Raw genomic sequence first — 138,535 nt, forward strand, 5'->3', positions numbered from 1 at the left:
TGGATTCTTTGAGTTCATTAGATTCAATGTCGGACAGTGGCTCCTCAACTTCGACTGAGAGTCTATCGGACGATTCAAAATACAAGCCCCTGGTTGAACCAGGTCGTCCAGGGCGTGGAGGATACACACTTAACCGAGGCTTTAGACTGGAACCGCCAAGGGCATATACTAAGTTCAAGGTGAGTGACGTGCTCTCACCACAACGTGCTATTTGCTCATAAGCACAAGAAATTTATGCACAACCTCATTGAAGAACATCTCGATACAACCAAGTGTGCTTCATCCAAGACCATGCACTCCTGAAAGTTGTACGCGACAAAGTAAGTAGACCACAAATGGCAATTGTCCGAGAATTTATTATTTGTCAGTCTGTTGATGCTTTCCCGGACTTAGAAAACTACAAGGGCTTTTGGCCGCTGAATGATATGATCATGATGCATTTGAAATATACATCAGGTCATGCTAGGCAGAAGCAAGCAAGGATGGTCGTGGGCAAGTCCAAGAGCAAGAAAAATTCATGAAAGAGGGGTAATATAACTGATATCGATCTAATCTACAGTAAAATAGATTCACACTATACCCCATGTACTACGTTTACTTGAATTACTAGGGATCGTTGCTCCCGATGAAGACACATAGATGTGTAACTCATGTATCTTCTAACGGAATGGCAAAGCGCTTAACCTTATGTAAGTCTCGTTTAAAGTTTCAATGAAGTCTTGCCTGATATCAAGTTTATTCTATTCTTGTGTACTAGCGTTCACGATGCTTGTGACAAAATGGTGCCATCACGGCGAACTTCATAATGTATTGAATACAAATCATTATATTACTTCATATCAAACTACCTTGCTGATGATGATCCTGGAAGCCAACTGGTGGTTTACCTGAGTACTCAAGGGTTTCACGACGGTGAGAGTACGTGGGAGCTTCGCTTGAGGGTAATGTTTAATACTTCGTATAAAACTAATGAATACTTCATCAATGAGGACTGGAATCACTTCCAGTAATGATGCTTACCGATGCATGATGAAGTCTGCAAGCGAGTTGTCCCTGCCTCGCATGTTCACAACAGAGCCAGCGCTAGCACCAATCCTCATAACAACTGCATCACCTGTTAAGACCATAGCTCAAGGGTAGACGGGATCTGAAGGGCTTGGCCTCAGCTCATGTGCTGTGCCCCTTACCCAAGTACGTGCCCTTAATTTCAGAATGAAGTCCAGATGGAATCCGACGAAGTCCAAAGGACTTCCAGAGGCTGGCTACTCTAGTAGAGTGCTAGAGGACTTCCGGATGAGTGCGAGAAACTTCCGGAGGAGTATAGGAAACTCCGGAGGAGTTTCATCCGCTGTATCAGATCCGAAGGTAAGACTTCCCAAGGTAAGTTCCCTAGATAGAAACACATAGAGGATGGGCTGCAAGGGACAGAGTCCAAAGCAGGATAGGATAAGAGGAGTGGTCCGAAGGACAGGACGTCCGGAGGTCCAAAGGTTAAGATGTCCGAAGGTTACGTCGTCCGAAGGTTATGACGTCCGAAGGTCCGAAGGTTTACGAGGACCGGAGGAGTGGACAGGATTAGGACAGGAGGGGAAAGGCTACTATGGACAAGGTCCGGAGTAGAAACAAACAGAGGTAGACTACACTTATGGTAGAGTCAGATAGACGGGGTTTAGACAGAAGTCTCGGAAAGACAGGAAGTGCCGGAAAGGCAAAACTTCGCTTAGGGAATCAATCCCTAAGCATGGATATAGACGGAAGGATAAATACGGAGGACCGGAAAGTCGGCCTAGGGAATCCTTCCCTAGGCCTAAGGAAAGGTCAGACTAAGATGGACCAAAGTCCGAGACAAGAATGAGTGAAGTCTAAGATGTGAGAGAGCAAGTCTATGTTGATACAGAGCAAAGTCTAAGGCAATATTCGAACTAAGGAAACTTTACAGGAGTTGTACAGATCTTTATATACTGGAAGGGATCCGAGAGGATTGGTAAGCTGAACACAAATGCTATGCATGAGCATGTGGGAACATATTAGTAAGTATGAACAGAACATAAGTAAATGAACTCAGATATGAACAGAGTACAAGGATCAATAAGCAAGACGGAAACACAGATAACCGAAGTCCGGAGTCAAGGGGATTACCATAAGGAGATAGACGCTGATTGAAGGTTTGGGCCTCAGATATGAGTATAGGTCGGATCCGGAGGTCTAGAGATATCGGATGAGCGGATCTGGAGATCTAGGTGAAGACGAGACTAGGATATGGATCATGGATATAGACCGATAGTCTAGGGAAGTAGAGTCCAAGATGGAATGAGCTCGGATCCGATAGGACTAAGGGTGGATGGAGCAGGCTTAGCTGCGGAGGTCCGAAGGTATTGATATATGGATGTACGAAGGTGTATGGATCCAAACCGATAGTGGACTGGAGGACTGAAGGCATGGATAAGGGTATGGTGTCATGGATAAGGGTATGGTGTCATGGATAAGGGTATGGAGGTCCGGATGTGCATCCGGAAGGTGTCCGGAAGGCGTGGGAACATCATCAGACGTAGGTCCGGAATACGGGATATGACAAGTGACCGAAAAGTCTAAACACAATAATGGTAACATACATAAGTAGGATCCAAGCCGAGCCCAAAATTTAAACATTGATGACGCTGACTCCCATTACCATGTCAAAAACACAGCATCATGTCCATGTTTCACATTGAGCAGGAAACATACAAACAGCCAGTGATACGGACCTATTTGATGACAACGATATGGAAGACGCTGAGAGTCAGACCAAATCCCAGTTTGACACACCAAAATACATAGTACGTCCACATTCATCGAGCGATCGATGAATCATGCCGGGCTCAGTGTCTGTTCTAGGTATCGCAAGAGGCCTCCACGATGGACTTGGACAATGTCACAAGCCAGCCCCCAACAAGGACCACTCTGCCCAACAAGAGGGAAAAGCGAGTCGCCGATTTGGTACATCTAGGTAGTATGATTCAAGGTTAATGATGTTAGACTTAGTTTGATCAGGTGCTGCCTGACAAGCATCGCTTCAAAGAAGTCGACTACTCACAGACACTACGTACAACTGTGTACAGTCAGGAGGAAGTGATTCACAATATGCAAACGGTTCATAGTATTTCACTACACATTGTCAATATCTGACACGTGGCCTCTGTAGCAAGTGGAAAAACAAAAACTTGAACATGAGCAAAACATGAACGAGATGAAACAGCAATGGGAAACAACTCTGAGAGAGTGGCAAGAGCAACTAGCAAAGGCCCAGGAAGAAATCAAAGTAAGTCCTGCTGCCGCATGTGACCACCAGATGTACGCTGATGACTATGACAGAGGACCCGTGTCCAGCAGCAGCAGAAACTTGAAGAACATATTAGAGAAACTCAGCACGTACTCAACCAGGCTAATCGCGAAGGAATAGAGGCCACCATGGTAAAAATCCACAAGGACGCTCACGACCACTTGACACAAGAACGAATACGATGAGAAGCAGAGCTGGGTGAAAAGCTGGTCCAACATGAGGAAGAGTTGAAGAGAATGACAAATGAAGAGGTAAGGTGAATAATTTGACAGGAAAAACAGTTGATAACATGGACAGTTGGCAGAAGAACGGGCGCAGCGAGAAGCAGAGCTGTGTGAAAAACTAGCCCAGCGTGAGGAAGAGTTGAAGAGAAAGACAAACGAAGAGGTGAGGCGGGTAATCCGACAGGAAAATGGTGTGATAACAATAAACAGCTTTGAGAGTGCGAGAGTGCGATACTCGCCGAGATGGACCGAAGGTTTCAGCAAGAAGTGCTGAAGTTAAAGGTGAGAACATGTTTTGTATATAAATGAAAACATGCTGAAATACTTACCAGGCAGAAAAAGAGAGCGAGCTGGCCAAGATGGAACAGAGATTTTCCAGGCGCCACAGGTCTCAGAACGAGGATGTAGATATGAACAACCCCACTGTACCGGGAGATGTAGGACAACCATCTCCATGCGCAAAACCACGGCCAGGTACCTTGGATGCAATTAAGAGAATAAAAAGAACTCGGGGAATATCGCACAGAGTTCGCCTTGTATCGGTAGTATCGGAGGTAAGCGCCTGATGTCATTGACTGTGATTTAAACTTACATAGTAGTAGGTTGACGGAGAGGAAGTACCTCAGCAACACTCATCCAAACAAGACGTACTACTACCTCCACAACACGATACACAGCCTGCTACAACGATGGAAGATGCGATTGCAAGAGGTGTAGAAGCCGCACTAAGACACGTTTTAATCGACAAAGAATTTCTACTCACCAAAAAGCACAGTCCCCAGAGAAAAAAGGTAGAGGAAAAAGAACTCCGGCAAGAGAAGGCGGCTGAGAAAAGCTATGAAAGAGACTTTCTTTTGGTAAGCCAAAACATGGTATGGAGGCTACGACTTACAGTGATGTATAGGGAGAAGTGCAACGTCTCTTCAAGGACGTTTCAGCATTTCTCAAGACAGCGATTTCATGCTCCATGAGCCAGCTAGTCATGAGGACGTCTATGCATACGAATATAAAGACGGCCCAGGTCCCAACTGCAAACATCTCGCCTTTGATCTTAAAGGTGGGCCCAAAAGCCCCTGGAACGATAAAGTCATTGGCTTGCTCCTTGAAGAATTGCAGAGAAGGGGTGACCAAGAGAGCTGGCCATTCCGAAGATCAGAGGTGTATTTTAGGGAAGTTCTTCAAGACCGCTACAAGCGCCTGCGTACAGTCTGGACAGCTGCACAACCAAAGGTTACAGCAAAGGGCAGATTGGAGACTCCTGCAGAGGTGGAACAGAGGCTAATCACGAAGAAAGATGAGGCTTTGAAAGTGACTCATCAGACAACGCGTCGAAAAAATGTATGTTCAAGAGCTTCATATTATTCGGGTACTGATGCCTTCTCAGAAACATCTTCGCAGAGTTACGGTTCTTAACCATCTCGTTAAGTACAAGACCGACAAGAACGAGGAAGACCTCCCGGCCTGGCAGTGGCTTCAGCAACTGGTCAGGACGTTAGGAGAAGGCGGCATGAGTTCGGAGGAGAGTGACGTCGAAAACGATATCGAGACAGTTCTTCGTGTCAAGAACATGACTTGGCGCCGTCCGAATCGAACAGGAATTGGATATTATTGATCACCAAAGAATGGTGGATGATGATATTTTTGCACCTCAAGGTTCAAAGCCGATGAAACGGATACGCTCATCTGGGAATCCAAAGACATCCAGAACAGAAGTGGACAGATTACCTAAAGCATTGTACAACGAGGAATGGCTTGCGGGTTTGACAAAGCGTCAATTCGAGAGGTTATCAATCTCAGATGAAACATTTAAATGGGTGAGAGTTGCGGTAGCATAGTGTTGAACGATGTACTAGTGCATGGGAGGGTGTAATATCTCGTGGGATCTAGGAGTAGAGGATGGGTGTATAAATAACATGTATTTGATAAAGCGAGCAGAGAACGTACGTGTCTAACAATCCAAAAGACGTTGAAGCAAAATTTCGAGTCAATTGTACTGGCAATCGAGTTTTCTGTGAACACGTCGTGCGCCCAGTTTCTTCGTTGTAGGTGGCTTTGGGCAGCGTAGCTAGCTCGTGTCATCAATTATGCGGCATCCATCTAGCATGTTGAACTCACTATTTCTAAGCGCGCCCAACATGGCTAGCAGTGCAGCATCAAACACATTGCCATCATAATTTATACACATGCAGTCCACATAAAGCATCCAAACAGCTTTTCCGGGGTGAACGCACAATGAACATAACAAAAGTGCGCCTGAGCTGTGTCGGGGAAGAATAAAAGACATGAGTTCAAAGTCAAACACACACGAAGTGGGATAACTTATGCGATGAGAGCTTCGTTTAGTCTATCAGAAAGGACTTGGGCTCCTTCTGTCAGAGGACCTGGTTTGAATTTTGGGGAGCAGATTGCAGGCAAATTGATGTTGGGTACTATGCAATTTTAGAATGAATCAGCTCCTACTGTTATGTGTAGAAGGAAGGAATGGAAGAATCACCTAAAAACCCTTGTTCAGGGTGATCGAGCTCAGGCTCTGCAATTTCTGCCTTGACGCCACAAACGATCGTGATACTCCCATGCGCACAAGAGCAGAGCCATCAGCCGTAGAAATTGATCCTGCAGCGCGCACATCATGCGTAAGCACTGAAAAGTTGGACAAATCACGTACCGACATTCACAGAAACGTTGCGCTACTCATCGAACGTCGGTGACAGTATCACAGACTGTCGCACCCACCAGTAGAAGTCCAGCAGACACGATAGTACAGACCGTCGCGTCGAAGGAGAGAATAAGGGACGACACGGCGACAGTACAGAACGTCAAATCCACCAGTCGAAGTCCAGAAACGCGACAGTACAGACCGTCGCATTGACAAGTCAAAGTCAAAGTCCACCGTTGTGTTGAAGGAGGAGGAGAGGATGAGGGATGACGCGACAGTACAGACTGTTGTGTTGACAAGTCAAAGTCAAAGTCCACCATTGTGTAGAAGGAGGAGAAGAGGATGAGGGATGATGTGACAGTACAGGACCGTCGCGTCGACAAGTCGAAGTTAAAGTCAAAGTCCACCGTTGTGTTAAAGGAGGAGAGGATAAGGGGCGACGTGACAGTACAGACCGTCGCGTCGACAAGTCGAAGTCCACCGTTGTGTCGAAGGAGGAGGAGAGGATAAGGGATGACATGACAGTACAGACCATTGTGCCAGGTAGAGGTTGAGGCCCAAGGTATAAGCTAAGTATTATAGATATCAGTAAGTGTAAGGCTGAATCAATTCATCAGAAGGTACAAACATTCGCAAATAAAGTCACGTGCAAAGCAAACTCAACCGACTCAAAGTCTCAGTCAACCCATACTCCTACTAGTACCATCTATATTTAGGACTCAGCCATCTGTACTGCTGAGTCTTCTCTTCTCTTCTCTTCGACTTGGACTCTCATCACCTAGCGGTCTGTACTGCTAGGCGTTGGCGTGTTCCACGCGACTACCTCTGTGTGGCGTATACTAGGCGCCTCAAATTTAAACCCCGCTGCAAGGCTTGTTCTGGTGTTATTGGCTGCACGCAACTGTTGCTCTCCGCATTCTCTCGATCCTGCAATGGTCTGTACTGTTGCTGTGTTCTCTCGAACCCATCCTCGGCCTGTTGCGTGTAACAGTTTGTACTGTTGCACACTTTCTTTCATCGCCCACTCCTCCCACTAATCGCAAAGCACTATGGCACCCATGGTGACTCCCAAGCTCCATGTAATCACGCACAAAGGGCAAATTTTTACATCCTTAAATGTGTCCTCGCTTCCTGCCACGATCCCTCCTATCCCTCGACCCTGGAATCCCATACTCGAATCCGATTCTTCATCCGACAGCATCAAAGATGCATTGACCACTCAGTGGGCTTACGAGACACGCCCATGGTTTCCCCTTATTGCGGCATGCCCTAATTTTGATGGAGCTGTCTTTGCATGCCTCAATCATTTGCTCTACTCTTTGCCCATAGAGTCTACACCCGATGGCTGCTATATCTTGCGTGGAGATGTTTGGTGAGAATGGGAGAGTCTAGAGCAGAAGTTACTGTGGTGCTCGCAACGGTTAGCAGTAAACATGCATTTTCCTTGGTGTGGCCAAGCCCCCAGACCTCTCAAAGACTATGGGTACCTGAGGTCCCATGCCGATGCGAGGTTGGCAAAGAAGGTCGCTCTGAGATCTCGCGACATATTCTTAGGTATGTTTTTCATCTATATGCGCTGATCATGGCTGATTGCATTTATTTTCAGGGATTTCAGCTCTCTGCACATACTTCATTATGGCACGCCGGTATCGACCCCATAATGACTCCCCCACCTGGACTTCTCTCTTAACAAATGACCCTCGATGTCTGACATATACCATATATCCGGTTACAGATCCGATGATCTGGATCTCAGATCCGATCCAGATCCGATGAACATATCCGTCGTCCGGTCCACAGATCCGCTTTGATTCTTATTTCATTTCCTGTTCATATAACTCTAACTATCGTTCATCTCCTTTCGGTATTCCTGTACACCGGTATACCGGTTATCCTTTACTTCCGCTTTGCTTACTGATCCGCTATGCTTACTGATCCGCTACACTTACGAATCCGCTTTTACTTGTACTTCATTCCCGGTTCATGATTCGTGATCCATCCAACTTACCAATACGCTCCACTTAGACTTTGCTTATACTTTCGTACATAGCCTCGCACCTTTGCTTATGGATCATTCCGTTAGCTATCCGTAGTATATAAACCTTTGTATATGCGCTGTAGTAGATCAGTTCGAATATCATCTTAGATTGCACTCATTCCGTCTGGACTCTGAGTCCCTCCGTTATCCATCCGGACTTGAGTACGCTACTCTTGTCAACTCCGAGACTTAGGATAGATTCCTATAGTCTACATATCCGCCTCTGTCTTCGGACAGTCCTCACCCGTTAGTTTCTAGTCCAGATCCGATCCGGATTGGCCGTTACTCTATATACGCGATACTTTAGCTCTCTGAAATAAGGGGCAAGACTCGGGAAAGGGGCACAGCGCACGAGCTGAGGCCGAAGCCCTTCGGATCCGATACTACTTGAGTACGGTCTTAACAATGTCCTATCCTATCTGCATGGGTGATGGAACTTTCTCGCACATTTGTCGGGGATCTTACGGATGCCGTACCACACAATGGTATGATCATTGATAGTGCTTATAGTCTGGCCTGGGACACGGACGTGATCATGTTTGAACACTTTAAAGTTCCAATCTGGGTGCATTGGCCTCCTGACGTTTCCGGCAACAAGATGTGGAAGCGCTACCACCCCTCGGCAGACAATCTCACTGGAGCGACTTGCGCTACTTTGAGCGAATTGCAAAACAATGACGCATGGGGCATTCAGTCCGATTCTCATTCTTGGCTCACCCAGTCAAATGATATGTGTGACCCTGAGTCGAGCCAGCCAGCACCGTTGTCCACTCAACCTCAACAAGACCTCTCTCATTTTCCCCTTCCTCATAAAATAGTGGGCAGAGGCATGGCGAAGATTGGCAGGCGTTTTTTGCGCACAAAGCCTTGCAGAACACGAAGAAGGAGGAGAAGGAGACCCCGTCTCAACGACAGGCTCGTCTGAGTCGTCAATGTTCGGCCAATAATCACAGCCTTCCCGGCAAGTCCAGTAGGATTTGGGTGTTTGAATGGCAACCCCAAGATGATTACAATGATTTCATGTTGCGCACTCACATCACGAAGGCTAGGGTTGAGGAGGTCTGGGGAGACTACAACAAGTTCACCAGGATCTTTGATTCTTTTTCCAATCAATGGGACTTATGTCTCGCACTCGACCCCACTAGCATCCCTGACGGTGATGATCGCGAAGATGACAACGATATCATGCCCCCCTTCTCCATAACTTCCCCTTCTGAGGTTCCACCTCCACCCCCTTCCAGTTTTGCCAATGATATATACACATACTTCGGCAGCGACGTTTCACTTTCGTCAAGACATACACACATCAAAGGATTTGTTCCTGTATTGCATTATCACTTCGGATATTGAAGCACTGCCCCTACCTCTGCACCCACCATATCATTCCTACCAGCGAATGACTGGATTAAAACGGCCAGATGGGATCAACTTTGCAAGCTCCTTGGTGATTCATCAGCAGAAATGGGTTCGATCACAGAGCCACAACGTCAATGCATCACGAAGTTCATTGCATGTTTCGTCAACATGAAAGAGTCTGACTTGAACACAATCCCGCCTGACCTTTGGGATCTTGGACCCCTCCCGTCTCTACAAATTTCACATCCTTATATTCGTATCTCACGCATGCAGCTATCGGAATGTCGGTATTATATAATTGAGCCCCACAAGTCCCCAAATCTTGTAGTCTGGACTCTGGCTGTCCTCAACCCCATCACTGCTGTTATGTGCCTGTGCCGTGATTGGGGCTCAGACATGAAGCAGATTGTGTTAGCTTTGCTTCAAAGAGGCATCGGATTCAGGACCTTACAGCGAATGAGTGTTGCGCCCAACCAGCGTCGCCTCCTTTCTGAACTTTGTACCTACACGTTAGGGCATCGATGACCCCCCTTCAATCCCCTATATGCTGATTATATCGTGTATGAGCAGCTATGCCATGAGTTCATGAATTGTCCCCGGGCGAGGGCTGCGTTCCTGCATGGAGGACTCATATGGTGGTTGGCCTTGCACAGCCTTGGTTTCAATCACCTTCCATCTGTCCTCAACGGTATTTCAACTGAAGCCATTCCGTTTGGCAAGCTATTGATTGGCAATGGTGGTCAGACTTACTATGACAATGGGTTATCGGAGGAGGAAATTGATTTCATGTATGGAACGTACTGCATAGACCACCGTAAGCTTTCTACAGTTCAGTCCCATCAGCACTAATAGTCATACTTTCTAGGTGACAGTCCGGAGATAGTTTCATGGTGGCCTCAGCCCAATGCTTGGAATGTGTCGGGCTTAAATGTTGGTTTTTGGTCTGCTTGCTGTGAAGACTGGTTCCAAGGACGTCTTGGTAATCTTCAAGAAGGGGTTTCTCGCATGCGACATTCGCTCATTAAGGACGCCAATGGTCCAATGACCTCCACACAATGGAAGCGCTCCCTTAAATTTCAACCTGCTACTAACAAGATCATGTGCAACATTTCGGCAGCAAGCTATGATTTCATGACAAGAGCATCAAGTAAGAGTTCCCTCACTCCCTTTCTCATTCATACTTACAAATTTTGCGTAGTTTGGACTCAGACATAGTTTTTACTGTGCTGTACTTGTATGATAATGAAGACATTCATTTTAGTCTGATTGCCATTTGTCCTTCATGAGTGGGCGACGATTGAGTGATGAGCGGGCGATGATCGGGGCGATTTATTGAAGTTTCGCCATCACATTTTGTTGCCAGCGTAAATTTCAAATTTTTGGTAGTCCCTTATTGTTCAATGAAACTTAAAATATTGGCAAGCATATAGCAGTGGATTAAACTTCAAGTTTCGTACGAAGTTTTATGCGATAATTAAATTTAAAATTCAAGCAGACGCTGGAAATCCAATTATATTTCTTGTTTGTGTTGAGGTATAGTCAGTGAAAAAATGGCCGTGGATATTTCATATTTTGGATTTCGTACACAACGATGACTAAATTTGAAGTTATGTGTCCCTCTTTATGTCAGTTCAAACTCCAAATATTTTCTTCACATTTCGTACAACGTGTAAACCTATCCTAAATATCGACAACCCCGATGTGCGAGTTCCACGGTGCTGGTGATGTCACGCCTAAACTAGACATGAACCAAATATGCGCAAATAAAGGCGGCCAAGCTCACTCGACTCAGCTCTGTTAACTGCTCTTACTGACTAGTCCGTAGTGATGAATGTTAATGAACTTTGTCCTTCCTTGGTCCTTCCAATCCTGTGACTCGTGAGCATCACTGCACCAGTACTCACACCTAGGCCTGATAACCGAGGTCTCCTGATGGCCTTTTGTCCGATTAACCTATCTTAGCCATCGCGATGAGGTTCCGGCATGTACATCGATATACTAATCCAGCCAATCGATAATGGGCGCTTCAAAACACATGTTCGGCAGCTGCCTGTTCACCTTGCGTATCATCCACGACTTTCCTCGTTACTAAGAAACACCCAAAGACCCATACTCAACGTTCAACTATCTTTCCATTTTACACCATGGACGAAGACAATCCTCGGAAGAAGCACTGGAGATTGCTGAAAGGAAGACGTTCAAACCCTCAATTTGCAGAGGAGAGACGCCACAGGGCAGCCAGTGATGTATGGACTTTCGATTTTACAACTACGTGTTGCTTCTGAATCTTATGATTTCAGCCGTCCTCTCTCCCGTCTTCGAGGAATGGATCTCCCCGGGGATTATCAAGGTTTCTTCCCAAGTCACTTAACAAGTTCGCTCGAAGCGCTCGACAGTCCCCCCAACCCTGAACCCACAATCGCAAGTTCCAGCGATATCCCGCCCATTAAGACGACCCAAGTAAGTGTAATCTCAACTCTGCATGCCTGTGTGCGATGATTGTTCTTAATTGCTCCTGCAGCATCCTTCATCACTCGTCGGCGTCGCTTCCACTCCCCAACCGAATCCTGGCCGGTCCTCCAATTCAGGCATCACAAAGGTCAGTCCGAGCAGCCTTGTCTCTCTTTTGATGATCTACTAAGGCCCATCATCAGGCGGAATCACCACCTGACACGGCGCTTATGACAGAAACGCTCGCACATGCCCAAACAGGTGTCGCAGGTATCAGCCCTATTCACGGAATCGTTCGAAATACCGCTTCAGCAACTGGGGACCTGCAATCTATTGCCGATAAGATCGACCCGTTCTCTTCGATTCTTGGTACCCTGAAGACCTTTCAAGTCATTGCTGACCAGATTGCAAATGTGCATTTGCTTATTTATACCTAGTACGTTACTGACACTCATGGATAGCTCCATCCCTATGCAAAGGCAGCATTAAGTATCTTGACTATAGCGTCCAAAGTGCGTTTTTTTTCATGTTCTCACTACCGCGAGTTTAATAGGGATATATCGGTGACAGATGATTCTCGATCAAGCAGACCTGGATGATGCCGTATCCAATCTACTCTCCAAGGTCTCCAATGTCTATGTCTCAGTGATAAAAAAGGAGGCATTGGCCAAAATTTCATCTATGATTCCGATATACACGCAGATAGCGAAACAGACGCTGGAATGCGCGGAATTCATCGTCCATTACTCACAGACGAAGAGTTTCGGTGGGTCCGCACCACCGTGTCGTTGCCTGGCACTCAATGTGGTTTCTTGTCTCTTTGTACAGGCAAACGACTTGGCAAGCACATCTTCAGGAGCACGGATGCCAAGATTCGCAGTTATAGTGATGCCCTCGAGGGTCTCATGCAACAATTCCGAGATCAAGCGTTTGGTGACGCCCTGATCATCGTGACAGGTTTAGGTAAGGATCGGCCCCGAACTCACTGTCAAACCTCTCTGACGTTCTACCATCCGTGACCTAGCCGAGGCTCAGGATCTCAGTGGCATGGAGTGTGCAGCTAAACGCCGGACTGCAAACTTCCAAGTGTTGTCTGCCAGATACTCGGGATGAGCTTTTGACCGACATCAAGTCCTGGGTCGGCAGTACTAGGGAAGACGTGCCGCGTGTCTTATGGTTGTCTGGACCGGCAGGGAAAGGGAAATCAGCCATCGCCCATACAATAGCCAACTGGTCTAACGAGCTCGGGGGTCTGGGAGCTTGCTTCTGTTTCGACCGTACACGTGGAACGGCTCAACTCCACCAGAAAATAATCACCACAATTGCACGTGACTTGGCCGATTGCAATCCTATCATGCGGAAAGCGTTGGCGCATGTGCTTCACAATCACAATGAGCTGACGCGCACTACAGACCCTCGCCAGACAGTGGCGGGAGTTGGTCGTAGGACCAATACGAGTGGCCTGGAATAAACATGATGCCGCTGCACCCGTCCTAATTGTCATTGATGCATTAGACGAGAGTGGTGATGCAATTTCCCGGGAAGAGATTCTCCGTCTGCTTACTGGCAAGTTGCGCACTTCTTCCTCGCAGCCAGCCGACCTTCCAGCAAACTTCCGTATTCTCATCACTTCCCGTCCACTCCGGGACATTGACGACTTCCTGGGCTCCGCGTCAAATGTTCGCCATATTCCCATTGATGGCATCTCGACTGCGTCCACAGAACATGACATCCGCCTTTACGTCTCCGATAAGCTAGCCAGCCCACGCCATGTATTTCACGATGGGCACTTCAAGATGCTTGCTGAGAAATCTGACGGCCTGTTTGAATGGGCTCGTCTTGCCTGTAAATACATCAATGATGAGAAGGACAAAGTGGGCGCGGATCCGATTGGCCGTTACAAAGCTGTACTCGCTGGAACATCTAGCTCTCAAACAGGAGAATATCTGTTGGATGATATGTATAGACTCACATTGAAAGACCTCATCCCAGAGAATGAGGGCGCAATCGGCATGTTTCGCTTGGTGATGGTCAAAATTATCACATCACCTGAACCGTTCTCCATGGCTACGTTGACCACAATGCCACTACATTTTCCGCGTGAAGAAGACCGTTACAAAGTAGACCAGGTGATTGGGCCAATGGGCTCGCTGATGACTGGGACCACAGATTCCCAAACTCCCATTCGTCCCCTTCACGCGTCCTTCTACGACTTCCTCACAGACAAATCGCGCAGTCTTGACTTCTTCGTTGATGTGTCATCGGTACAGAGCGGCCTCGCCTTTACCTCGCTTCGGGTCATGAAGCATGGACTTCGCTTCAACATCTGCTCCTTGGAGAACTCGTACTTGCCCAACTCTTCTGTCCCTGATTTGGAGAAAACGAGTCAAAGAATGCATTCCGGCTGAACTATCATACTCATGTCGTTTCTGGGGATTTCATGTCAGCTCTACGTCCTTCGAATCGTCACTCGCTAAGGAAGTTGAAGCTTTCTTCGATGGAGAGCGCCTTCTTTGGTGGTTGGAAGCACTGGCTCTGATGAAAAGCCTCAGTAGCTCGGTAGTGACACTCTCATCTATTGCAGGTTGGATTTCGGTGTGTAGCTCAAGCTCATTCTTTGGCCAATGAATTCTTACGAGTAGCTGGGTGGTCGTAGGGTCATGCCGAGTTTACGCATGTTAGTAACGCCACCAGGGATACCCTGCGTTTCGTCCGAACTTTCGCAGCCACCATTTTACGCAGCACTCCCCATCTATACTTGTCCGCTCTCCCGTTCGCTCCAACGCAGTCGAGAATGTTTCGCAAGTTCGCCGCAAAGTTTCCTTGCACCCCTCGCATTGTTGCTGGCCATGTCGAAAATTGGCCTCAGATGGAAATGATAATCCACACGAATGGCATGGTTTTGTCGGTTGCAATGTCGCCAGATAGAAAACGCATCGCGTGTGGTTTATACGATGGAACTATCCAGGTGTGGGATACGCAGACTGGCGAGGCGTTGTGTGCCCCTCTTCAAGGCCATACTCGATCTGTTGCGTCCGTTGCATTCTCGCCAGATGGACATCGCATCGTTTCAGGTTCATATGACACGACAGTCCGGGTGTGGGATGCGGGGAGTGGCGAGGCATTAGGATCCCCTCTCCAAGGCCACGCTGCCTGTGTTCGGTCTGTCGTTATTTCACCAAATGGGAAACACATCGTGTCTAGTTCGGAAGACAAGACAATTCGAGTGTGGGACATGAAGACTGGCGAGGCATTTGGTGCCCCACTCCAAGGGCACACGGACAAGGTTTGGTCTGTTACAATCTCACCGGACGGGAAACGCATCGTGTCTGGTTCGCAAGACAACACGATTCGGGTGTGGGATATGGAGACCGGCGAGGCATCGGGCGCCCCTCTCCAAGGTCACACCAGCTGTGTTAATTCTGTCGCAATCTCGCAGGATGGGAAATGCATAGTCTCTGGTTCAGATGACAAGACGATCCGTGTGTGGGATATGGAAACTGGCGAGGCATTGGGTGCCCCTCTCCAAGGTCACACTGACTATGTAATATCAGTTGCAATCTTGTCGGATGGAAACCGCATCGTGTCTGGTTCATCTGACCACACAATCCGAGTGTGGGATGCGAAGACTGGCGTGGCATTAGGATCCCCTCTTCAAGGCCACACTGACCAGGTTTGGTCTGTCGCAATCTCGTCGGATGGAAGTCGCATAGTCTCTGGTTCAAGTGACAAGACGATTCGGGTGTGGGATGCCGACACCATTACGGGCAAGGCATCAGTTGCCGCCCTCCAAAGCCACACGGACTCCGTTAACTCTGTTGCAATCTCGCTAGATGGACATCGCATCGTGTCCGGTTCAGATGACAAGACAGTTCGGGTGTGGGATATAGAGACTGGCAAGGCATTAATTGCCCCTCTCCAAGGGCACTCGCACTCTGTTCTGTCAGTCGCAATCTCGCCGGACGGGAAGGGCATTGTGTCTGGTTCAGCGGACAAGAGCATTCGCATGTGGAGTGCGGAAAATGGGGAGGCATCGGGTGTTAGTCTCCAAGGTCACACTGACTATGTTCGGTCTGTCGCAATCTCGCCGGACAGAAACCGTATCGTGTCTGGTTCAGACGATGAGATCATCCGGGTGTGGGATATTAAGACTGGCGAGGCATGTCCTCTCAGTGGGCACTCTGGCTGGATTCGCTCCGTCGCAATTTCATCGGACGGAAATCGCATAGTGTCTGGTTCAAATGACAGGACAGTTCAGATGTGGGATATAGGGACTGCCAAGGTATCTAGTGTCCCTCTTGAAGGCCACACCAGTTCTGTCCTCTCTGTTACAATCTCGCCCGATGTACGTCGCATTGTATCTGCCTCAGCGGACATGACTATCCGTGTGTGGGATATTGGGACTGGCAAGCTATCGGGCGCCCCTCTCCAAGGCCACACGGACTATGTCAACGCTGTTACAATCTCCTCAGATGGTAATCGCATCGTGTCTGGCTCGGATGACCAGACCGTCCGGGTGTGGAATATGAAGACTGGCGAGGGAGTAGGTGCCCCTTTCCGAGGGCACACCGGACGCGTTCTGTCCGTTGCAATCTCGCCTGATGGCAAACGCATCGTGTCTGGCTCAGCAGACAAGACCATCCGGGTGTGGGATGTAGACTTCCTAAACCGGCACCAACCATTCGAACTAGCTACCATATGCTTTTCATCCGACCTCACTCATGCCCTTCATTCCTCCTCTTCCTTTCTCCAAGATCCTAAAACCCCAACCTCTCCTATCCTGAATGAGGAGGGATGGGTTGTAGGTCCTGAAGGACGGCTTCTCCTCTGGATCCCGCTCCATTTTCATCCAGTGGTGTATGCCCCAGGCAACACGCTGGTGATACCCAACAATGCCCTGCAGCTGGACTTGAGTTGTGTTGCACACGGCGCATCATGGCACAAGTGTCGGACACAGTAGTAGGATGTTTTGCCTTCGTGGGTAGCATCTATCAGTCGGACTCTGGGCATGTACTATGTTAATCGACTGAAGATCTGTGCGTATTCTACAGATTTCATACAATACATATTTACCTTCTTGCATTTCATCTGCTCTGTTCTGCCACCTAATGGGCTCGTTTTCACAAATCGGTTTAGGGCTGCACAAAGATTTCATTCACTATCTTTATATATGCTCCTCCCGTCGCCACTATACTCGCTAGAATCGTTTCCCAGTTTACTTTCTGCAAGATGAAGTGCGCAAGTCAGAACTCGATGTGAACTTGAACCACCTCCTCGACAAGGGTGACTTTGCCTCATCCAGCTTCATCCTCTCTCCTCGTCAGACTTCGTTGCCTCCTTTCTAAACAGATAGCTCGCTGCAATTAACTTCTTCGTCTCTCGAAGCCGTGCCCACCAACATGGACCGTGATGCGAACAACTACGCGAACAACGCCGGACGAAGACTGATCACAGGCAGTTCAGGCATAAGCAGCTGCTCGTCCGCAATCCTCTCCGAAGCATCTTACGATGCGCATTCGTCGGGAGGAGTGACAGGTAGGCAATGGTGATCGGAGAAGATGGGAGAGGAGGCGCCACGTGTGAAAGTTGGTGTCGGAGAGAGATGGTTTTGGGCATCGACCAGTGCTTGGAGGTTCGTTCCTGAGATACTATATGTTAAGACTGGGTATAGAGCCACGAGATGAGACCAATCGCCGTCGCACATACCTTTGAAATAAGCGGGTTCATCATCATGGTGCGTAGCGGTGCCTGCTTCAGAAGGATTGTGGTTTGCAAAGGCTAGTGGGGTGGCATCGACGCGATCAAGTTGGTTTGATAAGTTGCTGGGGGCACAGCGGGATAGCAGGGCGGATGTCACATTCAATTGATGCCAGTGCATGCGGTTACAGCGCATATAGACGGTAAAAATTTAAGAGGAAAATCGTAACGGGAGCGACTCTTCCTCGTTCCTATAATGCGAGCTATACACGTCACTAGAAGTTTATCGTCAGCCTCCATGAACTTTAACTGGGAGAGATAGTGAAAGACCACTTACATAGTACATTGCATTACTGCACAACGGCACTGCGAGAACATTGGTTATGTGGAGAGGTGCCAAGCGGTTCACTGGGGAACTCATCTCGCGTCCTTGTTTCAATCAATACTGAATAGAGAATGCCGTCTGCGGATGGAAGACAGTGAAATGAGCTCCTGCTGGCAGTTACTGGGCAGTGTCAAGGATATGCTTGGGTCCAAAGTTCGACTGGTTTTAAGTGCACGGGGGGGTGGACATAGCATTTCTTGGGAGGAATTGAATAAATAGGGTGGCTAGGATGACTAGGACGCTTGCAAAAGGCAAGCCATTCACCTCTATACATATCACTATTGTTTTACCTATTTCTTCCGACTGATCACTTACTTCTTTGTTCTTCTCTTGTTCTCCGAGTCCTGTCAGCCAGTTAGCCTCCGAAACATACTCGTTTTCTTCTTACAAATGTAACTGTACTTTGATAAGGAATAACTTACAATTTGGTCAGCCTTCGTTGTGTGATAGGCTGATAGCTTGACTGCAGGAGGCACTTGCAATTGTATGTCACATGGGTTGGTTTCGCGGAGGAAAATCGTGTGACTTTCATGTCCTCGTCGGTGTGCACAAGTTCGCAGTCAGCGCCTCAGCCGTCTGCGGCACGCCGTGCGCTTATCTCTGTGGCCAAGAAGGACTAAAGCACTCCAAACTGTTCTCGCCCCGAATTGCTCTATCTGGCCCGCGCGCTACCTCAAGCTCGTCAAATTTTCAAAACTCGTCAAGCATGCCTCCAATCATCGCACCCTGATCCAAGATCATTGTCCCTTTAAGCATGCTCCTGCAGGAGATACTATGCGATGGAGTCATTGAACTTCGCGATCCTCTATGCGATCTCGAGGACCTGATGGATGAGCGTGTCTGTCCGTATGGCTGTTTCGTTAGTCTGAACGTCGAGTGGAAGTGGTGAATGGAATGGTTATGGCTGTATCGAATGGAGTGTCTACATATTCTGGGTTTGTTATTGACACGCGCTGAACGACCGCTCATAAGTTGGGCGGAGACGTCTCAGGTGAGTATTTGCGCTCTTGCCCTTGCAGAAATCTTTTACTCCTACGTATATAGGCTCGTCTTTGAATATATTAAGATATGAAGAGCCACGACGGTGTTGATTCTTCGAATTTCGCAGTCACTAGCGCACAACATCTCGGCGGATTGGTTCAATTACTCGCAATAGCACTCTGCCATCCGCCGAACATCGGACCATCCCGCTCCCCACCCGCCCCTGCCCATCATCACTAACCAGCCTCAAGTTTGGGTCCTGAACGGTCACCTTTCTTCACTCTAGCCTGTAGGGATTCGCACATTCGCCACTCTTTGCATACGGTATACTTACAAGCGCTAACTCTGCAACAACAATATCGGGTTATTCTCGCGTTTCCGCAGTGAGTGTGTTTATGTTTTCTGCCCTCGCCTGCCCATGGTTCCTCAACAAAGTGTCCTGTCTCGCAGTTCCACGGCCACCTGCCAACTGCTGTGTATCCAACAGAATGTGTATGTTGTTGCAAGAAGACTGCATCTGTAACGGTCTTTCCAATCCACTCAAATTCGTGCTTCGGAGTAAGTTGGTTGGGTTGTGGTGGAGTGGAGCTTCCGCAATGTTCGATATCGTCATAGATTCGGTTGACATGGCGCATTTCGGTGCGCGTTGTGTTTTCCCCGGTTTTAACACAGTTCACAGTGATCGAATATGAAGGAAATAGTCAACCAGTACTCACTAGTTCTTCTGCTGGTATCTCGCCGGTAGCAAGCGAGCAACGAGGCTGAGTCTTGTGTTTGTCGTAGGCATAGATCTCATGAGGCACCACTAATCGATCGATTCGTAGGCTCGATGTTTTGCCCAACCACAACCCTTACTGCGTAGATGTTTACGGTCATCTCAGGAAGCCATTTCACAGGCTTTGACGCTGATGTGCTTTGCACCCATCTATCTGTGCCAGCATGGTACACATTTCTTGTCGTGTTTGTGTTCTCATCAGTTTCATTCCCTCGGCCATTTGCGCCTGCCGCCGAAAAATCTCCATGAGATCCGCCAGAAGTCGGACTTTGTGTGCTTCACTTGAAGCATTAATTTAGTCTTCCCCCACGTAAAACCTTCTTTCTCGTTATAAACTTGCAAGCGGTGACGGGTATGGCCTGGGGCCAGGTCAGGCCGGTAGGCCAGGCCATAAGAACATCGCGTCTTATCCGCACGCGCAGAGTTTTATATTTTTCTTCGGGAAGAAAACAGCAGCCCACCACAGGGGATCATAGACACGCTTGCCAGCCCAGTCCCGACTTTCTGTCCATGATACGGTCAAGTGGATCGAGATTAATTGCCGATGGGCGGTAGTCGGTTCGGGTTCTTCTGCAGGCCGTAGGTTGCCTTCACATCAATAAAGGCGCCCTGATGAGGCACAGTGGGTCTGGATCGTGATTGATTGATCCATGAAATGATATTTGACCCTGGTTATAGTCAGTGAGCTTCGCTTCAGCATTGTCTCAACATATCTTCTGAATCAAATGTTCTTGGAAACACCTTAGCTGAGAGCTGAATCCTCATGGTTATGGGCAAGAAACGATCCACTCTGTTTGCCCGTATGACGAAGCGTGCCATTGAACTTTGGAAAGTCGCGACGATGTTGACCACGGCCTCGGTAATCCGGGTATGTTGAACTCCCGAAGGAGTGTTATTTTTGGACATTTGTATGTTTATTTCTCGGGATCTGTTGAGTAACAGCTTGGCGCGTCAATTGGAGAAATATAATGGGAGAATAAAATAAGAATCGAGACGGGGGCTAGACCTGGGTAAGAAGAGTCTAGATACACTCCGACAGCCTGAGAAGGCCTTCGTAAGTGCCAGTTGCTATTTTCAAGATGTTACACTGATCTGTCAGACGAGGTTGTTAACCCTGCATGGCTGAGTAGGGTTGATCGATTCTAAATGCCGTTGTCGGTGTCGGCTTTACCTTACGGCCGTCAGGCCTAGGTCTGGTCAATTCTAAAAGGACATTGTCAATTTCGGTCTGATTTTATGGCCGTCAGGTCTGGTCAATTCTAAAAGAACATTGTCAATTTCGGCCTGACCTCACTGCCGTCCTCTCGTAAGTGCGGACCCTTGATCCACCACCACATCGGTTGAACCTTCACATGGGACACGCCCTACGCCTTGTGACTTGTCGCAGAGCATCTTCGTCTCAATCCTCGTTGTATAGAACCCAAGTTACAAGGTTTAGCAATACTAGGTAGATAAACTCGGGTCCTATACAGCGAGGATTAGAACAAGGTACTTTTCACAAGGTGTCGAACGTCTCCCATGCGAACCGACGTGGTGGTAGTCAAATCAGGAAACATTTAGGATCCGCGTAAGTAATTTACGAGAGGACAGAGGAGGACGGCCGTAAGGTCAAGTCGACATTGACGACATTTTACAATCGACTAGACCTTCAAGCATCGCAGTGAGTCTATAACCACGCGGGAAGGAAGCATCTTACCTTGGGAAATGTCGGTGATTGATTGAATTCTTGCCCTGGTTGGTTCACAAGTTTGGACGTATGTGCCTACGGACCTGCATATCCACTTACGATAAGAGCCCCTGATGTTCAGTGCCTTATAACGAATACCCGAATACCGAGACAGTATAAAAAAGCACAGCGAACATACTCAGTACAAGACACCCGCAATCCCTCTGCTAAGCCCCGCTCAACTATAATCAGCCTCTAGTAAAATGTCATCACATCTCACTCTGGTGTCGCCATCCACTGCTGTAGTGGCAGAGCAAATCGCGATCAGCACTACTACCGAAGAGGTCACACAGCAGGTCACAGAACACGTCACGAAACGCGTCACACAACAGGTCACAGAACACGTCACAGAAGTGACAAAGATGGTTGAAAGTCATTACGAGTCCATCTCCGTGGTTGTAGTGTTGCCCAACACGCAGCATATGGTCACCAGTTCGAAGGACAACACACTTTGTTTGTCGGATTTGACGACGAAGAAGGTATTGAAACGTCTGGTGGGGCATTCGAGTGTTGTGACTGGATTGGCGGTATCACGAGACGGGAAATTCATAGCAAGTTGTGATATCACTGGAGCTATCATTCCCTGGAACGGAGAAGGCGTTTGTCTCATTAATGATGCCTGGGGAAAAGGCTTCGTTCAAACCGGAAAGGGGTCTTACATTCCCCATACCGGGAAGTTCGTTATCCATAACCATAACGGGGCCACCACTGCCCAAAACGGGACCATTGCCCAATCTGTCGCCTTTCACCTCATCCCAGCTCACGAGTCCAGTGAGGTCTACATATCGCTGGACTTTTCCGCAGATGGAAACACTTTGGCGAGTGCGGGTGACCGTACGGTGAGGTTTTGGTGCACAGCTACGTGGAAGGAAAATCAAGATGCAATCCATCTTGATTCAGTTGCCCACTCCGTTCGTTATTCGTCATCTGGCGAACGTCTTGCCATCGCGACAGAGAACAATATCTGCATTTATAATACAGCAACTAGGCAGCGCATCAAAGCGTTCAAGGGCCATTCAGGTGGCACCTTCGCACTCACATGGACGCTCCAGGGAACATACCTTCTCTCAGGGGGCGGTAAACGCGATCCTACCGTTCGGGTGTGGGAAGCATTGAAGGGGGAGGAGATCAAAACCTTCCGTGGTCACAATGACAAGATCAGCACCATTTCTGTCAATGAGTCCAGCACCATCATCACTTCCGCATCTTCTGACGGCAGTATCCGCCTCTGGCCGTTCCCGAAATCCAACGTACTCGATGTCTCTGCCGGCGCGTTTTGTGTCACATTCTTCAGCGGAGGCAATGACCAGAGGATATCGCAGTGGGCACTGCCCTCGACGGGACTGGTGTCGGTATGTTATCGTTGATTTCTCATAATTTCATCATCTCATTTCGCGGATTTTAGACAAAGACTCAAACGAAAGTTACTCACTGGCACAAGGTATGTTCTCGTTATCGACTCTCATAACACAATTCGAACATTCCACAGACCTGTACCATCACGCTCACTATGGATGAGACCGCCTACACTACAATCATAACGCGGGGGAAGTTGACTACGGTTTTGGAGATATTCACACGATACATCAAGGCAAATTCCAGCGACTACGTCTGCTTCGGGCACCGTTCGATTATTTATACACGCACGGGTGATTGGGAATCCGCGCTTAAAGATGCAATTCGGGTGAGTTATACCGACTAACACTGGACTCCTTCAAGATGTACTAACTTGGATCGTGACATAGTCCATTAGCATTCAAAAGTCGTTGATAGGCTATATGGCCAAGGGCATTGCCCACTATGGATTGAAGCAGATTCGGGAAGCGAAGATTGCATTTGATCTCGCGTTGAGGTTCGCGTCTGGAGATTCAGCAACCCATCATCTTCTTGTTTTGATCAGGGTGGATTACATTTATTCTTACATGTTCGGTGCTTCATTACGATTTTCAGGCCATTGCGATGTTCAATGCAACTCTATACGATGAAGCAATTGCGTATGTTAATGACATAGCCGAGGTTTCTCACGATGCCGATCTTCTTATTTGTCAACTCGTGCAAGTGAGTATCAATTCTGGTTCGTGTTCTGAATCTGAGACTGATTGTTCTGCGCTTCGCGCATCAGGTATACTTCTATGCCGAAATGGCACTCGCTGCCTCGAAGAGCAACAATCGCGATAAAGCTATCACGTACATCAATGCCGCTATCGACATCGCTAACAGTTGTTTCCTTCAAACAATGGACTTTTCTGTCTACATGCAATTCGTCGTGGTACGTTGATACAATATACGACGCAACATGATATGTGTGCTCAACCGCGCTTTTTTGCAGATTTTCGGGTGGGACCTCAAGTCGTTGTGGCAGACCGTAAGGAAGTATAAATGTCTTATACTCGCCCGGACGTGTAACATCGAAGCACTCGAGTTCTACCTGTCCCTTATGGATGATTCCGACAAAGCTCAAAAGGCCAGCTTACGTGCTTGGTTCGCCGGTGAGTTCTTTCAGTCATGTCAACCATGCTGCCGTCCTCAACTATCTTTCATCCAGAATTCAAGCATGCAGGGTGTATGTCTGCAGCGAAGCAAGCGGCGCTGTTGCGTTGAAAATACCGAGGTCTTTTATGCAGTTACCAAAATATTTCTCGTGTCCCTTTGTACTTGCGTCGTGTACTGCTCATAATATGAACGCAGATCAAAGATTTTTCAGTGCTTACATGCCACGAGTCCTTCCTCACCACCTACTGTGAATGTCCTTTGTGCACATGACAATGGTCATGTTTGCTCAGCGCGTGTTCTTCACCGTCAATTAGTTGAAGTCCAGCATCTGATACTTTTTTTAACAAAAAATCCAGCTTTATGTCCATTGAGAGTGAGACTCTGTACAGGACAGTACTAAGTAGTCTTCAATGGAGCCCCATGCTCCGGTCGACACTGCTGACGATGTGAACTCACCGAGAACAGTTGGGCTTGACGCGGCCAAAAAAGATCGATGCCCCAGGATGTGACAACTCCTCCACCCTCAACACGAAATTATGGCGGGGGCGAGAGATCATGAGGAGGTAGTCAGCCCATCAGTGAAATATTTCGAAGTATATAGTGCTTTGTAGCAAGGGGAAGCGCAGTAGCAAAACTCCGCTCCAGTTCCGGCGGGAGCATGGTAAGGTTCCTCTGGTTGTTTTCAAATCGGATGTTTCTCAGGCCTATCGTTGGCTACCAATGCATCCTCTTTGGCAGCTAAAGCAAGTAATCACTGTGAATAATAATCGTTATGTGGACCGCTGCAATAATTTCGGAGGGAGAGGTTCCGCTCTGATCTGGGTTTCGTTCATGTCCCTTGTCACCTGGATCGCGAGCGTCGTCGTCATGATCGAGCACCTGAAGCTCTACATGGATGATTCCTTCTCTTTCGAGTTAGAAGGTAACGTGCTCCTGTATGAGCCTTACAGTACCTATCTGCCTCGGAAGCAAGCACAGCTGCTTCAACTTTGGGACAGACTCGGCATCCCTCATGAGCCTGCAAAGCAGCTCTTTGGATGGTGACTCACAGTCATAGGTTTTGATGTTGACCCAAACAGTATGATCATTTCAATTCCACAAGAGAAGAAAACGGAGTTGATCGCATACATTCGCGCCTTTGCTGTACCACGCCATCGCCACACCCTGCGAGAATTCCAAAACATTGCGGGGACTATCAATTGGCTTTTCAATGTTTTTCCCTTGCTGAAACCAGGACTCGCCGCTGTTTATGCCAAGATGCGCAACAAGGTAAAGCCTCTCGCGCAAATCTACGTCAACGTCGATGTTGTTTGGGAATTGACATGGTTGACTAATCATATGGAGAACCTACCCGGCGTCCTACTCCTTGACTCTCTGGACTGGACCCCAGAGACAGCAGATGATGTGGTCACCATATACACTGACACGTCTCTCGTTGGCCTTGGTTACTGGTTCCCGGACCTTAACTTCGGCTTTCAGTCTCGCTTACCCGGAGAGGCACCAACTGGGTCAATCTTCTTTTTCGAGGCTTTAGCCATGTGCAGTGCAATTCATGCACTGGCTGAGACAGATCCAATTCCTCGGCACGTCGCTATTTTTACCGACAATACTAACACCATCGACATTTTCAATTCGTTGTGAGCCTCAGCACCATATAACAACATTCTAATGTTGGCAGTGAACGTCCTGATCGAGCACAATGTCGACCTCCGTGTTTATCACGTGCCAGGGACAGAGAACTCTGTGACGGATGCCTTGTCTCGCTTCAATAATCATCTAGCACTTGAGCGAGTGCCACCCCATCTTGGTGTATGAATATATCACTATGGGCTATAGCCCTAAAACTGGAATACATCCCTCAGCTCGATTATCCATTCTAATGATACATCCCTGTAGGCTAGTGATCTATGTATCTCGGACAATGTGCTCCCATGATTCTCCGTCCGAGAGCGTCCGAGAGCCGGCACATGTGACATGTCGAGGATACCCGGGCCTGTACTAAATGTCGAGCATCTTTGAGAATCTGAGATCTAAGATCGATTAAAGATGACTACGTATGAAGGTACAGAATAGACATTAATCAACACCATCAAGATCTTTGCGGGGAGGTTCAGTAATAGAAGGTCCATCATCCTCCTGGTCTTCTGCACCATCATCCAAACCGGCATTTACCAAGGCTCCCACATTAGACCACATCTCCGAAAAACTGGCAGACAAGGCACAACGGACAGCAGCCTGGCGCTTTGCGTATGCCGTCAAACCCTCTGCATCTTCTGACCGGTCCACCACACGAAGGGTTCCTCGTTCATCCCAGCATTCGGCTTCCCACGCAAAGAATGCTAACACGTGGCGCATTTCTACTAGCAGGAGTTGTATTTCTTCTAACCATCTGGTATGTCGAGCCCGTGTCTTACACCATTCGACGCGGAGTGCTAAATCCATCATAAAATGAGTACAACTCTGAATGAAAACATTGCTGCATAAGCACTTACAGTCTTGCAGCCCCTCACTGTTGTGCGAACAGACCCCATGCGTAAGCCAAATCCACGACATTATTGCCATGCCCTGAGTCTGTCCCCCAAGGTCGCCTATTGGTCTGAGGTCGGACTTTTTCAATACCTGCAACTTGTGGTCCCAACTGACACGATCAAGGTGCCTTGAAAGGCAGACCAGCATGCCACGAGCACGCGAATACTTATCGTGGCTAGGGAAACGCACGGGTACGGGTAACACCGCGGTTCTATGCTGACGGGTTTGGAGGGTACGGGTACGGAGTAGGATAGTCGTACCCTTGAGCATACCGTGGCCATTCACCGCGGGTTGACGGTGTTTGGGCGGGTATAATATACCAAATCGGGAACCAGGCGCGCTGTCCTGCATGATTTGGGAATCATGCATGGACATGACTACTAGGTATCCCCCTAAAAGACAAAGTCTGTTAGCTTAGTCCTCAGACTAGTCAACCCATACCTTGGTATCAAACCTTGGTCCAATAGTTTCAGTTTTCCCTCAGTGATTCATGAATCCACCATGTTTTGAAGAAAAGTCATATGTGAGATGGGAATCACATAATGACCTAGTTGATATGAGAAGCAAAAATGAAGGTTAAGGTATTGCCTTTCATTTGGCTTATTCACTTTGGCTAGAGAAACCCATAGAGAAAAGTTCAAAGCCTAACAAAAACCTATCTAAAAAGCCCGCGTATTGTGTACTATTATTTGTTCCATTATTTCTGAGTTGTTTTCTCTAGTGTTTCTTTACTTTACTTTTCTATTAGGATGCTCTGACTAATCAGATGCTTCATAAAAATTGTACCTACAGGGTATGATGTCATAATGATGTCATAGGACTTCACCTACACTCCTGCAGGTATTTTGGTTGAAAGATATGATATCATAGTGATGTCATAATGATGTCATGTTCCATGGAATTTGCTAGAACATTCCAATGACTCATAATGACTCATAGTGACTCATAGTGACTCAGAATGATGTCATTATCCCACCATGAATATTCTGGAATGTTCTTTTGCACCTGCTAGAACATTCTGCTCCAGTTTTTGGAATATTCTTCTCACATTCTGAAGTCATTACATCACCTTTTTACTTACATAATATTCCCACACAAAATGTATATAAGGAGAGCCCATTCTCCCCCAAAAAAAAATAGATCTCCCACTTGTTGCATTCAAGAACTCCCACTTGAGCAAATTGAACTCTCACCTAAGAAGCTTCAGTCTGAACAAATTGCTGCTTACAAAGCCCATTTCCTTTGTAAGAACTGTCCAGGCAAGTGCAGGGAAAGTGTTTCCCTTGAGATTACGTAAGTTTCTCGCGATAGAAACCCAGTTTTGTGAGACCAGTGTTCTCACCACGTAGTGTTTACTGACCAACACGAGCTTTGGTCACCGTTGTTATTTGTGAGACCAGCGTTCTCACCAGGTATTTGTATACTGACCAACACGAGCTTTGGTCATTGTTGTTATTTGTCATTGTTTTCTATTTGTCATTTGTTGTTATTTGTGAGACCAGCGTTCTCACCAGGTATTTGTATATTGACCAACACGAGCTTTGGTCCACGTAGTCACATTTGAGACCAGCTTCTCAACAGTTAACCGTATATTCAGGAAACCAGTTCAAGTGTCTAGACGGTATATCCTAGACAATCCCATAGTTTCAATCAGAGATAATAAAGCTCCGGCTAAGTTAATCTGACTGATTGGTTTAGCGAGCCTCCCAAGAACTCACACGTTATCTACCACGAAAGAAGAAAAGTCGTAGACCGTGTTAATCGAGGACTGGCAAGAAGTCTTATCCAGTGTAATTGTGGTGTCATTACATTCTTACACGTATTTATATAAGACCCTCGGTTATTAAGACAGCGATCCTGTGTGCATAGATTGGTCAGTGGCAGGTATGGTGCCAACTGAAGGAATGAGACTCACCTTGATAGGCACTATGCCTGTATTATCACTTCGACATGCAAGGGAATGGTAAAATTCATAAGCAGAGACTTTGGACTCGAATGATAGGAGGTGAAAATGTTCGAGTACTGCGAATGTTGCAGCGGTCCTTGGGTCAGTTGAAGTTGCTGGAAACAACCGTCTGCGGAGAAGTTGTCTGTAGTGGGAGGGCGCATTTGCACAATCACAAAAGTTGAGTGCGACCTCGTGTATTCCATGAACATCAATTATGACATAATCATTGTCTCGGGCAGGTTTGGGATTGCGGCAGAGTTGCTCAGTGTGGTCTCCCAACTGAATGCGCAATCCAAGTTGCTTCAAAGTTGTAGAGTGAAAATACCCGTCCTGCCATCGCTAAAATAATGATATGAGAGGCAAAAACACTAATTTAAATTATTTAAAAAGCTGACCTTGACTTGATGAAGCAGCACATTCTGGTGTAGTGTTATAATGCATGAGGAGCAAAACAAATTGACCAAAAAGCAATCTTCACAACGATAAGGCGCATCTGAGTCTCCGCAGGCATGGCATGCATGATGCGCTCTTCCGCACCCTTCCAATCGAATGAGTTCATCTAGATAATGTGGGCGTTCAGGTACCCAGAGGCACATTGGATCATCCTATTGAAATAGATGACAGAGATCAGTTTCATCATTTTAATCAAAAGGACTTTTGCTCACTCCAGCGGTCCGCTTTTGTTTTTCTTTTGCGACAAAGACATCATCATGAACCTGAGGCTCGCTGTCATCGTATTGAATCTCGTTCCAAGGATCCGTGTCATGACTGTTAGTCCCAATGTCATACTCAGTCTCAGAAACATCACTGGCAGGTAGGACTGCATCAAGATATCTCGTCCATAGATTTACTTGTCCAGTGGATTGTACAGTGAATATTCAGTGGCGGTGGACATTTTAAGATCATCCAGCAGAACCTGGCAGAGAATAGCTTGAACGAACTAGACGAGGCTTCTTGCTGGGACGACCACCTGCTCCAGCCACCATCATGAGCAGACAGTTGAAGTGGGCGTTGTCGGCGTTGTCACACGTTGCACAGTGCATGCTGTTGAGACTCAATATATCCAAGCCAGTAGAATTACCGAATCCATCAAAGAAGCTCAAATTGACATAATGAACTTGCGCGCAATGATAACTTATGCAGCTGCAGTTGGACTGCGCCAATTGTGCCAATTTGCAGTTGTGGCCTTATTGAAAGCTTACTAGTGAGTGGGAGAGCCAGAGACACTGACAGTTGTGTGAAAGGAAGTTGTAACCACTCACAACTTGAAATGGTTGAGTAATGAGTTTTGGTCAGACTGAAGAGCACTACAGGTAATCATTACCGGTACTAAGCTATAGTAGTACGACCATTACTGCCACCATTCATAGGATAATAGTAATGAACAAAGATCTACTGTAACTCTGGAAGGCCTACTACTAAGTTCGTTCCTACTGCATACGTTCTGGCTCACTCGGATACAGAACACATATGGTGCAATGTATTTATTTTGGTCGTACTAAGTTCCAGCTATGAGTATGAGTGAGGCGAGCTCCAGAAGCTTCTTTCAGCTCTGCTTCTTTTCAACCTTTCAGTTTTGAACCACCACGACTACAATCGTCAACTTAAGCCCTCTCCGACAATATCGATGGTTCACCCAGTCATTCATAAAACACTCCAAGCAAAAATGGAGGCTGCACGAGAAAAGAGCCAACGCCATTATGCCAAGTATGTCATCGTTTTATTAATTGTTCCCGACACTGTTCCTGACACTCATTTGTAACTGGTGAAGACATAGAGATGATATTTTACAAAGGCGGAAGGATCTTCGTACATGCATAAAGAAACGTGACAATGAAGCAGAGGTGTTATCCAAAGAAATCTTGAGAGCTGTGAAGAAAGCGTTGCATGGGTGTGATGACGATGAGTCTGAACCGGACACCGATGATTCCAGTGACAATGACGAGATTGACACACTGTAAGTTCTATGCTGTTTTTAAAAATTGAAACACAAATTGAAACAAGTTACCGACATCTAACAGATCAGATCTTCCAAGTTGCTTACTCGCTATCAAAAACGCCAAGGACAACATGCTCAAGTTGATTGGTGCTGACCCATGCGAGTTCGCTAAGGACGAACTGACCAAGTATGTCAAGAGCATCCCAGATGATTGCAAGACTAAGGGTGATGTCTCAATCATTGCAAATTCAGTGGCCGAGATCGAAAAACTACTCAAACGTGTTATCCCTGCGCAAGACCAGATCCTCAATTTCTGTGGAATCTCACCTGAGTGGCACGCTGCAGACTCAGTCTCGCAATTCCTGAGGACTACTGTTGTGTATTTGGAGGATATTCAGATCCTTGGAATGTCCGGAGGAGTTGCGGAGCTTACAACGGCACACTTGTTGGGAGAGCTAATGTATCAGAAGGGTATTAGGGTTTGAGCATCTCGGGCAGTTGGTACATGATAGACTACGCACATATAGAGTCAAATACGAATGTGCGTGCTACTTACAAAATATGAGTGCGCTTGCTACTGTCAGGGCCTGTGCATGGGATGTTTTTGGGCCCAATGGCTGGACTGTTACTGTTCAATTTTTGCTAAGTAAGCATACCCATCCACGATCGTGTGAGGCAACGTACGTGAGCTTTTTCGAAATGAAAGGACTCATTGCATAATGCTTGATATAGATGGCACCCTGGAAATGGACCTCTCCCGAACAGGAGGAATGGCTGAGTCCATGGTATGAGAAGTACCGTGCGAAGCAATCAGACAAAGCTAAAAACTGGGCGAATTTCTTTACCGACTTGTTGGGAGAATGGCTTGAACTATTCCCGGAGCCAAGGCCAGCTACACTGCCCCTCATTGGGCCCCTGACCAGGGATGAGATCATCATCATGGATCAGGCTGAAGCTGACAGAAAAAAGGTATGTTAGCGCAACAAACATCCTGTTAAAGCAATCAAATTAATGGGGGGTTATAGAAATTAGAAAACTGTTTCAAAAACAGCCTCGGGGCTACAAAGACAGGTCGGCAAGCGAAGGCCAAGGCTGCGAATGTCTTCCATGCGGTACTGAAGAGTGTTACCGAAGGCGAAAAGCCCACGCGTTCCCTTCAGGAAGTCGAGGCGTATTCCAAACTGTACTACCAGAGGTGCGTAAAATCGATAGTCGACAACAAACTAAAGGCAGCGGCTGAATTACTGCAAGCCGAAAATAAGGCACTTACAAATGGAATGCATGTTGCCATTGTCAAAAAGGAGACAGCAAATCTCTACGAAGTAGAAACCAACGAGGTTAAGGCGGAGGTGCAGAGGTACATTGAGGATGCAAAGATGCGCAAAGATAACGAGAAGGACAGAATGTGGTCGGAAGACGATTATGCAAAGTAATGATTTGGAAATTTGAATGTGTCAATCAGCTAACACAACTCCATAGAAATCTGGAAAAACTTGCTGCTATGGTTAATAAGTTTTTGAAGGGACTTGCAGACGCGACAGGCTTCTCGTTCTCCCTCCTGGCAGGTGGCCCTTCTCCAGAGCTCAGTGGATTGATTGATGTCTACAGGCAAGTCAACTATGCTGATCTGTGGGATCCAGCGCTCACTTTTGGGATGAAGTTTTCATGTAGGTAAAACAAAGTTCGGGAATGACTTTAGTAAGGCATATCCCGACTTCAAGAACACTGTCATGTCGCCTTTTTCGAGATTACCTGTACTGTGTTTATTGTAAGTTCAGATGTTGCAAATGATAGCCTATCTGACTCACCTATCCAAATCAATAGCAGATGCTGCAGCGAGTTTAAAGGCAAGGATAGGGGGTGTAGAAGATCTGAATGATGATGATGATGGCGGCAATCCTTCATCGAGTGGTGTCGAGTTAGGAAATTGACATGATGACACATTTGGTCATGTGACTTCAAGTTCGCTTACTACTACTACCAGTGTGACACCGCCTGACAGCGTTGAAGCTGCATCTAATGTCGACCTTCCTGGAAATCCACCAGCATTAATTGGCAAAACCTAGACGACTCTTTCTGGGAGGGACTCACCGCTCAAATCGATGCCTTTGAAGCGTCAGGTGGGAATCCAGACTTGCCGCCCTTACCTCCCTACCCACACAGTAATACTGCAGCTACTCTCAATTCACCATCGGCTCCCACAACTCCACTACCTTCTTCATCTGAGCTTCCTGCAGATACTCTCCCCAAGGCTTCAACACTACATCTGAATGAATCCCAGTCCTAGCTAACCTTGGTACCACGGAGCTCGCCCACATCTCCTTCAACCGCTCTGTCTCCTACGCCAATTTTGTCTTGGACCCATGGTGTATCTCAGCCTGGGCCCCCCTCAACATCACAGGACTTACCTGCACAGTCTCCAGCCGCTGATACTTTCGTCAATTCCGCCACCAACTACAACCGCTGGTCAACAAAGACAAAGCCAGCCTCCCGCACTTGAATGTGCACATCCATACAGGACCAGTCATGTGTGTGTTCCTTCCTCACGCAATGTTATTGCGAATAGTATTGGTGAGAATCTTCCCACAAATGCTGGCAAGCGTTGTGGAGTAGCGGTTGAAACTGACATCTCATGCCACAAAAGAGGTCAGTTGATAGGATCTTCTAGTTTGTCTTGTCAGCTGAGCAAAATTTTAACAATGAACAGGAGGCAAAAGGTTTGACGCTTTGAAGTTCCAATCATACTACACTTTCCATACCACCTTTGTTCCATACTACCTTTGCCATATAATTCGTTGTCGTTCGCCCTAATTATTGTCTTGATAATAAAATCAAAATTCTTGGCCCAATAAATTGTGTTTTCATTTCTGAACTGGTGTAACTTCAAATCTGTGAACTTGCACTTAGTTGCGAGAATGCAAACATCACGTGACACAACATTGAACTTGCGCATGCAGCCTGAGTACTGAATCATGTGACACAACATTGAACTTGCGCATGCGGCCTGAGGCCTGAGGCCTGAGTACTGAGTCAGGCCTCTATAACAGGCCTCAGCACTGCAGCAATGTAATTTTTTAAAATTCAATACTCATTAATATTACTGTTCCAATATTATAAGCACCTGTCTGCCTTTGCAATCTGCGTTCAAGATAACATGAAAGTCATGCATGCAAGAATTTGGATCTATACAAAAATGAATATCTATCCTGGGTAAGGTGGATGTATCGAAGGATATATCAATCTGGATCATGGATAAGTCAGCCAAATAATGTATCCTAGTTTTAGGCTTATAGTCCACCTTCAATGTATCATTCTAACAGTATAGCCTCCGAGTGCCTGATCTCATCATTGATGAATTTACACCCCCTTGGGATGCGTTGGGGGCAACCAAAAATGACCAAGGAATCTTGTCAGTCCCGCTGGTCTCGACAGGCATGGACTTTGGAGCATTTGCTCCATGAGCGCGCTATTGCGCTTGGTTTCACTCTGGCTAAATCAACATCAGCTTCTTATGACTCAGCACTCGCCTTGTATATCAAATTCTGCCGGCTCCATAACCTCGCCCTCACTCCAACTCCTGACACTTTCTCTTTCTATGCTGTTTGGATGTCTGCATACATTCTTCCGACATCTGTTGACGTCTACCTTTCGGGAATCTGCAATAAACTTGAGGACGAATTTCCCGAGATCCGTACCGTTCGTCAGTCTCGTTTGCTACAGCGCACTCTCGCCGGCTGTAAGCGCTGTTTCAGCCATCCGGTGAAAAGAAAACAACCTCTATCTCGGAATGACCTACATGGGGCTTTTCTTTGTTATCATGACTCTTCAGATCATGATGACATACTGTTCCTTGCACAGCTCTACTTTGGTTTTGAGACACTGCAACGCCTGGGAGAACTAGTTTGGCCTGATCAGGTCAAACTACAATCCTATGACCGCGTCCCTATGCGACATACCGTACGCATCAATGATGACTCGGTTTCTTATACACTGCCTTTGTCCAAAACGGATAAGTTTGGACAAGGCAGCAAGGTTCTTGTTCAGCGCTTGAACTATAATGACGACTGTCTCAACATTTTCAAGGGTTATCTCCACTCTAGAGACGCCAGTTTTCCCCACTATCCAGAGCTATGGCTGCGTGCGAATGGGCATGTTCCCACTCGCTCTTGGTTTACGGCTCGTTTTCAACAGATTTTCGCAAATCGCAGATTCAGCGGGCACTCCATGAGAGCGGGAGGGGCCACTGCTCTCGCACTTGACGGTGTGCCGCCAGCTCTCATACAAGCAGCTGGAAGATGGTCATCAGAAGAATTTCAGAAATACATTCGCGTTCACCCTTTCATTCTGCAAGCAATCATACACGACGCCACTGCGGCCGCGGCTTGACTACTCAGCGACATCAACAACAATTATCATCTATCCCATCTTGACCCGCGTACCACGCGTCTTTCATTTTTCTTATAGTCTTTTAGCGATCTAGACTCAAATTTTTGTATCTTTAGCCCCGGCAAACCCGAGCCTTTCAGCTGGGACGCCGGGCTTACCAAATACATTGTTTTCTCCGCGGACACTCTCGAGCTTTAGTGCTGAGGGTGTCGCGCTCCTCCTACTTATGTCCTCGACGCAAGACTTGCAAAGTCGAAAGTTGAACTGATTAAAGTTACATAAACCTGATTTTGACATATAATTCGCACGGCTAGGTTCACTGATGACCGACCATCGATTTCTTCAAGTCCTACAATCTTTGAAACTACAGGACTCTCGAAATCCTCATTGCTATCATCCTAATGCTACTTTTCGTCATCCGTTTCTAGACCACGTCTTCTTCAAGTTCCCGCTCACCTATGGAGGACTCCCAACGTGCTCGCACAGCCTCCAAGCACTCCAAACTGTTCTCGCCCTGAATTGCTCTGTCTGGCCCGCGCGCTACCTCAAGCTCGTCAGGTATGCCTCCAATCATCGTACCTGATCCAGGATCGTTGTCCCTTTAAGCATGCTCCTGCAGGAGATATGCGATGGCGTCATCGAACTTCGCGATCCTCCATGCGATCTCGAGGACCTGATGGATGAGGATGTCTGTCCGTATGGCTGTTCCGTCAGTCTGAACGTCGAGTGGAAGTGGTGAATAGAATGGCTGTATCGAATGGTGTGTCTACATATTCTGGGTTTGTTAGTGACACGTGCGCTGAACGACCACTCATAAGTTAGGCGGAGATGTCTCAGGTGAGTATTTGCGCTCTTGCCCTTGCAGAAATCTTTTACTCCTACGCATATATGCTTGTCTTTGAATATATTTAAGATATGAAGAGCCACGACGGTGTTGATCCTTGCGTATTTCGCAGTCACTAGCGTACAACATCTCGACGGACTGGTTCACTCACTCACAACAGCGCTAACTCTGCGACAACCCTATCGGGTTATTCTCGCGTTTACGCAGTGAGTATGTTTATGTTTCTGTCCTCGCCTGCCCATGGTTCCTCAACAAGGTGTCCTGTCTCACAGTTCCACCTACCCGCTGCTGTGCTATCTAACAGAATGTGGATGTTGTTGCAAGAAGACTGCATCTGTAACAGTCTTTCCAATCCACTCAAATTCGTGTTTCGGAGTTGGTCGGTTGGGCTGTGGGTAGAGGGGAGCTTCCGCAATGTTCGATATTGTCATGGATTCGGTCGATATGGCGCATTTCGGTTCGCGCGTTACGTTTTCTCCGGTTTTAACACAGTTCACAGTGATCGAATATGAAGGGAGTAGTCAACCAGTACTCACCAGTTCTTCTACTGGTCTCTCTCTCGCTGGTAGCAAGCGAGCAACGAGGCTGCAGCGCTGAGTCTTGTATGTGTCGTAGGCATAGATCTTGGGAGGCACCGCTAATCGATTCGTAGGTTCGATGTTTCGCCCAACCACGACCCTTACTGCGTGGATGTTTACGGTAATTTGAGGAAGCCATTTCGCAGGCTTTGACGCTGATGTGCTTTGCACCCATCTATCTGTGCCAGCATGGTACACATTTCTTGTCGTGTTTGTGTTCTCATCAGTTTCATTTCCTCGGCCATTTGCGCCTGCCGCCGAAAAATCTCCATGAGATCCGCCAGAAGTCGGACTTTGGGTGCTTCACTTGAAGCATTCATTCAGTCTTCCCCTACGTAAAACCTTCTTTCTCGTTGTAAGCTTGCAGGCAGTGACGGGTATGGCCTGGGGCCAGGCCATAAGAACATCGCGTCTTATCCGCACGCGCAGAGCTTTATATTTTTCTTCGGGAAGAAACAGCAGCCCACCACAGGTGATCATAGACACGCTTGTCATCCAAGTCCCAACTTTCTGTTTTTTCATATCTACGATACGGTCGAGTGGATCGAGATTAATGCCGATGGGCGGTAATCGGTTCGGGTTCTTCTGCAGGCCGTAGGTTGCCTTCACATTAATAAAGGCGCCCTAATGAGGCACAGTGAGTCTGGATCGTGATCGATTGATCCATGAAATGATATTTGGCCCTGGTTATAGTCAGTGAGCTTCGCTTCAGCATTGCCTTAGCATATCTTCCGAATCAAATGTTCTTAACACCTTTATAAACGCTGAGAGCTAAATCCTCATGGTTATGGGCAAGAAACGATCCACTCTGTTTGCCCGTATGACGAAGCCGTGCCATTGAACTTTGGAAAGTCGCGACGATGTTGACCACGGCCTCGGTAATCCGGGTATGTTGAACTCCCGAAGGGGTGTTATTTTGGACATTTGTATGCTTATTTCTCGGGATCTCTTGAGTAACAGCTTGGCGCGTCAATACAATGGGAGAATAAAGTAAGAATCGATTGGGGCTAGGCCTGGCTAGGAAGAATCCAGATACAGCCTGAGAAGGTCTTCGAAGTAAGTGCCAGTTGCTGTTTTCAAAATGTCACACATCTGTCAGACGAGGCTACTAACTCTGCGCAGGTGTGGTAAGTACATGGCTGGGTAGGTCTAATCGATTCCAAATGCCGTTTGTCGATGTCGGCTTGACCTTACGGCCGTCAGGTCTGGTCAATTCTAAAAGGACATTGTCAATGTCGGCTTGACTTTATGTCCGTCAGGTCTGGTCAATTCTAAAAGAACACTATCAATGTCGGCCTGACCTCACTGTCATCCTCTCGTAAGTACTATGCGGACCTTTGATCCACCACCACATCGGTTGAACCGTCACCTGGGACACGTTCTACGCCTTGTGGCTTGTCACAGAGTATCTTCGTCCCAATCCTCGTTGTATAGAGCCCAAGTTACAAGGTTTAGCAATACCACATGGGAAGGTCTAGGTAGATAAACTCGGGTCCTATACAGCGAGGATTAGAACAAGGTACTTTTCACAAGGTGTCGAACGTCTCCCATGCGAACCGACGCGGTGGTAGTCAAATCAGGAAAGATTTATGATCCGCGTAAGTAATTTACGAAAGGAGAGAGGAGAACGGCCGTAAGGTCAAGTCGACATTGAGGACATTTTGGAATCCACTAGACCTTCAAGCATAGCAGTGAGCCTATAACCACGCGGGAAGGAAGCATCTTACCTTGGGAAATGTCGGTGATTGATTGAATTCTTGCCCTGGTTGGTTCACAAGTTTGGACGTATGTGCCTACGGACCTGCATATCCACTTACGATAAGAGCCCCTGATGTTCAGTGCCTAACGAATACCCGAATACCGAGACAGTATAAAAAAGCACAGCGAACATACTCAGTACAAGACACCCGCAATCCCTCTGCTAAGCCTTGCTCAACTATAATCAGCCTCTAGTAAAATGTCATCACATCTCACTCTGGTGTCGCCATCCACTGCTGTAGTGGCAGAGCAAATCGCGATCAGCACTACTACCGAAGAGGTCACAAAGCAGGTCACAGAACACGTCACGAAACGCGTCACACAACAGGTCACAGAACACGTCACAGAAGTGTCCCGGGCGTTTGAAAGTCATCACGAGTCCATCTCCGTGGTTGTAGTGTTGCCCAATGGGCAACGTATGGTCACCAGTTCGAAGGACAACACACTTTGTTTGTCGGATTTGACGACGAAGAAGGTATTGAAACGTCTGGTAGGGCATCTGAGTGATGTGACTGGATTGGCGGTATCACGAGACGGGAAATTCATAGCAAGCTGTGATATCACTGGAGGTATCATTCCCTGGAACGGAGAAAGTGGAGTTTGTCTCATTAATGATGCCCGGGGAGCCGGGTTCATTAAAACCAAGCTCACTGCCCCTGCCCAAAACGGGACCGCTGCCCAACTTGCTGTCGCTCTTCAACTCATCGCAGCCCACCAGTCCCAGTGAGGTCCATGTATCGCTGGACTTCTCTGCAGATGGAAAAACTTTGGCGAGTGCGGGTGGCCGTACGGTAAGGTTTTGGTGCACAGCTACGTGGAAGGAAAATCAAGATGCAATCCATCTTGATTCAGTTGCCCACTCCGTCGTTATTCGTCATCTGGCGAACGTCTCGCCATCGCGACAGAGAACAATATCTGCATTTATAATACAGCAACTAGGCAGCGCGTCAAAGCGCTCAAGGGCCACTCAGGTGGCACCTTCACACTCACGTGGGCGCTCCAAGGGACATACCTTCTCTCAGGTGGCGGTAAACGCGATCCTACTGTTCGGGTGTGGGAAGCATTGAAGGGGGACGAGATCGAAGCTTTCCGTGGTCACACTGACGCGGTCAGCAACATTTCTGTCAATGAGTCCAGCACCATCATCACTTCCGCATCTTCTGACGGCAGTATCCGCCTCTGGCCGTTCCCGAAATCCAACGTACTCGATGTCTCCGCCGGCGCGTTTTGTGTCACATTCTTCAGCGGAGGCAATGACCAGAGGATATCGCAGTGGGTACTGCCCTCGACGGGACTGGTGTCGGTATGTTATCGTTGATTTCTCATAATTTCATCATCTCATCTCGCGGATTTTTAGACAAAAACTCATGAGAAAGTCACTCACTGGCACAAGGTATGTTCTCGTTATCGACTCTCATAACACAATTCGAACATTCCACAGACCTGTACCATCACGCTCACTATGGATGAGACCGCCTACACTATAATCACGACGAGAGGGGTGTTGACTACGGCTTTGGAGATATTCACACGATACATCAAGGCAAATTCCAGTGACTACGTCTGCTTCGGGCACCGTTCAATTATTTATACACGCATGAATGATTGGGAGTCCGCGCTTAGAGATGCAATTCGGGTGAGTTGTACCGACTAATACTGGACCCCTTTAAGATATACTAACGTGGATCATGGCATAGTCCATTAGCATTCAAAAGTCGTTGATAGGCTATATGGCCAAGGCCATCGCCCACTACGGATTGAGGCAGTTTCGGGAAGCGAATATTGCATTTGATCTCGCGTTGAGGTTTTGCGACTGGAGATTCAGCAACCAATCATCTTCTTGTACTGATCAGGGTGGGTTACATTTTTTTCTTACATGTTCGGCGCTTCATTACTATTTTCAGGCCATTGCGATGTTCAATGCAACTCTATACGATGAAGCAATCGAGTATGTTAATGACATGGCCGAGGTTTCTCACGATGCCGATCTTCTTATTTGTCAACTCGTGCAAGTGAGTATCAATTCTGGTTCGTGTTCTGGATCTGAGACTGATTGTTCTGTGCTTCGCGCATCAGGTATACTTCTATGCCGAAATGGCGCTCGCTGCTTCGAAGAGCAACAATCGCGAGAAAGCCATCGAGCACATCAATGCGGCTATCAGAATCTCTAACAGCTGTTTCCTTCAAACAATGGACTTTTCTGTCTACATGCAATTCGTCGTGGTACGTTGATACAATATACGACTCAACATGATATGTGTGCTCAACCGCGCTTTTTTGCAGATTTTCGGGTGGGACCTCACATCGTTGTGGCAGACCGTAAGGAAGTATAAATGTCTTATACTCGCCCGGACCTGTAACATCGACGCACTCGAGTACTACGTCTCACTTATGGAAGATTCCAACCAAGCTCAAAAGGTCAGCTTACGTGCTTGGTTCGCCGGTGAGTATTTTCAGTCATGTCAACCATGCTGCCGTCCTCAACTATCTTTCATTCAGAATTCAAGCATGCAGGGTGTATGTCTGCAGCGAAGCAAGCGGCGCTGCTGCGTTGAAAATACCGAGGTCTTTATGCAGTTACCAAAATATTTCTCGTGTCCCTTTGTACTTGCGTCGTGTACTGGCTCATAACATGAACGCAGATCAAAAATTCTCCAGTGCTTACACGCCACGAGTTTCACCACCCGCTGTGAATGTCCTTTGTGCACATGACAATGATCATGTTTGCTCAGCGCGTGCTCTCCACTGTCAATGAGTTGAAGTCCAGCATCTAACAAAAAACCCAGCTTTATGTCCATTGAGAGTGAGACTCATTGCAGGACAGTACTAACTAGTCGTCAATGGAGCCCCATGCTCCGGTCGATACTGCTGCCGATGTGAACTCACCGAGAACAGTTGGGCTTGACGCGGCCAAAGAAGATCGATGCCTCAGGATGTGACAAGTCCTCCACCCTCAACACGAATATCGTCCAAGATGGCGGGGTCGGGAGATCATGCATATGAGGAGGCATGAGACGGGCAAATGACGGTGCCAGATTTGAATAGCTTCCTTTATAGAGCCTGCGAGACTCGTTGTCTCAGGATACGGAGTCGACTGTACAGGAAATGAAAATGCTACCGGATTCTGGAATTGGTTCGGAACCCATCGATCATCGCGTTCAACACATTGAATAGAGTGGGAATATAGCGCCAAACGTTCACCCAACGTACTGGTAACTTGCACTCAAACAAAAGCTACTTAACACGTCTGAATACTCATTGCCATCGGGCTTACTCGCAGGTCATATTTCTAGCGCAAGCAAACCCTGATCGTGCTCGATTCACCCCCACCGGAAACTTGGCACCGATTGATCATTGATGTTTAAACAGCCCAAGACTATCCGAAGTTCGAACGCATCTCCTGTTATGTGGGTTTTACGGTGTTGGCTTGGCGAACCGTGGACAAATTGACAATGGTCAATGAGAACTCGAGGTAATGATGTGCCATCTAACTTATCAACTTTGAAGCACTGTCCCTCGAGCTGTTGCGAGAGATCGCTCTTCATCTCAATCTTCAAGACGTCCTCACCCTCAGGATGGTATTAAAGCTATGCCGTGGAATAGCTTCGATCATGGTGATGCTCCGCTAATAGCTATCCCCATGTCTGTGGTCCTCGCCTGGTCGTCATTTACAAAGAAAAAACTAAGGTGTCTGCCACGAGATCACCGTTTTCTGCCGGCATTTCTACAAAGTGCGTGCATACTTGTCGGATTGGCGAGTGCCCGAGTAAAGCACATCCTTTGAAGACCCTAACCCCAAGAACAGGATATATCCAAATCGAAACGAGGGTCGATCAGACTGCTATCTGCGTGTACATACAACGAACATATGGTCGTCTCAGGAAATATTCGAGCCAGATTGACAAGAAAAAATGGAGACCACAAATACAAGTTATACAACATAAACATAGCGAAAATTGGAGTAAGATTGTGATCAGAACAAGGCACTATGTAGTAAGTCAAAATGAAAGCATGCAGAACGTCCCAAATTCCCTTTCAGTTTAGGTTGATGCCAGAAGTCAAAGGGACCTCATATTCGTTCGCACGTCACCTCAGAGAAGCGAAGTTTCTGACCAACTTTGGGGTTGCCATACTAATGGACGAAAAAAAACGTCTTTAGCAAAAAAACCCTTTGAAAAGCAGTAAAACTTACCAATGTCAGTCCGGGCGTGGGCATCGGGCAAGCGTATGCCAATGCACCGCCAGAGGGACTACCATGCAGTTGAAGAGCGCATTCACCGCCAGCACAACTAGGGATACCCGTGAATTTACCGGCATGGCTGGCATCAGTGGTGAATTCCATATGGGCGCCACCAGAGGCGTCATTAATCCACCCTTTCGTTGACAGTAGGTCTTTGTACAAGCCATGCTGATCTTGGAGGGAGAAGGCCTCGCCCATCTCAACCTCCTTTCCACGTGCGCAATCAGTAGTTGATTTGCAGACTTTGAAGGGGATATCGACGAAGAAGCCGTTTTTCTTGTAGTCGGTGTGGTCCCGGTCGAGGCCAAGTTGCTGGCCATCGGCGAAGGAGAGGATATAGCAATGGCCATATTTGATGCCTAGGTGTTTGCCATGCCCACATACTGGAGAATTCGTGCACGTGCAAGAGGGTTCGACACCGCCATGTCCATTGCTACACGTCTGAGGGTAGGGACCAGGGAATGGGACGCACTGGCCGTCGACCAAGTGTGTCCCAATTGGGCACGAGTTATGGGGACCAGGGACGCATTTGCCATCGATCAGGTGTGTCCCAATTTGGCACAGGTGAGGAGGGGAATGAGTGTCTGGGGTGCACACCCCATTGTTCATGTGAAACCCAACCGGGCAGCACCCTCCGCGCTTAGAACCGCCTCCGTTCTCATGCGTCCATACGTGACCCTTGGCGCAGCACTGTCCCGAAATGTCAAATAAGAATTATTGATCGGAACTCAGACCGAAACCATACCTTGCCTAACTGTGCGGGCTTGTCGATCCATGTGAGACCACTCACATCTTGACAACATTTCTTTTCTTTGGTGTCCTGCTCAGCTATTCAGTATTAATTCCGAAAATATATGTACCGACTTACCGCGTCAAAAAACTCAACACCATGGCAGATTTCTTTGACTTCTGTCCGACGGCACTTCGATTGACCATCGCTATCGTGAACTATTTCCCAGCCATCAGTGGGCAGGCCTGACGATATACATCAATTGAGCATACTGGTGAAGGTGGATTTGACCGCAGAATAGTACACCTACCTGCTTTCCTAGCATATTCCTCACAGGCAGAAGCACAGGGACCATCGCATTTCGAACCAACATGGAAGGCGGCCTCAGCGTGTTGAGAAAGTACGATAAAGGCTTGTGAGAGAGCTAAAGCGGTTATAAAAATAAGTCGCATCGTTGTAGATGGCATACTAGAGAAGTTGTAGTGTGCCTTTTAAATACTGTTGTTAGCGCTTACGCTTAACCCCTGTATAGGAGAGCAGGTGATTGCCATCGGAGTTCAAGCTTCAAGAACAATGATGCACATAGCATCAGAGAATCCAGCTCCCCTGGTTCGTCTGATGTTCTTAATGTGGAAGCAATATGCCCTGTATAATTTCGGAATAGTCGTATGCTAGTAGCTGGAAATATATCAAGTAAGTTCTTTCTAAATTGGCAAGTCAGTGACGCAAACCAGAGGGAGAACCACCTTACTTGCGCACCGGCGTTAACGAGCTTGTTGCTCATTGTGACAATAAGATAGTAACTTTCCAGTCTATCATCGAATGTTGCCCTGGATAGAAATTCGTCGGGTCAGCTGCGAATTATTTACTTGCTGGAGTTACTGCAGTGGGATGAGAACCAAGGGTGTTAGCAAGATACACATAGACCAGATCAGAATCATGTACTGAGGACAGGCTCGGAGCGAGTAACCAACAACGTGCGTGAAATTGTATGCCCACTTACAACCACAACGTAAAACTTGCGATGTCAGTGTCAGCGCCAGCGGCCATACGAACGACGGAGAGAAGTGAAGCTTCCGACGGGTTTCATGACACCCAAAGGGTGCACGCCAAGACGGCTAATGCGCAGATCGAAATGTGCCGGTGACATATCCAAAAGTCCGTCGAGATTAATGATGGAAGGAACGAGCCTGCGTAAGTTCGGAATACGCGTATGGCAGTAGCCGGAAACATATCAAGTAAGTTCTTTCCAAATCGACGAATCTGCAGTGATGAAGATCAGAGGGAAACCGAACTTACCTGTCAGTTCAATATCAATAAAATATCCGTTATGCGGGTGAGATAACTTTGTGGCCCGTGGGGTGATTGGCGCTAACGAATCACGCACATTCTGGATATATCATCGGCGCATTGGCCCCAGGCTGACAGGATTACTTGAATATTTATTCAAACCCAGATTTACCAATCATTCCTGCCTTACTCGGATCCTCAAAGTTCCAGAAAACATAAGGATACGTAGAGGACTCGCGAAGATATAACGAGGGTACGAGAAAAAGAAAAATCGAACCGACAAAACTGAAGTACATCATGTGAGCCGTGACTCGCGTACTCGTCCATTCAACTACGCAACTGAACATCTCTTCAATAAGGAGTCTGGGTCCTTTTGGTGTTTGAACCGAGTAGGGATGTCGAAGGCGTCCATGGCATAATTCAGGTACACATACCTTTCATATCGTGGTGCATGTTTAGTCTTGAATACAGTTATTCTTTCGCTGACTCGGATGGCATTTGTCAACGAGTGCTCGGTTGATCTTGAGTGAGAGAGATATGCTTGTTTCACGACAGCAGATCTCACGAACACTTCATTTTTTTAAGCTTCTGCCTATGAGGAACTCTTTCAACACTTGGTATTTTTTCCACCTAAATGCACCTTCCTTTCATCCCACATGACATTGCACCCTGTACTTCAACGATTATCTCGGATCCATGTCTCGCTCTGGCTTGGTTTTCAACAACTCTATGGTTTGATCGGTACGCAGTACTGTGAGCACAGCAAATCCGCGATCATTTATTCCACTTATCAATTGGCATCGCACTTGTAAGTCGGAGCTCAGTACAGATATAATTCGGCACATAACTAATTAATACAAGGTATCTCCTCAAGGTAACCGCTTCTACTCAAAGATCAGCGAGTCATGTTGGATGCTGACGTGTGTCCACCATCCTCCCCCTCGGATAAGTACAGGATGGTGTGGTTGTGATGAACGGTCTCAAAATAGGTCTCCTGGCTGTACGAATATCTGGGACTGGGACAAGCTTTTCGAAATATGCGACCAATGTGCAAGGTATTTTCTGGTGAGGGCGCTTCCATTGCATATCCTGCACTGTAGAGTGGCGTGAACGGTCTTATATATCCTGCGTGTCAATGAAAATTTTGATCATGTATTGTTTGGCTGTGGCGACCGTCATGAAGTGGGGTCATTGAATGGCTGTACACGCAGTTTGACTATGGTGATGCAATTCCAGGGAACTGAAAATTTTCAGACGAGTAGCAGGGGACGGTAGACTCTAAGCTAACGAGGGTGAGCCTGTGTTTTGTATTTGTCGTAGGCTCAGATTCCGGGTGGTACCACTAATTGTTAACTCGTAGGTCCAATGTTTTGCCCAATCACAACTCCGATCATTTCAGGAAGCCTTTGACGCTGTCAGATGTATTGAAACTCTGCGCCCATCTATCTGTGCCAGCATGGTACACACTTCTTATGATGCCCGTGTTCTGATCAGTTTCATCTCCTCGCCATCGGTACCTAAAAATCTCTATCAGATTCTGGAAGATGGTACAGGATAGCACCTAGCACCCGGAGTCGGAGTTTCGTCACTGCTTCACTTGAAGCACCAATTTCAGTCTTCCCCCATGCGAGACCTTCTTTCTAAACTTGCAGGTGATGATGTACATGGCCTGGGGCCAGGCCAAAGGCACATCCTAAACACAGCGTCTTATCTACACGCGCAGAGTTTTATATTTTTCTTCAGGAAGAAGCAGCAGCCCGCGGCCGCCACAGGGGATCTAGACACAGTTGTCATCCAAATCCCAATTTTCTGTTACGTTGTGTCTATGACATGGTCAGATGGATCAATATTAATGCCGGTGGACGGTAATGGGCGGTATTGATTGACTTACAATTTACAGGGAGATTCCTGATAATGCCACATCCAAAACACAAGTCAGTCGAATACCCGAGTGGAAGGTAACGCTTCGTGAGTCACCTTCATATTATTGATAATAATGTAAATGAAGGCGTCTTTATGACCAGATGATTGGCATGGATCCCTGAAATGACATTTGGCCCTGCCAGTGGTTATAGTGATGAGTTTTGCTTCAGCATTGCCTCAACATATCTTCCGAATCACATTGTCTCGGAATACCATGTATAAACACTGAGAGCTGAATCCTCATGTTTGTGAACAAGAAGAGAATAACCCCGTTTGCCCATACGACGAAGCCGTGCCATTGAACTTTGGCAAGTCGTGACCAGCGACAGACACAGCTGGGGCAATGTGCAGCACGGTTTGTTGAACTTCAGACGGGATGTTATTTCTGGACATTTGAGTGCAGTTTATTAGACTATGCATCGAGTAACAGCTTGGTGACAGTTCGGAAATAAAATGGGGGAGTATTTAAAATAAGAATTGAGTGGGGCTAGCCATGGGCGTTCGGTCGACCGGGCGAGTTGAAATTGACAATGATATTTTAGAATAGATACAGCTTAAAGCACAGCAGTGAGCGCCAGTGCAGCTATCACCACGCGGGACGGAAGCGTCTTGCTTTTGGAAATAGTGGGGATCAATCAAATGCCAGTGAACGTCAACCCCAGCGCTAAAGTTAGACGCATGTGCCCTCACGTGCCCCTTCCTTTCCAAACACTGCAGCAAAGTCATTGTCTACTGCTCACAGTGGGCTGTATGCTACAGATACAACAGCCGTTTCGCCCGGTTTTTTTTTTTTTTTTGAATCCAATTTTTGTCCTTTGCAGAGTAATACTCTATGTAGGACATTACATTCTAGTCTTCGCCCGGTTTACTGGCCATGTCGTTGCATATCCACGAAATGCATAGGCCACCCTGAGGATTTTGACACCGGCAGAGATGATCTCGTCCATACCGTGCACTCAACATTCAGCACTATGACCCGCAATTCTGTCGACGTTTTTCGAAATGGCCGGATCCCAGGCATACAGTGAATATCTTTCAAACTAGTGAGTTTTGGCTCACACCGAGTCCTCCATACTTACTGTATAATACTCGGATGGGAAAAAGACTCAAAAAGTAGGCAATAGAAGCTAGAGTTTAAAAGTCTGGTTGGGTTCGGTCTTTTTGCTAATTTTGGCAAGACCGGACCCAGACCAGTCTGTCTAAACTCAATTTCATACTACAACCTGGACTGAACCCTCCGAGACTGGTTGTGTGTGACTGCGACATGGTTTGCAGTCGGTTGCCAACCGGTTGCAGATACAACCGGTTGGCAACTGTGTAAGACTGGTCAGGACTGGTATGACTGATGAAATATACTTGTAGAATGACGGAAATGTAACACTAGTATAGTACAGGGGAAATCAGTATCATACTAGTACAACGTGTTTACCACCAGGCATACTTAGCATACTGTCTACCTCGCCTCAAAAAAAATAAGACTCATTCTCTTACTCCACAACCCTCCAATTTATGATGTTGAATCCACGGAAGTCTTCATGCAAGTGGATGGCAACCGCAAAAGCTCTCGCTGGCTCTGAAACTTGTAATGCAACTCTGAAAGGCTCTCATTCAAGACCCCCGAAGTCACCAAAGAATTCTAAATGAAAAAGACCAGTAGTCAGTGAGGAAGAGTCTGACAAGCAGCAGTTATTCAAGCCCTCCAGAAAATCAATGCACCTCTAAGAAGAAAGCATCCAAACGTGTCCGGAAAGGGAAAGCTCCAGCCCCCCCAGTTGACGTTGAGGAAGTGCATGACCTTGCCGCCGTGGAAAGTGAGCCTGAAGTGATAGGGTATGACTCTAGTATCGAGGACCGCGACAGTGATAATGACGAAGACGAGGCAAGTAAAAGGATACTGTAGAAAATCAGTGTTAGCTCACGGGCATGCACAATAGCAGGGAAATGATCTGGGGGAACAACACAAGGCAGATCTCCCAGATCTATTGATAATGAAGAAACAGTGGGCTAGTGATCTACTTACCATGTTTACGGAGAAGTGCGTGGTGAAATTTGTCGGCATTGATGGTGTAGTAGATACAAAGAAAGGACGCTGGTGTATCATTTGCAAGTGAGTCAGTATAAAATATCTTGTGATGGGCAATCAACTTACCATAATTCCGAAGGGATGATGAAAATTTGTAAAGGATAATGGGAAGCGGAAGGTGTTTCATCTAGGTAGTAATTCTTCATGCCGTCAACACATATGCAGCCACTACAAGTTCTACAAGGCCAGATGTAGGGAGTTAAAGATCCGGGAGAACCACTATGCGATGCCTTGTGAAATGTTGTGAGAGCTGGAGAAAGAGTCGAAAGGAAAGCAGATGAAGATTGATAGATTGTTCCAGAAGACAGAGAAGAAGCAGTTAAAGGAGTTTTCAAGAGATTCCGTACTGCATGCAGTTGCAGAATTTGTTGTGTGTGACGATCAAGTGAGGCCTGTGCCATATTCATATAATCGTGTTATACTGATTGTTTACTACATTTAGTCTCTAGCATTGGCAAACAAGACCACATTTTGGAACTGCTTAGTTGCAATGCGTCCAGCTGCAACAATAGTAGATTTACCTTCAACGCACGATATCACAACATATATTCACAACTCGTTCATCAAGCTCATCAAGGATATCAAGGATGAGATGCAGGTATGTGTTTTTTTTAATAGATAAATACATTTTCTAACATATATAATAGTCTGTAAATACTGGCCGCATCTCAACAACTACCGATCTCTGGTCCATTGACCAGACCAAGGCATCATTCCTGGGACTTACCGCGCATTGGATTCATATTGAGAAGGAAAGATGGGATCTACAGTCACACGTCATTGTGTTCCGTGGTGTCTCTGGTGCGCACAGTGGAGATAATCTTGGAAGGTACATAGTCAGCTTATGCGAGCGAGTGGGTATCATTTCTACCCAATCTACAAAGGTATTTCTTGCTCTATCTCACCTCTGAACACTACTGACTCAGATGAATTCATTGAACTCAGCTTTTCGTTGTGACGGCCGATAATACCAGAAATAATGACACAACCTGTGACAAGATAGAACACGTTTTGCATCGCTGCCACATTTACTCCTTCAATGCTGAAGAACACCACCTCCCCTGCCTTGCTCACGTTCTGAATCTCACTATCATTGCTATCATGTCCATCATCTCTCGCATTGCCGCTGTGGAAACTACTACTGCAATCTGGAATTTGATCCTTTACTGACAAACAGCCGTGTCTTGGGAGGATTGCTGGATGTTGTTGCAGCTGTGCGCACTCTTGCAATTAAGGTACATTTCTGACATTGAGATTTGTAGTACCGCTAACGATCTAACAGATACAATGCTAAAATCAATGAATTGAATACTTTCAGGTGCTTCAAGTGAAGTGTGGTGTGAAAATCTCAACCTGACTAGGCACTTGTAAGTACTTAGCCAGTATATGTCTAAGCTCTGCCTATGCTGCTATACTTGCAAACAATAAAGCAAGAACGTTCGACCCAAGGGAAAAGCTACAAAGGACAACTCAAGATCAAAAGACTCAAAAGAGCGCTAAAGCGCGGGAATAGCGCGTCGCAAGATAGAGCGCTAATGCGCGGGAAAGAGCGGAAGTCAAGAAAGCAGACACTGAGTCAAAGGAGGGTAATGGATAGCAAGTGAGATCAGAGGTATTGATTGCAAGGGTAAGGAAAGTCAAATAGGGGCCATAGAGCGCAACTAAAGGGTGACTACTTCTAAGTAAAACCTAAGGGAAGGAAATACAGTCGAAGGGAAGTAATGTTGAAGTAGTCACCATAGGCTTCTTATACTAGTAAACTATACCATCTCGGACTCGGAAGGGATAGGATATACATGTAATAAGACTGTAGCACTTTTTACAAACTCGAGGCAAGGCAAATTACATACCAATGAGGTAGGATGGACAATGGATGGATTCCGATGTTTCGGGTGGATCTTAGAGTGCGAGAACAGCGCGCTGGATAAGCGCTAAGCGCGGGAACAAGTGCTAGATAGTGCGGACATGTGCTAGATAGTGCAGACATGTGCTAATGGACCTAAAACACATTGTTGGTAGTTCTGACAGCGCTATAAGCGCAGGAATAGCATCGGATAAGTCGCAAGAGTATGAATAGCGCTGTGGTAATGTGCGCACACAGTGCGGGAAAGTGCGGAATAGCATCGGACAAGGGTTATGGCTGAGAGAACTGAAGACTGCTGATAGGGGAGTAGTGAATGATATGAGGGATAACTTTGGTCCACCTATTGAAGGCTTATGCAGGTATACATGCCTAGCGCCAATATGATTGTCACAGCGGTATCACAACTCCGCTCAAGATCCCTCTTCATAGCAATATTCACTGGGGAACTGCTGATGGCATGCTCGGGTGTGCATACCTTTTGCGACAGGTAAGTAAAAACGCGATTGGTGATACTACATTACTAATCCATTTGCATAGCCTATAAATATGTTTATCAATACTGCAGACGAGCTCTTTGGCCCCATCACTACTATCCGACGTCCTGCGCTTGGAAAGAAACACATTCCCTGGACAGCCTTTTCCTTCACAAGTGCTGATTGGGAGCGCGTTGAAGATGCACATGTCATCATTTCAGTATGTTCCTTGTTTCATAATATGTCCTATGCCTTGCTCTAATTTATGTCCATAGGAGGCTAATGAAATCCAGCAATACTTTTCTTCTGAAAGTCAACCAACTCTATGGCGTGCAATACCCGCATTTGAGGAACTACTGACGGCATGGGAGCGAAAGCGGGATATGCCAAAGTATGTACCCTACAAGGCCGCAATCGAGAAAGCACTCGATAAGGTCTGTAAGCACTACAGAAAGATGGACGACAAACCTGTCTATGTGCTTGTGCTGGGTGCGTTCTTCTATTTTTAATTTGTGTTGATGTTACTGATAGATTTACAGTTCTTCATCCATACTATAAACTCGAATACATCAAGATTGCCTGGGGAGGAGCGGAAGAACAAGAACAGGAGCATGCAGCTGGAAATCCCAATGCCAAGGATTGGCATGACGAGGCCCTGAAGATCATGGAGAGGACTATGGAAGACTATTGGAAGACTCGTGACTCCCCCGCCACCACACTGAATCTATCAGCTTCCACCACGCCAGGCACCGCCACCGCCGCCATAGTACCAGGAGACACCGCTACTATGGAATCTGAGTTCGACCATCATCGCTGTCTGCTTCTTATAAAGGCAACGTGTGACCATGACGCTGGCTGGGCTGAGGAACTGTGGAGATACCTCAAGGTCATCCCTGATGTCTCAAAGGATATGGATATCGTTCACTGGTGGTCAGTAAGTGCATGGCATTTGTACTATTATCTATTTGACTGATTCTTTTGTCAGAAACATGCTTTGATATATCCGACACTTGCAAGGATTGCCATTTGCGATTCCTGCATCATTGGTTCCATGTGAATGGCTTTTTCAGGGGGGTGCAGAGACAGCCACCAACAAACGCTCTCATCTAGGTGCAGAACATTTTGAACAGCTGCAAATGCTCAAGTTTTCGTGGCGTAAGTCTCTCATCAATTTGGCCCAAGCAAACTCAGGTGTTGTTGAGGAGGTCTTGCTAAACAAGTATAAAGACCTCCTTCTCGTGGATGAGGACATGGCTGATTGGGAGAATGAAGCCGGCGAAGTCCATAGTACTACATAGTAAGTCTCTAGTGCATCATGTCTACATAGTATTGTGTAGTCGAAATTTCATGTTTTGAGGTAACCGGTCCCAGGTTAGACCGGTTGTAGTCGAGTTTTCACCAGTCTGATGCCGCAGGTCAAATGAGGCAACCGGCAACTGGTAGAGGTGATATCAAGGGGCAACCGAGACCGAAGTTCAGTCTAGAAAAGTTGCGGTCCAGTTGAGTCTGCAGTCTTTTTCCAGTTGCACAACCGGACTTTTAAACTCTACATACAGTGGCTCAAAAAACTGTCCGCATGTTTTGACATTTTTCACTATCTATGATATTGTGTGAGAATGAACAAATTCCTCAAGGACATACTTATACCACATTGTAGTATGGCTTCAGGGCTTTTATTTGAGCCCTACACCGTGGGAATCGGCGGAGATATGGTGGAGATATAAGGCTTATAAAATGATGACTCATGTGGACAGTTTTTTGAGTGTATATTAAAACTATATAAATCATTATTTATGACACCATAAAAATCATGCCACTATTATATAAATTATAAAGTGGTGTCATTATGTTATTTTATGACTATATCTAACTATATAAACCAGAATATCTCATGTATCATAGTCATAATCACCATGAAAGCCATCTCCTCTGCTCAAAGAGATAATATCCTCTCTCTGTCTTATGCTGGCCTCTCTGCTCGCCAAATTTCCTCTAGAACTGGAATATGCAAGTCCACTGTGGCCAAGTTCATCAAAGAAAGCCACCCAGACAAGGAAAACTCTTGTGGAGGACGTCCATCCAAGCTTACCTCTACTGACAAAAGGGCTATTATCCAACATATCACTACAGGAAAGGCTGATAATGCTGTCCAAGCCACCCATTATATCAATTCCACCATCACTACCCCTGTCTCTTCACAAACTGTGAGGAATGTTCTCAAGGCAGCTCATCTCAAGGCAGTAACAAAGAAGAAAAAGCCTCTTCTCTCCATCAAACATAGGCAGAGAAGACTAGCCTTTGCCTTAGCTCATCAACACTGGACTGTAGAGGACTGGAAGCATGTTATATGGTCAGATGAGACCAAAATCAATAGGATTGGGTCAGATGGGAAGGTGTATGTATGGAAAAAGAAGGGAGATGGCCTAACAGACAGAGAGGTTAATGGGACTGTCAAGTTTGGAGGAGGTTCTTTGATGGTATGGGGCTGTATGGGATAGAATGGTGTGGGAATGCTTGCTGAGGTTGAGGGGAAGATGAATGCTGAGCAGTATGTGGACATTTTAAATGACCACTTGCTGCCTAGCTTGGCAGAATCAGGGATTGATGAAGAAGATATCATTTTCCAACAGGATAATGATCCCAAGCACACATCCAGAAGAGCTAGGGAATGGTTTGAAGAACATAACATCAATGTTCTTGACTGGCCAGCACAGTCTCCTGATGTCAATGTCATTGAACATCTCTGGGGAACACTCAAGAAAAAGCTTCAAGCCTATGAAAACCCCCCTAAAGGAGTATGGGAGCTTTGGGAGAGAGTAGCAGTGGAATGGGGGAAGATCACAGCTGAGGATTGCCAGAAATTAATTGAGAGTATGCCTAGAAGGATAGAGGCAGTAATTAAAGCCAAGGGAGGTCATACAAAATACTAGAATACCTGGTTATTACTGTAAAATACTTGAGTCAAAAAACTGTCCGCATGAGTCACCATTTTGTGAGCCTTGTATCTCCACCATATCTCCACCGATTCCCACGGTGTAGGGCTCAAATGAAAGCCCTGAAGCCATACTACAATGTGGTATAAGCATGTTTTTGAGGCATTTGTTTGTTCTCACACAATATTATAGATAGTGAAAAATGCCAAAACATACGGACGGTTTTTTGAGCCACTGTATCCATCCTTATGATGTTAGTATTCCTAGTAGTCGTTGAAGGCGAGACAACGAGCTTGGACTGTGGCGTGTGCAGGCCAAACCTTGATTATCCTCTGAGATCATTTCTGTCCAGTCAATCATTTGGGGAGCTGCTCTCGCCAGCGATCCTGAAACACCTGGCAATTACTTTGTCATCCACACTGTGGACAGTGACATATTTCTTCGAATCAAAGCTCTCCAGGCTCAACCATTGTGAGGCAGGCCATCCTCAGTATTACTGGTATGTCCTGGTCTCCTCATCCTTCATCTGCAACAAGCTTTTATTGATGTCGGCCCTTTACAGATGTCTAATAACTTGTACTATTAGTAGTAGTAGTGACTGCCATATTGCCTGGTGTCATGCATGGTATGCAACTCATACCATGACAGATACACAAGAGGTGTGATAAGGAAGGTATAATAGACCCTACTGTATCCTATCACCAAGTTACCCCATCATTTTCCCCTTAGTTATTAGCTAGGATTTTCACTTTCAAACTTCACTTCCATTTTTTCCATGTATTTCTATTTTGTTCTATGTAAGTGCAAGAGGGAAATTAGTGCCACTAATCGAGCAGCTGAACATGTACACGAAGCAAGTGAAAAACAGCTTGTCTGCAGTATTCACCAAGACACAGTCGTACCTCGGTGATCCGTAGAACTTCGGGTTGCACTGAAGTAGATCTCAGTGCAGGCACCAGTTGACTATTGATTCATAATGAATCCGCAAAAACCAAAACTCTGTTACCTGAGAAAAATGTATCAGTATTATCAATTGGGTTGAAGCAAATTAGCATACCGTGTCGTCCACACGCAGGTGAATGCGCCTTCCATCTGGTAATGGAATGCCATTTTGTGGTAGAAAAATGTTCAGGAAGCCGTTAAGCTTCATCCGAAAGTCAGTGAAGGCCCTATCAGTTCCATGTGAGTGCATGATATCGGAAAAGGAGTGATTGCCTTGCCTTGAACCTAAATGTGCATGGACAGTAGTAGATTCAGGGTTTCCAGCATCATCCAGGGCTTCATTGGTCTCCGGGTCACGAGAGTCTCTTTGATTGTACTTGTCAAGTTCGTCGAGTTCAGTGCACATGGACGTCGAGGTCAGAAGCCACTCATCATAGTGCAGGATCTGCAACAATAAAGCTATTATTAGGCCGAATCTGCACAACAATATAATTAGAAATGACTCACCTGAGAAGCAATGTTCTTGAAATTCGTGTGTTGAAGGTAGATTTTTCGAAAAGAGCCGTGCATCTTTTCATTGGGCTTGGTACTGTAGTTGCGGGTCACACCTTTAGCTGAAATATTGTCGAATACATGCGAGATTAAATGCTTCTTTGGAAAGTTCCAATTTTTCAATGTTTCAGGCTGCGATTCAGCGATATATTCCTAGCAAAATGTTAGACAATCATCATCTGAACAAATAGCGACTTGCATCCATAATTTCTGAGAACTTTTGCAGTACCAACCTTCCAGCTGCAATCATATCTTCCGTGTGGACTTCGAACAAGGCATAGATGTCAAACTCAATGTAATAGTGAAGGCAGCGAAGAAGTAAGTATCCCAGTTTACAGTGGGATGAAGAAAGAATATCCTGTGCCGCAAAGATAATCATCTAAGTTTTTTTAGTACCTAAAATTGTTTATGATGTATAGACAAACCTTTGACAGATCCCCAAGAACAGTACCATCAGTGAAATCCACCGCAATAACGGAGGAAAAATGCGTCAAATCAGGCCATTGTGGAAGTGCGTCGAAACTAAAACGGCTAGTCAGCACTAGCATTAATGTCTCATAGTCACAATACATACTTTTGGTCGAGTTTGACGGTGGCTTCCTGCCCAAGATCCGCAATCCAAAACTTCACTTCCTTCCACAGATGGTCGCCCCATAATCCTTCCTTGTTTGTATGGAGGCGGTTGAAAGGAAGAGCGTGATGAACGTCCATGTGAATAATTCTCGAGAAGACGTTCTTAAATCAGTGAGTTTGTCAGTATTAATAGACATTACAGCAGAAAGGGCATACCTGAACATTTCGGAGCGAGAAAGCCTTCAAGCGATCCTCCTTTTCCTTCTCAGAAGACATTGATCTCGCAGTATGGAGTATGGCTTCAGATTGGCGGCTTGTGCGTAGCTTGTGGGTACGAAGATCAGACTGCTGATCTTGTGGAACAAGACAAACTGGACACAGGAATTTCCCCGTAAGTCCACGTATCAATGTCATGACACATCTACGATTTTTATGAGCCTCGCAGTAGAGTGGTACTAGAACTAATATTGTGACTTACTGTTCTTCATAATTGGCACTCAAGATCAAAACCAAGGGCCAGAGATGATGTTGGATTCCATCCCCACATTCAAACCAATAGCCCGTGTTTGAGTGCTTTGCAACCGAGGCAAGAAGCTGGTAAAACAATGTATGCCAGACGGCATTTTTGAAGTCCACGTACTTCTTCTTCTTCATGTGTTCCTGATTCTCAGCAATCTAAATCAATACAACTAGTAATACTACTAACTGAATCGGCCTGATGCACCAACAATGGGCAACCAGCCAACAACACGACCGCCTCCTATGGCAGTATTACTGTTATGAATATGAACTGGCAGGTTGGCAATGCAGGCGATAATCGGATAGCCTTTTTGGCTCCCAAATGATGATAGTTTATTTTTGTCTGCATACAGAATGAATGCCAGCAGTTTGGCATCCGGGGGAAGGTGTGACTAAGTTACAAACATTCAGCAGGATATGATTAATTTAAGAGGATAGATAATGAATGAAGTGTCAAAACATACTTGTGCATTCCAAAATGCATTGGCAGTCCACGGTTCGTCGATAAAACGTACAAATCTTTCTCCATCTAATTTTGAGAGACGTTGAGCATCAAACACAAAGTGAGGTGCGAGACATCCATCTCACAACAAGTCAAGCGCCCAATCCCAGAGAGGGCGGTAGTGCATGTCGAATTCATGCGCCTCTTTTTCAAAGGGAACAGATACTTTATCATGCTGAAACTAAACACTAATGATAAGCTTATTATACTGTTAGTAGTAGTACATGAGACAACACTTACTCTAGTATAATGTTGTGAAGAAAGATCCCAGAGGGAACGAACTTCGTCATGATTTTGCAACGTGAATGTATCTTTGCTGCTAGCAGATTGATGCACGAGATCGAGAAGGTGATTAGTCTGATCCTTCATCATCGCATTCAAGAGCGATCTCTGCTATTTCGAAATCGAGCCGTGTGCGGAAGGGTTCCCATGGTGAGTTGTTATGGGGCACATAATCTTCTGTCAGGCAGCTGCGGGAGAACTTGGAGAAGTGATGTACAGTGGAAGGGAGTTGGCTGTGGGGATGATATCCGACTTGGATGTCATCGAGCTTGTGAGTGAGCTCATTGGGACCAGGATTAGGCTCGTTGGGACCGGGATTAGGCTTGTTGGGACCAGGATTAGGCTTGTTGGGACCAGGATCAGGCTCATAGAAGTCAGGTAATGTTGTGTCATGGTCCATTGGTGGGTACCGTTGAGGCGATGACCCTTGATTATCTGGCACTGTGTTTAAATTAGTCTAGGGATGATATCAATCAAATTGATTTGAACTTACCCATGTCTGATTCTGTTGCCCAGATCGCGGTGGCGCTCGCTATATTACAATAAGAAACATTAAAAGTGCAGTAACATAATCAAAACATAACTGCTCACCTGTAGCAGACGACTGTGCGTCCTCAAAACATAGTAGATTATTGCGAACCTTACGACGCTGCCTTCTAAGTTCTGTAAAACGATGATCAACTATAAAATATCAAGCGCATCAGATAACTGAATCAAGCACTGACCTTTCTTTTTGGCTTTCCGAACTATATCAGTGAATTCCTCATCTTCCAGCTGTTCCTGCTCTTTCTTTGCGCAAGATTTTGAATGGGATCCTAACCCTCACACACAGACAACTGCCCCACATTGATCGCACGTCACAAGGTCTGATACCCGTTGTTTTGACTTGGGCATTGGTGTGTTGTAATACCGATGTAATACCGATGGGATACGAGTAGAAGATGAACAATGAGCAAGTTGATGGTGGTAGTCTATTATTAAAGGCATATCAGTCATATCAGTAATAAGATCAGTCGCATCAAAATGACATTGGAACTCCGCCTAAGGCATCGTAATGTGCTCGAAATCAGGTCAAAATAATTTGGAGGTCCATCATAACACGTGACCATTATGATGCCGGTAAAACATCTCCGACATCCTCTGTAAGGTCCTTCGCTGCTCTCGTCCGCTCCAGTCATTCAAGTAACCATCATTATATTTTTCTATTGCCACTTCCACGCTCATTTTTACCCATCTCGATGATATACGCTTCCATGGCATATTTCACTAGGACTGTATAGAAATGTCCCCTTAGAAATAAAATTTACTTATGTCTCCTTATTTTTTCTTGTCTTCGTTGTTGTCCTTAGTTTAGCTCACAAGCCAGGCCCAAAGCCCTAAAAGGCCCTCACCTTGGGCGTGGCTTTGGCCTGGCCTACAAGGGCTCAGCCCAAAGGGCCTGAGCCTTGAGGCCCGAGGGCCTTACTGGCCGGGCCCGATGCATCACTAGCCCAGAGGCAGCCCTTCGGCGATCTCCATAACTTAGTCAGCCACTGGCATACGCAGCCAGCTCTGTTCATAGTGTGCATCGCAACATACATCCACATAGAGTCTACTTTCTTCTGCTTCTGCCCTAGTCCACGTTGATCCCTCATGTTTCCATTATTTAATCTCTCGGATTCCAGACGAAGACTCAAATGGAAGTCACTCACTGGCACAAGGTATGTACTCGTTATTGACTCTCATAACACAACTCGAGCATTCCACAGACCCACACCCTCACCATGGACGAGACCGCCTACACTATAATCCCCTCGACAGGACTGGTGTCGGTATGTTCTCATTGATTTCTCATGTTTTTCATCGTCTCATCTCGCGGATTTTAGACAAAGACTCAAATGGAAGTCACTCACTGGCACAAGGTATATTCTCCGGTTATTGACTCTCATAACACAACTCGAGCATTCCACAGACCGACACCCTCACCCTCACCATGGACGAGACCGCCTACACTATAATTACGACGGGAGGGATGTTGTCTACGGCTTTGGAGATATTCACAGAATACATCGAGGCAGATTCCAGCAACTACGTCTGCTTCGGGCACCGTTCAATTCTTCATGCACGCATGGGTGATTGGGAGTCCGCGCTTAAAGACGCAATTCAGGTGAGTTATACCGACTAATACTGAACCCCCTTCAAGGTATACTAACTTGGATTGTGACATAGTCCATTAGCATTCAAAATTCGTTGATAGGCTATATGGCCAAGACCATTGCCCACTACGGATTGAGGCAAATTCGGGAAGCGAATATTGCATTTGATCTCGCGTTGAGGTTTGCGGCTGGAGATTCAGCAACCCATCATCTTCTTGTTTTGATCAGGGTGGGTCACATTTTTCTTACATGTTCGGTGCTTCATTACGATTTTCAGGCTATTGCAACGTTCAATACAAATGCATACGATGAAGCAATCATGTATGTTAATGACATGGCTGAGGTTTCTCTCGATGCCGATCTTCTTACTTGTCAAGTCGTGCAAGTGAGTATCAATTCCAGTTCGTGTTCTGAATCCGAGACTGATTGTTCTGCGCTCGGTGCATCAGATATACTTTTACGCCGAAATGGCACTCGCTGCCTTGAAGAGCAACAATCGCGAGAAAGCTATCGAGTACATCAATGCAGCTATCGAAATCTCTAACAGCTGTTCCCTTCACACAATGGACCTTTCTATCTACACGGAATTCGTCGTGGTACGTTGATACAATATACGACTCAACATGATATGTGTGCTCAACTGCGCTTTTTTGCAGATTTTTGGGTGGGACCTGAAGTCGTTGTGGCAGACCGTAAGGAAGTATAAATGTCTTATACTCGCCCAGACGGGTAACATCGAAGCACTCGAGTACTACGTCTCACTTATGGAAGATTCCGACAAAGCTCAGAAGGCCAGCTTACGTGCTTGGTTCGCCGGTGAGTATTTTCAGTCATGTTAATCATGCTACCGTCCTCAACTATCTTTCATTCAGAATTCAAGCATGCGGAGTGTATGTCTGCGGCCTTGAAGTAAGCGGCGCTGTCGCGTTGAAATACCGAGGTCTTTTATGCAGTTACCTATATGTTTATTGTGTCTCTTTGTACTTGTGTCGTGTATTGGTTTATAACATGAACGTTGATCGATGATTCTTCAACCATTAGGGTTAGTTGTTTATTGTGTCCCTTTGTACTTGCGTCGTGTAGTGGCTCATAACATGAACGCAGATCAAAGATTCTTCAGTGCTTACACACCATGAGTCCTTCCCCACCACCCACTGTGAATGTCCTTACATGTGCACATGACAATGATCATGTTTGCTCAGCGCGTGCTCCTCACCGTCGATTAGTCGAAGCCCAGCGTCTGATACTTGTTTTTATTTTTTATCTTATGTACATTGAGAGTGAGGCTTTATGTAGAACAATACTAACCAGTCTTGGAGCCCCATGCTCCGGTCTGATACTTTCGACAGAGATAACGCCTTTTAGTTGAACGGTAAATGTATAGCAACGAAGTATTCGGTGACTCGCATCTACGCAAAAACTCCTACTACTCTCATGGAATCATTCAACATCTCCCGCACCCTAAAACATGTTGGTGTTGCACTCGTACAGTGTATACGTGCATGCTAATGTACTACATCATTAAATGACCATTTCCCATCCCTTATGCCACACCGTGGGCGCAAAGGCAAGTTGAGAAACAGCCCAAATCAGCGATTAGATCAGTAACTGAGCGTCTCCATAATCCCCTAACCGCATCCGGTATATTAAACTTCTCAAACTGCAGCCCAGCTGGGACACTAACAATGAACGTCATCAGAACTTGAGGAGGGGCAGAACAAAAAAAGGATATAAAAACGACACTCACTCCCATCCCGCAATTCTCCTCACAGGCGCGTCCAACCTCAAGAAAGCCCTCTTCCCAACCTCAGCAGCGATTTCTCCCCCGACGCCACCTGTCACATTCGCCTCATGTACGATCACGAGCCTCTTCGTCCTGCGCACGCTCTCTATGACTGTCTCTCTCCCATGGCAATATCGTTCGCAAATCGATGAGCTCGACGTTGGCGCTGCGAAAGGAGGGATGAGTGGTGCGAGTGAGGGTGGTGGGGAGTTGAGGAGACGGAGGGCGTATTGGCAGTGGTAGACGGGTGTGCCCCAGGTTAGGAGTGTCAGATCGGATCTTGGGAGGATTTCGGCGCGGGAGAGGGCGAGGGTGAAGTCGTCGATTGGGACTTGTTCAACTGTAGGTAGAATTAATACATGTATACAGGGAAGTGGGAAAGGGGGACGGACGTACCTGCAGAACGATAGAGGACTCTGGGCTCCATGAATATGACTGGGTTGGGATCGCGGATAGCTGAGAGGAGGAGGCCTTAGCATTGGATTGGGGAATTACGACCTGAGTTCCTTTAGAGTTTTCGTCGTCAAATCAGCAGTACAATGGGACAGGACATACCTTGAGACCAGATGCACCCATGAGGAACCCTTCAGGGCTCTGTGAATGGTATAGCTCGCCATGGCCCACGGCCATGGTCGGTGTACGCACTGTTAGCCCGCCAATAGAGAAGTGTCCACCTGAAGTTTGAACGGTAACGAAACCTTGCGGCTTCAGCTTCATTCACGAGTTAACTTACCGACGTTCATGAGTCGCCTTATTAAATAATCAAATAATAAATGCCGCTGGAAGTCATCCATTACAGTACTGTAATCATAGGTTAACAGTAATCGAGCATAATTTCATAGGCAATTCGCTGATATCTATGATGGTCATCTGAACCATCCGAGGCATCCAATTTAGGCAATTGCTCACTATAAATGCTATGTCCAACCCCCGTGCACTTGAAACAAGTCGAAGGGCTGGCAGGAACGACGGACTGGTGGGGGCACGCCTCACACCAGGGCATTTGTAGCTCCAGAGATGCGAAACGGGACACAAGGGGTCCCATAAGACTATGTCCTACATAGGGTATGTCTTTCAATGGGTAGAAACGGGTACAAAAAAAAAACAAAAGTAAAAAAACCACAGTCGACGTTGGGACCCAAGCGTATCCTCGGGAACACCTCCGGTCCTTTGGAAGACGACGGTCCGCTTTTTTGATGTTTTTCTGCGTCTTATCATCCGCGGCGCTGCCCACCTCTGTGCTTCTCTCTGCAGTTCGTTCGGTAAGTTTTCTTTCCGAGCTCGCTTTTTTGGCTTCATCTTCTGCGTTCTTTTTCTTCGCATTTGCTTCAGCGACTTTGCTTTCTGAGCTCACTTTTATGGCTTCATCTTCTGTGTTCTCTCTTGCCCATGCCTCTGTCGCTGATTGTGTCTCGGCTTCTTCTTTGGCCAGTTCATCAGCCGCTGAGGACGCCAGCATGGTTGACATGACTGAAAAGACTCACCAGCAAACCAAGCAATCAAGATGGCCTTCTGAGCTTCGTCGCATGGTTCCAGCAGTGATCGGTAGCACTCGAGTGCACCAATATTGCGCGCTCGGAAGAGTATAAGGCATTTATACTTGTGTATGGTTTGCCACAATGACTCGAGGTCCCACCCGAAAATCTGCAAAAAAAAGCGCGCTTGAGCATATGTATCATGTTGGGTGGTGTATTGTATCAACGTACCACGACGAATTCCGTGTAGATAGAAAAGTCCATTGTTTGGAGGGAACAGCTGTTAGCGATTTCGATAGCTGCACCGATGTATTTGACGGCTTTGTCGCGAATATTGCCCTTCGAAGCAGCGAGTGCCATTTCGGCGTAGAAGTATGTCTGATGCGCGAAGCGCAGAACAATCAGTCTCAGATTCAGAACACGAACCAGAATTGATACTCACTTGCACGACTTTACAAGCAAGAAGATCGTCATCGAGAGAAACCTCGGCCATGTCATTAACAGACATGATTGCTTCTTCGTATGCATTTGTATTGAATGTTGCAATAGCCTGAAAATCGGAATGGAGCACGGACCATGGAAGAAAAATGTAACCTACCTTGATCAAAAAAAGAAAAAGATGAGTTGCTGAATCTCCGGTCGCCAACCTCAGCGCGAGATCAAATGCAGTACTCGATTCTCGAATCCGACCCTTTCCGTAGAGGGCAATGCCCTTAGATATATAGCCTATCAACGACTTTTGAATGCTAATGGACTACGTCACGATCCAAGTTAGCATATCTTAAAGAAATTCAATACTGGTTGGTATAATTCACCTGAGTTGCATCACTAAGTGCAGATTCCCAATCACCTTGGCGTGCATAAACAATGGAACGGTTCCCATAGCAGACGTAGCTGCTGGCATTTGTCGTTATTTCTTGCGTGAATATCTCCACGGCCAAAGACAAGTCCCCAGTAATGCATGCAGTGCGGGCGGCCACCGACATGTCGAGGATGACGATCTGTGGTATGCTCGAGTTGCATTATCAGAGTCAATGATGAGAACATACCTTTTGATTAACTTTTACTTGAGTCTTCGTCTAAATCAGCGAGATGAGACGACGAAATCATGAGAAATCAACGGGAACATACCGACACCAGTCCCGTCGAGGGTAGAACCCACTGTGATAACTTCTGGTCATTGCCTCCGCTGAAGAATGTGACACAAAACGCGCCGGCGGCGACCTCGAGCATGTTGGATTTCGGGAATGGCCAGATACGGACACTGCCGTCAGAAGATGCGGAAGTGATGATGGTGCTGGAATCATCTACAGCAATGGCACTGATCTTGTCAGTGTGACCACGGAAGGTATCGATCTCGCCCCCCTTCAACACTTCCCAAACCCGAACGGTAGGATCGCGTTCACCGCCACCTGAAAGAAGGTATGTTCCCTGGAGCGTCCACGTGAGTGTGAAGGTGCCACCTGAGTGGCCTTTGAGCGTTTTGATACGTTGCCTGGTTGCTGAATTATAGATGTAGATATTGTTCTCTGTCGCGATGGCAAGAAGTTCGCCAGATAATGAATACCGAACGCAGTGGACAACTGCGTCAAGAGGGATTGCATCTTGATTTTCCTTCCACGCAGCTGTGCACCAAAACTTCACCGTACGATCACCCGCACTCGCCAAAGTTGTTCCATCCGCAGAAAAGTCCAGCGATATATGAACCTCGCTGGACTGGTGGGCTATGATGAGTTGAAGAGCAACAGATTCGTCGGTTTGGGCAGGGGTGTACCCATTTTGGGCAGTGGTGGACCCGTTGTGGGCAAAGGTTGCCCCGTTGTACTTGTGGGCAATGGTGGACCCGTTGTGGCCATTGGTGGACCCGTTGTGTCCGTTGGTGAACCCGTTGTGGCCGTTGGTGAACCCGTTATGGCCGTCGATGGACCCGTTGTGGCCGTTTGTGGACCCGTTTTGGCCATTGGTGGACCCCGTTGTGGGCAGTAGTCGCCCCGTTGTAGGCAACGGCGAACCCGTTTTGGGTGGACCTAGTCGACCCGTTATGGGTAATGGGAGATCCATTTTTGGCAGTGAACTTGGTTTCAGTAAACCCGGCTCCCTGGGCATCATTAATGAGACAAACTCCAGTTTCTCCGTCCCAGGGAATGATCCCTCCAGTGATATCACAGCTTGCTATGAATTTCCCGTCTCGCGATACCGCCAATCCAGATACAACACTGGGATGCCCTACCAGATGTTTCAATAGTTTCTTCGTCGTCAATTCCCACAGACAAAGTGTATTGTCCTTCGAACTGGTGACCATGCGCTGCGTGTTGGGCATGGCTACAACTGCAGAGATTGATTTGCGATGACCTTCAAACGTTTGCGACAGCTGTGTGACACATGAAGTCTGCTGCGGCACTAGAGTGGGTGGTGACAGGGCCGGAGTGGGCTGCGACACCATTTTACTAGAGGTTGATTACAGTTGAAACAGGGCTTGGGTAGGGGCGTGTTCTCTTACATTTTTATATATACTGTCACATTGTTCATCAGGCGCTAAACATAGTAGGAGGCCCTTATCTCAAGCGGATATGTATAGCCGGAAGAACTGGCTAGGCTTATACTAATATCGGTGTCGCACAGCCTATCTGTTGACGGACGTACAGCACTCGATCTTACAGTAATTGCTTAGCTACTTCATGTTGTAGCATATTCTAAGTGAAACAAAACAACACCAGTGAGAAATGATGCAGATGGTGTTTTCGGTGTGACGATTAGCCCCCTAATCATATAATCATACTCGGTTCGGAGTTCCACTTGCGCCACTTCAAACCTATATGCGAAACCCCGAGGAGCCCGTCTTTCGTTAGTTCCAACAGTTATTTTTTCGCTGATGCATCTGTCAACGAGTGCACCAGTTGATCTCGACTCTCGAGTGAGAGATATACTAAATAGTGCGTGTTTCACGACGGTAGATTTCACGGACGTCTAGACTCTACTATCACACTTCATTCTTAGGCTTTCGCCTGTGAGGAACTCTTTCAACACTTGGTATTTTTTTCCATTCCTCCCATCCTGCATGACATCGCACTCTGTACTTCAACGGTTATTTCGGATCCCACGTCTCGCTCTGGCTTGATTGTCGACAGCTCCGTATGTTTGGTCGATACGCAGTACTGTGACCTCAGCAAACCCACCTATCCCCCCTCGGACAAGTGCAGGATGGTGTGGTTGTGATGAACAATCTCGAAACTGGTCTCCTGGCTGTATGAATATCTGGGACTGGGACGGGCTTTTCGAAATATGTGCCCAATGTGGAAGGTATTTTGCGGTGAGGGCGCTTCCTTTGCACCATAGAGTGGCGTTAACGGTCTTATATATCCTGTTGTCAATAAAAATGTTGATCTGCATTGCTTGGCAGTAGCGATTTATTCGTGACGGAGGTCATTGAATGGCTGCCAGTGTATACGCAGTTTGAATGGCGATGCAATTCCAGGGAATCGAAAACTTTCGGATGAGTAACAGGGAACGAGTAATGGGGAACGTAAGCTAATGAGGGTGAGCCTGTGTCTCGTATTTTTTGTAGGCTCAGATTCCGGGTGGTAACTAATCGTGAATTCGCACTAGGTCCGATGTTTTACCCGATAATAACTCTGCGTAGATCTTTAAAGTTTACAATCTTTTCGAAAGGAAGCCTTTGATGCTGTCAGATGCTACTGAAAGTTTACGCCCATCTATATGTGCCAGCATGGTACACATTTCTTATTATGTTCATGTTCTCATCAGTCTCATCACCTCACCCATCCGTACCTACCGTCGCAGATCTCCATGAGATTCCGGAAGATAGCACAGGATAACACTCAGCATCAAAAGCCGGACTGTGTGTGTGACGTACGCCACTGCTTCGCTTGAAGCATCAATTTCAGTCGTCCCTCACGTGAGACCTTCTTTCTCGTTATAAACTTGCAGGTGATGATGTGCATAGCCTGGGTCCAGGCCAAAGTCACGGCCTGAACACAGTGCCTTACCCGCATGCGCGGAGTTTTATGTTTTTCTTCAGGAAGAAGCAGCAGCCCGCGGTTGCTACAGGGGATCCCAGGCGCACTTGTCATTCAAGTCCCGATTTTCTGTCACGTTGTGTCTATGAATCAAAGGTTAATGTCAGTGGGCGGTAATGAGTGGTACTGATTGACTTCCAAGGAATTACTTACAGGAAAATTCCCGATAGAATGCTACGTCCAAAACATAAGTTAGCCGAATACTTAGAAGGACATTAACGCTTCTTGGGAGTTCCTAGGTCACTTTCACCTTAATTAAGGTCCCCTGATTACCAAATGGGTCGGGATCATGTGCGTGATCCCTGAAATGACATTTGGGCCTGGACCAGCTGGTTATAGTCAATGAACTTCACTAAAACGGCGGGCGGGAACGGCGGACTGGTGGAGGTACCTCAGCATCAGGGCATTCGCGAACCCTGAGGTGTAGCGGGGCACGGGGTTCCTAGACTAGATAGAATTGTCCTGCATAGAGTAACCTTCTCTCAATGGACATAAATGGATACAAAAAACAAACTTCGCTTCAGCATTGCCTCAACATATCTTCCGAATCACATTGTCTCGGAATGTCATATCTAAACGCTGAGCTAAGTCCTCATGTTTGTAGACAAGAAAAGAATATTGAACCCGTTTACCTGTATGGCGAAGCCCGTGCAGTTGAACTTAAGCAAGTCGTGATGACGTTAACCAGCGCCTGCGGATGAGTACGGCAGGTATGTTGAACTTCCGACGGGATATTAATTTGGAAGTTCATGAGTGCAGTTTATTGATGAGTCGAGTGACAGCTCGGAAATAAGATGGGAGAGTATTCATTATAACATAAGAACCGAGTGGGGTACGCATGCGCTCCGGCCTTCGTAAGTGCCGGTGGCTATATTTAATTGAGTGGGTATAGACAGATTGGCACTCCGGTCTTCGTAAGTGCCGGTGGCTATTTCACACCTGTTAGACGACGTTGGCATGTCCACCCAGCTTGATTTCCCCGCCTCCACATTGATTAAACCTTCACATGGGGTTCGTGCAAGTGATTTACGAGAGGACGAGCGTTCGGTCAAGTCGAAATTGGCAATGTCATTTTAGAATAGACCAGAGCTTGATAAAGCACAACAGTGAGCGCCAGCTATGACCATGGGGGATAGAAGTGTCTTGCTTTTGGAAATGGTTGTGACCAAGTGCTGACGGGTTCACAAGTTGGACGCATGTGCCTCTGGATGTGCCTATCCGCAAGAGCCCTAGGCTAATAAAGTTGACCGTTCAACGCCTAACGAACACCGAGACAGTATGAAAACGCACAGCGAACACACCTCAGACTACAACTACATTAGGCGCGGCTGGTGGTCTGGCCGGGATCCTGATTGTTTACTTTTTCCGAACTGGGGCGGGCTTCTTTCTTTTTGCCATGGCAGATTGGTTGGTATGACACGTAGTAAAGGTAGTAGTGAGGGCTAAAAACGCCTGAAAAAAGCAAGCCTAGTACATTCAGGACGCGCTGTTGTATCGATTTCCTTTTTGGTCAATTCGCACACTGCTGACCAGTCTAGCTGTAAGCAAGTTGGGCTACACTTTGGACGTTAGCAAGATGTTCAGTTTTGCAAGAGTCAATTTGCATGTGGCTAGACCGTCTCCTTATGCTACTAGTAGCGCACGCACTAAATGGGTTGAGCTGCACAGTATTAGATCGATCCGTAGGCAATGGCAACCAGCACTAGTGTCAAGACTTCATCTTCCCCGCAAAGTTCAGCAAAATTCACGACGCATAGAACTCTAAATACTCGGACTCAGCTCTCCTTCCAATTACTAGATGAATGAAGACCATCTTCCTCGGAAGAAATGCCGGGTCCGGGGATTGCTGATGCCGATGTGATTCAGTGATGTATGGATTTTCGCCATTACTTGAACTACGCCGTTGTTTCTAATTATGATTACAGCCATCCTCTTTAGCGTTGCAAACATAAGTTCGATTATTACAGTTCGTAATTTTCTTTTCTCTTTTTCGATCATGTACGAAGTCCCCTCATCAGTCTGAAGAACCTGACCTGAAGGTTGTGAAGGCAAGGCTCGCGCATGTCAAAACAGATCTCGACGGGATCAGACATGTCTCAAGAATGGTGGAAAAGTCTGCCTCAGCATCCGACAAATTATAGTCCGTGCCCAATACGATCGACACGTCTCCACAATTCTCAAACAATTGAAGGTGTTCAACTCCGTCGCTACACGCAAAGGTGGCATTGGGCATCTTCACCTGCGCGTCCAAGGTGTGCTTGATTCTATATTCTTACGCTTTGCAGATCAATAAGATTGTATGAGCGACAGACGATTCTCGATCAGGCGGACGTGTACAGCAGTCAAGAAATCGGTATGTTTTTTACATTGTATTCTATGTCTCTGTTTCTACTCAAGCTGGAGAAAGGCCCTACAGTTTTTTATGCTCTCGCGATCTGGTCATCGCAGTGGATTAGCAAGAGCACTGGCAGCATATTTGACAAACAATCAAGATATCAGGAACTGTCGTACAACCAGATATCGAATAAGGAGATGTATCGCACGGCGTGGATAATCACACTGGGTGATGTATCCCAGTTTTAGGACTATGGATATATCTACTTAAATCCGATTCATCTCACCTATATTCTCACACAAAGCGGATTTGCAAATCACCATGGCTAGCTTTGATCCAAAGGTCAGCTTAAAATGCAAATATCTAACCGGCTTCTCATCCGCCCCTGTCCCTCATCCCTAATCAGCCTCGAGTTTGGGTCCCGAACGAACGGTCACCTTTCTCCACTCTAATCTGTAGGGATTCGCACATTTGTCATTCTTCGTATACGGTATGCTTACAAGCGCTAGCTCTCCAAGTCCAACATAGGGTCTACGACCCCGAAGGACAATAAACTGGATTTTTTTTAAAAAAGGGCTAGCTCTGCGACAACCCTACCGGGTTATTTTTGCGTTTTCTGCAGTACTAGTGAGTGTGTTTATGTTTCCGCCCTCGCCTGCCCATAGTTCCCCAACAAAATATCCTGTCTCGCAGTTCCACCTGCACACTGCTGTACCATCGAACGGAATGTGGATGTTGATGCAAGAAGACAAAGTCTGTGACGGTCATCCAGTTCTTCCGCTGGTCTCTCACTGGTAACAAGCTAGCAACGAGGCTGAGTCTTGTATTTGTCGTAGGCATAGATCTTAGGAGGCACCACTAATCGTCAGTTCGTAGGTTCGATGTTTTGCCCAACCACAACTCCCCCTGCGTGGATCTTTACTCGAATCCAGTTATGCTAGCGTGCTGAACATTTTGTAGCGCATGTGAAGGCAGACGCAGTGATAGTCCAGATCATTGCTTTTCTCTCCGATCAACTGGTCTGAGTCTCCGTATTCTTGGGATTCTGCATGCACTCAACGTCTCTTTGCCCGCCAGAATCTTAACGATAATCCAACTTGTTGTATTCACTGGGGCGCGGACCTTAGCTCATCGCTAGTGATATGATTGCGTAGTCGAATGCAACGAGAGTTTGACATGGAACGTGAGTTCAGTAGACTTTTTAGCTGCGTTATCATCGAGCGAGTGTTCGTTCCGAGTTACTCGTCAGGCGTTCATTCGAAGTCACTCAGCGGCGTTTATTCGAAGGCACTCAACGGCGTTTATTCGAAGTCTCCTCCCCGTTTGGTTTAAGTCTCGCGTTCGTTTGGAAGCACTCATTAGATACTTCCATGGATGGATCCAACTTGAAGGTTTGAGTCTGCAACTCCCACGGGTTGTCCAGGTGTTCTTGCCTGCTTCTGTTCGGTTTGCCTTCCTATTTCGGTTCGCGTTCTTATATTCTCCGACGCGAAGCTGATTGCCGCTTTGGTACAGCCTTCTGGTATTTCATTCCTGCGGTCTTTGGAGATATCCCAGTGTGGCATAACCAAGCTTTTTATTTTTACTTTCGGATGCGTCTGCAGGAAGCTTTTTCACCTTTGACGCTGATGTCCGAACTTTTGCGCCCATCTATCTGTGCCAGCATGACACACATTTCTTATCATGTCCGTGTTCCCATTAGTTTCATTCCGTTGCTCATCCTGCTGCCGAAAAATATCATGAGACTCTGGAAGATAGCACAGAATAGCGCCCAGCGCTAGAAGTCGGACTTTTTGTGTGGCGCAGGTCACTGCTTCTCTTGAAGTATTCATTCAGTCACGATCTTCTCCCACATGAGACCTTTCTCGTTATGAACTGGCAAGTGGTGATGTCGGACCTGATTAGGCCAGGCCATAGGAACATCACGTCTTATCCACACGCGCAGTTTTATAGTTTTCTTCGGGAAGAAACTGCAGCCCATCACAGGGGATCATAGACACGCTTGTCATCCAAGTCCCGACTTTCTGTTTCTTCATATCTATGATACGGTCAAATGGGTCGAGGTGGGCAGTAGTCGGTTCGGGTTCTTCTACAGGCCGTAGGTTACCTTCACACCAACAAAGGCGCCCTGATGTCCAGCTGATTGGCATGGGTCTAGATCACGATCCATGAAATGACATTTGGCCCTGGTTATAGTTAGTGAACTTCGCTTCAGCATTGCCTCAACATATCTTCCGAATCAAAATTTCTCGGAACATCTTGTATACATGCTGAGAGCTGAATCCTGATGTTTGTGGGCAAGAAACGAATGATTCTGTTTGCCCGTACGACGAAGCCGTGCCATTGAATTTTGAAGAGCCGCGACAACGTTGACCAGCGCCAGACACGGTCGCGGTTATCCGGGTATGTGGAACCCTCCGACGGGGTGTTATTTTTGGACATTTGTGTGTAGTTTATTTCTCGAACTTTGTTGAGCAACAGCTTGGTGACAGCTCGTCAATGGGAGAAATAAAATGGGCGGATGAAATAAGAATCGAGCGGGGCTACTGATACGCTTCGATAGCCTGAGAAGACATTCGTAAGTGCCATGTACCTATCAGACGAAGTTGCTAACCCTGCGCATGTACAGGGCCGAGTAGGCCTGATCGATTCTAAAATGGCGTTGTCAATGTCGGCTTGACCTCACTGCCATCCTCTCGTAAATGCGAACCCTTGATCCACCACCGCACCGGTTGAACCTTCACATAAGAAACGTTCTATGCCTTGTGACTTGTCACAGAGTATTTCTGTCCTAATCCTCGCTGTATAGCGCCCAAGTTACAAGGTTTAGCAATACTACATGGGAAGGTCTGATAGGTAGCTGATCTCGGGTCCAATGCAACAAGGATTAGGACCGAGGATACTTGTCACAAGGTGTCAAACGTCGCCCCTGCGAACCGACGCGGTGGTAGCCAAATCAGAAGAGATTTGGGATTTGCGTAAGTAATTTACGAGAGGACGGAGAGCGGCCGTACGGTCAAGTAGACATTGACGACATGTTAGAATTGACCCGATCTTCAAGCAGAGCCTATAACCACGCGGGAAGGAAGCATCGTGCATTGGGAAATGGTAGTGATTGATTGAATTCTTGCCCTGGCTGGTTCACAATTTGGACGAATGTGCGTAAGGTCCATACCTGCATCCGCTTATGAGAAGAGCCCGAGATGTTCAGCGCCTAACGAACACCGAGACAATATAAAAACGCACAGCGAACACACCTCGGCAGCTCAGTGCAATAATCCTGCAATCCCCCTGCTAAGCCCTGTTCCACTACAATCAGCCTCTAGTAAAATGTCATCACCTCTCACTCCGATGTCGCCATCCACTGGTCTAGTGGCGGCAGAGCAAATCGCGGTCAGCACTACTTCCGAACACGTCACACGAGAAGTCAGCCAGCACGTCACAAAACGCGTCACACAACAGGTCACAGAATCCGTCACAGAAGTGTCCCAGATGATTGAAAGTCATTACGCGTCCATCTCCGTGGTTGTAGTGTTGCCTAACACGCAGCGTATGGTCACCAGTTCGAAGGACAACACACTTTGTTTGTCGGATTTGACGACGAAGAAGGTATTGAAACGTCTGGTAGGGCATCTCAGTGAGGTGACTGGATTGGCGGTATCACGAGACGGGAAATTCATAGCAAGCTGTGATATCACTGGAGGTATCATTCCCTGGAACGGAGAAAGCGGAGTTTGTCTCGTTAATGATGCCCGGGGAGCCGGGTTCATTAAAACCAAGTTCACTGCCCCTGCCCAAAACGGGGCCGTTGCCCAACTTGCTGTCGCTCTTCAACTCATCGCAGCCCACCAGTCCAGTGAAGTCCATATATCGCTAGACTTTTCCGCAGATGGAAACACTTTGGCGAGTGCGGGTGACCGTACGGTGAGGTTTTGGTGCACAGCTACGTGGAAGGAAAATCACGAGGCAATCCATCTTGATTCGGTTGCCCACTGCGTTCGGTATTCGTTAGCTGGCGAATGTTTTGCCATCGCGACAGAGAACAATATCTGCGTTTATAATTCAGCAACCAAGCAGCGCGTCAAAACGCTCAAGGGCCACTCAGGTGGTACCTTCGCACTCACGTGGTCGCTCCAAGGAACATACCTTCTCTCAGGTGGTGGTAAACGCGATCCTACTGTTCGGGTTTGGGAAGCATCGAAGGGGGACGAGATCGAAGCTTTCCGTGGTCACACTGACGCGATCAGCACCATCTCTGTCAATGAGACTAGCACCATCATCACTTCCGCATCTTCTGACGGCAGTATCCGCCTCTGGCCGTTCCCGAAATCCAACGTACTCGATGTCGCCGCCGGCGCGTTTTGTGTCACATTCTTCAGCGGAGGCAATGACCAGAAGATCTCACAGTGGGTTCTACCCTCGACGGGACTGGTATCGGTATGTTCTCATTGATTTCTCATGATTTTATCGTCTCATCTCGCGCATTTCAGTCAAAGACTCATACGAAAGTTACCAACTGGCACAAGGTATGTTCTCGTTATTGACTCTCATAACACAATTCGAACATTCCACAGACCTACACCTTCACCCTTACCATGGACGAGACCGCCTACACTATAATCACGACGAGAGGGGTGTTGACCAAGGCTTTGGAGATATTCACACGATACATCAAGGCAGATGCCAGCAACTTCGTCTGCCTCGGGCACCGTTCAATTATTTATACACGCACGGGTGATTGGGAGTCTGCTCTTAAAGACGCAATTCTGGTGAGTAATACCGACTAATACTGAACCCCCTTCAAGATATACTAACTTGGATCGTAACATAGTCCATTAGCATTCAAAAGTCGTTGATAGGCTATATCGCCAAGGCTATTGCCCACTTCGGATTGAAGCAGACTCGGGAAGCGAATATTGCATTTGATCTCGCGTTGAGGTTTGCGGCTGGAGATTCAGCAACCCATCATCTTCTTGTTTTGATCAGGGTGGGTTACATTTTTTCTTACATGTTCGGTGCTTCATTCCAATTTTCAGGCTATTGCAACATTCAATACATTTGAATACGATGTAGCAATCGAGTATGTTAATGACATAGCCGAGGTTTCTCACGATGCCGATCTTCTTATTTGTCAAGTCGTGCAAGGTGAGTATTAATTCCAGTTCGTGTTCTGCATCCGAGACTGATTGTTCTGCGCTTCGCGCATCAGATATACTTCTACGCCGAAATGGCACTCGCTGCCTCGAAGAGCAACAATCGCGAGAAAGCCATCGAGTACATCAATTTGGCTATCAAAATCTGTAACATCTGTTCCCTTCACACGATGGACCTGTCTATCTACAAGGAATTCGTTGTGGTACGTTAACACTATACGAATCAACATGATATGTGTGCTCAACCGCGCTTTTGTTCAGATTTTCGGGTGGGACCTCACGTCGTTGTGGCAGACCGTAAGGAAGTATAAATGTCTTATACTCGCCCGGACCTGCAACATCGACGCACTCGAGTACTACGTCTCGCTTATGGAAGATTCCACCAAAGAGCAGAAGGTCAGCCTACGTGCTTGGTTCGCCGGTGAGTATTTTCAGTCATGTCAACCATGCTGCCGTCCTCAACTATCTTTCATTCAGAATTCAAGCACGCAGGGTGTATGTCTTCAGCCGCGAAGCAAGCGGCGCTGTTGCGTTGAAAATACCGAGGTCTTTTTATGCAGTCACTTATGTGTTTTTTGTACCCCTTTGTACTTGCGTCGTGTACTTGCTCATAACATGGACTTTCTTCAGTGCTTACACACCACGAGTCCTTACTCGCTACCCACCATGAATGTCCTTTGTGCACACGACAATGATTGTTTTTGCTCAGCGCGTGCTCTTCACCATCGATTAGTTGAAGCTCAGCGTCTGATACTTGTTTTTATTTTATTTTTGATGTCCATTGAGAGTGAGGCTCTATGTAGGACAGCACTGACTAATCTTCGAACTCCATGCTCCGGTCTGATACTTGCGGTAGAGTTGACTGTTTTCAGTTGAGCGGTAAATGCACGACAACGAAGTGGTATTCGGTCACGGTGACTCACATCTATGCAAAACTCATACGACTCTCGTCGACACATTCAACATCTTCTGCACGCCAAAACATGTTGGTATTACACTGATACAGGGTATACATGCATGCTAATGTTCTACATCATTGTGTAAATGTCCATTTCCCATCCCTCGTGCCACATCGTGGGCGCAAGGGCAAGTTGAGAAACAGTAATTAGATCAGTAACTGAGCGTCTCCATAATCCCATCCAAAATCCTAACCGCGTCCGGCATATTAAACTTCTCAAACTGTAACCCAGCTGGGACACTATAACAATAAATGTCATGAGAACCTGAAGATGGGGAAGAACAAAAAAAGGATATAAAAACGACACTCACTCCCACCCCGTAATCCTCCTCACAGGCGCGTCCAACCTCAAAAATGCCCTCTTCCCAACCTCAGCAGCGATTTCTCCCCCAACGCCACCTGTCATACCCGCCTCATGTACGATCACGAGCCTCTTCGTCCTGCGCACGCTCTCTACGACTGTCTCTATGTCCCATGGCAATATCGTTCGGAGATCGATGAGCTCGACTTTAGCGCTGCGTAAGGATGGTGGGATGAGTGGTGCGAGTGAGGGTGGTGGTGAGTTGAGGAGACGGAGGGCGTATTCGCAGTGGTAGACGGGGGTGCCCCATGTTAGGAGTGTTAGATCGGATCCTGGGATGAGGATTTCGGCGCGGGAGAGAGGGAGGGCGAAGTCATCGATTGGGACTTGTTCGACTGTGGGTAAAAATTAATGCATGTATGCAGGGAGGTGAGGTAGGGTGACGTACCTGCAGAACGATAAAGGACTTTGGGCTCCATGAATATGACTGGGTTGGGATCGCGGATGGCTGAGAGGAGGAGGCCTTTGCATTGGATTGGGGAGCGGGGGATTACGACCTGAGTTCATTTAGAGATCGTGGAATCAATAGTACGATGGGACAGGACACACTTTGAGACCAGATGCACCCATGAAGAACCCCTCAGGGCTCTGTGAATGGTATAGCCCGCCATGGCCCACGGCCATGGTCGGTGTACGCACGGTTAGCCCACCAATAGAGAAGTGTCCACCTGAACGGTAACGAAACTTTGCGGCTTCGTTCACGAGCTAAGTTGAAAGTCAATCTTTAAGTTTAAGATTTGGATGAAGTGAAATGAACCTGATCAAATGCGGGGAATATATAGTCAGCGAACTGGATTTCTGCAATTGCAGTATGCCCCATGGACGCGAGGCCAATTCCAAAGCCTGCAATACCTTGTTCTGTCAATGGGGTATTGAAGACGCGTTCGCGACCTGCGGCACGATCGGTTATGCATACGACGTGGTGTATTATTAAAACGTACCAAATTCTTCTGCTAGGCCCTGTTCGATGCGTGAGTAAAATAACGTATGAAGACATGGTTATGCATACCATTGTACACCTGAACACCCCACCAAATGCTATATCCTCACCAAATATGACGGCAGTGTCATCCTTTGCAAGTGCAATACTAATGCCATCAGCACACCTTCTTCATAGAGAAAAATGGGTTACCTGAGGGCATCCCGCACAGCTTGGTAGAGGTTCATCTTGCGTGTCTCGCGGCCGCCGACGATGTTACGATCAGATTCCTCATCTTGCCATGATATTCCTGGTGTTCTGAGAGCAGATTCTCGTGTCATGCGTAGAAGCTGAGAAGATGCGACCGATGACTGGCCGCCCGTAGATGGGGGCTCGATGGCAGTGTTGCTTGCTGTCGTCTGCCATCGACGGGTCTTGTTTCGGCTGAGTGTCAGACACGGAGCTGGAGCTGGAGGTTGAAAGAGAGACTCACGAGTGCAGGAAATGTAGAGCGCAGACGACGGGCAAGCATTTGGAATGGGCGTTAGGGATAAAACAAGATCCGTAGGTTTAGAGTAGCCAGTGACAATGTTAACATCCTGCTTAGCCGGCAGGTAGCCGAAAGTCTAACGATCGTAATTGAATGACTTTACATGCCAAATGGGGTCATTATCCATCGGGCCGTCACCGTCCCGCAGCAGCGATTCGACGATTTCTTTCACGGTTCTCATGATTGTACTTTTAGTTTTAGCCTCGGGGATCATAATTTGAACCAAGATTGACCAAGAGTTCGTCGAAGCACTCGCAAAGTTAGTAAGACTACACCATGGCAGTGTTATCGTTGATACTGGACCCTGGTCTGCACGCGTGGTAAGTACGACACGGGACACTATTTTTTAAATATAGTTGCAGTTACAGCCAATGATTTGCAGGTCAATCGTCCAAAATAAAACAGGTCCTAGTACAGACTCCAGGCTGGTCAGATACTATGTCCCATGCAGTAGGAACGCGATTAGATATTGTCGGAAGTTGAAAGTTCGTTGGTTATACTTCATGTTTGGATTGGCCTAGCTAGCATTCTGCAATTGAACCACTGTAAGTAGATCGTCTCCGTGTGCTAACATATCGATATCACTATATAATTAAACAGACTTGAGGCGATGCCAGGGATGCGGAAAGGCGCGTAGGAATTTCTCAAGGCCCTTAATACCCAAAGTAGATTAAGCTTGGTGTTAACACCTTCTCATCAAGATTTCAGGATCCATGGAGAGTGACAGCGCATTCGTGGCTCCTGAGGGCGTCTACTCCGTCACTGAAGAACATAAACCTCTTCAAGTCACTACTCACTCTTCTACAACAGCACAACCCATCTACCAAACTCGCCTTTCATCTATCACAATCCGGTTTCCACCAAAGCAACCAGCTTCCCCGGGTCTCGCTCAGTTTCTTGGTGCAAATCTAACAAAGGATCTTAAAAAGGACAAGGAGAAAGACAAGGAGAAGGAAGCTTTTGTAAAGGAGCGCCCGTTGTTGGAGGAGCGGAGCATGTCATCCAGCGATACCCCAGAAGACAGCTTTTCATCTCCAGATCCAGTAGCTACCCCGGACCTCTCAATCTCAACACCAGTAGAACACCAGCAGTACAAGCTCTTCTCTCACCCTTCCATCTCAACAACTAAAAAGAAATCACACATATCACGACCAAAGCACAACATGCGCACCACATCCTCTACATTTATCACACGTCTCCACAGCGCTGAAGGTCTCAACAAAACACTCGCAGCAAAGCAGGGCGAGGTCACTTTCTTGTTCTATAATACTGGCAAGGCCTTCTTGTGGATCGAAGTGGGGGCCAAAGCCAAGGTGCGTCATCTACTCCTTGGCTGCGCAAAACGCTGCATAATTCTACCAGGAACCGCTAACGAGGATTAGCTTCTCTGCATACCCAACTTGTCACGACGTAAACCCCTCCACCGCATCCTCAGAACGACTAGACGTTGTCATAGGATTCAATACAGGTGACCTCGTATGGTTCGGTGTGTACCTCATCTCACGCTCTATCCCTTTGCTCACACTGATCAATTAGACCCAATCTCAAGCCGCTACTGCCGCCTTAACAAACAGGTAGTTAACCCCACTTCTACTGTAAACGCATCTGACACCTAAATCCAAGGGCACCATCTCCTCCTCTATATGCACAGCCGTCCGTTGGGTCCCCTCCTCCCCAACCCTTTTTCTCGTCTCCCACGCAGATGGAACCATAATCGTCTACGACAAAGAACGTGAAGACGGCTTGTTCACTGCCAGCATTCCAAATGGACTCACAAATACCCCGCATATAACCATCAATGCACACCACCCATCTCCCGTAGGTAATGGATGGGACCCCCTATCATCGATATTTGTCACACCTCCGCCGTGGCATCCAGAAGCAACCGGGAGGGGAGAGAAGGGCGTAGTAGCAAAGAACCCTGTAAGCCATTGGCGTCTGTGTCGGCGTGGTGTTGTCGGTGAGTGAATACTTTTTAATACTTGTGTTGGGAGCTCATCGTAGCTAGACTTTGTGTTCTCCCCCGATAACAAATACGTAGCTGCCATTTCAGAGGATGGGTGTTTGAGGGTGATCGATCCACTTGCAGAGCAGTATGTCGTATCTTCCTCCAATTGCTGAACAGACTTTGATCTTGATGATCCAGGCTGGTAGACTGCTACGCATCCTATTTCGGTTCTCTGACCTGTGTCGCATGGTCTCCTGACGGGCGCTTCATCCTTGTGCGTTTCACTCCAAGTTCACAATCCAATGAACATCTTTGATTGTCTACCCTCAACCAGACCGGCGGCCAAGACGACCTCCTCACCATTTTCTCCCCTTGGGAACAACGAGTCGTCGCACGATGCCAAGGACACTCCTCATTCGTCTCATCCGTCGCTTTTGACGAATCCCGCTGCGATGGGCGGACGTACCGCTTTGGTAGTGTAGGAGAGGACAACAAGCTTATTCTCGTGCGTTCGTTTCTAGTACCTATGAATAACCGATCACTTGACTAGTCTAAATACTGACAGTGGGACTTTTCCTCTGGCGCTCTTCATCGCCCCAAACTCCTCGGAGTACACCATCAGCGCCCATCGATGGCATCTAGTATTTCGCTCGCTTACCGGCGCGGTACAGGGTCGACGAGCCAACTATCTGCACCGCGATATCATCCTGCGCCTTCGAGGAATGAAGTGTCGACTGTACAACCTGTATTGGTGGGTCTTCCTCCCTGTCTTCATATCCCCTCTTCTCTGATTTTTGCTTTTTTCTACACGACCTCATTGTGAATGCAACTTCATAATGCACAACAGGTAAAGCAACTCGACGCCGACCTCCTCACATCCCTCGCCTTCCTCCACCGCGCACTCGTAACAGCGTCAAAAGCGGGCCACGTCCGATTATGGGTACGGCCACTCGTCATGGCTAACCCTAGCCCTAGGAGAAGGCATACGCGCGGGACGTTGTCTGTGACAGATTTCCAGCCTTAAATCGGGTTCGTAGTGGTTCGATTTCAGTTCGCAGTGGCTGGACTTCGTGTTGGTGACTTGAAACTTCGCGTGGTTCAACTTCGGCGTTGTTGGGAAGTGGAGATGAGCAACAAGGATCTAACTTATTTGTGGATTATGTATATCTGTCAAGTAGATCTCGCATGTGCACGTACCAATATTTATCGATACCACCCATAATTTCATCGTTTTGCTCTGTCCTGCTCTGAGTGTGGTGTATCAAGCATCGCTTGACCTCTCCTCAAAATCATCCGTCATATCATTCACATCCTCCGCTTCACTTGCAGTCCCCGCCTCACCCTCCTCATCCATATCCTCCATGCTTGCGTCCAAATCAGCTCCTGAATCGTCGTTTTCCTCGCCGTCCTCGTTGATCGAAGGGCCGCCGCCTGATTGGCCTGTATCAGAGCCATCCGAATCGTCTTCTGCCTACAAGAATATCGACGACAGTTCAACTTGAACGAAACACCCAACCACGTACCTCATTCTTCTCCTCCAACAGCGTCGTATGCCGCCCAATAGGAACGAGCCACTGAAACCCTCGATTCCTTATCACCAAGTTCTATTTTAGCGTTTCACGCGTCCATACGAAAATACATTGACGGTGGAGTATCAGTTAGGAATCATATCGCAGAAATGAAGAAGGGGACGCACAGCATCTTCAAGTTCGTTCTCTTCATCTGAGAGGTCATCGATTTCGCGTTGGAGATCGCGTCGGGTGTCCATGCGCCCGGGGTAGCGATCGAGTTTGGGGAGTGGGGTTGGGTTTACTTGGGGTGCGCGCGGGAGGACGAGGGGGGTGATTGGAGGGCGGGGAACGAGTGTTGGGGATGTAATGGGCATTCTGCTGCTGCTGCCGGTGGTGGTGAAAGAAGATTGCGTGACAAATTTAGTTGCTGACTCGAGGCTACCTCAACTTCACCTCGGAGTCACTCACATATCTTTGAACTTGAGATTAGTGACTTGGGTCATGGATAACGCTAGTACTGTATATATGTCTGTATTTTCTCTCAATATGATTAATGCTATCCGTCTCTGCAATATCTAGATTTCAGTGCCCCGCAGAGTTCCACATAACACAATCGTATACATTGAGTTGCACAACTGTGTCTCACAGAAAGAGATCGAGAAAGTTGTCTCAGAACGGAGAGGAATCTTAGTGGCAGGAGTTGTTCGTCGTGATCGTGAGAGACGCGGGAAGCGCCAAGCAGTCAACCTCCGTCAGCCTCACGAAGTGGCAGGTCTGCTAGTTGCAGTATAAGCGTCTTTACGTCTGGTCACAGGTGTGGTGTGGCTCCCCCGACAATATTAGACATATCATTAGACGTGTGGGCTTGCTGGCGAGCGAGATATGGTAGGTGTATCAGAATCCAGATATCGTTTCCCACTGATGACATTAGCAGTGCGCTGAAGAGCAACGTCATTGACATAAGATGGATTCGGGAGCTCGGGTCCTCGGGATAACTTGCATATTTACTACCTCGCGTTGGGAAGACATCGTGGCCTCGAACCTTTTAGTTCTGGACTTCTTGGCAAGTTGGCAGTCCGTGACACCGTGGTTAGCCGTGTGATGGGCGGCGCGATCACAGGATCCGAAATGAATCAAGTGGTATTCCAACAGATTGACTTGAAGTTGGTATGACACGGTGGGTGTTTTGCTCGCATCCCTATGTAACTGACGTTAAAACACTACGTTCAGGAATCAGCATGGGGGGGTGCTGCCGCATCGACACATTTTCAGGTCTAGGACCTCCGAGTCGGGAGTACATCTTCGTGGCAGGTACCGTACTTGCAGGCCTGGGCCCTCAGGCCTCAGGTCTCAGTGCTAGTGTCACTCCACATCATGTCGCTTAGCCATGTATGTGATCGGTAACCCCATGTGTTTGCTGACTCATGCTGCAGAGGCTTGATCAAAACTTCCTAAAACGTCTGGTTTCAAGATTCAGACCCCGTAAACTGCACATACCTCCAAACTCCCGAGTGCCTACCACCACCGCCACCGCCACCATCATACCCGATTCACTGACCCAGCACGCGTCAAAATTGGTATTCATAGCCAGTGTACAATACGAAGGCCATAGTAAACCGATCCAAGTTGTGATTCAGGTTTCCTCGTTCCCTATTATGTTAGTATTATAATGCGTAATGGGGTATGACAGGTGCCCGTCTCTTGCTGTCCGTGAAGTCGGCGTGAGGTGCTTTATATAACTTAAATGCACTTTCGATGAGGTCCGTCTTATCTCTTTCCACTCCTCCAATCAGACATGCTACATCTGCCTGACCTGCGCATTTCTGGCAACACGCAGCTCGTTCTCGGTGCTACGGCTTGCGTTGGGGCTATAGGAATGATTATCTGTGCTTACCTCCGTAATTCCCGCCTTCCTCCTTCTCCTCCCACTTGGCGGCTTCGGGGACACTTCCTACCCCCTCTCAAGTAAAGTTTCATATTGGCCTCTTCGTTTTTTAAATCTGATTTTACCCCATTGCTGATTAGCGCATCTCTCACTGTGGCGCGGTGGATTGACCAGTATGGCCCCCTGGTTACTATTCGCTCAGGAATCCAGGCTACCGTGATTATCGGCCGCCACCAAGTTAGTCCCTTCATGATACGTGATCATCTCCAGATTCAACACTTCGTGGTAGGCCGCGATGGATATAATGGAGAAGCAGAGTAAAATACTTGCTGATCGACCTCACCTTCCTGCTGGAGAAATTCTTACGCGCGGACTGGACATCGGTCTGGCACACGCTGGGGACAGGTTCCGTCGGATGCGTAGGTTCGTCGTTGCGATAATGTAAAGGCTCAAACAGCCCTTATCTTACCTCTAAATATGGTGCAGAGCACTTCATACGCATCTCCAGCCCAAATTAGCTGAGGCGTATCAGCCTCTGCAAATGTCACAAGCTAAGCACGTAATCGTCAACATTCTTAACGATCCACACAACTTTCAGAACCATGTGGCAGCGTAAGCAGTTTCCTACGCGCGGGGTCTGATAGTGTGTTACTTACGGGTTTTCGGAAGTTATGCTGCAACGACGATCATGAAAGTTGCATATGGGAAGACCACACCAACGTCAGCAACTGACCCTGAAATCATAGAGGACTCGCCAGCTCATGAAGAGCTTTCGTACAATCCTGCGCCATGGTAATTACTTGGTGGACTCGATACCGTGGCTCAAATACCTTCCTTGGTATGCACCAGAATTAAAACACCAGTTTGAGAGAACCAGACGACTTCGCACAGACCAGCTGAACCGTGTAAAACTGCACATGGTATGCATTGCCTTGCCTATCTTCACATGATGTCTGAGTTGTTTACAGCAGAGCAACGAGGACATCGGTCCTTCGTTTGCAAAACATAGTCTAGAAAATGGGCAACTCTATGGCCTGACAGAGATCGAGATGGCATACCTTGCTGGCTCGTTATTTTCAGCTGGAACCGACACGGTAAGGCGCCTTCCTTTTTCCTGTTTGTATACACTGAGATTAGGTGTCAGACCTCTGTGGCGATATGCACGGTGCTGATGGCGGCCGCACATTTCCCCGAAGAGCAAGCTAAAGTCCAGGCCGAACTTGATGCTGTCATAGGAAGGGAGCGAGGTAGATCGAATTCGCATCGTAGTTCTGCCAATTGAATGTTTTCTCTGCCAAGCACCGACCTTTGCCGACAAACCATCCCTTCCTCGTCTGGAGGCCTTCATCTCTGAGGCTTTTAGATGGAGACCGCTGGCTCCTGAAGGTGGGTCTCTGAATGGTCGGTCCTCCACCTGAAGTTTACACAGTCCACCCCACAGGTGTGCCTCACCGAACGACTGAAGATGTTATTTGGGCAAGTACTCTCTGAACGATTTGTCGCCCGCAGGATAATCTGACATCCGCCGCTAGGAAAACTATTGCATTCCCGCTGGAACTACGGTAATCGGCAACCACTGGTAAGTCGATGTCCTTCAAGATATGATATATCAAATTATCACCGCCTCAGGGCCATCTCTCGAGATCCAGAAGTCTATCCGGAGCCTGATGCGTTCAAGCCCCAGCGCTGGATTGACGACCAAGGTGGCTTGAGAGACGATCTCAAATTCTTTGTATTTGGGTTTGGTCGGCGGTAAGCACTGTCTTTTGGGATATACTTTCCTTCGATTGTCCTTCCTTCTAGCGTATGTCCAGGTCAACACGTTGCGAACAGGTTACAATTCTTTCCACACACATGATTTCCCGATCTCATCTGAAACGATACAGATCGGTGTTCATAAATTCGCTTCTTATCCTTTGGGCCTTCCAGCTCAGTCTGGATCCTACGAAGCCGCAGGATGATATGGGGTTCACGAGCGTGATGATCCCAAATGTCCCATGCACTATTGAATTTCAGACGAGGGTTCCAGAAGTGGAACTTAGGCGTATGATGCAGAATTATCCTGAGGCTGAGTAGAAGGCCTTGACGGATCGCCACTAGGAGGCGGGGGACGAATATCAAGTGTTCATCCCTCCAGGAACTTTTATCATATTCTCAATCTGGCTCCAAGTCTGACTCGTGTAACATAGTCAACTATGCATTGTCGCGAATTTCTTCATTAACGTCCAGCTAACTTTGAATACTTGGGGCAGGCATCGCATCGCAGAAATGAAGAGCGGGCACGTACGGAATCTTCACAATAGTTCTCATCTGAGATATCGTCGATTTCGCATTGGACGTTGGCTCTATCTTCACTGCACCCTTCAGCTACAGATGGCTGCAAGAGGCCCATTTGTCTCGTTACTGGATTCTACACGACCATGCTGATTTGTCGCTCGCTATAGAGAACTCCAGACCCTACTCAAGGTTTTCCAAATTGTATCCAAATCGCCTTGCGCTGGGTTGATGAAGCTGAGGGTCATCAACACGACTTTCCCCTCGAAGCATATCAAGTAGTATACTTGGAGCTTTTCGACAACCACGTGATGACGTGATCGTCAACGATTTCACGAAAGCTACCGCCAGCCTTCAGTGGTGTCATATAGTTGTCTGTAGATGCAACATCATGTGCCATCCGCCATTATAATCTACGACAGGCAGTTGAACTCGCAGAGCAGGGTCGTGGCCGGCAATGGTCACTGGCATCACGACTCAGGACTCCGGTTGGAGACATGGGCGCAGCACATTCGAAACTGGCTCACAATTATTTGGAGCTGAGCAAGTGCCTTTCCAATACTGCCCAGAGTATAGGCGACTTACAACGTAATGGGAAGCTGCGGTGGCTGAGATACGTGATCTTCGGGCCCCGTTCTCGCGGTCCCTGCTCTCGCCTTCATACCAAGACCTGCAAGCGGCGGCACGCCAGGGCCCGGTCATTATCCTTATTGCGAATCAATACTCATGCTGTACCATCATCGTCCCGATGTCAGGAGAGCCCCACCATGTTCCCTTGCCGTCTGTCGCTCTCGCAGACCTGAACAATCTCAAGAATCGCTTCGCCAGGGCAATACGACACGCATCTAACATGGCCCGAAGCAGCCACAGAACGATCTAATAGGCCTCTTGCGGACAGTATGGGACGAGATTATGTTACCCATTGTCGATGTCCTCCAGGAGGGCCCGAAACTAAAATTTTACTCTCGAATCTGGCTTTGTCTAACAGCAGCTTTCACGTCTATTCCTCTTCAGGCAGCTCACCCATTTCGAACGAACGCAGATCACTCTAAGGAGTCATGCCCGGAGGATCTCTACATGTCCTCTTACACGCCGACACCTTTGGCTCTGGCCAGGTCTAGACAGATGATGAAGAAACGTGTCATTCCGTCCTTTGTGACAATCGGACAGGGTCATCAGGGTGCAGGGAAAGACAAGGCACTCTTGGCTGTTGACAGCGAGCTCAAGCTTGTCCATAAGCTCGTCCCCGCGACTGCCAACCGCACCACTATTTCTGGCGGCGCAGCCACACGAGCAGGTGCACTCGAAGCTTTGCAGTAGAATACCTGGATGCACCTTGCTTTTCATGGCAAGCGGGACCTTACGCAGCCTTACAATTCGCATCTCGTCATGAAAAATGAACATCTGACGCTTCTCGATATCATGGAGAGAAACGTTCCGCATGCTGAGTTCGCGTTCTTATTTGCTTGTCATACCGCCGTCGGCGATGAGGAGACACCCAACGAAGTAATTCACCTCGTTGCTTGGTCTCCAGTTTTCGGGGTTCAAGAACGTTATTGGCTCCTTCTGCACCATGGAGTCCGAGAAAGAAAAAACCTGTTGTCTGTCAAGTTTTGAACTAAGAAACAGATTTTGATTCCGTTGTGGTAACCACTTTGGCTAGGGCGAAGTGGAGATGAACCTCTGAGGAACTGCCAGTGTCCATGAGTGTGAAGGCGTGTTCCGATCGGAAAAAGAAACTTTGTCTTCGGCAGGTTCAACAGATTTTGATTCTGCTGTGGCAATCACCTGGTTAAGGGAAACCATCCACGAGCGAATCTTCAAGGTGTATTCTGATAGAAAAGACCCTTGTTGTCCGCAGGCTTCGAACCTGCACTAGCGCAGTCCAAGAGACAGATTTAGATTCTCTTGCGGTAACAACTTGGTTATGACCAGCTAAGGTGGACCTCCGAAAAAACTATCCATGGGCGAATCTTCAAGGTGTTCCGACAGAAAAAAAACCATGGTCAACAGGTTTCGAACCCGCACAGTCTAATTGGAAACAGATTTTGATTCCGTCGTGGTAACCACTTGACTAATACCAATGAAACGAACCCACAATGAAAGCATCCATGGGTGAATGTCAAGGTGTGTTGGGAGAGAAAAAATCTTGTCATCGGCAGGTTTTGCAAGAGAAACAGATTTCGACTCTGTTTGTGGTAATCACTTTGGCCAGGATACTTCCCAAGTTGAGATGAATCTCTGAAGAACTGTCCGTGAGTGAATATCAAGGTGCGACAAGACATTTGTCCGTACGTTTCGAATCCACACCACGCAAGAGAGCAGATTTCTAACCTGTTCCGGTGCCAGTTGGCGGTGACTACTTAAGATGGACCTTGAAGGATCCATCCCTGAGTGAATGTTCAAGGCGTGGTACTATGTAAAAGGGAAAAGATTGTTGAGCAAGTTTCGAACCTGCCAGACTTCCTATCATGCTCACCACTTGGCTAGCAAGACTGGTCAAGATGGATGTCTGTAGTCCGAGTCGAAGAACGACAGTAGAATCACATAGGATTAGCAGTGATTTGCTAACGCAAAAGACCACCACCGTGACAGCGCATCAACTCCCTACCAGAAATTATGGTAAGTCTCACTGATGATGGATCTTCAGATGCAGATATCAAACTTAATAATCAAAGGGCTCAAGCTCACATTCTCACAAAGCTGCAGCACCGCCAACGAAGCGACCACTAGCGAGCTACTGGCTTGCAGTTTAACAAGGATACAGGTATGCGAATCCCACCAGGAGGTCGTATTTGGACAGGATCACCAGCAAACGTCAAAGGCAAGGGCATCCCACGGAGCCTTGACTGGCATTTGGCTACCATGGCATCGAATGATGAGGAGCTAATCTGCTGAGTCAGGCACTACATTGACCATTTCGCTGCTGCTGTTCACACGACCGTTCACAGAAATAATCTATAAGCCCCTCGAATGTCTTTTTAGGGTTAGTATCATAGAGGATATTGATTGCATTTCGTATTTCATTAACACCTACGTTATATCATTACAACTGGAGCATTATAAACAGAACGTCAGGATCCATCGGTATCTGCGGGTAATATCATCTCCATGACGGGCCATAAAATGCGCAGCGACGAGAAGTTTGAAATCAAAGCGAACACAGTGGGAAATCAAGAAATGTGAGTGAATAGAAGTGAAAGCATAATGAACTAACCGAGAGCGTGTGCATCGTCACCATTATTCTAGAGCGACGAGTGGGCGGGCTCTGAATCCCATCGAGGAGGCATCCTCAATCTACCATCAGACCAGTAGGAGAGGTAGCAAAGGAATGCCATGAACCAATGCACGTTTGGGAGTGAATCAATGTAAGAGATCACAAACGTTGTGTCGCTTTGTGCCGTGTCATGCGACACAGGCTCTTCTCTAGGCGGACGTCGAGTATCATTGACTTTCTTGTAATAGCGCACGGGGGTAACAACGACACGATGTAGCGTGCCCATTAACAAAGAGGGAAGGGATAAGAAGGTCCACCTTAGTACTTACCTCCGTAGCGTGCCCAGCTGCGACATCAACGACCAGTCGTGGTTGTCCCTGGCTGGGTATCGACCGACGGAAAGGAAGATGCTGCTGCAGAAACTGCGTGACCTTTGGGGGTTAGTGGAGATGTCCTGCTGAGGGGTGTGCTTGCTGTCATTGCCTGAGAAATCGTACACGATTTACTAAGGCCACGATGCAGGACTTTGGCGTAGAGTGCTGTGGCACTCCGTATGGGAGGTAGTTGGAGCGGCGAGGCGGATAATTTGTGTGGACATAGAGATGCTGGAGGAATGTTTAGCCTAGAGTGTTTAGTAGGGATGACGGAATTTGCTAACCTTCACTATTTTGGTCCGCTACTGCGGCCAGTGCTAGTCACGTGAGCGTTTGAGCAGCGATGCATGATGCATCTCTGCCAGGTCAATTGCGACTCGTATACGTGGCTTGCCGTTGACACGCACGTGTTTCTCCTCAAGCCTTTTGAGTTCTCAACTTCTTGCCAAGTTGTTGCTCACAGTCCCAGTCCGTGACACCGTGGTTGGCCGTTTGATGCGCTATCAGAAGATCCGAAAAGGATCACCCTTTTGCAGGACCCAACTGATATTCCAACAGATTAAGTTGGTATGACAGCTGGTGTTCGCTCTCATCCTAGCACTCCCTACGTAACTGATGTTAAAACACTACGTTCAGGAATCAGCATGGCGGGTACTGTCAAGATGCCGCATCGACACTTTTCAGCGTTTGTTCAGGTCTGGGACTTCCGAGTCGGGAGTGCATCTTCGAGTGACATGTATGGTAACATTACCTACCTTCCTGACTCCATTCTTAGCCATATATGTGATCGGTGACCGTATTGGATGCTATCATATGCGTTTGCTGAACCCCAAAAGATCCCCCTTCCTAAAATGTCTGGTTTCAAGATTCAGTAAACTGCACCATACCTTCAAACTCCCGAGTGCCTACCACCACCACCATCATACCCGATTCATGGCCCAGCGCGCGTCAAAATCGACGCTCATATGCAGTGCACACTGCACAATACGAAGGCCATAGCAAGCCGATTATAATTCAGGATCTTGCCCGGTTTCCGCTTCTCGTGTCTTTGCTTCCCCTAATATGTTAGCAATGCGTAATGGGGCATGACAGGTGGCCGTCTCTTCCCGTCCGTGGTGTCGGCGTGAGGTGCCTTAAATAAATTGAATGCACTTTCGATGAGGTCCGCCTCATCTCTTTCCACTCCTCCAATCAGTCATGCTATATCTGCCTGACCTACGCATTTCTGGCAACATGCAGCTCGTTCTCGGTGCTACAGCTTGCGTTGGGGCTATAGGAATGATAATCTGTGCTTACCCCCGTAAATCCCGCCTTCCTCCTTCTCCTCCCACTTGGCGGCTTCGGGGACACTTCCTACCCCCTCTCAAGTGAAGTTTCATGTTGACCTTTTCGTTTTTGTAATCTGATTTCACCCCATCGTTGATCAGCGCATCTCTCACTGTAGCGCGGTGGATCGACGAGTATGGCCCTCTGGTTACTATTCGCTCAGGAATCCAGACTATCGTGATTATCGGCCGATACAAAGTTAGTCCCTTCATGATATGCCATCATTTCCAGATTCAACACTTCGTGGCAGGCCGCGGTAGATATAATGGAGAAGCAGGGTAAAATGCTAGCTGATCGACCTCGCCTTGCTGCTGGAGAAATTCTTACTCGCGGACTGGACATCGTTGTGGCACACGCTGGGGACAGGTTCCGTCGGATGCGTAGGTTCGTCGTTGCGATAATGTAAAGGCTCAAACAGCCCTTATCTTACCTCTAAATATGGTGCAGAGCACTTCATACGCATCTCCAGCCCAAATTAGCTGAGGCGTATCAGCCTCTGCAAATGTCACAAGCTAAGCACGTAATCGTCAACATTCTTAACGATCCACACAACTTTCAGAACCATGTGGCAGCGTAAGCAGTTTCCTACGCGCGGGGTCTGATAGTGTGTTACTTACGAGATTTTGGAAGTTATGCTGCAACGACGATCATGAAAGTTACATATGGGAAGACCACGCCGACGTCAGCAACTGACCCTCAAATTGTAGAGGCTCGCCAGCTCATCAAGACATTCCGTACAATCCTGCGTCATGGTAATTACTTGGTGGACTCGATACCGTGGCTCAAATACCTTCCTTGGTATGCGCCAGAATTAAAACACCAGTTTGAGAAAACCAGGCGACTCTACATAGACCAACTGAACCGCGTGAAACTGCACATAGTATGCATTGCTTTGCCTATCTTCACATAATGTCTAAGTTGTTTACAGCAGAGCAACGAGGACATCGGTCCTTCGTTTGCAAAACATAGTCTAGAAAATGGGCATCTCTATGGCTTGACAGAGATCGAGATGGCGTATCTTGCTGGCGCGTTATTTGGAGCTGGAACCGACACGGTAAGGCGCCTTCATTTTTCGCGTTTGTATACACTGAGATTAGGTGTCAGACCTCTGCGGCGATATGCACGGTGCTGATGGCGGCCGCACATTTTCCTGAAGAGCAAGCTAAAGTCCAGGCCGAGCTTGATGCTGTCATAGGAAGGGAGCGAGGTAGATCGATTTTGCATCGTAGTTCTGTCAATTGAATGTTTTCTCTGCTAAAGCACCGACCTTCGCCGACAAACCGTCCCTTCCTCGTCTGGAGGCCTTCATCTCTGAGGCTTTGAGATGGAGACCGTTGGCTCCTGAAGGTGGGTCTCTGAGTAGTCAGCCCTGCACTTGAAGTTTACACAGTCCACCCCACAGGTGTGCCTCACCGAACGACTGAAGACGTTATTTGGGCAAGTACTCTGAACGATTTGTCGCCCGCAGGATGATCTGACATCCGCCGCTAGGAAAACTATTGCATTCCCGCTGGAACTACGGTAATCGGCAACCACTGGTAAGTCGATGTCCTTCAAGATATGATATATCAAATTATCACCGCCTCAGGGCCATCTCTCGAGATCCAGAAGTCTATCCGGAGCCTGATGCGTTCAAGCCCCAGCGCTGGATTGACGACCAAGGTCGCTTGAGAGATCTCTCATTCTTTGTATTTGGGTTTGGTCGGCGGTAAGCACTGTCTTTTGGGATATACTTCCTTCGATTGTCCTTCCTTCCAGCGTATGCCCAGGTCAACACGTTGCGAACAGGTTACAATTCTTTCCACACACATGATTTCCCGATCTCATCTGAAACGATACAGATCGGTGTTCATAAATTCGCTTCTTATCCTTTGGGCCTTCCAGCTCAGTCTGGATCCTACGAAGCCGCAGGATGACATGGGGTTCACGAGCGTGATGATCCCAAATGTCCCATGCACTATTGAATTTCAGACGAGGGTTCCAGAAGTGGAACTTAGGCGTATGATGCAGAATTATCCTGAGGCTGAGTGAGAAGCCTTGACGGATCGCCACTAGGGTGCGGGGGACGAATCATCAAAGCGTTCATCCCTCTAGAACTTTTATCATATTCTCAATCTGGCTCCAAGTCTGACTCGTGTAACATAGTCAACTATGCATTGTTGCGAATTTCTTGATTAATGTCCGGCTCACTTTGAATACTTGGGGCAGGAATCGCATCGCAGAAATGAAGAGTGGGCACGTACAGAATCTTCAAATTAGTTCTCCTCATCCGTGACATCGCGTCTGGTGTCCATGCGCCCGGAGTAGTGTTGAGGATGTGATGGGCATTCTGGTGGTGGTGGTGGTGATGGTGATGGAAGAAAATCCTGTGCTGAGGCTGGCACCTCAACTTCACATCAGAGTTCACACATCTTCTAACTTCAGGGCAGTGAACTGCATATAAGTCTATACTTTGTGGCTCTTTCTTTTAATATATTAACACTATCTGTCTCTGCAACATCTATACAAGTTCAGTGCCCCGCAGTTCCACATAACACAGTCGTATACACTGAGTTGGGCCTCACAGAAATCGATCCAAAGTAGTCTCAGAACGGAGAGGAATCTTACTTGTTCGTCGTGATCGTGAGAAATGCATGAAGCACCTAACAAGGACTCGATCACCAAGCAGTTAACCTCCGCAATATGTTCAGCACCCAGCGGAGTGGTAGGTCTGCTAGTTGCAGTATGAGCGTCTGTACGTTTGGTCACAGGTGACTCCGCCGACAATATTAGACACAGCATTGGACGTCTGGCGAGGGAGACATATTGGGTGCATCAGATGTCAGGCTTTCCCACTAAGTCTATGACATTAGCGATGCACTGTAGAGCAATGTCATTGACAGAAGATGGATTCGGGAACTAGGGAAAACTTACATATTTACCTCGCTTCTGCAAGGATACGGAGCACGCCCTTGAGCAATGGAGAAACGAGAAAAGATAGCCTCGTGATGTTCAACTTGATGCGAGAGCCTTCTACACGACACCGCAACATTGTAGGAACGGAGCAGTTGTTGCATTGACGTGAGGAATGCGTATCAAACTGTGAGGAGCGTTATAATCTATGTTATGAATCTGTAACATGAAGACATACATTGTCAAAGAATACACATGGTACCCCAGTACACGCTGGGTGAGGCTTAGAACCTGCGATGGTCTCCTGCAGAAGTGATGTTAGGACCAAAGGTGACTGTAGAAGCCTACCACAAGGACTGTGTGTAAACTGCTACATGGCATGGCAGCATGAATTCATACCATGACGGAAGAATGCTCACCTGCTGGGACTCCTCCCGTGACTCACTCTGAAGAATTGTCCATGTACGAATGAGATTGTCGCGACAGGCCGTCATTGGAAACAACCATGCAGTGAATGTCATTGGGGTGCTCGAGTGGCTCGCCAATTGGTTCGAATGTGGTCGGCTCAGCGAACCGTGTTATCTTGTTAAATGTTGTGGAAGCAATGGCCAGTGGATGTGTGTACGTCAAATCACTCTGCTTGATGGTATCTCCGGCGGCAGGCATCTGAGATTCGAACGTAGCTCAAGTCTGGGCCACTGGCGAGACGCAGACCATCTGGGGTGAATACGACTCTGCTAGTTTGTTACCATCGGGGAGTACGACTCTGGACTGTTATCCACTTGGAATGGCCCAAGAACTATTTCGCCAGAAAGGCCAATCGGCAAGTCTGGCAGCTGTTTGATGACAGAGTCAACTTGCAATGCTGATCAGCGCCTCTCGCCTGCCCGCTGCAGCCAGTTCTTCACCCTCAGTACTGCTCCCACCTTCGAATCCAAGCATGCCAGCAGGTTACTGCTCACCCACCCACAAGCCTATCCCCCAGGACTCAGAGACGATGTAGATCTGCTTGCGTTTCGCTTGTCAAGCATCTTGGAAGGAACTGGCCAATCTAAGCCCGATTTGGCCCGTTCCTCCTAGATGCTTACAACGGCAGTGACAGAGGCATTGCATACAATGTCATAGACGATGATGATATGTGACATACAGCCGGAAATGTTCAGGATGACAGTGGTGCGAGCAAGTAGTAGGCTTTCGCATGTGTATGCTTTACCATTGATGCTTGCTGATTATCCCTTGTCTCGGCCGTCTGTATTTTTTCTGAGCTTCTGCCATGAATCATTTGTGTTATAGAACAGGTCGCACCGTGTGGCTGACACTGAAGTACCGGGGGGCGGTGGTTGTGTTCACCGTCACGCCGCTCACTTGGTATGTCAGCCGCATGATGTTGAAACTCCGACTAAAACAATTCCTGGATGTCCTCAATGATTTCGCCTGTCTCTCTCTTCCATACGCAAAATATCTCGTCCCATGATGCACTTGAAAATGCCCGGTGCAAATACGACACCACCGGGCGGCCATGAACCAAATAAATCTCATGGCTTTTGAATGTGCGCTTCCCAGGCCAGGACACTTCCATTCGACGCTCCGCTTACAACCCGCCGCCCGGATCAGGGGACGCTTTAACTGTCCTAAGTTCATCGTAACTCAACAAGGGCTTTCCAACTTGTTGCCCCGGCGTGTTCATATCCCATACCCGAAGACTTTTATCATCAGAACAAGTGAAGAAGAGACGGGTATGGGGGACCTGTCACTCAACGTTGATGATCGAGTGTCATTTCCCCCACGGGTGTTTCCTTTCGAGCTGGCGGGGCGGGCGTTTTGAAGTATATATCACCTTCGTGGGCGTGGACACCATTGAATCTTGTGCTATATTTCTGTCCGCTGGAGTGTTACGGGGGAGCAGGCACTCATGCATCGCGGTGAGCAGTATTCAAGTTGCATATCTGCCAGCCTCCAGGTTGTGACTGAATTCGCATATGTGTCTTACTGTTGACACGTACGTGTTTCTCCTCAAACGCTCGTAAATTATTGTTCATAGGCTAGTCATAGCCTCAGTCCATGCCACTGAGGTTGGCTGTGATGTGCCATCATGAGGTTCACCCTTTTGCAAGTCCCAACTGCTGTTCTAACAGAATAAGTTGGTATGACAGTAGATGTTTTGCTCGCATTCCAGCACTCTTGTGTAACTGTCATTGAAAACACTACGTTCAGCATGGCGAGTACTGTGAAGATGCATTGACCCTTTCCAGCGTTTTCTTCAGGTCTGAGTACATCTTGTTACCTACCTTTCCGATTCCTGACTCCAGTTCATGTGACTTAGCCATACATGTGATCGGTGACCGTATTGGATGCTATGACAAATAGTATTGTATTTGTTTGCACCTTCAGAGTCAGCATTCCGTTCGGATCGGTCTGGATTGAATTCGTACCCGCCATAAGTCCACTCCGTTTTCGAAAACAAGCTAGGCTATACGCAAAGGTGCTATCAGTGACGTACGTGGATCATGGCAACGATAAGGATCAGCTACCAGATTCCACATATATCCTCGGTATAAGCTTCTCCCGATGTATGATTTTGCAATCACATGCCACAGAAACACCGTGACTAGGTGCAACGAGCCAGCATTCTCATACACGTTAGCCTATACCATCTCATTATCAGCCTGGAGCGTGCATACACATGATTCATGACCGGATGTGTTTTACCGGTGTACAAGCCTAAGAAGTTTTCAAAGATCTCCACTTCTGGTTTCAAGACTCGGTAAACTGCACCATACCTCCAAACTTCCGAGTGCCTACCACCACCATCGCCATCGCCATCATCATCATCATCGTACCCGATTTACTGACGCAGCGCGCGTCAAAGTTGACGCTCGTAGCCAGTGCACTAGGCCATAAATGAGTAAGCCGATTATGATCCAGGAGGCTAACTTAGTATTGGTGGCGCTGACCGTAGTCGCGGAGATTCGACAAGATCTTGCTTGGTTCCCGGATCTTGTGTAATGGGGTATGTCGCTTCCCGTGGGGTTGCCGTGGGATGCTTTATTTAAATAACTTGAATGCACTTTTAATGAGGTCTGTCCTATCTCTCTCCACTCCTTCAATCGGTCATGCTACAGTTCGCTGACCTGCGCATTTCTGACAACACGCAGCCCATCCTCGGTGCTACGATTTGTGTTGGGATAATTGGAGTGATTGTTTGGGCTTACCTTCGCAAATCAGATAGCCGCCTTCCTCTCCCACCCTCTCCTCCCACTTGGAGGCTTCGGGGGCACTTCTTACCACCTCGCAAGTAAAGTTTCATATTTGCGACCTCTTTTTTGTAATCTAATTGTATCAAATTTCTGATCAGCACATCTCTCACTGTAGCGCGGTGGATCGACGAGCATGGCCCTCTGGTTACTATTCGCTCAGGAATTCAGACCACCGTGATTATCGGCCGCCACAAAGTTAGTCCCTTTATCACAAGTTAGCATCTCCGGACTTAACACTCTGTGGCAGGCCGCGGTGGATATAATGGAGAAGCAGGGTAGAATGCTTGCTGATCGACCTCGCCTTGTTGCTGGAGACATTTTTTCACGCGGACTATCCCTTGTTTTATTAGACGCTGGGGACAGATGCCGTCGGATGCGTAGGTTTGTCGCCGCGATACTGTAAAGGCTCAAACAGCCCTCATCTAAGTTGCTTTTCGATGCGGTACAGAGCACTCCATACGCACCTTCAGCCCAAATCAGCCGAGGCATACCAGCCCCTGCAGATGTCACAAGCGAAAACCGCGATCCTCGGCATTCTTGACGATCCACACAACTTTCAAAGCCATTTAATAACGTAAGCGGTTTCCTACGTGCGGCGCCGGGGTCTGAGAGTATGTTGCTTATGGGTTCTTGGAAGTTATGCCGCAGCGACGATCATGAAAGTTACATATGGGAAGACCACGCCGACGTCGGCAACTGACCCCGAAGTCAGAGAAGCTTACCAGATCTTGGAGAGATTTCGTTCAATCCTGCGCCCCGGTGCTTACTTGGTGGAGTCAATACCGTGGCTCAAATACCTTCCTTGGTATGCGCCAGAATTAAAAGACCAGTTTAAGAGAAACAGGCGGCTCTACACAAACCAGCTGAACCGTGTGAAACTGCACATGGTATGCATTGCCTTGCCTATCTTTACATGATGTCTGAGTTGTTCCACAGCAGAGCAATGTGAACACTGGCCCTTCGTTTTCAAAATACATTCTAGAAAATGGACATCTCTATGGCTTGACAGAGATCGAAATGGCGTTTCTTGCTGGCGCCCTTTTTGGAGCTGGAACCGAAACAGTAGGCATCTTTCTTTTTTGTGAACACTATACACTGAGATGAGGTCTCAGACTGCTGTGGCGATAGGCAAGGTACTAATGGCCGCCGCACAATTTCCTGAAGAGCAGGCTAAAGTTCAGGCCGAGCTTGATGCAGTCATCGGATTGGAGCGAGGGTAGCTCGATTTCGCATCGCAGTTCTGTCAATTGAATGATTTCTCTGCCAAAGCGCCGACCTTCGCCGACAAACCATCCCTTCCTCGTCTGGATGCATTTATCTCTGAGGCTTTGAGATGGAGACCGTCTGAAGGTGGGTCTCTGAATGGTCGGTCCTGCGCCTGAAGGTTACACAGTCCACCCACAGGTATACCTCACCGAACGATTGAAGATGTCATTTGGGTAAGTGTTCTCGGAACAATTTTTCATCCCAGGATAATCTGACATCTGCCGCCAGGAAAACTATTGCATTCCCGCTGGAACTACGGTAATCGGCAACCACTGGTAAGTCGATGTCCTTCAAGATATGATATATTAAATTATCACCGCCTCAGGGCCATCTCTCGAGATCCAGAAGTCTACCCCGAGCCTGATGCGTTCAAACCCCAGCGCTGGATTGACGACCAAGGTCGCTTGAGAGACGATCTCACATTCTTTGTATTTGGGTTTGGTCGGCGGTAAGCACTGTCTTTTGGGATATACTTTGTTTGATTGTCCTTCCTTCCAGCGTATGCCCAGGTCAACACGTTGCGAGCAGGTTACAGTTCTTTCCACGCACATGATTTCCCGATCTCATCTGAAATGTTACAGATCGATATTCATAAATTCGCTTCTTATTCTGTGGGCCTTCCGGCTCAGTCTGGATCCTACGAAGCCGCAGGATGACATGGGGTTCATGACCGCGATGATGCCAGATGTCCCATGCGCTATTGAATTTCAGACGAGGGTTCCAGAAGTGGAGCTTAGGCGTATGATGCAGAAAGATCCCGAGAGCGGGTGAGAAGCATTGATGCTTGGGTGAGATCATCGCTGGGGACAGTTGGCAACGAATCATGTATTCGTTCATCCCTCTAGGATACTCATCACAACCTGACTCCGAGTCTGATTCGTGTAATATTGTCAGCTATGTATTGTCTCCGAGGACACACAATTTCAGAAGCGATACACTACATAACGTTCGGCTCACTTTGAATACTTAACTTACACGGCAGGGCCAGTTCATCGTGGTCATAAGAATACCTCTCCCAACCTCAGCGAGTCCAATCGTTCCACTAGGCTTCCATGCAATCACCGTCCACCATGTAACAGCTACCCATCCCCGACTCCCACATTAGTGGATCTAGGTTGGCACGTACGCACCTTGGCTTCCAAATGGCGCATAGGCGCGCCACCTTGATCTCCTTCACTTCAAGCTTAGCTTCGGCATCCCACCACTTCAAGTTGAGTAGATAGGATCGTGATCGGGCGCGGGGTTCAGTAGAATGAGATACATTCAATTGTCTTCCCGAGCCCTGCATTTCATTAATTTAATGTGAGGGAAATCAATGGTATTGCGAAGTACCTGGGGTATTCTCCCTAGTATCTACAGGAGAAGGGCTTACGACGCCAACTGCAGACTACGCCGTTGGAAGGGCAAGAGCACTGGCAACAAGCCCTCAGGCTGGAGCGACTTGTATGTCACGCGTTGCGAAAGAGCGGGTGTCTGGCGAAGAATGCCGTAGAAGAATGGTATATTGGCGTCCCTTCTTGTATCGTGTTCACTGTCGAATAGCGGCTGGTCTACCGATGTTGGGGTAAAAGAGTAATTGGGCGTCTGTAATCGTTTGGAAACGCGCTTCTGGGAAATCTTCTTGGTGTCAAGTGGTGATTACAATCTGGGCAAAATAATGGACACGTTGCACTGCGCATAGCCGAAAAGATAAAACCTCTGCAGGGTCGTAGCCACCCTCAGGAAGGGTGATCACCTAAATGCTCGTCTCTATTTTTGCACGACCTAATGATTGAAAGGTGAAGAGTGCCCTGAGAAGATCATTATGCTGTTGCGTGCCATCTTCTTCCTATTCAGGTGCGTCTGACCATACAACTTGAACTTGAGGAAAGAGGAAGAACCACCGCTCACTTTTTCCTTGATTTCCTCAGGATAACGGTTCACGGGGGCAACACGGCTCGCCCGAAAGAGCTGACAAGCGCGTTTTGTAGTTCTGAACCCAGAATCTGCCAAGGTCGAATGTTTGAGGTAGAGAAAGGTCAGGTAATAGCGCGCTAAATAGAGATAGGAAATCAAGTTTCTTCGCTGCTTGGTCGGGCACGCCGTAAGGGTTGTCGTTATAGCCCCGGGCTGATTTTGTGTAACGCATTTCGAAAAAGTATTTGAAGACCGGTAGAAACTGGCTTTCGGGATCAACTTTTCGTTCCTCGTAACGATGCTCTTCTCCCATGCAAGGGTACACTTTCTCCGATCTCGTAAGCTGGGTCCTATCAGTCGTCTTCGCATCCAAGGACAGTTCCCACTGATCATCAGCGTCCAACTCATCGCTACACTCGACAATCCTGTCTATTGTTCATGGAGAAGCAGAGCGTCGCCGGCAGTTTTCTTCCTTTGAAGGTTTCAAAAGAGCCATCATCGTTTTCAAGTTGATTGCAGGACGACAGATGTCAAAATCCAATGGTCTGAGCTACTGTGAATCCCAGAAGTACGAATATTTGTGACGAGCAGTCTCTGTATATTTTCGGGTGATAGTAAGAATATCCACCATCTCAGAAAAATACTTGCATACGCGAGTCCGCAGAGGATGGTAGTGGTTAAAAATGATGGCGCGACGTGCACGTTGATCGTTGATACGCGTCTGTCACGTGATCCAAAAAACTCCGAGCTCCCTCGGATTCTGGTCCAGTTATTAGAAAAAAACCCTTGTTGTCCGCAGGTTTCGAACCTGCGCTGGCGGCCACCAGACAGATTTAGACTCTGTTGCGGTAACAACTTAGTTATGACCAGTTAGGGGGACCTCCGAGAAAACCATCCATGAGCGAATCTTCAAGGTGTTCCGATAGAAAAAAACCTATTGTCAGCAAGTTTCGAACCTGCACAGTCCACTTTAAGGGAAACAGATTTTGATTTCGTCGTGGTTACCAGTTGGCTGAGACCAATGAAACGAACCTCCAACGAAAGTGTCCATGAGTGAATATCAAGGTGTGTTGGGAGAGAAAAGGCCATGTCGTCGGCAGGTTTCGCAAGAGAAACAGATTTTGACTCTGTTTGTGGTAATCACCTTGACCACTTCTCAAGTTGAGATGGACCTCCATTAAAGAACTGTCCACGAGTGAACGTCAAGGTGCGAGAACACATTTGTCCGCAGGTTTCGAATCCACACCACGCAAGAGAGCAGATTTCTAACCTGTACTGGTGCCAGTTGGCTATGACTACTTAAGATAGACCTTGAACTTCGGGTCCATCCATGAGTGAATGTTAAGGTGTGGTAAAAGCAAAAAAAGATTGTGGAGCAGATTTCGAACCTGCGAGACTGGTCAAGATGGACGTCTTCGAAGAACATGATACATTGACAGTATAGAATTAATAGGATTAGCAGCCTGGTCATTTGCCAACGCAAAATGAAATAGAAAGACTAGTTTACGTTTAATTCGATAGACCCAATGCCAGAAATAAGCGAGTCGGGGGTTGGCGCCAGCGCCGTTACGATCTATGACACACAGGCACCTTGCATGCTCACTCCCATCATTGCCATCACAGAATCGGACTCGCATCCCTGCTAGGCTCTACATCCCACATTTTAGTCATCGCCCCGCCAAAAGCCTTCCCGAGAGCCTGAGCCAGCGATGTAGGTACCGCATTACCGATCTGTCTAAGTTGCTGTGGAACACATCAGTCGTAGAACGGCGCAACCCGTAGCAAAAGCTTACATCCTGGATAGCCTTTGCCGTATCCTTCTTCTCCTTGTTCACCGAGACGAATTCATAGTTATCTGGGAATCCTTGGGCACGTGCACATTCACGGACCGTAAGGATGCGTTTTTGCTGACATATGAAGCGTTAAGGAGTCAGGTTCCGAACGACAATAATATAATAACTAGAATGCATACCGAAGGATGCAGTACTCGACCCCCCTTATTATTTGGCTGCACCGTGGTCAGTGCAGTCGAAAAGTACATGTCTGCATCCAGCCGCTGAAAGACGGCTATCGAAGGATCAGCTAATGTGTTTGAATACGAACGTGTTGCGTCTCGCCTTTGTATTTTTTCCTAGCGTTCTCGTACCTCGAGAGTCCGGTGTGCAGCTCCTTGGGCAAGTCTATGGCCTTCACAGTGAATTCCACATAGCCAGTAATCTAGCTTGACTTACCGAAATGATTAGCTCCCGCTCTTAGAGGCACGTTTACAGTTCTGAGTTCGGGTTTCAGTGGGGCACCAATCCAGAACAAACAGCAAAAATGTACCGTTCAATGATGATATCGTTGAAGCGTTTGGTATAATGATACTGAAGCTTTTCGCTCCCCTGTCGCATGAGCTTCTGGTAGCGGGATAGTGGCCCACTAGGATATTGACATGGTTTCGAGTAACCAGCGTACGGGTCCGTTGAAGTTCTTGCAGAACGCAGCGCTGAAAAAGATGGAATCCCAAGCTCGTCTTTGCGCTTGCGTTCCACCGCTTTGTCAGCGGCAGTTTTCGAGATGTTGGTGTGTGGGTTAACCCTGGATGAAAGTTCGAATAAGCCAGGTTCCCAAATTTGGGAACAACAGTGCATACCAATCGAATGGAGGCTGAAAAATAGGCTGAAGTGAACGAGTTATCAAATGACGGTTCCTGGACCATACCAAATCACCAATAGCTTCATGAATCGTGACGAAATGCAGCGGAGCGGAGAGGTCAGCATTGTTGTCGCCGTACTTCAAGCGCGAAACAGGTGCTAAGTATGCTCCAGTAGGCAACTTGACACGCTGTACTCTTGCGTGCGGAAAGACGTGTGTCGGGATCGGGAAATCGGGCAGGGGAACTCCTTGCCTGGCCGCCACGAACAGAACCCGCTTGCGTACTTGAGGCGCGCCATAGTTTGCTGCGTGAAGAACATTATATCCAATCTGGTAACTGCAAAAAAATCAGCATCGAACATCGAACATCGAAAATGTATCAAATCATACTTTAAGGCAAGGAGGGCGGCGAGGATGAATTTCACAACGCCCGAAGCGACAGTTTTTTCCTTCAATGCATGCTCTAGGATTCCGCCAACGTTCTCCAAGAGGAAGTACATCGGCCGGTAGAACTCTACGTATGCAATCATGTTACAGACAAGCGTAGACCTGCAATACATCGTTTAGTGCAGATACACACCAACCGCACGTCGTGTTCACCGTATGTCGTCATCTCTCTAAGAACAAGATTATCACTATGATGCATAGAAATATTTCTGATCCTTACCTTCGCGTGATTCATCTTTGAGAAAGACTGGCATGGCGGACCTAGTAAACACGATAAACATCACCGCCGATGACATGAATCATTACACACCGCCATAGATAAAATCAACTTCACCCGGCTTAGGCATTGAGGGTAGGCGCTTCTTATCTCCCAGAGTTTGGAGGGGGCGGGGATTCTTCCCATCTGCGACATCAATGGCGTGCTGCAGGCATACGTTTGTGCATTGATTGTACACCGTCACATTAGGATGGTTTTGCCTGAGATAATATTAACACAAGTGCGTCGAGCATGAAATGCACACTGACTTGTAAGTCCTCGCCGCTCCTGGAGAAAATTCAACTGCGTATCTTGTCTCCACGAAGCCAGACATATCTAATCCAGTTCCGAGGCCACCCGCACCTTCAAGTACATGTTAAATCAGTTACAGAGCAACAAAAAATAAAGTCGGACCAGCAAAAAGCTCCAGCCCTCGAAGCGGCCCGAACCTCTGCAATTGTTGAGCCCTGCGTGCTAGATTAGCTTTATGCTCTTCGTGGCATTGAACGCAGTGCCAGAATTCATTTCTTGACCACGGATTTAGGCCATCGAGCGCACGAACGTCGAGGGAATCGGCGCATTCGTTCACGTAGTAGTGATCGTCGTGAGCGACCCAAGCATCAATAGCGGTGTCGTCCGTTTCATAAATAACGAAACATTGTCCGCGGATATCATCGGGCCTTGTTTTCTCCTGGCTCTGCGAATGGAACAAGCGCCGCTACGAAATATGAGTTAGAGAGTGAGAGAGATTAGGGTGCAGTTGGTGCCCTTACGTCGTCAGAAGTGACTCCTTTTGGTTTATCAATGCCACGACCGACTTCCCGGACAACGTCATCGTAGCGCCCAAAGAGTCGAGCGATGACTTCAATGCACCTGCCCTGTTTAATTTTGAAGTCCTCGATCTGGCCGATTTGATAGACACTATTAGGGCCCATTGAGATATACGCGAAGTCACCCTTATGATAGTTGACATCATTATGAGAGAAGCCATCTCGAAGGGCTCGTGAATCGGTGAAATTCGATGCGTGTTCCTTGTGACCGCAAGCGAGGCACTGCTTATGGTCGTCGCAGAAGCTGAGAAGTGTTTGAGTTTCCAAGTCTGAAAGCCGAATGAAACTGGACTCGAGGCTGTTGAACATAAGTCTGCAGGGCTGTGCTCAATGTCGCATGAAGCACCGCTAAAAGAGGTTGCATACCCAGAATGAAAATCGTTGTCGTCATCAAGAGTTGACTCGTCCGGCTGGAAACTGTCCATTGGCAATTCACGGACATTACATTTTTGTGAGATGGCGTCAATTTCAACGTCGCTGCATTCGGAGAGCATCAGATAAAGCGCATGTGAATGTCCTGCTTCTTGGAGGAGTGTCTTCGAGCTGTGTGTGAACCACTGCGCATGGAACTTCTTGACGCCCTCGTCCTCGAAGAAATACCGAATCATGCAAAACCTTTTGAGGTAAACCCATCATAAATGACATAGCAGGCGCACGAGGTCGTGACCCACCAATAATCATTTGCGAGTTTATTTGTCGACTGGGAGGGCTGGTACTTGTAAGATTTTGCACGAGTAGTATCCTCGTCTTCTCCAGGTACGACCATGACAGCATCTCCGACCTAACGCGAATAAGAAATTTTTATCGAGATGAAAAAAGAACTTACTGAATACTTTACTTCGTCCACGAGAACAGAACCATAGAAGCCAGGATAGTCATCCACGGGGTCCAGCCACTGCACAGAGTTCGGGTTAGCGGCGTGTATTATAGAGGGATGTCGTGGTGCATCGTCCGATATATGCATGTCCTCGTCCGTAAGTTTTCCAGCAACCTTAATATTTTCGAATAATCGTTGTGCGACCCTTCCGACGACGGGTGTTGTGACGGTTTTGTTCCTATGCTTGAGAACTTCTTTCTCGATATTACTGGAACTCGGCGAACGACTCTGGGGCGGGCGCTGTGTACGCGAGCGGGGGGCGGGAGTAATTTCCTCCATCAAGTGATAAGACATTTCTTGCCCGACGATATCCTTCACTACCGGAGTACGCGCCACACAGATTCCGTCATCGCGAAGCTCGTCAAGTGTTGCGAAAATATAAGATTTCTGTCCGACGGTCAGAAAGCGATGAAACATACATGAAACCTAGATATACATACAATATCGGCAGACTGTATGTCATTCTCATTGAGCTCACGCCCGATGATGGTTAACGCGATAGAAACTTCATCGGACGAGTCAGGAGTTATATGAAGGGCAGAAACAAAATCTTTATAAGTCAGCCGTGGGTTGGCCAGGGCCATAGACACGAGAAGATGGGCGACTCGATGCCTCAGCCACAACCCATGAAAGAAAGGGGTATATTGTTCTGAAGGAAGGTCGAGAATATACCAAGCATGTTTCGTTAGGATATAAAACTTGCTGGACATTGCCAAATGAGTTGCAAACCACTCAGTATCATGGATAAACACTTACTCGTCGAGTTCTCTAGAGCGCTGTCGTATGTCGTGAATCGTGAACTTCCGGATCTCTGTCAAACGAATCCGTTGGAGGCAATCCTCGTCGTTAGACATACCATTCCCGTCATCCTCATCGTCGCAGTCATCATCATAGTATTCATCGTCATCCATGTGGGGTTTCACGTAACCCGAAGCTCGGTACACGATCTTGTTGTTCACCGCAAGGTTGACGTTAATTAGCTCACCAATAGGCACTAGCTGTCGTGTCGCGCACTCGTATATGGCGAAATCTGTTAATATGCGTACAGGTACACCCTCAGAATTGCCAGAATCAGACTGTTCGGCGGTGTCGGTTTCGCCTATGACCTGAAAGTTCTCGTCCTCATCGTATTCATACTCGGGGGGTGCATAGACCACCGTTTCTAGAACGAATGTCAAGGAGATGATGTGAGACATTCAGATAGACGTGCCTTCAGGTGGTGCGAGCTCTTTTGGTTCAGGATGCTGTTGCAATGGCTCTGCCGGGTCGTTGAGCACGGATGAATTGCGTACGACGAGGGTTAATTCCTCTGACGCGTCTGAATCGACCTGCGCACAACCAGCTTTTGATATCAGCTTGAAATGATGGAGTGGCTAACTTACTACACGTGAAAGTAACCTCTTCCTTCTTTTCCTTCCGGCGCGCAGTGAGGACTCAGGCTCAGGCTCTGCAACCCTCTTTGAGGCTGTCGAGGATGATGCATGGGGCAGACGTAGGCCCAAAGTGCCGCTTCTTCGACATAAATTATGCTTGGTGGGTCACCGTACAAAGATAAAGGCTCAAGCCTCAGGAGTAACGATACCAACTAATAAAGGTATCTATACTTAACCGAAAAGTTTAGTAACAAAACAGGATGATTTGGGGGGTCGACCGAGGTGATGATCTTCAAGTTCTTAGAGCGGCTTAGAGCGGACTGTTTCCACCTTTCGACCACGTGGCACTATAATTTTCCGAGATAGTCGCTGGTAAAGTCGCTCACAGTTACGTTCCCACTGTCGACAACCGACATGCGACTGCCCCTCCAGCTTCTTCTGGCTCTTTTGATCCAGCAATGCTTCTGTGCTTCACAACCAGCCAAGCGCTCTTATACAACACACGATTATTATGTCCTCGAACATCACCCCTCTGCAGGCGCAACTCTAAATGAATGCATCGGAGAACTTGGAGTAGAACTCGTCGAGCAGGTCGGAGAACTACAAAACCTATGGCTAGTACGCTCTTCAAAGCTCATGCCCAGTGTTTCTCCAAGGACAGTCTCAGATAGAGTCCTCGGCAGGTTCGAGAATTTGGTCACCCTTGCAGGGCATTCCACTAGCTTATACCCACGGGCGGGTCGCCAAGCCCGTGCACACCGCATATTATCGTCCATAAAATATTTATCCCCCCAGATACCCCGCCAACGGATAAAGCGAGACGGTTCTTCTCTAGAACGTGCACCACCTCCCGTAACTCCTGGCGACCCTCAACCGAAAGCATCCGAAATCATCGCAGAACGACTTGGATTCGTGGACCCCCTATTTACAGAGCAATGGCATATCGTTAATGACCAGTACCCCCGAGCATATGATGAACGTGACGGGTGTGTGGGAAATGGGTATCATGGGGGAAGGCGTCATTACTTCCCTGGTAGATGATGGATTGGACTACCAGAGTCGGGACTTGGCTGAAAACTTTGTGCGCCATACGCTGTGTGATTCATTTCGGCGCTGACTTTCTCACAGGATGCTGACAATTCATACGACTTTAACGACCACACCGATTTGCCCACCCCAGTTCTTTCAAATGATAATCACGGTACGCGCTGTGCTGGTCAGATCGCCGCAGTCAAGAATGACGTCTGCGGTGTCGGACTCGCTTACAAGTCAAAAGTTGCTGGCGTACGCATATTATCTGGGCCTATAACCGACGCTGACGAAGCAGCTGCCTTGAACTACGGCTTACACAACGTGTCCATCTTTAGTTGCAGTTGGGGACCACCTGATGACGGCAGGTCGATGGAAGCGCCGGGATATATCATTGAAAAGGCCTTTGTTAACGGCATACAAAACGGTAGGGATGGGAAAGGATCAATATATGTCTTTGCCAGCGGGAACGGGGCTGCGCAGGGAGACCAGTGCAATTTTGATGGGTACACCAACAGCATATACTCCGTCACCGTCTCGGCTGTAGACTTCAAAGGCCTACACCCATACTATTCTGAACCCTGCTCTGCCAATATGGTTGTAGCATACAGTTCAGGGAGCGGTCAACATATTGTAAGCCTGCGACTCCGCACGCCGAAGCCAACTGAGGTTATTTGAAGGTCACTACTGACACCCACAACAAATGCTCCGACACTCACGGTGGCACCTCCGCCGCCGCCCCCAATGCAGCTGGTGTATTTGCTTTGGTGCTTCAAGTTCGGTGAGACCCTTATCCCTTCACAGAGATTGTACTAACGAATTTTTCATGACAGACCTGACCTGACATGGCGAGACATACAACATCTTTGCGTGAAAACCGCCCGGATGATAAACCCTGAAGATCCTGACTGGGAACCCATGGCTTCTGGACAGATGTATTCGTATAAATATGGCTTCGGGAAGCTTGATGCCTACGCCTATATTCAAGCAGCACAAGATTGGCAGCTTGTGAAACCACAAGCGCGTTTCCACCCTCCTGCCATACAGATCGACAACGGCACTTTACTTACTGAGGATGGAGACATGGAAGGCGGGCAGCCGATTATCCCTGGAGGTCTTACGAGCTCGTTCACGGTAACGCAGGACATGCTTGACACGCACAACTTCGAGGGGTTGGAGCACGTGACAGTTAGAGTGTGGATATCGCACACCAAGCGCGGGGATGTCGAAGTTGAGCTCACAAGCCCTGGTGGAGTGCGTAGCGTTCTTGCAGCAAAGCGGGATGGCGACCACGCCGGGACTGGTTTTAGAGGGTGGAGATTTATGTCCGTCAAGCACTGGTATGATTATTATGTTTTCCAAGACTCCTTCAAGATTGTTAAGTGTTTTCGTAGGGGTGAAAATATGATCGGCACCTGGACGCTCAAGGTCTCTGACCAATCATCCGAGGGGCACAGCGGAACTTTCCATGGATGGCGTCTCATGTTCTGGGGCTCAACTATTGATCCCACTGTCTCAACAACCTACGCTCTCCCGCTTTCAGAGTACCAGCTTCCTTCCACAGCTAACGATGACGCAATTAACATCCCCACATCGACATCCAGCAAATCCCACCCTAAACCCACTTCAGGTCTCCCAGATGACCACGGTACTGCCGAGGGCGAGGCCAGCAAACCTGCGTTCCCATCCCCATCCGCACCGGCGACAGCGACGATGACGCCCACACCAGATGAAGGCTGGTTCTCAGACATGTCCAACCTCGTGTCTAGCCAGAAATGGTTCTTCGGCGCCATCGGCGCAGTAGTGCTCTTCGGTGTGGGTGCAGGAGTGTTCTTCTGGAGACGCCGTGTGAAGCATCGAGCGTACGCTGCGCTCAGCGCAGGTGACGAACTGCAGATGAGCTCAGTCTCGAGGCAAGGCAGGCCTCGTGCCAAGGAGTTGTATGATGCGTTTGGGGAGGTGTCGGATGACGAGGATGCAGATGAAGAGACTCGGTTGCGTGGCGCAGAGTTTCACTCTGGGTTCTTGGACGATGATGACCCACCGTCTGCCGGCCCTGCTCCAGTGTACAGAGACGAGCCTCGAGGGGAGCATGATGTAACTCCTGATGTTAGATCTGCAAGCCCTGGGAGCGGCAGTGGCAGTGGAGATGGAAGCTGGGAGCATGCTTCTCAGACACGTTGATCTATATGGGCTTATATACGTACTTGTTTATTTGGGCATTTCTTTCATGTGCAATGAAGGATACTGGCTGCATTTTGTATTTCGTTGATGTCTATATTACATATCACTCGAGCATCATAAACAGGACGTCAGGATACATCAGTATCTACAATTGCCTGTGTAGAGATGGGCCATATAATGCACAGCGACAATGATGTGCAACCGTGGCATCAGATTTGGTATCTGTGTGTGTGTGTGTAGAAGCTTGTGATCAACGCGGCAATGCGGACACAGTGCGAAATCAAGAAATGCAAGTGAATAGAAATGAAAGCACGATGATCTAACTGCGAGCGTGAGCATCACCATCATTACCCCGGTGTGATGACTGGGCGGGCTCCAAGCTCCATCGCGGAGGCATCCTCAGTCTACCATCAGACCAGCAGGAGAGATAGCAAAGGAATGCCATGAACCAATGCACGTTCGGGAGTGAATCGGTGTAAGAGATCACAGACGTTGTGTCGCTTTGTGCCGTGTCGTGCGACACAGGCTCTTCTCTAGCCGGACGTCGGGTGTCATTGACTTTCTTGTAATGGGGCACGGAGACAACAATAACACGCTGTAGAGTGTCAATCAACAAAGAGGGAACGAGAAGTAAGAAGGGTTACGTTACCTCTTTACCATGTGCAGCTGCGACGTTGACGACTTGTGGCTGGCCCGGGCTAGATATCGACCGACGAAAGGGGACGTGCCGCTGCAGGAACTGCGCGACCTTGTTGGGGTGGTCACGGTGGAGATGTCCTGATGAGGGTTGTGCTTGTTGGGATTTCCTGCGAAATGGTAGACGATTTACTAAGGTCATGATGCGAGACTGTGGTGCAGAGTGCTGTGGCACTCCGTATGGGATGTGGTTGGAGCGGCGGGGTGGATAATTTGTGTTGACCTGGACATGGGCTCAGCTATGCTCAAGATGAAGCTAAACGAGGACTAACACCGTCAAAGAATCTCGGCGGAAGTTCATCGTCTCGTGATGTTAAGTCTGGGATTATCTCCGGCTGGAAGGACGGTTAGGGATGGTGAAAAAAAAGGTAGAATTTGCTCACCTGTTGGGACTCCTTCTCTGACTCGGTCAGAGGAACTGTCCATGTGCGAGCGAGCTTGTCGGCACAACCGGTCGCGATGAGCTGGCTGTCCTCGGAAAAAGCCACGGAGTACACGGAATCAGGGTGCTCGAGTGGCTCGCCAATGGGTTCGAATGTTGTCAGGTCAAAAAAACGCGTCGTATTGTCGTATGATGTGGTGGCGAATTTTGTGCCATTGGGAGCAATGGCTAGTGATTCGATGAGTTCGGTGTGTGCGTCAAATTGTTTGATGATGTTTCCAGTGGTAGCGTCTGAAATTCGGATGTCTTTCGAGTTTCCACTGACAAGACGGAGACCATCTGGAGTGAATGCGACTCTGTATGCCCTTTGTTCTATTTTCAGCAGTGCTTTTCCCGTTACTGTATTCCAAATGATGATGTGTTCATTTGTGCCTGCTGCAAGTTTTGTCCCATCTGGGGAGTACGACACCGAGTTTGCATTACTGTCCACTTTGAACGGCCCGAGGACCATTCTTCCCGTCTCTCTCTTCCACACGCATACCGTTTTGTTCCATGATGCACTTGCAAATGTCTCGCTATCTGGTGCAAATACAACACTCCAAACCACATTCGCATGGCCCCTGAACGAGACCGGCACGCTCTTCTTTGTTGCAACTTCCCAGACCAGGATGCTCCCATTATCTCCTCCACTCACAATCCAACGCCCATCAGGGGACGCTGCAACTGCCCAGAATTCGCAATCGTGACCCCGCGAAAGCTTTCCCACTTGTTTCCCCGTGTCCAAATCCCATACCCGAATACTTTTGTCCGGGGAGCAAGTGACGAGGAGACGGGTGCCAGGGATGAACGTTACGTCCCATACCACGGATCTATGGCCTTCGAGGAGAGCAGACCCTTTGAATAATGGATCGTGAGTGGTGGGCGTCATTGAGCTAGGTTCTGAAAATACAGTGCTCAAGGAGGATACATTACTCGAGGAGGATGCGTCTCTGAAGGATGCGTCGTCTTCGTGAATCTGGGATGACATTCGAGACCCAAGTCTTTTTTGTCTTCGTCAGCAAAAGCATTACGGGGGGGCAGACACTTACATGGGCTATGATATATGATGGGCAGCTGTAGATGTTCCATCGAAGTTCTTCACTTCACTGCCTCAGTCCATCACGGCAATCGAACTAGGCATCTGAGTCATTGCCTCACTGCATACGCGTGGTTTTCATTGAACCTTACTGGAGTGACGTACGTACTACGCAGTGACCTGTGGCCGACTCATCTACAGTGAGGATATATTTCGTTGCTAGCCTCGCGACCTGCCAGTGGGTATCATTCAGGTTCTCTGTATCTTGGGTTTGTGCATGCAGGTTGCATCCTGCTACACTGCACTGCCTGCATGCCATTGCTCATCTTATCTTCGACTTCATGTCTTCTCATCCTATCCGGTACACAAATAACGAGGTAACGTGCCATCAGTGAACTGATAACAGCTAAGATACATAAGGCCAAATTTCATTTTACAAACTCGGCTTAGCTTTGGAGCGAAATCTACTTCCCACGGATGCATAACTTTATACTTCTGAAAAGTTGAAAGGTGACCCTGTAAACAAGGTAACCTCCACCACACGACGTACTATATTCACAAAGTAAGCCCCTCGTCCACCTCAAATGCTACTGACCGTCGATCTCTGTGCCTAGGTCAATGCAACATGTCAGGGGTGCCTGATGCAGCAAGAGATGCATATCCCAATCTGAAAAGGCAGCCAGCGCCGATAATACGAGAGCAACTAACGCCAATGCGGACGATGCAAGGGCACACGGAATCAGTGCAAGCATCCGCATTCTTCAAAGACGACCGACGGGTCGTCACAGGTTCAATGGACGGCACCCTGCGAATATGGGATGTGCAAAATGGAACGTTGGTAGGAGGGCCCTTCAAGGGACACAAGGATGGAGTGCAAGCAGTGGCCATATCGCCAGACGAAATGCAGGTTGTGAGCGGTGGATGTGATAATACCATCATCATCTGGGACGTCAAGAACTTGAACAACCAGATGGTAATCAAGTCATCACTGATAAAACATAGAAGTTGGATTTTATCGGTGTGCTTCTCCCCCGATGGAAAGAGAGTCGCTAGTGGGTCAGAAGATAAAACGGTTATTGTATGGGATACAGAGACTGGAACTGTCCTCGAAACATTCAAGGGTCATCGTACTTCGGTGTTCAGTGTGGCGTTCAGCCCAGATGGGCTAAAATTAGCATCTGGGTCTGACCGTACCATCCGGGTTTGGAACGCCAATAACGCCGAAGTCTTTCTCGAAATATACGCTCACCAAGGTTTGGTTCGAAGCGTTGTCTGGTCAGCTGACGGCCAGCAACTTGTCTCCACATCATATGACAAAACAGTCAAGTTCTGGGACTCATCGACTCAGATCGGTCAACCTTGTATCGGTCATGATGCTTGGGTCCTCTCACTCGCCATCTCGTCTGATGGCTCTTTCATTGCCACTGCCTCGGACGACACTACCGTGCGGCTGTGGAACACAGAGACGCACCAGCACATGGGAAAGGCACTCATACATACCACGGGGGTTAACTGTGTTGCAATTTCTCCCAATGGAGAACTGCTTGTCAGCGGAGATGTTCAAGGGAAGGTTTGGCTCTGGTCTATCAAGGACATACTCGAGCAACATCCCTCAGAGGATCATGACAATGGCGAGCTCACTGATGTCAAGAGCAGCCTATAGCGTCCGCCTGACCACCCAGACGTCACGACAAGTGACATATATATATCAGAGACACCAAGTTACAGTACCTGACTCCTTTTCCCCTTTTTTCATCCTACTTAAGACATCGAGCAACCGTCAACTCACCTCAGTCTCTTTACCCGTGACTGAGGTGAGTATTGTTAGTTCCCTCTCTTCGTTATATCATTGTACTCACTATATGCATTCATAGGCTCGTGTCTAGGTTCGTAGTAGTACACCAATTTAGTCTCTTTACCCGTGACTGAGGCTCGTGTCTAGTTCTCACCTTTAATAGGTTATGAGCCCTGCCTAAAGGATAGCGGCACTATCTCCCATCTCTCTTACTCGGACTGGTACTTCTCGAACGCTCGTTCACCCATCGCAGTTCCTGACTGGTTCAAACCAATATCGGAACTGTCACTCCTCATTGACCCCCTTACTATCACTATATTACCATGACGTCATCTTCGGACTCTCTCCCGAAAACTGAAAAGTACCCGCACGAGAAGCTTACCCTCGACGGCTCAAATTACTCCCAATGGGCAACTGGATTCAAGATGTGGGCTGGTGGGCTCGGGTTATGGCCCTATATCAGCGGGGATGAGAAGGAACCCTCACCTCCTGCTCCACTCACTGACCCGGACCAGAACGTCCTCCGGAAGGAGAAACACGACGAGCGCGTAAGGTTGTACAAGCAGCGTCGCTTGCTCGCCCTCAGTGCACTGTCTACTGCTATAGATGCCCAGGATTTTGTGTACCTCCGTGACACGGAGGACCCGAAGATAGGTTGGGACGCCCTGGCTGGTAAATATTTACCCCAGAAGGCTATCCGATTTAACCAATATCTTGATCGGCTCTTCACAATTCCAAAGGCACACGACAGTGCCTCGATTGCCGAGATGCTCCAGAGGCTCGTTGTGCTAAAATCTGACCTCGCAGCTCTCTCCATTAACCCTCCATCGGCTACAGCAGCAACCACCACGGCCACCCCAAGTCCGAACGAATACAAGGTTCCGGATGCCATATTCGTCCACATCCTGCTACGTGCACTCCCCGACTACTATGACCCCTTTCGTCAAACTCTCATCAACAGTAGCACGCCCCTCGACCTCAATGACATCGTCAATCGTCTGAAGACCCAGGAGCTTCATCGCACCGCGAACGGTGGTAACACTGAGCACGCTGCGATGTTCTCCGGACATCGGGGTGCTGTGAACGGTCCCTCCAAAACTGACCGTGTCCCTCCCAAAGGGTTTGATGAGTCGAAGGGCGATGGATGGGTGCTTGGGTGGCGCCCGAAGTGTGGACACTGTACCAAGGCTGGTCACATCTGGCTACAGTGCCGTGCACGCCTATCAAAGGAGGAGAAGAACCCGAAGTCAGCCTCACCCGTTTCTTCCACTGCCGCTATTGCCACTAACATGGAAGTCTCTCCGGCAGACCAACCTAACGCGAATGCCGTATCACACCCTCCTTTCGTCCTCTCCCTAAAAGAGCACTCTGCCAATATCTCATCATCTCTTAATGTACCCGCGGGCTCCCTACATGTAGACTCTGCTGCAACGGCTCATATGGAGCCTGATATATCACGCTTTGCTCACTATACGAGGCTATATGAGCCAATCCGTGTGAAACTCGCCGACAACCATGTAGTCATGGCCCCTGGCTGGGGAACAGTAAGGCTTGCCCTGCAGTACGAAGACACCTCAACGGACCGGGACTTTGACTTCCTCCACGTCCCTGACCTCCGGTGCACACTCATTTCGGTGTCGTGTCTCGCGTCTGAACACATTTCCTTCATCTCTACCTCCAAAGGGGGCATGCTTAGTGCTAACGATGGCCAAGGGCCACCACTTGCTCATGTTCACCCTTGTAATGGGCTGTACATGCTCGACGCTACATACGCTACCAGAAACGCTGATGCATCCGCGATGCTTGTCAAATCATCCTCCGCTGCCTTGTCCCTGCACACTTGGCATCGCAGATTGGGTCACACCGGCTTCTCGACTGTCCTGAAGGCTAGTGAGCATGCTGATGGCATCTCCATCGACCCTGCATCCCTCCTTCCTGTTAGTGACGGTGCTGACGCCATTCATTGTGTGTCATGCATCATGGGCAAGCACAAACGCTCACCTTTCCCCACTTCTGCGCGGCGCGCTTCTGCCCCTGCTGAGCTCGTGCATTCGGACGTTTGGGGGCCCGTGAATGTCACCTCCTCCTCAGGTGACTCCTACTTCGTTGTCTTCACTGACGACTACACCCGGTATTCCCTGGTGTACCTCATGAAGGCAAAATCCGACTGTCTTCGAGCTCTTCAGGAAGTTCGTACCTTGGATGGAGACGCAGTCTGGGGGACGTATTAAACGCCTCCGTAGTGACAACGGCGGGGAGTACGTGTCGCGAGAGTTCCTTCAGTACTTGACGGATCGGGGGATCGAGCATGAGGTGACAATGCCCTACACACCCCAGCAGAATGGTGTTGCGGAGCTGTGGTCACCAAACTGTCGTGACCCGCGCCCTCAGCTGCCACCACCAGAGCGGATTCCCTCGTTCTTTCTGGGGTTGGGCGATCCTGAACTCGGCGCACATCAAGAATGTCCTTCCCTCCTCGGCCCTTGGTGGCCGTTCTCCTTTTGAGGCCTTCTATGGCCGCAAGCCTGACATCGCCTACCTGCGCCCATTCGGCTGCCTTGCTTACTCCCACATCCCTGACGACACCCGCCGCAAGTACGAGTTCGTCTCTCGTCGTTGCTTCCTGCTAGGCCACGTACGGAACTGCTGGCTATGTCCTCTGGGACATGTCAGCTAAGCGTGTTGTGCGGTCTCGTCATGTACACTTTGATGAGTCCGTCTTCTACGGTGACCCTACTTCGTCCCCCCTACACTTGCTTGTGGGTGCTGCTAACCCCATACCTGTTGTCAGCACCTCAGGTGGGAGATGCCCCTCCATCTGGTGAGCCGCCAGTGACCCCTGCTGTCACTGCTGTGCCGCAGGTATCAGTGGGAGGAAATGGCCCACCAGACGCAGACACAGACGCACCACCAAATGTGCCAAATGCGCAAAACGCACCACCAGCTCTGCCTCCCAACTGCACCACCAGCTCCGCCTCCTGATGCACCAGCTCCTCGCCGAAGTGCACGACAGCGCCAGCCAACCCATCACATTGACCCAAGCAAACCCAGCACAACGGCCATACCCACCAGACGCATCCCCGTAGCCGAGCGTTGGACCTACGTACCAGTACCAGCAGAGCCTGCACCAGACTCAATCGAATCCGCAATGCACACATCAACAAACGCACCTTCCACTCCTACACCCACACCTTCGCCCTCGCCTTCCATCCCTACACCTCCCAAACCTATCATACCAAACTCCATCAACACGGCACGAACCCTACCTGAATGGCCACTGTGGTCAGACGCCTGCAAGTCGGAACTGCAATCCATGCAGGACTTGAAGACTCACCGCCTGATGCCACTTCCAGAAGGTAGGAAGGCCATTGGATCCAGGTGGGTATTCTCTGTGAAGTCAGACGAGGACGGCAACGTCACTCGGCACAAGGCCCGCTTCGTCGCCCAGGGTTACACTCAGGTTGAGGGGATCGACTATACGGAGACATTCGCAGCTGTCGCTAAGTACGACACTGTCCGAATCCTCCTCGCACTCGCTGCAAAGTTTGACCTTGAGCTGGATCAAATGGACGTACGTACGGCTTTCCTTAACGCTGAACTCAAGGAGGACATATACCTCAAGCAGCCAGCTGGCTTCGAGGACCCAGAACATCCGGACTGGGTTTGGAAGCTGGAGAAGGCGTTATACGGGTTGAAGCAGGCGGGCTATGAGTGGAATCAAACACTTGATGAGTATCTGCGGAAAGAAGGTTTCAAATTCGTTCGAAGCGAGGCTGATCACAGTCTGTACGTCCTCCACGAAGGAGACAGAGTTATCTGGCTCGTCGTATACGTCGACGACATGCTTACCGCGTCGAATTCTCGCGACTACCTCAACTCCTTCAAAGAACAGCTCAAGCAACGCTTCGACCTCGCAGATCTTGGCCCCGCCAGACATTTTCTCGGCATGCATATCACTCGTGATCGCGAGAAACACCTCCTATCCATCAGCCAAAAGACTTACCTGGAGAAGATCCTGGAGAACGCGGGAATGTCTCAGTGTAACCCAGTTGGCACGCCCATGACTCCAGGAATTGTACTCCAGAAGGCCACTCGAGCCCCCACTGTAGACGAGGCGACCACCATTGCATCCATTCCCTACCGCCGCACCATCGGTGAGCTCAACTATGCCATGAGGACAACTCACCCCGATATCGCGTTTGCTGTGTCCTGCCTCTCTCGCTACATGGAGAACCCTGGCATTGAACATCACCGTCAGCTCAAGCACCTGCTTCGGTACATCCGTGGTACAGCGGACCTCACCCTCGTCTTCGGCTTAAATGATGAGGGCCTCATCGGCCACTCTGACTCAGACTATGCTGCAGACCGTGATGACAGTAAGTCCACCAGCGCATACGTCTATCAGCTGTTTGGTGGTCCCGTCAGCTGGAAGGCTCAAAAGCAGTCTGTTGTTGCGACGTCAACAACGGAAGCAGAGTATATTGGACTCTCGAATGCCTCCCGCGAGGCGCTATACCTCATCCAACTACTTCACGACTTCCGCGTCGACCCGGACCTATATGATCCCCCTCTCCTCTATGGTGACAACCAAGCTAGCCTCGCCCTATCCAAGAACCCCAAGTTCCACGAGAAGGCTAAGCACATCCGTGTCCATTACCATCTCATCCGCAGCCTCATCGACACTAATCAGATCAAACTCGAATACAAGTCAACGTCGGAGATGCTGGCTGATAGCCTCACGAAGGCATTGCCTCGTCCGGCCGTGGCGCGTCATCGAGAGGAGATGGGGCTCTGTCGTCCGGTTGGTCCGGCGAGTGGGAGTGTCAAGAGCAGCCTATAGCGTCCGCCTGACCACCCAGACGTCACGACAAGTGACATATATATATCAGAGACACCAAGTTACAGTACCTGACTCCTTTTCCCCTTTTTTCATCCTACTTAAGACATCGAGCAACCGTCAACTCACCTCAGTCTCTTTACCCGTGACTGAGGTGAGTATTGTTAGTTCCCTCTCTTCGTTATATCATTGTACTCACTATATGCATTCATAGGCTCGTGTCTAGGTTCGTAGTAGTACACCAATTTAGTCTCTTTACCCGTGACTGAGGCTCGTGTCTAGTTCTCACCTTTAATAACTGATGATCACGGCAGTTTGAGCAATCATCCCTCGGAAAGTGACGAAGCATCTGGCGGTGATGACAATCACTCATTACTTGACGTGAGCTTTTTACTTTCGATGCGTCTACTTATATGGAATGTGAGCTTCTTTCATGTAGATCCTCGCTATAAAGACGACGGTCCTCGATGCATCCATTACCGATCTGGATACCGCTAAAGAGCTGCTGACCCAAAAAATCAGCGAAGGTGGCAACAGCCACGACACGTATGCCAATCGCTCACTTGTAAGGGCGCGACATCTTGAGTGGGATGGTGCACTTCAAGACGCAGCCAAGGTCGGATGCCCTCCCTATCATGATGCCGTTGAACATAGATTGACTGAACTTATTGGCATAGTCTATTGCTATCCAGCCCTCGTTATTGGGCTACATTTCCAAGGGCATCGCCCTCTGCGGCAATGACCAACTCTGTGATGCCATGGAAGCTTTTGATCTCTCTCTCGTATTTTCGAATCATGATCCAATTGCCATCAATCTTGTACTATTAATCAAGGTACTCTCGTCACTATTCGCTGACATCTTTATCTAACGATGTCATTTCTTTCCAGGCTGTTACACTTTTTAGTGCCAATTGTCACGATGAAGCAATGCGACGACTTAAAGACATCGTCACCCCTGATCAACACTCACATACACGTTCGCGCAGCGTCGTTAACGTGAGCTTCATGCTAGACCTCATGAGTTTTCTCATGCTGAAATACATTCTTCAGTCATGTCTACGTGCGGTGCTTGCTTTAGCTGATTTTGAGGATGAGCAGTGGTACAGCGAAGCCGCCGATCGACTCAACGATAGTATTCTCAGTATAGCCGACTGGTTCTCTCGCAGAACACTTTTTGAATCCGAATCGAAGCTATTTGCGCTGGTGCGTCACCATAACGTCGCAGAACAAATTTCTACTGATCAATGATGTACTGGACAGCTCTTCGGCTGGGACTTGAATTCGTTATGGCAAAACTGTCAACCAAAGACGATGCGACATATTCCTCCACGCCGATCGAGTGACCAAGGCGGTCGAATCTTACCAATATATGATGCGGATAATCGGAGGGGATGCAAAAGACAGGTACCTCGGATGGTCCACTGGTGAGTGCTGGAGATCTTGGATGACTTGAGCATGAGACTTACTCTGGGGTGGATTAGCCTTCAAGATAAACTGCGCTGTACGCTGTGTCACAAAGGCAGACGAGGCTATTGGCGGGGGAAATTATGAGATGACTATCGGACTATATTCGGCAGCGCTCGTGCTGAACCCCTCATAAGAGTCCCTTCTTGTGCTCCGCCGTAAGGCCTATGTGAAGGCCCTTCAAGACGCAGAAAAGGTGTAAATGACATCCATCATTTACGTAGTAACTATTCTAATACCGCAAATGTACAGGTCATCGAACTCAACCCTTCGTCGTATCTTGCATACGAAGTGATGCATGGAGTGCATCATAGAGCTGAACGCTATAATGAAGCAATCGAGGTCTTCAACATCATGCTCTCTAAGTTGGATGATGCATACGACCGAGGTAAGCCTCAAGGAACTTGCGCGCCGACTTGAATACGATTAACTCCATATCTCCAGAACTGCGCCAGCAGTATGTCAGCCAAGTAAATCACGCGATTCGACAAGCCATTTATGCTAGGCTGGAAAATTCCCCATTTCGTCTACTCAACACCTCCACTGGTCATTTATGCAACCAAGAGGGACAAATAAATGCTTTCATGGAAACCACAGAGTACAAGAAGATCTTGTCATTATCGATTACATATGCGCCCGTCCCAACGGGGCTCATCGAAGAAGAGGTCGAGAAATACTTCAGTTGGGCTATGTTGTCACATAGGTGGGGGAGCAGGGATCCGCTGCTGCATGACGTTCAGGTCAAAGGTGTTTACAACTTGAATCCAGTCGGAGAAACTGTGAAGTTGCAGAAGTTCTGCAAAGTCGCTCGTGATGCTGGCTATTTCTGGGCGTGGAGCGACACCTGTTGCATCGACCAGAATAACAATGTTGAGATCACACGATCGGTCAACTCCATGTTCGTCTAGTATCGTAATTCAGCTCTTACGATAGTCCACTTGTCAGACGTCCCGCCTTCGTCGAAGCCCGGCGCACTCGCAGCCTGCACTTGGAACACGCGGGGATGGACTGTTCAGGAATTCCTCGCTGCCAAAAATCATTCTCTTCTACACACAAAATTGGACCCTCTACCTTGATGACCGCTCTCCCAATCACAAGGAGTCTGACATTATCATGCAAGAGCTTGCAGATTCAACAGGTATAAATACTCAGACCCTCGTCACTTCAAACCGGAGGGAATGAGGGGCGCGCGAGAGAAACTCCGATGGTCATCGAGCCGTGTCACCTCGTTGCAGGAAGATATCGCGTATTCATTGTTTGGCATCTTCGGCATTCATTTACATGTCGTTTACGGCGAGAATAAACAAAATGCGCTTGGGCGCCTCTTACAGGAGATCATCGCTCGGTCGGGCGACATAACTGCCCTGGACTGGGTTGGAAAATCATCCGACTTTAACAGCTGTCTCCCGGCTGAACATCACGTCGTACAAAGCTCCACCGTCCACACCGCTACCTCTATCTGAAGACGAAATGCAGACATCAATCTCTGCGCTGCGAAATACTGTGGCTGTGGACTCTGTTTTGAAACTGTATTCCCTCCTTGACAACCTTAATCCCCCTCGTTTCGCGAACGCCAGACTGCAACTACCTTGTATCGCCTTTCTTCTCACAAAAGTCCAATTGAGGCGTGTTCAAGACCAGGGTACATGTCTTGTCTATGATGTCAAGGCAGACGGGCTCCGAGACCTACAAATCACAACGGCAGACAGACTGATTCAATTCTCGCCTAGAAGGCCTGCACATCAGACATTCTTCCTCATACGACCGTGGAATCATTATGATCTCGACCTGCCTGACTCTGAAGACGAGTCGCAAAGCTTGGACGATTTGCCTCTCTGGCCCCCTAGTAGAGGACCATGAGGCGGAGTTTCATCGAGCGTTGAGGTTCATCGTTTACCTTGGACAGCCTTTTAGCGCACTTTTGTTGGCGCAGCAGCGTGGTGGGATGTACAGGAGAATTGCTTCGGACCGCAATATCACTGCGCAGGTGAAGGACAGTGTTGTTGTTGATAACATAATGAACGTCAGAACACTAGAGATATCGTAGCCGTTTGCATCTTGAAGAAGGGATATACCTGACACATGCGCGTGCATCAGTAAAACCCTCCAATGCAAAGCTATAGACTAAACATGTCAAATTAATGATGGTGTGTTTCACGGTGGCCTGCTACTAGTTTCTTCCCATCAGGGAAATACAACACCGAGTTGACCTCACTGCCCACTTTGAGTGTTCCAAGGACTATTTCCCCCGTCTCCCTCTTCCACACGCAAACTGTCCCTCTTCTAATGCACTTGCAAATGTCTCACTGTCTGGTTGCAAATAAGACGCCCCAAACCTGACTCTCGTAGCCCTGGAATGAGACCGGAACGCTCTTCTTTGTTGCAACTTTCCCCATACCAGGATGCTTCCGTTATCTCCTCTACTCACAATCCAACGCCCATCGGGGGACGTCGCAACTGCCCGGAATTCGTGATCGTGATCCAACAAGGGCTCTTCCACTTGTTTCCCCGTGTCCAAATCGCATATCCGGGATACTTTCGTCTGTAGAGCAAGTGACGAGGAGACGGGTGCCAGGGATGAACGTTACGTCCCATACCACGGATCGTATAATCTTTGAGGAGGACAGGATCATTGAATAATGGATCGTGAGTGGTGAATATCATTGAGCCAGATTTTGCAAATGCATCGCCCAAGGAAGATGCATCTCTCAAGGAGTATACGTCGCTCAAGGAGGATAAGTCTCTGAAGGGGAACGCGTCTCTGAAGGAGAATGTGTTGACTTCGTGAATCCGGGATGTCATTCAAGCTCCAAGTCTTTTCTGACTCCATGAGCAGATTCAGAAAGCGTTACGGGATAGACACTTACTAGTACATGGACTATGGTGGGTCGTGGTCATGTCGCTGAATCTTCTGTCCTCGTCATTATAATTAAATCCATGTCTGCTTTGCTGTGCAGCTGTAGACATCGCAATATTTGGGTTCCATCGAAGTTCTTTTACTTACAGCGGGGCTTAGCGAATATAATTAAACGGACTTGCTCGCTTCCGAGTCCTCGGTGAATGATTATCTCAGCCCCACCAGCCCCAGCGTCTGTTGAAATGTCGATATGATTGGAAGGTGATATTTCCCATTTTAGGCCATTTAGTAACGGTTTAGGTCCATCCCAGTTCTTCCCTCAACATTTGAGTATAGACCTCTAGAGACATCTGGCTGCGCACCCAGACCTCTTGTACCACCACAGCGCATCAACTCCCCACCAGAAATTATGATAAGTCCCACCGATGGACGGATTTTTCAGATGCAGATATCAAAGGGCTCAAGCTCGCATTCTCACAAAGCTGCAGCACTGCCAGCGAAGCGACTACCAGCTCGGGTTTGGGGATAGCTCTGAAACCAGCGAACTACAGAACTGACTTGCAGTTCAACAAGAACACAGGTCACCTGAGCAACGAATCCCACTATGCAGTAGTATTTGGACGGGATCACCGGTAGACATCAAAGGCAAGGGTATCGCACGGAGCCTTGACTGGCATTTGGCTACCATGGCATCGAATGATAGGGAGCGCGAAGGTTCGTATCTAATCTGCTGCATCTGGCACTACAATGATCATTTCGCTTCTCGCACCCCTACCCACCCACCCAAAATGCGATGCTGTTGGTCGCATGAACGTTCACAGAGATGACCTACAAGCTCCTCGAGTGTCTCCCTCGTTCTGTGCTTGCAAGTCTGCAGCGCAGAATGACCCCTCTGTTGCAGTTCGATATCATTGGGGTGAGTCTGACGTCTTTGATCCAACAGTCCTGACTAATTAGTTAATTAATATTTAGTCCCTTCCCACAGAACTTTCTCTCCTCATTTTCACGCATCTCCCAGCAGCTTCCTTGCTCACCTGCTCTCTTGTCTCTAAACGTTGGCATGCCCTCGCAGTAGACCAAGTACTTTGGCGTCGTTGCTATGCACACGGCTGGGAATGGCGCACGGACGTTGCCGCGCCTACCCCTTGGGACGGGCTTGGCGATGCAGATCCTGCGGATGAAGGTTCGCGAAGAAAGAGATGAAGATGAAGGTATGGGAGACGAAGAGGAGGACGAAGACGAAGGGAGCGGTGAAGGCGCAGGAGATGTCATCGATTTTATAGGGGATGACTCAGACTGGACGTCCATGCCGATGAACGTTGACGACATTGAAGCACAGGGCCTATCACATCTCCTCATACCTATCACTTCGACTGCATTATTCCTCCTCGGCAACTACCATCACTCCAATATCTCGTATCACATCGCAGTATGGCGTTTGCCACGAAGTGCGCATCTTGCGCCGGACTATAAGCTCCTCCACCAACGCACATATCCTACGCAATCGTTTCTGCCAGGGTGCATATCGCAGGCGTATACTACCTTGTGCAGATGCCGGTGGACACAACGCCGCAGTGTATGCCTTTGGTTATGGACGTATCCAGCAGGGGTTGATGGTCGGTCCCCACCCTGCAGGTGCTATTACGGGTGGTCGAAAGACCGCACTGTCCGGGAGTGGGATCTGCGCACGGACCGCGTACGGCGCGTGGTCGGTGAATGCATGATTCTAGTGTCCTGAGCTTATGCGTATCTTCTGACTTGCAAAGTTGGGAGATGGAGAGGAGCCCCCTGAGCGAGCGAGATAGCAGTGCTGGGTTGCGTGAGTGGAGGGAGTGATAGGCGTGTTGTTGTCTGGGACCTCGGCAAGGACAAGCTGGTCAAGGTCCTGCAAGATCATCTTGACAGTGTACTTTGTGTTCGTGTTAATAACGGCAGGCTAGTAACGTGCTCCAAAGGTTTTGCTTGGCTTACAGCTCTATTTACCAGTTGACTGAATGGTTTACTTTCCCAGATCGGACTGTCCAGAACATACGGGTTTCCGTCTTTGAAGCCCCAATTTGTGTTTCGTGCACATCGTGCAGTACTGTTAACGCCCGTTTCCGTCGTTGGTGACGTGATAGTGTCTGGCTCTGGGTGACCGTTCCATACGCGTTTGGAATGCAAATACTGGCGTGCTCATCAGCACATTTGAGGAACACCATGCACGAGGGTGAAGCTCTTCCTCGATTTTCCACTAGTGAATATGATTACTGAGATAACGTCCTTTAGCATTGCCTCTATCGAGTTTCAAAGCCCCCATATTTGTTGTCTGGCTCATCATAGACATGCATTTGCGAATGTTTGATATAGCTTCGTCGCAAGGCTGGTTCGACAAACCCTGAGTTTCAACAGCATTCCTTCAGCCGCGGTTCCCACCTCGACCTCCTCACAATCGCATGCGCAAGATAATATTGCAATGATACCGGGACAGGGGACAGCACCATTCTTTTTGCATTCCTCCCTAACACGATCCATGCCTGATACCCCGCGGCCAGATGCAAACACTGTCGTGTGCCATGCTTGTGGGTCACACGGATTAGCTGCACGGCGTGAGCAAGAGAGACATACGCATCTTGTGCGAAGCGTCGCCCTTGGGGAGGAGTTTGCTGTCAGTGGGAGCTATGATTTAACCATAAAGGTATGTTGGATGCAATAGCGGGGATTGCATGAGGCTCATAACTTTGTGTTGACACAGGTGTGGGACAGGAAGACAGGGGCGCTGGTCGCTGACCTGAACGGCGGCCATACAGGAAGGATATTCTGTGTGGGTTTTGATTGTACCAAGGTCCGTCCTCCAATTATATTTTTAGCTTGATTGGATCTTAAACTATATATGCAGATTGTTTCGTGCGGGGAAGATCAGGTGAGGTGTTTGCTTCTCGGCTTTGGCCTAAAAGCTGACTACGCGCGTTACAGAGGATCTGTATTTGGGATTTTTCTCATGGAATTGATACATCTTTCATCAAAACTGTAGCTCTAGAACCATGCGATACCCCGTGTTTTGGAAAGCCTCCCCTGTGGGGCTTGTAGATCGCTTATTGATTGATCTTTTTGTGCTTCCGAAGTCGTGCGTGTACCCTCGGCGGCCTGGTACAAAATGGAATGGGCGTTGTATTTTCATTTCGGCGGAACGATGCCTGTAATCTCTGCTTCCAACTTTAGTATATTGTGATGGCTTATTGGAAATCCATGGTGTTGTTGTGTATGATGTCACACGACGTCATTTGGGTGGCTCTATAAGGCGTGGTTGATCCAAGCCCAACTAATCTGACTGCAACTATGAACACACTCTTTGGTACCCTTTCTCGCTCAACCACTCTTCGTCGTGTCCCGCTCGCCCTTCGTCGTCCTCCGCAGTTCCAAAGCTCTTTCCAATTTACGGCCCGTCCAACAGCCGTAAACCTTTCCCAGGTCCATGCACGGTTCGCAGCAAGCTCGGTCTCTGGCAGACCAGGCAGCCAGACTATCGAGCACGCGAGGCAGAATGTGAAGGAGGAAGTCGGGAACTCAATGACAGACTGGGCGCGCTCGATCGCTGGTGGCGTGTTCACAGTAGACAGTGTCAAGCCAACAAAAGACTCTTTCGTACGTCGCCCTTTGTGCGGATCAGGTCGTTCGCCTTATTAACCATAGTGCTTTAATCATCCAATGTAGTTCGGTATCACCACTGCAGTCGCCAACTCCGTGCCAACCCCCTATCTTGCCATGGGCCTCGCTGGTGGCATCCCATACATCGCGTCGTCTGCGACTACTGTATATCTTGCCACACCAAGCAGGTCTCGCGACGATGGGTGTTATCACGAACATGGACCCTGGTGTTGCGTTGAACATCTTGGACCAAGCGCTCAACTTCCAAGTCCACTATGGCGCAGTGCTTCTGTCCTTCCTTGGCACGTGACCCCACTTCTACTTCGATAGCTTAGCTCATGTTATATGTAGGTGCAATCCACTGGGGTATGGAATTTAGTGGCATGGGCGGGTCCAAGGGCTACCCCCCGTCTGCTCCTCGGCGTCTCTCCCGCAGTCTTGGCTTGGTCGACTATTACCCTTCAACCTACTTTCGCGCTACTCTGGCAGTGGGTTGGATTCACCGCACTGTGGTATGCCGATAATAGAGTCACGGCTATGGGTTGGAGTGAGTCTCCTTGTTGCAGGGTCGTGGTTCCCTTCTGATCGTGCCTCCTTTTCAGCACCAAAATGGTACTCCCAGTACCGCTTCTACCTCTCTATCCTCGTGGGCACGTGCATCATCGGCTCCCTTGCAGGAATCTCGTATTATGGACCTGTAGCCGGCCATGGTCTTCTCTCCCACGACCTGAACATGATTCGCGCTGAGCGGTCAGTGTCTTGTTTCGCATCCTGACAGTTCCTCACGCCTTTGCAGCAAACTTATTGAGCCTGAGCGCACGGGCCACGTAGGTGGGGACATTGAAGCTGTTTCGGGTGACGAGTCAAGCGACACATACGTTGTTATCCGCCGGAAGAACAAGAACGGAAATGGCGACAATGGAGCTAATGGAGAGGCGCACGCTTAACAGTGATATGTGACTCATAAGGTGAGAGAGGACTTACCGAAAAGTCAGCCGCGGAGCTGGACGTTGTGGAAATAATCATTACCATCACTTGTACTTGTCAGCTGTATATCTGTACGTGTATCATACCTCTCGTTGTACTATCATTCCAAGACAACTGTTCTTCGATGCCTGATCGGGACGGGGCATACTTTGTTAGAATATGTGGTGCGTATGTTAGTACTAGTGGTGGGAGTTGTCAAGATGATAACAATCTGCTGTCACTCCGATTCATCTATTCACTCATCCGACAGACATACAAACACCAACAACAGTGTACTAGCTCAGCACTCAGCAGTTTTTTTTGTACATTGAGCAGTCCAGGAAATTGACAGGGGCAAAGTTGTGATTTAAACTCTGATGCATTTCAATGACATATACTTTTGCTACTCCATATTTATTCTTACTCCTCAGCAAGTACTTTCATGCCTGACACATTGGCAATCCAATCATTGGCATGGCATCAATTTTGCAGCCCATATAGTCATATTAATACATCTAATACATTGTAACTACCGAGAAAAATAGGATACATTAATCCAGTAATTCACCAGTGGTTGTGAGGTATCATTGAGATGTATCAATTGGGATCCTCCTCCAAGTCCATATTTGCGGCACACTTCTTACTAGATTTGGATAGGCTTCCCAAGGCAGTACTACCTCCTAAAACATCACCAAATTTGGATATTCCAATATTCTCACTATTCCAATGTCCCACATACCTCCCTGGCTCTACCTGCTTCACCACAGCTTATCCTCTTCTAGGGAACTGCATGGGTATGGGTACAGGTTGACATTTTCAGACCCATGGACTTACCAGTACCTGTATGGTAGTAATATTTCACTCACACACGACTGCACATTTCGTTCTCATGCATGTATTTGTTCTCACCCTTACTGAACTCATTTCAGCCTGTGTACACACATTCTAACTTGTTCTGGTTTGTCCTGACTTGTCTGCACTTTCTCTCACTCACTCAGGTTCATTTTCTGGCTTGTTCTGGTTTGTTCTGGCTTGTCTACCTCGCTCTGACCCCTTGACCTGTCTGCATTCGTCTGGGTTTGCCTGGACTCGTTTGGACTTGCCTTGACTCATTTGGACCCATTGGGGCTCATCTGCACTCATTTGTGCACGGATTACCGCAACAAGTCGATCCTCCTTCGAGCCGGCCTTTCTCATGCACGACCAACCACTTTCACTCCTCAATATCACCCCAAATGGATCTCTCTCGGCATCAATTTGTATTTCTTTCTGCCTGTGAAACTGCAGTCAGTGACTTTAAGACACCCGACAAAGTGATACACCTAGCGGCTGGCCTGCAATTCGCTGGGGTTAAGAGTGTCGTTGGAACATTATGGACGGTCAACGATAGTACTGTCCAGTGCTTAGTCGAGGCATTCTACAAAAAGTTCTGTGGGGATGGCAAAATGAATCCAAAAGGAGCTGCCCGAGTAGGGAATGACATGGGTGTACCCATGGGTGTCACAAGCATCACCCACACCCGCACCCGCACCCACAGGTATACCCACACCCCCATCATGGTGAGTGCAGGTCTTGTGGTGGGTTTGCGGGTAATCGAGTGGCGGGTGTGCACTAGTATAGCGGCAGGTACACTAACATAGTTCAAAAACAAAGATGTAAGTAAGTACTAGGTTAATTCAACATGATCCTGTCCCACCTGTCCTCAAGCTCCTCCTCAACATCCCCCTCAATGTCAGGCAAGGCAGAGATGTCCAGTATGTCCTCTGTCTTGATGAGGTTCAGACGGCTCCAAGTGTTGAGGCACAACAGCGCCCGCGTCGACTGTGTGGACAGACGTGAATGAACATGACAAAGAAGGAGCCTTCTGCGGCTAAAAAGATGTTCGACATCTACAGATGTAGCTACAAAACAAATTAGAACAATCCACAGTCAAGAAACGAGTCAAACATACCAGAAATTGTAAGATAATCAAGTGCCATGCATGATAAGTGAGGATAGGAAGTGCGGTGCTCGTGCCACCATGCGATAGCATTGGTAGAAAACGTTCTCAACATCAGCGTTAAGGTAGTGGTCCAGTTCGTTTCCTAAGGCAGTCAGCTTAGGTGGTGCGAGTGCTTGCATCTCATCAAAAATATTCTAAGTAGAACACGTTGGTCAGTCATAGTAAAAGGAATGATAACGAAAAACAACGCACCGAGCAAGAGGTATCTACTGCTGGTGAAACATCAGCCTCAACCTCACTGTCAGCGTCATCTCTAATCTCCATATTCAAGTAGGACCACTCAAACTCATTGCGGATGAGATCCTCTGCAATCTTGATCCATCCATCCTCCCAGCCTGCGGACTTGAAGTAAGATAGCTTATGGTGTGGGTGTAAGACTGTGATTCCAAAAAAACATCAGCATTAATAAGTCAATAGAAACGGAAATTTTTGACATACTCATTGCAATCCGATAAACCTCTGATTTATCCGTCAGCTGATAGTATCTGTCAAGCATCTTCTTGGCAAGTCCAATGGCAGAATGAATGGATGGTAAGAACTTGGTATCGCAAGAATATGTTGTCAGCCGCTCATCAATAAGGTCCATTGCAGGAATGACAGTTGCAAGGTTGGGGGTTTGCTCGGGGACCAATATCTCGAGCTCGTCAATCATGACATCATTGTTCGAGGCATTGTCACATGTCACGCTCAACATCTGTTTGTCAGATCAGCGTGTAAGTTTTGTATTACTGTTTTATGCCTTACTTTATCTAATATCCCAAATTCCTTCAGCATTTCTTCGAATACAATTGCAAGTTGTTCCCCGGTGTGAGACTGGTACCAACAAGTCATTTTCTGTATCGTCAATGTAAGTAAATTCATACCAATGTCATGCATGGTATGGAGTTCATACCATGACATATACGAATAGCAGTGTAAAAGGAGATGAGTAGAGGAGTGTACAAAGGATATACTTCTCACTTATGAAAGCTTTGTTTCTATTTATTTAGTTGTATTTGTAGTTTCTGTCTCTTTCCATTTGTTCTTGTTTATTCAGCCTCTTGATTACATCAGTGAGCCATTCAGATATGTTTGTAAGCATGTCATGTGACTGGTAATATTCTGATTTGTAAGGACTTTCCATGACTCATCATGTTTTGTCATGATTCGTCATGCTTTGTAATATTTTACTCATGTACTTTAGTAAGCAGCTGATTCAGCACACCAAAAGGCTTGGTTTGTAAGCATAATCTTACCAATCCAGTGATGACTCATTGCTTAGTAAGGATGGTTTCTAAAATGTATATAAGGACTCCATTCTCACATAATATATAAGTTTTTCCCCTTCCATTCTTTTCCAAAACCGTGTGGGAACGTAGGAATTTGAAGTCAGGAGTTTTCCCACTTTCTGTCTCAACACTGTGAGATCACAAAGAAAGTGAAGGCCTACGAGTTGCCTTTGAAAACAATCGTATTCACTTAGTCTAGACTGATTGTATACTATCTTACAGGGATTGCCTATACAATAATCTATCATTTAATCCATTGTTTTCGTATTCGTGCCACATTCAGTTCAGAGGTTCATATTACCTAATAGGTTTAAGTTAACCTGACAAAATATATATACTCCTTTACTATCAAGAAGTGATCTAGCAAAGAAGTAATTTATTACCCTTTGGCCACCCACGAACACCACATTATCAACCGAGAAGTAGAAAATCCGTTGACCATGAACTTGAGGAGCTGGCACCTTAGTCTTAAAGAATACAATTGTGATAGTCATTGTATTCTGATCAACATATAAGACCCTCAAGTAAGAAGACACCGACAGAACCTCAATGATATCTAATGGAAAGCTCAGTGGGATGCCTTCGTGCTCTAGATGCACCAAAAACGCGACAAATGCACGGTGGTTTTCCGATGTCCACGCGTCTGTGGTGAAATTCATTTTGCCTTCGTATTCCTGGTACATCATTTATTTTCTTTTTAAACCTTTAAACAAATGAAAACTGACTCAATCCCAACATATCAGCAATTTGCTTGCATGTTCATGCAAACATGAGTTTCACATCACGCGAGATAGTTCGTGGGAAGGTATGTAATATTCAGGCCTCCCAGTCTTCATTAAACACTGGAATGCTCTATCTTTGACAATGTCAAATGGTCGCAGGCTCTCTGCTACCCAACAAACTAATTCAGCCCTGCAAGATGTATCACAACACGTTCTTCATACGTATTTCCTTTGACATACACTATCACTCATCTTACACATTGTCCTTTCGTTCTCCGTCTCAACGATGCCTTTTATTCCTCTTCCTTTGGAATTGTCTCCCCTCAGTCCTTCAATCAAAGACTGAGGTGAGTTCTTTCATATACGAGCCTACTATACAGTCTCTGATAACCTACATAGTTTCTCCCTTGTTCCTAGGTATGCACTATGTCGTCATACAGTGGCTCAAAAAACTGTCCGCATGTTTTGACATTTTTCACTATCTATGATATTGTGTGAGAATGAACAAATTCCTCAAGGACATACTTATACCACATTGTAGTATGGCTTCAGGGCTTTTATTTGAGCCCTACACCGTGGGAATCGGCGGAGATATGGTGGAGATATAAGGCTTATAAAATGATGACTCATGTGGACAGTTTTTTGAGTGTATATTAAAACTATATAAATCATTATTTATGACACCATAAAAATCATGCCACTATTATATAAATTATAAAGTGGTGTCATTATGTTATTTTATGACTATATCTAACTATATAAACCAGAATATCTCATGTATCATAGTCATAATCACCATGAAAGCCATCTCCTCTGCTCAAAGAGATAATATCCTCTCTCTGTCTTATGCTGGCCTCTCTGCTCGCCAAATTTCCTCTAGAACTGGAATATGCAAGTCCACTGTGGCCAAGTTCATCAAAGAAAGCCACCCAGACAAGGAAAACTCTTGTGGAGGACGTCCATCCAAGCTTACCTCTACTGACAAAAGGGCTATTATCCAACATATCACTACAGGAAAGGCTGATAATGCTGTCCAAGCCACCCATTATATCAATTCCACCATCACTACCCCTGTCTCTTCACAAACTGTGAGGAATGTTCTCAAGGCAGCTCATCTCAAGGCAGTAACAAAGAAGAAAAAGCCTCTTCTCTCCATCAAACATAGGCAGAGAAGACTAGCCTTTGCCTTAGCTCATCAACACTGGACTGTAGAGGACTGGAAGCATGTTATATGGTCAGATGAGACCAAAATCAATAGGATTGGGTCAGATGGGAAGGTGTATGTATGGAAAAAGAAGGGAGATGGCCTAACAGACAGAGAGGTTAATGGGACTGTCAAGTTTGGAGGAGGTTCTTTAATGGTATGGGGCTGTATGGGATGGAATGGTGTGGGAATGCTTGCTGAGGTTGAGGGGAAGATGAATGCTGAGCAGTATGTGGACATTTTAAATGACCACTTGCTGCCTAGCTTGGCAGAATCAGGGATTGATGAAGAAGATATCATTTTCCAACAGGATAATGATCCCAAGCACACATCCAGAAGAGCTAGGGAATGGTTTGAAGAACATAACATCAATGTTCTTGACTGGCCAGCACAGTCTCCTGATGTCAATGTCATTGAACATCTCTGGGGAACACTCAAGAAAAAGCTTCAAGCCTATGAAAACCCCCCTAAAGGAGTATGGGAGCTTTGGGAGAGAGTAGCAGTGGAATGGGGGAAGATCACAGCTGAGGATTGCCAGAAATTAATTGAGAGTATGCCTAGAAGGATAGAGGCAGTAATTAAAGCCAAGGGAGGTCATACAAAATACTAGAATACCTGGTTATTACTGTAAAATACTTGAGTCAAAAAACTGTCCGCATGAGTCACCATTTTGTGAGCCTTGTATCTCCACCATATCTCCACCGATTCCCACGGTGTAGGGCTCAAATGAAAGCCCTGAAGCCATACTACAATGTGGTATAAGCATGTTTTTGAGGCATTTGTTTGTTCTCACACAATATTATAGATAGTGAAAAATGCCAAAACATACGGACGGTTTTTTGAGCCACTGTATATAGTCCTTCAATCGAAGACTGAGTTTCTCCCTCGTTCCTAGTTCCTAGTAGTCTCTAGTCCGAGCCTCTCTTTTTTGAGAGGTTATGAGCCCTGGCTCAGACTAGAACTTTCCATTCGTTTTACCCTTCCACTTGTTGAAGTCTGAGCCTTCCGGTTTTATCCGAACTGGAACAATACCAACCTCTATCACCACTTGAACCCGCGGATCCTTGGCATACCCCTACCACTGTCACCACCGCTGACCCCCGTTTTCCCGACTTGTTCATTACTTAAGCTACCCATCTTTCCTATCCTATCGTCGCCATCACCAACACACCATTCCATACCATCCACGATGTTCACCATTTCATCATCCAATATCCGGATTCCTACCTCCTTCCCTCATCCTCCTCTGGATGCCAATGGCTCCAACTACACCTCGTGGGTAACATCCATGGACCTTTGGCTCTTGCTCTTCAATCTTTGGCGCCTCCTTACCGGTGATGAGAAGGGCCCTCAGCGCCCAAGCAAAGGCACCACTGAGACTGACAATGACTTCAACAAGCGTCTCACAGCCCATGATGCGAGCGCGGATGTCATTTCCTTCCGAGAACACCAAAGTATAACCAAGGGACTCCTCGGTATGGCGGTCCACTCGAGTGATCTCATTCACTTTACGGGTGCCACTGACCCAGCAACCATCTGGAAAGCACTAGAAGAGAAATACCAGGCGTCCGTTGGCATACGTTTTACAACTCTCATGGGCCGCGTTTTTGACCTTCTGAAAGCGTCTGATAGTGACACTCTCACAAAGACCATTAAGGAAATCACGGACATTAAGGCGCAGTTCAAGGTCATCGAGTCTACGGAATGGAAGTGCAATGAATATACGCTCATTCAAGCGTTACTGCGTGCCCTCACTGATTTCTACGCCCCACTCTCCCAGCTCATACTCCACAGCGCTGATGCCAATGCTGGAAAGCTAACGCTGGAAGGTGTAATCAGCCAGATTAGGAACTCGAAACAGTACTATGTGAGCTTTGGCTCCGCAAACCCGCACACGCACCATACAGCCATGGCTGCTAGGGTGGCAAAAGCAGGTAAACCCACTGAACGTGCCAAGCTGAAGGATTTTGATGCTTCCAAGGGGGATAAGTGGGAGTTATCATGGCGTTCGACATGCGGATCTTGCAAGCGCACAGGTCACATCCTTTCTTCATCTCTTGACACATTCTGCAAGCCTTTCTAATACGAGCACTATTTCCTTCATGTTCCATGTAGATTCTGCTGCAACCACACATATGGAATCGGACTCTTCCCATTTCACTTGTTATTCTGCCTATGACCCACCCATAATAGTCAAACTCGCAAATGATGATATTGTTTTTGCCCCTGGTTGGGGAATTATAAAACTAGCGCTGAACAATGGCATGAGCTGGGAACCTATTGAGTTGCCTTTCCTACATGTCCCCAACCTATGATGTACCTTGATATCGGTCTCGGCTCTTGCGTCCGAAGGAATTTTTTTTGCAACAAATGCCAAGGGAGGTCCAATGCAACATGCAGACAGTACTTGTATCGCACAAGTCAACTACACTTCAGGCCTTTATTATATTGATGCTAAATATAGCGAAAACCACACTGCCTTTGCAGCGAAGTCCACCTTGAGTATACCACTACCAATGACTGTTTGGCATGCACGGATGGGCCATGCTGCCAACTCTAATTTGCGTAAAGCAGAGAAAATGGTCAAAGGACTTGTGCTTGACGACGACAGACCTGCGAAACATGGTGATCATATTGATTGTGTGTCATGCCTGATGGGAAAGCAGAAACACTTTCCTTTTCCATCCCGTGCTCGTCATCGTGCTACTCACATTGCTGAATTGATTCATTCCGGTGTTTGGGGACCTATCAACACCGCGACCACATCAGGAGAGACCTATTTCGTTGCTTTCATAGATTACTTCTCCCGCTATACGACGATTTACCTCATCAAGAACAAAAATGATGTCTTCTCTCGCTTGCAGCAGTATGTTGCCTGGATCGAAAATCAGTCAGGACAGCGGGTGAGACGGCTTCGCAGCGATAATGGTGGAGAATATATCTCTGGTGCCGTCACTGGATTCCTACACAACAAAGGCATTGAACATGAACTTACGATGCCATATATGGCAGAACAAAATGGTGTTTCCGAACGTGGACACCAGACAGTTGTGACTCACGCGCTAAGCGCACATCATCAGAGCGGCTATGCTCGTTTATTCTGGGGATATGCTATCTTGAACTCTGCATACATCAAGAACCTACTCCCATCATCAGCTACGGAGGACAAAACACCTTTGAACTTTTTCACGGTTATCCACCTGATGTTTCGCATTTACGGCCCTTTGGTTGTCTTGCATATGCGCATATCCCTGATGACACACACCATAAATATGACTATGTGTCACGACGGTGTTTCCTGCTGGGTCATGCTAAGGACATTGGTTATTCGCTATGGGACCCAATGACTCGACAAATAGTACGGTCTCACAATGTTCTTTTTGATGAAAGTATCTTCTATGGAACTCCCAACTCCATAATTTCGCCACTCATCGATTTATACAACCAGCAAATCCGAACATCAAATGTATTACAAACATCAGAAGACTCAGAACCTATGTCGCAAACCAATAGTGAACCCTCCAAAATCATTCTCGAAACAGCAACCCCAGTGTCCACTACTTCAGTGGGAGTAACTCCAATATCCACGGCTAGTACCACTTGTGACACATCATTGCCTCCCTCACAACCAAATGATGCTATTCCTGTGCTCGCAGTTGATGTTCCACCAGATTCAGAGACCATACCACTCCCCGAGCCACGACGTTCAACTCGTCAGCGTGTTGCAGCCAAACCTGCATTACCACATTCAGTTGCAATTCCGACAAAAATTGTTCCCATAGAGCAGTGCTGGACATATGCACCAGTGGACACCAGTCATGTAGATGAGAATCCGGCAGCTAACACATCTTCTGATATCGACATCAAACATTCAGCAATGAAAATGAATGTAGATGGGCGAAAACCCCCCCCCACAGAATCTGCGAATTGGGAAAGTGCAATGCTAGAAGAATTGGCGTCGCTTCATGAGAAGGGAACTGGAGTCCTTACAACCACTCCCACCTGGCTGAAAAGCAGTTGGTTCTCAGTGGGTTTATGCCTATAAATATGATGAAGGTGGTCAGATCACTCGCCACAAAGCTCACCTCATTGCATAAGGATTCTCGCAGATCGAAGGTTTAGATTACACGGAAACTTTTGCTCCAGTCGCCAAGTATGACATGACACGGGCCTTACTCTCCATGGTTGCAAAATATGACCTCGAGCTGGATCAGATGGATGTAAAGACGGCTTTCCTCAATGGTGGTCTTGATGAAGATATCTATATGAAGCAACCACCTGGGTTCGAAGATGCAGAATATCCTGACTGGGTATGGAAACTCCTCAAGGCAATTTACGGTTTGAAGCAATTGGGATGCCAGTGGAACAAGACACTCAATGAATTTTTGTGAAAAGAAGGTTTCAACTTCGCCCGCAGTGAAGCTGATTACAGTTTGTATGTGTTACGCAAGGATGACAAAACCATATGGCTTCTTGTCTATGTCGACGACATGCTTCTCGCATCCAACTGCCAAAAATTCCTCGATGGTTTCAAGGGTGAAATGAGCAAGCGCTTTGAGATGAAGTGTCATATCCCGTATTCTGGACCTACGTCCGATGATGTTCCCACGCCTTCCGGACGCCTTCCGGATGCACATCCGGACCTCCATACCCTTATCCATGACTCCATACCCTTATCCATGCCTGCAGTCCTCCAGTCCACTATCGGTTCGGATCCGTACACCTTCGTACATCCATATATCCATACCTTCGGACCTCTGCAGCTAAGCCTGCTTCATCCACCCTTGATCCCATCGGATCCGAGCTCATCCTACCTGAGACTTTACCTTCCCTAGATCTCCGGATCCGCTCATCCGATATCCAGACACCTCATCCGATATCTCTAGACCTCCGGATCCGACCTATACTCATATCCGAAGCTCAAACCTTAAATCAGCGTCTATCTCCTTATGGTAATCCTCTTGACTCCGGACTTCGGTTATCTGTGTTTCCGTCTTGCTTATTGATCCTTGTACTTTGTTCATCTCTGAGTTCATTTGTTTATGTTCCGTTCATACTTACCAATATGTTTCCACATGCTCATACATAGCATTTGTCTTCAGCTTACTGATCCTCTCGGATCCCGTCCAGTATATAAACCTCTGTACAACTCCTGTAAAGTTTCCTTAGTTCGAATATCATCTTAGATTCTGCTCAACATAGACTTGCTCTCTCGCATCCTAGACTTCACTCATTCTGATCTCGGACTTCGGTCCATCTTAGTATTGCCTTTCCTTAGGCCTAGGGAAGGATTCCCTAGGCCAACCTTCCGGTCCTCTGGATTTATCCTTCCGTCTATATCCATGCTTAGGGATTGACTCCCTAAGCCGAAGCTTTGCCTTTCCGGCACTTCCTGTCTTTCCGAGACTTCTGTCTAAACCCCGTCTATCCGACTCTACCATAGTGTAGTCTACCTCTGTCTGTTTCTACTCCGGACCTTGTCCGTTGTAGCCCTTCTTCTCTTGTCCTAGAATCCTGTCCGCTCCTCCGGTCCTTCGGACGTCGTAACCTTCGGACGACGCAACCTTCGGACGTCTTAACCTTCGGACCTCCAGACGTCCTGTCCTTCAGACCACTCCTCCTACCCTATCCTGCTTTGGACTCTGTCCCTTGCAGCCTATCTTCTATGTGTTTCCATCTAGGGAGCTTACCTTCGGATCTAATGCAGCGGGTGAAACTCTTCCAGAGTTTCCTATACTCATCCGAAAGTTTCCCGCGCTCATCCGGAAGTCCTCCAGCACTCAACCAGAGTAGCCAGCCTCCGGAAGTCCTTCGGACTTCGTCGGATTCCATCTGGACTTCATTCTGAAATTAAGGGCACGTACTCGGGTAAGGGGCACAGCGCACGAGCTGAGGCCAAGCCCTTCGGATCCGTCTACCCTTGAGCTATGGTCTTAACATGAAGGATCTTGGCGAGGCACGCCACTTCCTGGGATGCATATCAAACGAGATTGTACCAAGCGGCTCCTCACCATTGATCAAACTTCATCCCTTGAGCAAATTCTGACTGAAGCCAAGATGTCAAACTGCCGCCCAGTTGGTACTCCCATGGTACCAGGAGTCTCACTGTCAAAAGCTACTGCACCTCTGACGGAAACCGAAGCACAGCAATTCACGCACATTCCATATGCACGTGTTATCGGCGAACTCAATTTTGCGATGTGTGTCAGTCGACCTGACATTGCTTATTGGTCTCCACATTATCCAAGTTCCTAAGCAACCCTGGTGTCGAGCATTACCAACAGCTCCACCATTTGCTTCACTATATTCGTGGAACCACGCACCTATCCCTTAACTTTGGCTTATCAGACGAAGGACTCATTGGATACTCTGATTCTGATTTTGCTTCAGACAAGGATGACAGTCGTTCTATTGGGGGTTATGTCTACTACCTTTTTGGATCTCCCATTAGCTGGCGCTCTCAGAAGCAACCCATTGTCGCAACATCCTCCACGGAAGCAGAGTATATTGCTCTCTCCAATGCCGCTCGAGAACAAATTCATCTCAACCAACTCTTGCATGATTTCAGACTCGATTCATCACTCATCACACCTACTATCCTGTACAGGGACAACAATGGGAGCCGAGCATTGATGAAGAACCCTCAGTTTCACGACCGTGCGAAACACATCTGTGTCCGCTATCATTTTATCCATGGCCTCGTTAATGATGGGATCATCGTCATCCCTTACATACCCACACATGACATGATAGCTGATATTTTCACGAAATCATTACCTCGAAAGGCTTTCCGTGGTCATCGTTACTCCCTCGCACTCCGCTCGTCCTCGAATGATAGTGCTATTGGACAAGATGCACATGACGCGAAGATCAAGTGATATGCGTCTGAGTGGGAGTATCACAACACGTTCTTCATACGTATTTCCTTTGACATACACTATCACTCATCTTACACATTGTCCTTTCGTTCTCCGTCTCAACGATGCCTTTTATTCCTCTTCCTTTGGAATTGTCTCCCCTCAGTCCTTCAATCAAAGACTGAGGTGAGTTCTTTCATATACGAGCCTACTATACAGTCTCTGATAACCTACATAGTTTCTCCCTTGTTCCTAGGTATGCACTATGTCGTCATATATAGTCCTTCAATCGAAGACTGAGTTTCTCCCTCGTTCCTAGTTCCTAGTAGTCTCTAGTCCGAGCCTCTCTTCGTTTGAGAAGATGCTGTGTCAACCACTGTGTGCATGGAGCTCGAGGACCCACCTCATTTCAGGACAAGTGTGCTGCCTATGCAAGTAAGTCACCTTTCCTTTTCCTTTACGCTCAAACAATGTTGTTATTGACCTGTTGTCTTAGTAACCGAGGGTCTTATATGAAAACGTGTAAGAATGTAATGACACCACAATTACACTGGATAAGACTTCTTGCCAGTCCTCAATTAACACGGTCTACGACTTTTCTTCTTTCGT

The 138,535-nt window shown here is 47.7% G+C and overlaps 29 protein-coding genes across 29 annotated transcripts; 18 read left to right on the forward strand and 11 right to left on the reverse strand.

The window, feature by feature from the left end:
- Positions 1–4,443: 4,443 nt before the first annotated feature.
- DFJ58DRAFT_658856 (uncharacterized protein) lies at positions 4,444–5,155 on the forward strand (the record flags this gene model as incomplete). The annotated part of the gene is made up of 2 exons (XM_041382057.1): positions 4,444–4,881; positions 4,928–5,155. Coding segments are annotated over 2 exons (666 nt in total), but the record flags the coding sequence as incomplete, so codon positions are not given.
- A 2,093-nt stretch (positions 5,156–7,248) lies between these two features.
- DFJ58DRAFT_726707 (uncharacterized protein) lies at positions 7,249–7,860 on the forward strand (the record flags this gene model as incomplete). Its single annotated transcript, XM_041385400.1, has 3 exons — positions 7,249–7,571; positions 7,628–7,753; positions 7,806–7,860. The coding sequence occupies 3 exons, from the start codon at positions 7,249–7,251 to the stop codon at positions 7,858–7,860; spliced, it is 504 nt and encodes a 167-aa protein (XP_041244982.1).
- Positions 7,861–8,835: 975 nt separating this feature from the next.
- Positions 8,836–9,587, forward strand: DFJ58DRAFT_840479 (uncharacterized protein; the record flags this gene model as incomplete). The annotated part of the gene is made up of 2 exons (XM_041392617.1): positions 8,836–8,969; positions 9,056–9,587. 2 exons carry the CDS (start codon positions 8,836–8,838, stop codon positions 9,585–9,587), a joined length of 666 nt encoding a protein of 221 aa, XP_041244983.1.
- A 531-nt stretch (positions 9,588–10,118) lies between these two features.
- On the forward strand, positions 10,119–10,808 carry DFJ58DRAFT_658958 (uncharacterized protein; the record flags this gene model as incomplete). The annotated part of the gene is made up of 2 exons (XM_041382063.1): positions 10,119–10,407; positions 10,459–10,808. Coding segments are annotated over 2 exons (639 nt in total), but the record flags the coding sequence as incomplete, so codon positions are not given.
- Positions 10,809–26,285: 15,477 nt separating this feature from the next.
- On the reverse strand, positions 26,286–26,534 carry DFJ58DRAFT_876969 (uncharacterized protein; the record flags this gene model as incomplete). Its single annotated transcript, XM_041394463.1, has 1 exon — positions 26,286–26,534. A coding segment is annotated over one exon (249 nt), but the record flags the coding sequence as incomplete, so codon positions are not given.
- A 1,767-nt stretch (positions 26,535–28,301) lies between these two features.
- Positions 28,302–29,174, reverse strand: DFJ58DRAFT_715871 (uncharacterized protein; the record flags this gene model as incomplete). The annotated part of the gene is made up of 3 exons (XM_041384167.1): positions 28,302–28,333; positions 28,542–28,917; positions 28,974–29,174. The coding sequence occupies 3 exons, from the start codon at positions 29,172–29,174 to the stop codon at positions 28,302–28,304; spliced, it is 609 nt and encodes a 202-aa protein (XP_041244986.1).
- A 1,070-nt stretch (positions 29,175–30,244) lies between these two features.
- Positions 30,245–32,448, forward strand: DFJ58DRAFT_840482 (uncharacterized protein; the record flags this gene model as incomplete). Its single annotated transcript, XM_041392618.1, has 8 exons — positions 30,245–30,285; positions 30,350–30,535; positions 30,600–30,988; positions 31,045–31,058; positions 31,250–31,486; positions 31,543–31,946; positions 31,997–32,184; positions 32,345–32,448. The coding sequence occupies 8 exons, from the start codon at positions 30,245–30,247 to the stop codon at positions 32,446–32,448; spliced, it is 1,563 nt and encodes a 520-aa protein (XP_041244987.1).
- A 9,704-nt stretch (positions 32,449–42,152) lies between these two features.
- DFJ58DRAFT_840484 (uncharacterized protein) lies at positions 42,153–43,426 on the reverse strand (the record flags this gene model as incomplete). The annotated part of the gene is made up of 5 exons (XM_041392619.1): positions 42,153–42,215; positions 42,276–43,013; positions 43,069–43,143; positions 43,192–43,298; positions 43,360–43,426. The coding sequence occupies 5 exons, from the start codon at positions 43,424–43,426 to the stop codon at positions 42,153–42,155; spliced, it is 1,050 nt and encodes a 349-aa protein (XP_041244988.1).
- A 5,014-nt stretch (positions 43,427–48,440) lies between these two features.
- Positions 48,441–48,596, forward strand: DFJ58DRAFT_658852 (uncharacterized protein; the record flags this gene model as incomplete). Its single annotated transcript, XM_041382056.1, has 1 exon — positions 48,441–48,596. A coding segment is annotated over one exon (156 nt), but the record flags the coding sequence as incomplete, so codon positions are not given.
- A 30-nt stretch (positions 48,597–48,626) lies between these two features.
- DFJ58DRAFT_658866 (uncharacterized protein) lies at positions 48,627–48,971 on the forward strand (the record flags this gene model as incomplete). Its single annotated transcript, XM_041382058.1, has 2 exons — positions 48,627–48,734; positions 48,792–48,971. The coding sequence occupies 2 exons, from the start codon at positions 48,627–48,629 to the stop codon at positions 48,969–48,971; spliced, it is 288 nt and encodes a 95-aa protein (XP_041244990.1).
- Positions 48,972–50,762: 1,791 nt separating this feature from the next.
- Positions 50,763–51,386, forward strand: DFJ58DRAFT_608351 (uncharacterized protein; the record flags this gene model as incomplete). Its single annotated transcript, XM_041380844.1, has 3 exons — positions 50,763–50,906; positions 50,962–51,175; positions 51,226–51,386. Coding segments are annotated over 3 exons (519 nt in total), but the record flags the coding sequence as incomplete, so codon positions are not given.
- Positions 51,387–51,717: 331 nt separating this feature from the next.
- Positions 51,718–51,984, forward strand: DFJ58DRAFT_658873 (uncharacterized protein; the record flags this gene model as incomplete). Its single annotated transcript, XM_041382059.1, has 1 exon — positions 51,718–51,984. A coding segment is annotated over one exon (267 nt), but the record flags the coding sequence as incomplete, so codon positions are not given.
- A 2,578-nt stretch (positions 51,985–54,562) lies between these two features.
- DFJ58DRAFT_876980 (uncharacterized protein) lies at positions 54,563–58,731 on the reverse strand (the record flags this gene model as incomplete). Its single annotated transcript, XM_041394464.1, has 19 exons — positions 58,089–58,731; positions 57,816–57,960; positions 57,715–57,778; positions 57,581–57,652; positions 57,483–57,521; positions 57,207–57,430; positions 56,948–57,070; positions 56,794–56,851; positions 56,670–56,734; positions 56,393–56,597; positions 56,327–56,346; positions 56,165–56,280; positions 55,903–56,107; positions 55,688–55,848; positions 55,539–55,635; positions 55,343–55,471; positions 55,069–55,266; positions 54,677–55,006; positions 54,563–54,625 (listed from the first exon to the last, which is right to left on the reverse strand). The coding sequence occupies exons 1-19, from the start codon at positions 58,247–58,249 to the stop codon at positions 54,563–54,565; spliced, it is 2,475 nt and encodes an 824-aa protein (XP_041244993.1). The 5' UTR covers positions 58,250–58,731.
- A 2,136-nt stretch (positions 58,732–60,867) lies between these two features.
- Positions 60,868–61,537, reverse strand: DFJ58DRAFT_840488 (uncharacterized protein; the record flags this gene model as incomplete). Its single annotated transcript, XM_041392620.1, has 3 exons — positions 60,868–61,247; positions 61,300–61,405; positions 61,463–61,537. 3 exons carry the CDS (start codon positions 61,535–61,537, stop codon positions 60,868–60,870), a joined length of 561 nt encoding a protein of 186 aa, XP_041244994.1.
- On the reverse strand, positions 61,470–62,679 carry DFJ58DRAFT_782421 (uncharacterized protein). The gene is made up of 3 exons (XM_041389842.1): positions 62,614–62,679; positions 62,392–62,551; positions 61,470–62,329 (listed from the first exon to the last, which is right to left on the reverse strand). Exons 1-3 carry the CDS (start codon positions 62,644–62,646, stop codon positions 61,722–61,724), a joined length of 801 nt encoding a protein of 266 aa, XP_041244995.1. The 5' UTR covers positions 62,647–62,679; the 3' UTR covers positions 61,470–61,721.
- A 12,195-nt stretch (positions 62,680–74,874) lies between these two features.
- Positions 74,875–76,764, reverse strand: DFJ58DRAFT_782453 (thiamine diphosphate-binding protein). The gene is made up of 9 exons (XM_041389843.1): positions 76,639–76,764; positions 76,359–76,579; positions 76,236–76,314; positions 76,168–76,186; positions 75,984–76,117; positions 75,776–75,931; positions 75,615–75,723; positions 75,177–75,561; positions 74,875–75,105 (listed from the first exon to the last, which is right to left on the reverse strand). The coding sequence occupies exons 1-9, from the start codon at positions 76,675–76,677 to the stop codon at positions 75,018–75,020; spliced, it is 1,230 nt and encodes a 409-aa protein (XP_041244996.1). The 5' UTR covers positions 76,678–76,764; the 3' UTR covers positions 74,875–75,017.
- A 531-nt stretch (positions 76,765–77,295) lies between these two features.
- Positions 77,296–79,808, forward strand: DFJ58DRAFT_311060 (WD40 repeat-like protein). Its single transcript, XM_041379766.1, has 9 exons — positions 77,296–78,008; positions 78,058–78,181; positions 78,232–78,269; positions 78,319–78,655; positions 78,704–78,788; positions 78,842–78,917; positions 78,978–79,148; positions 79,209–79,394; positions 79,491–79,808. Exons 1-9 carry the CDS (start codon positions 77,409–77,411, stop codon positions 79,665–79,667), a joined length of 1,794 nt encoding a protein of 597 aa, XP_041244997.1. The 5' UTR covers positions 77,296–77,408; the 3' UTR covers positions 79,668–79,808.
- Positions 79,809–79,904: 96 nt separating this feature from the next.
- On the reverse strand, positions 79,905–80,528 carry DFJ58DRAFT_840491 (uncharacterized protein; the record flags this gene model as incomplete). Its single annotated transcript, XM_041392621.1, has 3 exons — positions 79,905–80,114; positions 80,167–80,247; positions 80,340–80,528. The coding sequence occupies 3 exons, from the start codon at positions 80,526–80,528 to the stop codon at positions 79,905–79,907; spliced, it is 480 nt and encodes a 159-aa protein (XP_041244998.1).
- A 1,421-nt stretch (positions 80,529–81,949) lies between these two features.
- DFJ58DRAFT_715875 (cytochrome P450) lies at positions 81,950–84,115 on the forward strand (the record flags this gene model as incomplete). The annotated part of the gene is made up of 14 exons (XM_041384168.1): positions 81,950–82,119; positions 82,180–82,276; positions 82,329–82,462; positions 82,526–82,651; positions 82,709–82,759; positions 82,788–82,959; positions 83,011–83,133; positions 83,184–83,286; positions 83,339–83,425; positions 83,481–83,515; positions 83,572–83,618; positions 83,669–83,791; positions 83,843–83,872; positions 83,926–84,115. The coding sequence occupies 14 exons, from the start codon at positions 81,950–81,952 to the stop codon at positions 84,113–84,115; spliced, it is 1,488 nt and encodes a 495-aa protein (XP_041244999.1).
- Positions 84,116–85,225: 1,110 nt separating this feature from the next.
- On the forward strand, positions 85,226–85,694 carry DFJ58DRAFT_877004 (uncharacterized protein; the record flags this gene model as incomplete). Its single annotated transcript, XM_041394465.1, has 1 exon — positions 85,226–85,694. One exon carries the CDS (start codon positions 85,226–85,228, stop codon positions 85,631–85,633), a length of 408 nt encoding a protein of 135 aa, XP_041245000.1. The 3' UTR covers positions 85,634–85,694.
- Positions 85,695–88,688: 2,994 nt separating this feature from the next.
- On the forward strand, positions 88,689–91,261 carry DFJ58DRAFT_877008 (cytochrome P450; the record flags this gene model as incomplete). Its single annotated transcript, XM_041394466.1, has 13 exons — positions 88,689–89,271; positions 89,332–89,428; positions 89,481–89,632; positions 89,678–89,803; positions 89,861–90,110; positions 90,159–90,284; positions 90,335–90,437; positions 90,491–90,577; positions 90,633–90,658; positions 90,722–90,768; positions 90,819–90,938; positions 90,989–91,018; positions 91,072–91,261. The coding sequence occupies exons 1-13, from the start codon at positions 89,102–89,104 to the stop codon at positions 91,259–91,261; spliced, it is 1,524 nt and encodes a 507-aa protein (XP_041245001.1). The 5' UTR covers positions 88,689–89,101.
- An 886-nt stretch (positions 91,262–92,147) lies between these two features.
- DFJ58DRAFT_726731 (uncharacterized protein) lies at positions 92,148–92,788 on the reverse strand (the record flags this gene model as incomplete). Its single annotated transcript, XM_041385401.1, has 4 exons — positions 92,148–92,309; positions 92,361–92,426; positions 92,471–92,492; positions 92,568–92,788. 4 exons carry the CDS (start codon positions 92,786–92,788, stop codon positions 92,148–92,150), a joined length of 471 nt encoding a protein of 156 aa, XP_041245002.1.
- Positions 92,789–95,235: 2,447 nt separating this feature from the next.
- Positions 95,236–97,416, forward strand: DFJ58DRAFT_658944 (cytochrome P450; the record flags this gene model as incomplete). The annotated part of the gene is made up of 13 exons (XM_041382061.1): positions 95,236–95,417; positions 95,478–95,574; positions 95,627–95,760; positions 95,828–95,953; positions 96,017–96,266; positions 96,316–96,441; positions 96,492–96,575; positions 96,618–96,733; positions 96,773–96,818; positions 96,874–96,920; positions 96,971–97,093; positions 97,144–97,173; positions 97,227–97,416. The coding sequence occupies 13 exons, from the start codon at positions 95,236–95,238 to the stop codon at positions 97,414–97,416; spliced, it is 1,551 nt and encodes a 516-aa protein (XP_041245003.1).
- Positions 97,417–99,991: 2,575 nt separating this feature from the next.
- DFJ58DRAFT_877016 (S-adenosyl-L-methionine-dependent methyltransferase) lies at positions 99,992–104,784 on the reverse strand (the record flags this gene model as incomplete). Its single annotated transcript, XM_041394467.1, has 20 exons — positions 99,992–100,284; positions 100,335–100,448; positions 100,514–100,608; positions 100,641–100,721; positions 100,773–100,813; positions 100,867–101,121; positions 101,177–101,190; positions 101,245–101,515; positions 101,569–101,727; positions 101,779–101,795; positions 101,846–101,886; positions 101,936–102,102; positions 102,151–102,244; positions 102,296–102,599; positions 102,655–103,024; positions 103,078–103,326; positions 103,383–103,492; positions 103,538–103,975; positions 104,029–104,290; positions 104,345–104,784. 20 exons carry the CDS (start codon positions 104,782–104,784, stop codon positions 100,159–100,161), a joined length of 3,648 nt encoding a protein of 1,215 aa, XP_041245004.1. The 3' UTR covers positions 99,992–100,158.
- A 507-nt stretch (positions 104,785–105,291) lies between these two features.
- Positions 105,292–108,632, forward strand: DFJ58DRAFT_782504 (peptidase S8/S53 domain-containing protein). Its single transcript, XM_041389844.1, has 6 exons — positions 105,292–105,906; positions 105,929–106,042; positions 106,090–106,623; positions 106,671–106,771; positions 106,824–107,330; positions 107,385–108,632. The coding sequence occupies exons 1-6, from the start codon at positions 105,376–105,378 to the stop codon at positions 108,172–108,174; spliced, it is 2,577 nt and encodes an 858-aa protein (XP_041245005.1). The 5' UTR covers positions 105,292–105,375; the 3' UTR covers positions 108,175–108,632.
- A 12,870-nt stretch (positions 108,633–121,502) lies between these two features.
- DFJ58DRAFT_782527 (WD40 repeat-like protein) lies at positions 121,503–124,289 on the forward strand (the record flags this gene model as incomplete). Its single annotated transcript, XM_041389845.1, is given in 15 exon segments — positions 121,503–121,797; positions 121,861–121,994; positions 122,102–122,196; positions 122,253–122,463; positions 122,486–122,696; positions 122,755–122,867; positions 122,888–122,992; positions 123,089–123,224; positions 123,306–123,413; positions 123,549–123,583; positions 123,603–123,645; positions 123,672–123,957; positions 124,015–124,104; positions 124,159–124,182; positions 124,236–124,289. Coding segments are annotated over 15 exon segments (1,737 nt in total), but the record flags the coding sequence as incomplete, so codon positions are not given.
- A 303-nt stretch (positions 124,290–124,592) lies between these two features.
- DFJ58DRAFT_782528 (uncharacterized protein) lies at positions 124,593–126,052 on the forward strand. The gene is made up of 6 exons (XM_041389846.1): positions 124,593–124,904; positions 124,974–125,037; positions 125,093–125,209; positions 125,259–125,330; positions 125,510–125,657; positions 125,704–126,052. Exons 1-6 carry the CDS (start codon positions 124,599–124,601, stop codon positions 125,852–125,854), a joined length of 858 nt encoding a protein of 285 aa, XP_041245007.1. The 5' UTR covers positions 124,593–124,598; the 3' UTR covers positions 125,855–126,052.
- Positions 126,053–127,129: 1,077 nt separating this feature from the next.
- On the forward strand, positions 127,130–127,294 carry DFJ58DRAFT_613062 (uncharacterized protein; the record flags this gene model as incomplete). Its single annotated transcript, XM_041380915.1, has 1 exon — positions 127,130–127,294. A coding segment is annotated over one exon (165 nt), but the record flags the coding sequence as incomplete, so codon positions are not given.
- An 851-nt stretch (positions 127,295–128,145) lies between these two features.
- DFJ58DRAFT_610738 (uncharacterized protein) lies at positions 128,146–128,527 on the reverse strand (the record flags this gene model as incomplete). Its single annotated transcript, XM_041380875.1, has 2 exons — positions 128,146–128,252; positions 128,314–128,527. Coding segments are annotated over 2 exons (321 nt in total), but the record flags the coding sequence as incomplete, so codon positions are not given.
- Between the last annotated feature and the right edge of the window lie 10,008 nt (positions 128,528–138,535).

This window comes from Suillus subalutaceus (assembly GCF_016647625.1).
Source record: "Suillus subalutaceus strain FC151 chromosome Unknown DFJ58scaffold_39, whole genome shotgun sequence".
NCBI classification, from domain to species: domain Eukaryota; kingdom Fungi; phylum Basidiomycota; class Agaricomycetes; order Boletales; family Suillaceae; genus Suillus; species Suillus subalutaceus.

Coding starts and splice junctions, on each gene's coding strand:
- DFJ58DRAFT_782421 (XM_041389842.1), bottom strand. CDS start 62,646: ATGGACTTTTCTATCTACACGGAATTCGTCGTG. Junction 62,552..62,613: donor TCTACACGGAATTCGTCGTG/GTACGTTGATAC, acceptor TTTTTTTTGCAG/ATTTTCGGGTGGGACCTCGA. Junction 62,330..62,391: donor CTTGATTGCTTGGTTTGCTG/GTGAGTCTTTTC, acceptor AACTGGCCAAAG/AAGAAGCCGAGACACAATCA.
- DFJ58DRAFT_782528 (XM_041389846.1), top strand. CDS start 124,599: ATGAACACACTCTTTGGTACCCTTTCTCGCTCAACCACTCTTCGTCGT. Junction 124,905..124,973: donor AGCCAACAAAAGACTCTTTC/GTACGTCGCCCT, acceptor CATCCAATGTAG/TTCGGTATCACCACTGCAGT. Junction 125,658..125,703: donor AACATGATTCGCGCTGAGCG/GTCAGTGTCTTG, acceptor ACGCCTTTGCAG/CAAACTTATTGAGCCTGAGC.
- DFJ58DRAFT_782504 (XM_041389844.1), top strand. CDS start 105,376: ATGCGACTGCCCCTCCAGCTTCTTCTGGCTCTTTTGATCCAGCAATGC. Junction 106,624..106,670: donor CAGGGAGCGGTCAACATATT/GTAAGCCTGCGA, acceptor GGTTATTTGAAG/GTCACTACTGACACCCACAA. Junction 106,772..106,823: donor GCTTTGGTGCTTCAAGTTCG/GTGAGACCCTTA, acceptor TTTTCATGACAG/ACCTGACCTGACATGGCGAG.
- DFJ58DRAFT_311060 (XM_041379766.1), top strand. CDS start 77,409: ATGGAGAGTGACAGCGCATTCGTGGCTCCTGAGGGCGTCTACTCCGTC. Junction 78,656..78,703: donor GTGTCGGCGTGGTGTTGTCG/GTGAGTGAATAC, acceptor CATCGTAGCTAG/ACTTTGTGTTCTCCCCCGAT. Junction 79,395..79,490: donor CGACTGTACAACCTGTATTG/GTGGGTCTTCCT, acceptor AATGCACAACAG/GTAAAGCAACTCGACGCCGA.
- DFJ58DRAFT_782453 (XM_041389843.1), bottom strand. CDS start 76,677: ATGCTTGCCCGTCGTCTGCGCTCTACATTTCCTGCACTC. Junction 76,580..76,638: donor GCTCTACATTTCCTGCACTC/GTGAGTCTCTCT, acceptor AGCCGAAACAAG/ACCCGTCGATGGCAGACGAC. Junction 75,932..75,983: donor TATTCCCCGCATTTGATCAG/GTTCATTTCACT, acceptor CTTTCAACTTAG/CTCGTGAACGAAGCCGCAAA.